The sequence below is a fragment of the Cupressus sempervirens genome, chromosome 5 (assembly GCF_028749045.1).
Source record: "Cupressus sempervirens isolate cs-2001-9-10 chromosome 5, ASM2874904v1, whole genome shotgun sequence".
In the NCBI taxonomy this organism is placed as follows: domain Eukaryota; kingdom Viridiplantae; phylum Streptophyta; class Pinopsida; order Cupressales; family Cupressaceae; genus Cupressus; species Cupressus sempervirens.
This window is the reverse complement of record NC_143122.1, coordinates 126,619,259-126,763,437: the sequence shown is the minus strand read 5'-3', so window position 1 is coordinate 126,763,437 and position 144,179 is coordinate 126,619,259. Positions and strand designations below refer to the sequence as shown.

Below are 144,179 nucleotides of genomic sequence, written 5' to 3'. Positions count from 1 at the left end.
ATTATGAAGTCTCTCAGACCATGCTCTTGGTGCTTGCTTCAAACCATGCGGAGCTTTGTGTAACCTACATACCATTTTCTTATTGTTGACATCAAAAAATCCTTATGGTTATTCCATGTAGACTTCTTCCTCTAATATAGCATTCAAAAATATAGATTTAACATCCATTTGATAAACTTTGAAACCTTTATGTGTAGAATAAGCAAGCAGAGTTCTCGATCCTTCCAATCTAGCAAAAAGAGAAAATGTTTCTCCATAGTCAATTCCTTCTTGTTGTGCATATCTTTTATAGACTAATCTTGTCTTTTTCCTTGTGACTTCACCATTTTCATCTAGTTTATTTCTGGATACCCACTTGGTTCCAATCACATTTTTGTCTTCTGATCTAGGAACTTGAGTCCATGTCTTATTTTTCTTAATTTTTTCAATCTCTTCTTCCATTGCTTTACTCCAGTCCACATCTTCTAAGGCATCGTTTATTGATTTAGGCTCTTTTATGCTTAGTAAGCACATATCATTTCTCAATTTTTTCCTTGTCATTGGTCTAGCATTTTTATCTCCAATGATTTGTGTAGTAGGATGATCTCTCTTGACATATTTGGACAATATTGGTTTAGCTCTGGTTTCTTCATTTGGTCTATCTATTTCAAGGTCACTATGTACATCTCTATTAGGTATTTCAACATCTCTCTCATGTACACTAATTTTTGAATCAGAATGTACCTTAACTTCATTTCGTAACTCAATATCTAAATGTAGCTTGACTCATGAATGCAACTTGACATTCATATTTTGTGACTCAATAGTTACTAAACTTGTTGTTGGTTTGTAGCTTGATTTAAAACATCTTCTTCAGTAGGTATACCTTCATTACAATATACAAATTATTTGTATTCATCTAGTTCTTTCATAGGTTTAGTCTCATGTACTTCTATATATTCATCAAATGTTACATTTGCACTTTCCACAACTTTGTTAGTGTTAGTATTTAAACACTTATAAGCTTTACTTCTTGTGGAATAATTGAGGAATATACCTTCTTCACTTTTTGCATCTAGTTTACCATTCCTAGAATCATTGAGAATAAAGAATTTGCTTCCAAATACCTTAAAATATTTTACACTAGGTGAGTATCCATACCATAGTTCAAAAGGTGTTGAATGAGTACCTTTCTTGACTTGTACACAATTCAAGGTATAGATATCTGTACTTACAACTTCTCTCCAGTATTTGAAAGAAACATTTTTCACCATCATGAGTGTCCTAGCATAGTCCATTATAGACTTGTTTCTCCTTTCACTAATTCCATTTTCTGGAGAGGTTCTAGGAGTAGATGTATATATTTTCATTCCTCTATCATTACATAATATCTCAAACTCATTTGATGTAAATTCTCCTCCTCTATCAGATCTTAAACATTTTAGACTTTTACCTATTTCCTTCTCAACTTTTACTAAGTACCACTTAAACATTTGGAAAGCATCAGATTTCTATTTCAAAAACATGATTGTCATCATTTTAGAATAATCATCAACAAGTAACATAATGTACTTATCTCCTTTGTAGCTTTCCACTTCAATTTTTCCACATAAGTCAATATTAACAATCTCTAGTATTCCTTTAGAGGTATGAATTTCACTTTTAAAACTTGACTTTGTCATTTTGCCTAACTTATATTGTTTGCACATTATATTTTCAAGCTTCTTCAACATAGGCAAACCTCTAACTTTTCTCATGTTATTGATATTGACCAAGATATCAAAATTAACATGACATTACCACTTGTGTCATAATCATACAACATCAAATTTTAAAATTAAATAAGTAGTGTCCTCTATATCAAGATAGAATAGATTACTCCTAGTTTGATCACCCTTTCCAATTAGTTTTCTATCAGTATCGTATATCTTAGCAATCTTTTTTTCAAACTCAACCTTACATCTTGAATTATTCAATTGTAACACACTCAATAGATTATAGCTAAGTCCCTCAACATAGTAAGCATTTTTACATAGAATCTTTTCTATGAGTTTGATAGAACCTTTTCCCTTTGTCAAACATGATGTATCATTACCAAATCTTAGACTATTTCTATCATAACAATTGAAGGTAATCAACTTACTTTTATCTCTAGTCATATGATATGAACATTCACTATCAATGATCCATCTATCATTCTTGTTCACAAGACACAAGTGCAGTTGCCTCATCTTCATTAGATTCTTCCTTCATTGCAACATACACCACTTCATCATCATGTTCATTAGATTCATCTTGTATTTTCTCTTCAGCAATGTAGGAAGACTCCTTGCCTTTGTCTTTGTAATCTTTGTTGTCTTTATCTCTTCTACTTTTGTACTTGCCACCACCTTTGTAGTTCTTCTTCTCTAGACATCTAGCATTAATATGACCAACTTCATTGCAATTGAAACAAATGATAGGTAATTTAGCTTTAAAATTTCCTTAACCTCTATGAAATCTCCTTGCAAATAGTGCTTCAAGTTGTTCTACATCCTCCTCATTTGTGTCACTATTATTGGACACATACTTTGTCTTTTTCTTCTTCTTCTTCTTCTTCTTCTTCTTCTTCTTCTTCTCATCAAGCTCCTTCAATGACAGCTTAGCTTTGAAAGTAGATTAAGTATTTTAAGGTTTGTAATTGTCAAATTTAGATAGCTCAAATGCAGTGAGTCTACCTACCAAACCTTCAAGAGATAGACTATTCCCTAGTATACATCTCAGTTCTTGTATTACAGAAACTCTAATAACATATATAGGTAGTAGTGTTCATAAAACTTTTCTTATTATAGTATCATCATCTATTGTACCAATTGATCCTCTTATTACATTAACATCTTTTTATCCTTGAGCAATATTGAGCAATATTTTCACCTTCTTGCATTCTCATATCATCAAACTTACCTCTGAGACTTTCAACTTTGGCTCTTAGAACATTCTTGTCTCCTCCATAGATGGTAGTTAAAACATCTCACATTTTCTGTGCACTATCAAGACCTTTGATATCATCAAATTTAGCATAGTTTAGGGAAGATGCAATCTCTAACATTGCCTAGTTGTGTTCTTTCTTCTTTTTCATATCCTCAACAGTTAGGGCTCCAGTAGGATCAACATTCTCAGTAGTAATGGTAGACTATGCATGATCTCCAAGTCCTCCAAGGTGTAGCTTCATCAAACTTCTTCATGCAGGAAATTTATCTCTATTAAGCTTAGGTACATCTCTTTTTGACATCTTGATCTTTGTTCTTCTAGCACCTTCAAACTAGTCCTCTTAAGCAAATGACTCTAATACCAATTGTTGGAATTATTTAGAATAACTAAGAGGGGGGGAGGGGGGTTAAATCAGTTATCCAAGGTCCAAATGTATAAATAAAACTTTTCACAGCTTAGTGAACCCATTAAACATTTATCATCATGCATGCATCCATAAGGTTATGCATTCACTTAAAACTTGTAGGTTACTATCAAATCAATTTGCAGAAATGTAAAAATGAAACATAATATGTTTAGCAACACATTTGACACAATGATTTACATGGAAACCCAATTTGGGAAAAACCACCAGTAACATGCTACTCTTTTTCACTCTTCTAAAGTGATGCCCTATGAGAGGCCAACCCTATTAAAGGTTACAATACACACTATTAAATGTGACTCTATTAAAGGATTTCAATCACCTTATTAGGAGTGAGCCTTGTTAGAGGACTTTAGACCATTCACTTGACATGTCACCTAGTTAAAGGATTTACAAATGACTATTAGGTCAACCTTAATCCAAAGAATTTATCCTAGACTAATACAATTATTAGAGAGTAATAGTAAGACTTTGATTTGATAACAACTTACAACTCCATTTTCAGATTACAAATCTATGTTTTAGTCCTCCATTCTGCTTGGCTTTCATACATTTAAGCTATGATAGCTTGTTCACCCTTCAAACATTCATACCCTTAAGCCTTCTTGCTTAACATGCCAATGCAAACTCCTCACTTAGGTCACTTGATGAAGCAATACCCTTGACTCATTTTCTTCCTTAGGTTCTCACACATGACAACCCTTGCTTCTAACCAGCCATCCCTATAAATAGAGAATTAAGATCTTTTGTCATTCATTCTCCATCGTCTAATTTAGAGTTAGGATAGATTAATTAGGATTCAATGAATCTACCCCTCATTCCATATCACTTCTAGAAAATTCTCCTTCAATCCTTTTTGGATTCGCCTCAAAATGGTTTACCATGAATTTTGTACCACCAGCTCATCAATCTTATCTTCCACCTAGTTTACATAATCCAAAAAAAAAAACTTGTTAGCTTAGATCCATTGAATTCATGATCTTTCTAATAATGTTAGCACTTGACATTAACTTGTTTTTGATGCTCGACACATACTTCGTTGCTTGACATGCTCTGAAAAATCACTCGGCATCAACTAAAGTTTATTGGTGCTTGGCATCAACTAAACTTTACTCGGCATCCACTGTTTTGCTTAGAATACACTAAAATGAACTTTTACTTGGCTCCAACTAATTGTCTACTTGGCTTACACTAAATTTTCTTGGCACCTACTATCCATTTGGTCAAGCTTGATAGAAAAACTTTGTTTAACTTGTTCTTCTGAACTTGCTTAGTGTAACCAGCCTTTGTAGCCTTAAGTAGATTATCAATGCACTATGATATCACTATGTTAGTTGATTCTTGTACTCCTTTGTATATCATAACTCAACCTTTCCTCTAGGTGCTTTTGTTACATTTTTTTGGATCAAATCCTCTTCATCAATCAAACAAGTGATAGTACTTAAATTATATAAGCAGTTATTTTACCAGCAAAAAGTAGGTTTGACATTAGTGACAAAATAATGATTGAAACACATTTATCATACTTGTATCAATTTGTTTTCAACAATCTCTTTCTTTAACAACAACCCTATCTAAGCTATGCATATGTTATAGAGAAGCCAAATGGATGTCCAAATCTATAATTTATTTTCTTGATGTTTTGGGAAATTTGGGAGAAAAATGCAAGAGGATGGCCATCTAAATCCATATAAGTCGAAGATAATTTAATATTTTTTTAAGGATATCATCAAATCCAAAAATAAGAGTCCAAGAGATAAATTTATAACAATAATGTACAATATTTACATCTCTTATCGATTTTATATACAAAATTTGGCATCTAAATATGCACATGTTCGACATCTCTTATCTAATTTTTATACAAAATATGGCATCTAAATATGCACATGTTACATGTCTTCTCCTTTTCATATACAAAATTTCACATCTAAATATGGACATATGACATCTCTTATCAGATTTTTATACAAAATATGGCATATAAATATGCACATGCTACATGTCTTATCAATTTTATAAACAAAATTTGGCATCTAAATATGCACATGTGACATCTCTTATCATGGAAGGGGAAAAAGATATGCTACCTTCTAAGCCATGTGCCTATCACAGTGATAGATCCTATTGGGTACTCAATATCCTCACCATCAATGGCTATAGCTATCAATTTCTTTTTGGGCTCAATACACCAACATAGAAAGTAATATGTTCCTTCATCATTATTCTCATATGTAATAACTTTATATACATGACCTAAATTAGATAGAAGGATAAGTTAATGGAAAAATTGAAAGTAATCTATTTTAACCAAGTATTAAATTGATAACTTAGTACATGGTTCAACTAGGTTAGATACATGCTCAAAATCTATTGATGCTTCAACTTGGTTGAGTTGTAGTATTATAGGAAGTTGATATGAATCAATTGGATGCAAAGGTCTACAAGACCATTGGTTAACCCACTCTTTTGATTCACATTCATCCAATAAATGATGCATATAGAAAGAGCAAAAAAATGCAAGCTTTCTTGTATGAATAGCTAGTGATGTTGCATTTCCACTTTGAAGTGAATGCATATCAGTTGATCATGTAAGTGTACAACAATCTTGCAAATTTTTAATGTTAGGTTCACATATCAACCAAAAATATCTAGAAACCATAGACTTACCTATATTAACTGGTCCCATCATAGAATTGCATCATTGGACAATTGTTTCAACATTTTGTAATATTGCATCGCCTTAGTACTTTAATTCCTCTCTACCAAGGGCTCTTTTCACATATGCCCAAGCACCATCATGCTCTTCTTTTCCATGTCCTACCTCAATGAAATTCCAAAAATGTTGCACTCCACTTGCCACATGCATCCTACTCAACCAATAGAACATCCTTGCATTCTTGAATTGTGCAGTGCAATTGTCTGACCATATAATGTATTGATTGTATCTTTCATCTCTTTCCTTCAAATTATCATAGAAAACTCTAAACATCCTTGTACAAACTCTTATGAATGAGTTTGATCATCACTGATATAGAATTGATACTCTCTTAATACTTTTATGTCATCCTCTATGCTATCATGTGCATGAATAAATGTTATGTGTACAAAAAATGACACTTGTATAGAGTTGTAATAAATTGCTTGCACTTCATTTTGAGGTTTTTGTGTAAATTTTTCAGCAAATTCAACAATTGACACAATTGTACCCTAGGGAAATGTGTCCTTACACAACTTGAATCACTCATCTAACTATCTAGCTCTATGTGTATGACCTATGTAGTCATAACCTATTTTCTCTTGAAATTATTTCATAAAATCAGCTACACATACATCACTTTTAACTAATTCACACCTCTTTAATTATTTTCCATCTTTAACACCATATATAATTGACTTGTACTTTCCAAGAGAAGCTAGTGTCTTACCAATTTCATGTGTGCTATCTAGATGTAGGTATCTATGCAACTTTTACAAACCACCACATTGAGGGCAAAAAACCTTTCAAACACATGGTCTTATAATAAATGCACCCATCATCTTGTTTACATAGTACACTTGCAATAAATTCTTTCAATGACTTAGGAGGTAATTGTAGACCACATCCTACAATATTTAGTTAGTATGTAAAGTACAACATATATAACAATAAACATCATAATGCATAGAAAACTCAACATTAACCCTACAACAATATGTAGTGTGTGTATGATTTATCTTAACATAGAATGGTTTTGTCATCTCAAAAAACCTTTGGCTAATTTTAATTTGAGGAAATTTTTGAAGAAATATTTCATAAAATTGTGTTTGAGTCATAACCAAAAAATGTTTTGCATGTGGCTCATAGTTTGTTTTTCTAATTCATCTTTTTACATCATCTTTTTGGTTTGGTGAAGCCTTTGTGTTGTCACGCCAAAAGTTTTCTATTAATGTTCTTAGTGCATCAAAAATAACTTTATCCTTACGTGGGTGTCTGCCTTGGAATGACCAAAAAGAAGTCTCATTAGAATTCCCAATTTTCTCTCACCTCACTAAGGTTTTGAGTAACATTGATCTACTTATCCTTAAAGATCTACTTTTTTTTCTTAATATATGATTTTTTTTCCATTTCCTTTCCCATTATCATTTATGTGAGGACTCATCAACTTGTATTAGCATCTTTGGTATGTGTTTTTGAACTAATGGATTCGTATGCATCAAAAAGATTTCTAACAATGCTTCTTTCACTATTATTTTCAGATGTTCTTAACCCCAAAATTCTCATTGTCTCTTTAAATTTCATATTTTTAACCATTTTAGCAACAAGTTGGCATCTTCTACTTTGATTTAAATTTTAAAAATAGTTATTTCAAATCTTTTGAGCAATTCTGCTACAATTTCTTTATGACATTTTATCATGCATTGGCTTCAAAACATTTTCATCAATGTCAATTAGAAACTTTTGTTTTCTAAAAATTATTGTAGGAGATATTGATGTACATGCATGCTCTATATTTTCATTACTTACATCATGTGCATTCATCATTTCAACTTGAGATGTCACATTAGGGGCATTAGGTAATGTAAGTGTATTTATCATAATCATTTCAATTGGGGTATGCTGAACATTTTCATTTGTCAAATTAGGTGTGTTTGCGACATCAATATCAATAGGTAGATTTTCATCACCTACATTGGAAGCATTTGATGATGTACCTTCACATAATCTCCTCATACACTCGCTTGTTTTTTCCTTTGTTGCCTCTCATTTTTCAATTGTTCCTCTCTTGTTCTTTCCCATGGTTGTAGATGTAAGTTACCATATAAACAATAACATGAATAAAATAAACAATAAAATACAAAAATAAACAATTTTTCATGATTATTTTATGCTCAATAATAAGTTACTAATATAAAATAAGATGTTGGTACATGAAAAATATTAAATTTAGCATTTCCAAGCACAAAAAAAAACCTTACACTTGCATACCTGGTATAGAAATGCATGTGAAACAATAGTAGAATCTGGTGGAATGCAGTAAAATGACATAATAAGCATTGACATGTTGTTTTATTTACAATTTTCAATAACCCAATTGGGTTTTGTATTAGTACTACACAAAGGTAGATTTAAAGAGAGAGAGAGAGAGAGAGAGAGAGAGAGAGAGAGAGAGAGAGAGAGAGAGAGAGAGAGAGAGGCTAGGATAAAGAGATAGAAGGGGATATGAAGAGGGGGAGGGAATAAGAGAGAGGGAGAGTGAATGGGGGTGAGAGAGAGAGAAGAGGATAGGGGAGAGAAAGAGGTGGGGGATATGAGAGAGAGATATATATATATTAGGGGATATAATAAAGAGAAATAATTAGAGAGAGAGAGATGTGGTAGGAGATAGGAGAAAGAGATAGAGGGGATACGATAATGATAGAGAGGGTATATGAGAGAGAGAGAGAGAGAGAGAGAGAGAGAGAGAGAAGGAATTAGGAGAAAGAGAGGGAGGGTATAGGACAAAGAGAGAATGAGAGAAAGAGAGGGAGGGTATAGGACAAAGAGAGAATGAGAGAAAGAGAGGATGGGATGGAGAGAATAATTAGAGGATATGATAGAAAGAGTGAGAGAGAGAAGGGGATGGGAGAAAGAGAGAGGGGTATAATAGAGAGAGGGATTGAGGGGGGAGAGAGAGAGAGAGAAAGAGAGAGAGAGAGAGAGAGAGAGAGAGAGAGAGAGAGAGAGAGAGATTAGGGGATATGATATAAAGAGTCGGAGAGAAGGGGATAGGAGAAAGAGAGAGGGGTGAGAGAGAGAGAGAGAGAGAGAGAGAGAGAGAGAGAGAGAGAGAGAGAGAGAGAGAGAGAGAGAGATGGGATGGAGAGAAGAATTAGAGGATATGATAGAAAGAATGAGAGAGAAGGGAATAGGAGAAAGAGATAGGGAGAGAAAGAGAGAGAGAGAGAAAGAGAGAGATTAGCAGATATGATAGAAAGATTGAGAGAGAGATGGAGAGAATAAGTGAGAGAGAAGGGGATAGGAGAAAGAGAGAGAGGGGATGTGAGAGAGAGATACAAAGAGGGAGGGGGAGAGAGAGATTTGGGTAAAGCATAGAAAGAGTGAGAGAGAGAGAGAGAGAGAAGGGGATAGGAGAAAGAGGGAGGGGGGATATGAGAGAGAGGGAGAAGACACAGAGAGATTAGTGAATATGATATAAAGAGTAAGAGAGAGAAGGGGATAGGAGAAAGAGAGATGAGGATAGGATAAAGAGCAAAAATGAGAGAGAGGGAGAGAGAGGGAGAGAGGATGAGATGGAGACAAGGATTGGGGGATATTATAGACACTTGTTTAGTATAATACATAACCCGATATCTCTCTCTCTCAATCTAACATTGTGAAGTAGTTATACGAAACTTGATTGAGTTTTGTAGAACCTGATTGGGTTTTGAATGTATTTTTTATTTTCATAACTTGATCGGGTTATGGCTTGGGAGACTGTTTTCCCTCCATTTTTTTCCTTTAGATGTTTTTTTTCATTTTCTAAGATGAATTATCTATCTTCATTTGGTACACTAATGGTGAAGTGGGTATCTCTAAAATCACCACCATAATCTTACACGTCTTCTTATATTTCTAACCATATAATTTTTTCTTTTTTTGGACAACATTTACATTGTAAACTTTAATTACTTTTACCAATGCCTTGACATTCCTCACAGACATATGTCTACCATTTTTTTAATAACTTTCCATATACTTAACCAAATTCAAAGTAAAATACATATTATTGTTCTACACTTGATTATATACACATTTTATAAAAAAAATTCATTTCCAATTATTTTGATTCAAGTTATGCTCAGCACATGAACATGTACCAAAATTTTAGGATGTAGTCTATTCAATAATTCATAACAAAAAAATTACTCATCATAAAATTACAAAAAAAAATATAGAACTTCTAGACATGACTCTTATCTATCATCCTACCAAAGAGATATGCAAAATACTAAATATAATAATGTCTTTTGTCCTACACACACAAAAAAGGGATATGCAAAATACTAAATATAATAATCTCTTTTGTGCTGCACAAAAAAAAAACTATGTTATGTTTTCTAAAAAAATCAGGAATTGTTTTTCATGTGCGCAGGGTTTGACCCACCCAATCTTATCCATTTTGTAAAAACTCTAGTATATTTGAAAGTAGATTCAGAGTATTACAATTTTTATGTTTTACATATCTTGTCATTTTTAGTGGATGCCCCTCAAAAGTCTCGTCCAAGTTCAAGTTTATTTGATTTCAGAAAAAAGGTGTCCACTTATACCCCCTTTTTGTACACCATCTGGGTGCACTTACCTGATGATCAAATTCAAAATATGCAATCTGGCATTTATTACTTTTGGTAGACTCTCAACTTCTATTTTTGGCTTTTGTTTCTTTGTCCTTTTCAATGATTCTCTGATGGGTTCCACTCCCATATGTTCAGTTTGGCTTTATTTGTTAGTATTTTATGGTCTTAAGTTTTTAGCTCCTTAGTAAATAAGTCTTCATTCTCCTTATTTTTTGTGTTTCTTCTTTTCTTAGAAGTTTGGTTACCTGGGTGGTATGGTTATTGTTGGAATTCTTTTAGAATAACTAAGGGTGGGGGGGTGAATCAATTATTCAAGGTCCAGATGTACAAATAAAACTTTTCTTATCTTAGTGAACCCATAAAACATTCATATTTATGCATGCATCCACATGTATATGTGAATACTTAAAACTTGTAGGTTACTGTCTAATCAAATTGCAAAAATGTAAAGCATGAAGCACAACACATTCATCAACACATTTGACACAATGATTTAACGTGGAAACCCAATTTGGGAAAAAACCATCAGTAACATGCTACTCCTTTTCACTCTTCTGAAGTGATGCCCTGTGAAAGGCCAATCCTATTAAAGGTTCTAATACACATTATTAAAGGATTTTCCAATGACTATTATTTCAACCTTAATCCAAAGGATTTACCCTACACTAATACAATTGTTAGATAGTAACAATACAACTTTAATCTGATACAACTTACAACTTTACTTGTAGATTATTGATCTTTGTTTAGTCTTCAGTTTTGCTTGGCTTTCATACTTTGTAGCTCTAACAGCTTGTTCACCCTTCAAGCATTCATCTCATTAAGCCTTCTTGCTTGGTATGCCATTGCAGACACTTCTCTTAGGTCGCTTGATGAAGCAAAACCCTTAATTCCTTCTCCTCCTTAGGTTCTTGCACATGACACCAACCTCTCTAACATTTTTGCTCCATAACCAGACATTCCTATATAAAGAAAATTAGAATATTTTCCCACTCATTATCCATCCTCTAAATTAGGGTTTTGGATGGATTAGGTAGAATACAATATATCTACCCCATATCTTGTCTTTTCTAGAAAATTCTCTTAAAATCTATTTGAATTTGCCTAAAAATGGTTTATATTAAATTTTGTGCCATCATCCAATCAACCTTATCTTCCTCCTAGTTCACAACTTCCAAGAAAACAAACTTGTCAGCTTATATTTAGCAAATCTTTGATCTTTTTCATAATGCAACAATTGGACATTATCAATCTTTTGATGCTCGACACATACTGCATCACTTGCCATCAACTATAAAATCACTCGGCATCAACTAGATTTTATTGGTGCTTAGCATCAACTAAAATTTACTCAGCATCAATTGTCTTGCTTGGCATCTACTAGAATTTTCTTTCACTCAGCTCCAACTAACTTTCTGCTCAACTTGGACTAACTTTTCCTAACACCTACTATCCACTCAATCAAGCTTGTTAGACAAACTTTTTTTTAAATTATTCTTCTAAACTTTCTAAGTGTAGCCAGCCATTTTGTAACCTTAAGTATATCATTAATACATCATGTCATCACTGTCTTAACTAATCCTTGTACTTCATTACATAACCATAACTCAACCTTTCCTCTAGGTGATTTTGTTACATCTTATTGATCAAAACCTACTCATCAATCAACTAAGTGATAGTACTTGAATCTTATAAGCAATTGTCTTACCAAAAAATAGTAGGTTTGGAATTAGTAACAAAACAATGATTGAAACACATAGTCTTCTTCAACAATCTCCTCCTTAACAATACTCTTGTCAAATGATCTTTTCAATCAAATATCAACAATCTCCCTCTTTGGAATTGATGGCAAACCAAACTGATCAACCAAGTCATCAACCAAACTAACTAGGTTAAAATAGTAAGACAATACCAAAAAGAAAACTTGTATTCCCTCTATTAGCAACTTCCATCTTTTGATTTCCATCTTCTAATTAGGTTACAAAAACTCTTTCTTATAACTCCCTCTGATGATGATCAATTCTCCCTCTTTGTTTTGATCCTTTCTCTATATGCTTTCCCCTTCTCTAATCACTTTGTCCCTCCTATCTCTTGCACTTGATCAGTAAAACTCTTCTACTGATGATGATCAGTTTAATGTACTTTCTCTCTCTTTGACAACAATGACAAAGACATATACCAAACACTTGCCATCTTTAATACATGCCGATATAGGCTTTTGTAGGTTCTTTAATTTCTCCTTGTGTCACCTTGCTTGTGACTGATTTGTAGTTCTAGTTCTGTTATTACTTTAGGTAGTTCCTAAAGTAAGATCCATTGCATCAATTTTTATTATATGAACATCAACTTGTTTGATGTAGGGAACTCCCTCTGTTTCTTACATAGCCTTTGATAGCGGTAGCACCCCTAGTTTACCTCTTAGATACTCATGAGCATCCTTAGATAATGGTTTTGTGAAGATATCAGCAATTTTCTCTTTTGAGTTAACATATTCCATCTTCACCTCTTTGTCTTGAACTAACTCTCTTACATAGTGATACTTGATTGCAATGTGCTTTGTCTTTGTGTGCATCACTAGATTCTTTGATATATTGATAGCACTTGTATTGTCACAATAAAGTATCACTGGTTTGTGATTTCTTCCTTCATTCCTTTGAGTAGCTATTTGATCCATACAATGTTTGTGTAGTTTATAGTAGCAACAACATATTTTTCTTTAGCAGTAGATTGGGAAGTACAACTTTGTTTCTTGCTAGTCCATGTAACTAGTCTTTTGCCTAAGAAGAATGCTCCTCCACTAGTGCTTTTTTTGTCATCAATGTTTCTTGCCCAATCAACATCAGTATAGGCTCTTAGTTCAAACTTTTTATTCTTCTTGTAGTATAAACCAAACTCTTTTGTCCCTTTCAGATATCTCATTATTCTCTTCACAACCATTAAGTGGTTCTCCCTATGATTAGCAAAAAATCTTATAACTATCCCTATAGCTAATGCAATATCAAGTCTGCTATGTACTACATATTGCAATTTGCCAATCATAGACCTATATAGTGTCTAATTCACCTCAATTGAATCATCATTCTTTGACAATTTGTGTCATGTCACCATAGGTGTACTTACTGGTTTGGAATCCTCTAGTCCAAATGTCTTCAATATCTCTTTGACATACTTTGACTGAGTGATGTATATACCATACTTCATCTAATATACTTGTAATCTCACAAAGAATTTGATCTCTCTAAACATAGACATTTCAAATTCTTCTTCATCTAATTTGCAAGTCCTTACATAAAGCATCTTGTCCTCCAAATATGATATCATCAACAAATATTTCAGATAAAAAAATACTTTTGTCTTTTTCTGCCTTTATGTATAGATTGTTGTTATCATTAGTCTTTTCAAATCCAATCTTCACAAGATAAGTATGAAGTCTCTCATACCATGGTCTTGGTGTTTGCTTCAATCCATTTAGGGCTTTGTGTAGTCTACATACCATGTTCTTATTGTTATCATCAACAAATCCTTTTGGTTGTTCTATGTAGACTTCTTCTTCTAGTATGCCATTTAGAAATGTAGATTTAACATCCATCTGATAAACTTTGAAACCTTTGTATGTAGCATAAACAAGTAGAGTTCTTACTCCTTCAATTCTTGCAACATGAGCAAATGTCTCACCATAGTCAATTCCTTCTTCTTGTGCATATCTTTTGCAAACTGATCTTGCTTTATTTCTTGTCACTTCACCATTCTCATCTAGCTTGTTTCTTAATACCGACTTGGTTCCAATCACATTCTTGTAATCTAGTCTAGGAACTAAACTCTCTATGTTTTGTTGTTCTCTATCTATTGAATCTCTTCTTCCATGGCCTTGTACTAGTCATCATCTTCCAATGCATCTTTCACTATTTTGGGCTTCTTCATGCTTAACAAACATGAATCACTTCTTAATCTATTTCTTGTCATTGGCCTAACATATTTGTTTCTAATGATTTGATCAGTAGGATGATGTCTTTTGACATATTTAAACAATCTTGGCTCAACTCTTGTTTCTACATTTTGTCTTTCAACTTTAGAGTCACTGTGTGCATCTCTGTTAGGTATCTCAACATCTCTTTCATGTGTATTGATCTCAGAATCAAAATGTGCATTTTCTTTATTTTGTAGCTCAACATCTAAGTGCATCTCATTTCCTAAATGCAACTCGACATTTATAGGATGTGACTTGGTAGATACTGAGACTTCTTGTTGGTTTGTAACTTGATTTGCAACATCTTCTTCAGCAGGCATTTTTTCATAGAATTATACAAATGATTTGTATTCTTCTTGTTCTTTCATAGGCTTAGCCTCATGTACTTCTATAAATTCATCAAAATTCACATTTGCACTTTCCACAATTTTGTCAGTGTTAGTATTTGAACACTTATAGGCTTTTCTTCTTGTGGAGTATCCAAGGAATATACCTTCTTCACTTTTTGCATCAAACTTTCCATTCCTAATGTCTTTAAGAATATAACACTTACTTCCAAATACCTTAAAGTATTTCACATTAGGTGGATATCCATATCATAGTTCAAAAGGTGTTGAATGAGTACCTTTTTTAACTTGCACACAGTTCAAGGTATATACAACATTACATATAGCTTCCCTCCATTATTTTAGAGAAACATTCTTCTCCATCATAAGTGTTCTGGCACAGTCCATTATGGACCTATTTCTTCCTTCAACAATTCCATTTTGTGGAGGGGTCCTAGGTGTATATGTCTTTCTTTTGATTCCTCTGTCATTAGAGAACATCTCAAACTCATTTGAAGTGAATTCTACTCCTATGTCTGATCTCAAGCATTTCAGATTCTTACCTATTTCTTTTTCAACTCTTGCCAAGTACCACTTAAACATTTGAAAAGCATCAAATTTCTATTTTAGAAACATGATTGTCATCATCCTAGAGTAATCATCAACAAATAGCATTATGTACTTATCTACTCTATAGCTTTGCACTTCAATAGGTCCACACAAGTCAGTATGAACAATCTCTAGTATTTCCTTAGAAGTATAAACTTTACTCTTAAAGCTTGACTTTGACATTTTGCCTAGCTAACATTATTTGCACACTATATTATTATTTTTCTTCAACTTAGGCAAACCTCTAACTCTTTTCATGTTACTAATACTAACCAAATTATCAAAATTAACATGACATAATCTATTGTGCCAAAGCCATACATCATCGTGTTTTGAAATAAGACAAGTGGCATCCTCTATATCCATATAGAACATATTACTTCTAGTTTAATCACATTTTCCAATCAACTTCCCATTTATGTCATATATCTTGGCAATTTTGTTTTCAAATTCAACCTTGTATCCCAGATTATTCAATTGTGACACACTTAAAAGTTATAATTTAATCCTTCAACATAGCAAGCATTGTCACATCAAATCTTGTCTGTGAGTTTGATAACTCTTTTCCTTTTATCAAACATCGTGCATCATTACCAAATCTTACACTATTTCCATCATAACAAGTTAAGGTAATGAACTTACTTTTATCTCTAGTCATGTGATATTAGCATCCATTGTCAATGGTCCATCTATCATTCTTGTTCACACAAGTCAAAAGTGCAATTACCTCATCTTCATTAGATTCATCCTTCATTGTAACATATACCACTTCATCATCATGTTCATCAGCAATGCAGCATGACTTCTTGTCTTTGTCTTTGTAATCTCTGTTGTCATCTTCTCTTCTATTTTTATACTTGTTTCCTTCTCTGCAGTTCTTCTTTTGTGTACATCTTGTAGCAATATGACCAACTTCATTGCAATTGAAACAAATGATGGGTAACGTACCTTTGAACTTGTCTTTACCTCTGTGAAATCTTCTTGCCAATAGTGCTTCCAATTGTTCAATGTCTTCCTCATATGTATTACTGTCACTGGATGCATATTTTATCTTTCTTTTCTTCTTCTTCTTCTGATTTTCCTCCTCAGAATCCTTCAACAACAACTTAGCTTTGAAAGTAGATTTAAGACTCTCTGGCTTGTAGTTGTCAAAGCTAGATAGCTCAAAAGCAATGAGTCTACCTACCAGACCCTCAAGGGTTAGATCATTTCCTAGAATACATCTCAACTCTTCAAAAACTCTAATAGCATAGACATGGAGTAATGTTCTCAAGACTTTGCTTAACACAATATCATCATCTATATAACTAGTAGCTCCTCTTATTGCACTAACAACTTCTTTTATCCTAGCAACATATTGAGCAATATTCTCACCTTCTTCCATTCTCATGTCATCAAGCTTATCTCTGAGGCTTTCATACTTGGCTCTTTGAACATTTTGTCTCCTCCATAGATGGTGGCCAGGGCATCCCACATCTTCTTTCTAGTGTTGTAGCCTTTGATATCATCAAATTCAGCACAGGTTAGAGTAGAGGCAATATCCAACATCATCTGATTGTGTTCCTTTTTCTTCTTCATATCTTTAGTAGTTAAGGCTCTTGCTGGATCAAATGTTCCACTGTAATGGTAGATTGTGTATGATCTCCAAGTCCTCCAAGGTGTAGCTTCATCAAAATTTTTCATGCAAGAAAGTTATCTCTATTGAGCTTGGGTACTTCTCTTTTAGACATCTTGATCTTTGTGCATCTAGTACCTTAAAACTAGTCCTCTTAAGTAGATGGCTCTGATACCAATTGTTGGAATTCTTTTAGAATAACTAAGAGGGGGGTGAATTAGTTATTCAAGGTCCAAATGTACAAATAAAACTTTTCTTATCTTAGTGAACCCATAAAATACTTGTATTCATGCATGCATCCAAATGAATATGTGAATACTTAAAACTTGTAGGTTACTATATAATCAAATTGTAGAAATATAAAGCATGAAACAAAACACATTCATTAGCACATTTGACACAATGATTTAATGTGAAAATCCAATTTGGAAAAAACCACCAATAACATGCTACTCCTTTTCACTCTTCTGAAGTGATGTCCTATGAAAGGCCAACCTTGTTAAAGGTTACAATACACACTATTAAATGTGACCTAGTTAAGGGATTTCAATCACCCCATTACAAGTGAGCCTTGTTAGAGGACTTTAGGCCATTCACTTGGAATGCCATCCTGTTAAAGGATTTTCCAATGACTATTAGGTCAACCTTAATCAAAGGATTTACCCTACACTGATACAATTGTTAGAGAGTAACAATAGAGCTTTGATCTGATACAACTTACAACTTCACTTGCAGATTATAGATCTCTGTCCAATCCTTAATTCTGCTTGGATTTCATACTTTTCAGCTCTAACAGCTTGTTCACCCTTCAAACATTCATCTCATTAAGCCTTCTTGCTTGGTATGCCATTGCAGACACTTCTCTTGGGTCACTTGATGAAGGAAAACCCTTAATTCCTTCTCCTCCGTAGGTTCTCGCACATGATACCAACCTCTCTAACCTTTTTGCTTCATGACCAAATATTCCTATATAAAGGAAATTAGAATATTTTTTTGATCATTATCCATCATCTAAATTAGGGTTTTGGATGGATTAGGTAGGATACAATGTATCTATCCCATATCTTGTCTTTTTTAGAACCTTCTCTTAGAATCCATTTGAATTTTCCTAAAAATAGTTTACATCAAATTATATGCCACCAGCTCATCAATCTTATCTTCCTCCTGGTTCACAACTTCCAAGAAAATAATCTTGTCAGCTTATATCTAGCAAATCTTTGATCTTTGACATAATGTAGCAGCTCGGCATTATCAATCTTTTGATGCTCGACACATATTGCATCACTCGACATCAACTAGATTTTACTAGTGGTCAACATCAACTAAAATTTACTTGGCATCAACTGTCTTGCTCGAAATCTACTAGAATTTTCTTTCACTCTGCTCCAACTGACTTTCTACTTGGCTTGCACTAACTTTTCTTGACACTTACTATCCACTTGGTCAAGCTTGTTAGACAAACTTTTTTTTAAAAACTTATTCTTCTAAACTTTCTAAGTGTAGCCAATTTTTTGTAACCTTAAGTAGATTTCAATACAACATGTCATCACTATCTTGACTGATCCTTGTACTTCATTACATAATCATAACTTTACCTTTCCTCTAGGTGCTTTTGTTACATCTTATTGATCAAAACCTCCTCATCAATCAACTAAGTGATAGTACTTGAATCTTCTAAGCAATTTTCTTACCAGAAAATAGTAGGTTTGACATTAGTTACAAAACAATGATTGAAACACATAGTCTTCTTCAACAATCTCCTTCTTAACAATACTCTTTTCAAATGATTTTTTCAATCAGATATCAACAGTTATCTCCAAAAGCTATAATGGTTCTTGAATTTTACCATACCCCCAAGTAACTTATTTTCATTCCTTTTCTTTTTCATGGTCTCTTCTCCCTCTCCTGGTTCTCTTCTCATCGCATCTTTCTTCATTCGTCCTCCTTATTTTGTTTTCTTTTCTCTGCTCTGTTTGTTATTCTCTTGAATGTTCCCCTTTTTTTTTAATATGTTGAGTTCTCTTTTGTGATAGTATACTCTCCTCTTTTGTTATTGTACCCAAGAGTAACCTAGAGCTAAGGTTATAATAACTAGAGGGAAGTATCCTCCCTCTTGCTCTTTTCTTATTTTTCTCTTTTGCTTGTTCTTCTCTTGTTTGTGTTTGTTGTCTCTTTTATGACTATGCCTCTTTCTTATTTTCTTCTATTTATTTTGTCTTTGTCTCTTAGTTCATTTTCCCCCCCTTAAGGTCTTACATGCATAGCTTCTTTTCAATTCATTTGCTAACTCTTATTGGTTAATTTTTGGTTAAGTGCATTAATATTTATCATCTTTCCTCAACTTAATTAGCTGATAACACTTTTCTTATTTATGGATATTATGGTTCTTTTTTATTTTTGATTAGTCCTTTTGCTTTATTTAGATTAAATAAAAGAGGAATGGATTCATAAATTAGTTTTATATTAATATAATATTAATCTAACAACAATCTTGGCCAAGAAAAAGTATATGCAACTATTTCTCTAACTCATGATTAGGTGCAAAATACTAGAGAAAGAAGACTACTGAAGGCAAAGGGGGAGAATATGAAGAATTTATCCATGACTCAAAGGTTTGAAATCTTTAAAAATAGCCAATAATCTTGAAAGATCGATAAGGGGAATTGGATATCAACAAAGGATATATGAAAGATGTTCTATAGAAAATGTTAATAATAGAGGAAATGAATCCTCAAACTAATGTAATACCTTCACAAACAAACAAAATAGAATTATAAACAAGACATGGACAAATGTAAGAGAAGGCACACCTTCTCAAAATCTTGTAAAGGATGAAATAATGTAAAAGGTAATATATTTGACATATATGTAAGGGTGGGTATGCCATCAAGGCAAATCTATTATTATGAAGACAAGACATTACCGTCCCAAGCAATACTAGGAGTTTTCTTTCCTATTCTTTTTCCCCAATGCATGTACTTGGAATGAAACAAAAATATTGTTAAATTAATTTTGAAATATGATATAAAAAGAATATTTATTATGTAGACTTAAAAAAGAAAGAAAGTTATATATATATATATATATATATATATATATATATATATATATATATATATATATATATATATATATATACATACATACATACATACATACATACATACATACATACATACATACATATAGAGGGAGGGAGGGAGGGAGGGAGAGAGAGAGAGAGAGAGAGAGAGAGAGATGTATGTATATACACACATAGACATATATATGTGTATATATATGTATATGTGTGTGTACGTATATATATGTGTGTCTATATATATATATATATTCCAAACAATTTCTTATAGAGAAGGCATGCCTCTCTTAACTCCCTCAATGCATATACTTCTTTTAATTTTATTTGTCTTGTAGAAATTTAATTTTCATTGAGTATTTATAATGTATCTAAGTTAAAATTTGTTGACCAAAGTGTCAAGATACTTATTCCCATGTAAAAATGACATTCAAGTTGTAGTAGCAACCACTTTGTTCCTTCCTCCTCTCTATCTTCATTAAAAAAAGTTGTGAATATTGAAGTTTTTGAATTGTTATTACATATTACATATCATAAAAATAAAGGTGACATGACTTTTGTCATTAAAATTTAAATTTTGTTACACATTATTTATAAAATATTTATATTAAAGCCATAAATTTTTATTTCTAATACATATTCTTCATGAAATAAAATTTGTATTTTGACTTCACCATTAATGATTATAAAGTTAATTTTTTTAAAAAATCATTCCATATTTATAAATATAAAAATATCAATAAGATTATTATTTTTGGAAAAAATGTATAAGATATTTCTTCAATTAATAAATTATAAAACTTATTAAAAAAAAAATGAGAATAAAGATGTGAGCCACAATATGGTGAAAAGATAGATTTAGAATTATTTTTTTTTCATGAGAATATTAGAAAAGCATAAGAAGAATATAGAAATATATTATTTTTCTAATTAACAAGAACGATATTGTTTCTATATTATTTTTATATTTTATACTTTTTTGTTTCTATATTCTAATTGACAAGAAAGATATTGCTTCTATATTCTTTATATATTTTTTAACTTAAGTGTTTCTATAAAAACCTTACTCCTCTCATTCCAACTAAAGATATTTCTAGAGGAGTAAGGAACATTTACTTTATTATATTGTTTTTTCTTTACATTTTTTTTTATTATCAAAAATATTAATTAGTGTATATCTATTAAAAAAAATTATCTAAAGAAATGCTCATAGAAATTTGATTTATTCCATCTAAAATTATTTATATTTTGTGTATTTTCATTTATTTATTTTGCACTCAAATTTTTTATTTTAATTTCTGAAAAATGATTATTTATATCTCCAAATTTTATAATTTTTACAAATATTTTTATGTAGTTTTTATTAAATTATTTTTAAAAACACTTTATTTAAACTTAGTATATAATAAATAATTTAATAAACATAATGTGTTTAGTAACATGAATTAAACTTAATTTTATAAATTAACAAATGACTATAAAAAAGATGTTAATGACCTACTCAAGTGAAAAAATGTATCCTTGCCAGAGGGAAAGATGAAAAATCAAATTTCATTGATGAATTTTTTGATGGTTTATCTCAAACAAAGTCTTAAAATAGTGTGGAGAGGGTACACTAGAAGGCTTTAAGGGAGGAACTAGTGTGAGGTGTGAATTAGTCATGAGAATACAAATAATGAAGAAAGAAAGGAAAACATAATTCTATTGCCACTTCTATTTTTTCTTTTTGGCAAAAGTGGAAATCACTATATATTTTATATTAATAAATTGGTTCAAAGACCTCCTCATGGAAAAAACTAGAAATAAAACCCTTATTCATTACTTGTATAATACAAAAAATAGGGTCTCCCCTCCTAGAATCGGGAGTGACCCAAGATTGACCTGATATTTGGTCATGCAAAAGTTCCAATAATAGCCTACTAAACTTCACATGAGAAACTATAAACTAACCACCATAAGTAGGGCTGCTAAAATTGGCTTTATCAAAGAACCATACAAAGGCATCTACATTATTATACATATTAAAAATACTCTTCAACTTTTATACATTACATGGTGATGACCAAAAAGGCTATACACCACACTATATACACCACATTAGTTACAATATATTCACCAAAATAAAATGAATATCCCTAATATCTCAAGGTGCAATCAAACCTATAACTAGCTAAAAACACTAATTGACAACAAAAATGGAGATATGAGGACTATCAAAACCATTAATATGATAGTCTTAGTGGCATATAATATCACCCCTATAAATTGATTGAGTGAAAGAGTCCCCTTCAAATATATTCTTCCAACCAATGCAATCTACTGAATTTTGTTGTTATGGCAAAAAACCACCCATGAACTTAAAGAATGCGAATATAATGCCGAGGACTAGATCAATCTCTTTCCACCATGGATGAAGATGGATATGACAATGACAACAATAGTCATAATGGTCATGGTTATTATAGATTCCTTTCAAAGACCAATAAAAGCATGCGATATTAACTTTCTTAGTCCATCGTCAAGTTATCCTCTAGAAAATCCATAGAGCTTCAACATTTTCATGTAGCTATGGGAGATACACATAGTGGAGACTTGTGATATTCTCACTAGACTGAGAGTGGATGTATATATTTGCTTTTGCACAACTATTCATCTTAAAGTGTTGGGATTGCATATGAATGTACCTCTAGCTTCTAAGCTCCTTGTCAAAGGCGGTGGAAGAATGTACATGCCCAATGACCTTGCTTGTTGATCTTACCTTGCATTTTATCTACTTACTGCCTTCCAAAAATTCACTAAGATACTAATTTAAGACCACTTGAATAATCTAGATCATATTTTGGCATTAGACATGTTCTCTTGCAACTTCCTGCATAAGAGTAGCTAGCTCTACCATGTTGAGGTTATCAAGATTAGAGTCTAAGTTAACTCCATTGCACCCCATATTTACCATCATGTTTACAAATTTATTGCCTTCTCTAAGTGTATGAGAAATAATACATACTGTGAAAGAATCCATCAAATCACATGCTTGGTCTAATAAATACATAAATCTCCAATTTTTAAATTTCCCACTTACACATGCATTTATTATAATCAATAAATCACCTTCAATCTAGATATTTTCAAGCATGAGTTTCTTTGCTAAGACCAAACTCGATTGTATAGCTTGGCCTTCAGCAAAAATGTTTGTGGCTAGAGGAATAAACATAGCTTTGAAGGCTTACAACACACCCATATGATCCTGATACAAATTCCAATCCCAAATTCACCTGGATTACCTTTAGTTGATCCATAAAAATTAATCTTAATAAAGGGTCATGCTGGACAAATCCACTTTACCTTAGATCTGTCTATGACTTGCCTATCATAACTTGACCTTACCAAGGAATATGGAAATGGTGGCCCACATTAGTTCTTGGCAATCAAAATATCCTATGATGAAATGTTTACATCTATTGTTTTATTATTAACATGAGATATAACCACTACTATTATTCATGCTTCTATACCTTCTAATATTGAAAATAATGTGGAATTCACCTTTCTAAATATGTGCTTATTACATTCCCACTAAATTGATGATAGAACTATAGATAAAGCACATCTCCACGCGCAAGAGTAATAAGAGAATGGAGAAAGAATAAGTCAACCCTGAAATAGACCCCATAGAGGAGGCCCATGGAAAGGTTGAGTTTTTTCATAAGAAAAAAACTAATAGTGTTGTGCAAAATCATATCTTAAAAATAAGTGATTGATTGTTTCTAATTCTGATTGGCATTACGCACATCTAAAAGGCTACCTATATTCAATCTTTCCATCTTATCACTCATAAGAATCTTTTTCTTTAAAGCTAACCAAGAAAAAAAACTAACTTTGGGTAATATTGAATTGTTCCAAAAAAATAAAAAGGCTCTACACTTTTCTCTTTGATCATCATATGTCGAAAAATAGTATAGCCTAATTTGATAGAGTATTTACCATTTTTTCTATTGTCCAAATAACCTTGTATTAACAATCGAAAATAATTACTCTTCTTTTAGATAAGATTCCATATAGGATACTACTATGTTCAACTAGAATAGGAAGGTTTGAAGGATCTTTGCAATCTACCCTACCCAAGAAGATTTTCATTGCACTAATGTAATCAACCACTCTACTACCCCATTGGTCTTTTATCATTTGTATGATAGATGGTGATAGAGAGTTCTGATTGAGAGTGGAAGACCATTCTATGAATCATCTCAAAACAATTTACTTTCTCCATTGTGGATTTCCTGAGTGACATATTTAGTAATCATATCCCAAGAAGAAGTCATAAAATTCCAAATAGCTGATCTCATTGGAGGATATGCAATAGTTGAAATATGAATGAGATTACAAGAGTCAACATACTTCTCTTGCATGGTACGACACTATCTATTCAAAGGACATTTATTCATTACCGCCAAATGCCTTTTTTCTTTTGATAAATATGGAAGACCAATACTAGCAACATCCTTATGGAATGACACATCCTTTAAAGAAATGAAAGGACGTTTTGACTCTCACATCATATTGCTACTCCACAAGAAGTTACAAATGATTTTCTCAATTTGTTTAATGATCCCACTTATGCTTGGAGAACTAAAAATAGTAATTGGAGCTTACCGATAGAATTACCTTAACCAATAAGTTTCTGCTAGATTGTGATAACCATTTAACTTTCCATGCAAAAATAAATACTTTTATTTTTTTGTCCATGATATTCTTCTAGTATGTTGCTTTATTGGAGCCCATAAAAAGAGGGATACCTAGATAAGATGAAGGCAAGCTCTCCTTCATAAAGCCCAAAATGTTGAGTCCATTGCCACTTATTTTCCTTAGGGTGCGATCCCATGAGGGGGGTTGCAGGATCTATTTTTGTGGAGTGGGTGCTCCTATAAAATAAAATAAAAGTTTGCTACAGGATTAATTGGAATCTTCTCCTCAAAAGTTACAGCCTCTAGTTTTTAGGGTGCAGATTTAAGTGGGTGGAAAAGATGGGGGACTAGAAATTGCCCCACCAGCTTAGGCTTTTCTTGCCCACTTGTCAATCATATACCAATTTCTAATTTTTATCAATTTTTTTAAAAACATATTTATTTATTTAGTAAGTGAATTGAATATATTAAAATTAAAAAAATCATGGGACCACCCGCTTCCATATATTATGGGGCTTAACCTTTTTAAGAATAACTCCACTATAAAATTTATGGGACCTCCCATTTAAAATAATCCTAAAAAGTCTCTGGAGTACCCACTGAATTTTTTTAGGAAGCCCCACTTCCATGGGACCAAACCCTTATTCTCACCTCTATATTATAGAGACATGTATTTTTTGGTAATTTTAATTGAAAATTACTACAAGCTTTGTTTTGTTTCTAAATTGAAATTCTTGTTACAATACTTTTGGTAACTCTTCAATGCCATCTACATTGTTGACATGGATAGGTCCTTTTTACTTGGAAAATGTTTTGTTATTTATTTTATTTTTTGAGATTAATTATTATATATATTTAAGCCGACAAACTTTAAATAGTTTAGTTTTTAGTTTTTATAATTATTTTAGTTTATTTTTCCTATTTACTTTATATTTTTTCAGATGATAATTTATTAATATATGATAAATTAAATTAAAAAATAATATTTATTTAGTTTATTGAAAGAATTAAATTTTATTTTACTTAAATTAATAATTAATTTTAATTTAATTAATGCCCATTAAATTACAGTTTTGAAAAATGGAATTGTCTTAACCAATAAGTTTCTGCTAGATTGTGATAACCATTTAACTTTCCATGCAAAAATAAATATTTTTATTTTTTTGTCAATGATATTCTTCTAATATGTTGCTTTATTGGAGCCCATAAAAAGAGGGATACTTGGATAAGATGAAGGCAAGCTCTCTTTCATAAAGCACAAAATAATGAGTCTATTGCCACTTATTTGCCTTATTCTAACCTCTATATTATAGAGACAAGGATTTTTTGGTAATTTTAATTGAAAATTAATACAAGCTTTGTTTTGTTTCTAAATTGAAATTCTTGTTTCTAGATTTGATTGTGTAGAGATTTTTACCATCTAAGCACTAAATGAACTATCCTAAGATTACTTCGATGATACACTATAGCAGCATAAATGAACAAAGATACATGAAGGGAAATAACAGAGTATCTGACAAATAAACCAGTTCATAGCTTTAATAATCTAACAATCGTTAAACCAGTTTTAAATGCTTCTAGTAAATGTTTCATGAAATTCTTCCAACCATCTTACTATGAGATGAACCAAAGTTCCAATTAACTCAAGGCTATCTTGACCATTTGCAGACCGAGCTACACTCTGAATCGATCTGGATGATGATAACTAGAAATAAACTAGAAGAACCTACTAACAAGTATTCATACCAGCAAAACTTGATTGCAAATGCAAGTTTAAACCATTACGAAATTCATATAGAAAAATCATCAGAGATCAGATTAATGAGTAGAGAAGGCAGTAATTAAGAAATCTACCACGAGATCAAAGCCATACAACACATAATAAGAAACCCTTCATAATAGATCTATTAACATTTAAACCATTGTACATTATGAAATTTACAAAGTTGTCTATAACCATGATATAATAAAACCTACTTCTCACTGATCGGATTACTAAATTGATATGATACCTAAAATATGCCTATACCAAAGAACTAATGATAGCTTAAAGAAATTATGTACTAAAAAAATAAGGTATTAATATTAACATTGATATAATTAAATCCCTTGATCTAATTTCAAAAAATTAACTCCATCCACCCCAAAATTCGCTAATGAATCTGCCTTGAAATTACCTTCTCTGTAAATATGGCAAATTCTTGTATCTTCAAACTTATCAATCAAATGTATAACTTCTTCTAATTTTGAATTAAGAATCCAATTGGGGGTAGATCTATTCTTGATAGAGTTTAAAATAATTTGTGAGCCACCCTCAATCATAAGTTTAGATATCCCTAGATGAAGGCAAATTTTAAGCCCTTCTTCCAAAGTTGTGAACTTAGCCAAATTGTTTGTAGCAGGATTGATGGATTTCACTAATTTGGCTAACCACTTTCCTGAGTCATTGTTGATGATACAACCAATGCCATCAACCCTTGGATTGCCTCTTCCCGCTCCGTCGAAGTTAAGCTTGGTCCAACCTTTCAATGGAGGGGATCATTTGCAATTTCTCTTAGCCTCCTTGTTCTTCTTAAAGTAGAAAAGCGGAGGATGGATCAATTTGGGCCAAATCTTTTTGATTAGGCCATCCCATATCAAGAATGATCCTTCTTCCATTCTGGATATCCTAAGAAAGGAGTTCATGTTTTCAACAATACTAGCTTCGATCTTCAGAGTAAGCTCTTCAACTGTCAACTCTTTTGTCACAAAATATTCTTCTATTTCTTTCTTTCCAAATCTCCCACATGAGGATAAAAGGGCTTAAATTCTAGAGTTTTCTATAAATACCCTTACAAGGCTGGGAAGGCCAACCAATAAGAAACTCCTTAAGGCACTCAGGGAATGGAGAATACAAACCAAAATTATGTGTAAGCCATTCCCAACACATTCGCAAGAAGGGGCAATTATAGAGAAGATGATTAACATCTTCACCTTTTTTTTTTACAAAGAGCACATCTCGAAGGTCCAGCCAAACCAATTCTATTAAGCCTATCTGCTATCAAAATCCTATTTTGGAAAGCTAACCAAGAGAAGAAACTTGCTTTTGGCAAACAAGTAGGGTCCCAACATAGATTAAGAGGGATTTCCACTTCTTCCCATCTTTTAGAGTTTATCAGAGCATTGTAGCCATTTTAAACATTGTATTTACCATCATTTGATGCAGCCCAAATCAATTTGTCTTCCCTCTCTGATTGTTTTACCTTCTTGGTAGAAATGATTTCTTTATAAGCTGATATCTCCTCATGATTCAAATCAATCCCTTCAATAGATTTCCAATACCAAGATGAATGATCCTCTATATGCGACTTAATTTTATAATCACTAATTTTCCTCCCCCAACAGTTAGAAAGTTTATCTTTGAGACTACCATGGATAAGATTATAATCTATCGGAGGATGTCCATCCCAAGAGTCTTCCCAAAAAAGCGCATTTTCACCCGTGCCAACATCCCAAGTAAGAAAATTACTTACTAGATGGCGACACTTGACCATGATATTCCAACTTTCAGATCCCTTCAGTAGGGTCTTCATTCTAAAGGGATCTTCTGCGATAAGATACTTATTGTACAATATCTTGGCCCATTTTTGCTCTCTCTCCGAGTATAGGCACCATATCAATTTAGCCCCTAATGCTTCATTTTGCCATAGGAGATTCTTTATGCTTAGCCCACCGAACTCCTTGGGTTTACAAATGTTATCCCATTTAATAAGAGCCAATTTTTTGGATTCCTCACAATAAATTATCAACTTAATACTAATAAATAAATAAATTTATATAAATTACTAAAATATATGCACATTTATTATCTTTATATATGAATTCTTTTACATTTTAAGTTAATTATTCATTTATTATTATTGTTAAGATTAATTTAGTCGAAAGACTATTTGCGGGAGCTTTGTTCCTAGAAATTGAAATTTTGACAAAAAAGTTATCAGGAAAATTTGTCAGTTTGACTGAAAAATTATAAATCCTTCTCGTTAATTATTTACTAGCCAGTTTTTATCTCACTCCACTTTTAACTCTTGTTTTGATATTTATTAGTTGTTATCTTACTTTTAACTATTATTTTTTATTTTTCTATTTATTTAAAAAAACAATTATTTGTATCTCAATTAGCTCATGTTGTAATCTCCATTTATTTTCAATTAGCTCATGTTGTAATCTCCATTTATTTAACTTTTGATTTTTAAAATTGATTTAAATTTTAGTTTTTAAATTATTTAAATTTATTGTTTATATTAGTTTAGTTCTTCAAATATTATTTTTAGCTTCTATAATTTATTTAGTCAATAGAATATTTGTTAGAGACGTTGCTATTTTTTCATATTTCTTTTATTAATTTTTCATAATAGAGTTTTTGATGGAGTTTTTAAAAATTATTATTTTCTTCATATTTGATAAATTGAATTTAAATAAATAATATTTATTAATCTATTTAAAAGATTTTAGTAAATATTATGTTATTTAAATTGAAATTTATTAATAATCTAATTTATTCACATAAGATTATATTTTAAATCTTCACTTTTAACTATTAATTTTCTTTTCCTATTTATTTAAAAAATATTTATCTCCACATTAACTCATGTTGTGATTTGTATTTATTTAACTTTTAATTTTTAAAATTGATTTAGGTTTTAGTTTTAAAATTATTATTATTATTTTTATATTAGTTTAAATTTTTTAAATATTATTTTTTATTTTCTATAATTTATTTAGTCAAATATAATATTTATTAGAGACATCATCATTTTTTCATATTATTATTTTTTATTTCTTTTTTTAATTTTTCATAATAGATTTTTTTTTGAGTTTTTAAATTTTTTCCCATATTTGATAAATTAAATTTAAACAAATAATATTTATTAATCTATTAAAAATATTTTAGTAAATATTATTTTATTTAAATTGAAAATTATTAATAATCGAATTCACATAAGATTATATATTAAAAAATAATTAAGCCGATAGGCTTATATGTGGGAGCTTTGCTCCTGATTTTTGTTAATTTCTACCGGCAAATTGTCAGCCTCACCGGAAAAAAAATTCCGTCAGAAGTTTCCATGTGATAAAATCTTTCCATTCTTGCCGCTTGATTTCTTTCCTACAAATTTCCCTCCTCTGTTGCATCCACTTGTTTTTTCCCCTTCGGTCTTATTTTTTCCCCTTCATTGTAGTTTTGAGGCTTCTTATACTTTTGTAGCAACTTTTCCCTCCCAATCGCATTCACAACAGCAATTTTTTACTACTTTCGAAGTCGATTTCTGCAAAGCTTGAATCTGAACTCGCTCATTCATTAATTAATCTGTGGTTTGAAGATTTTAATTGCACTCCACTCTGAGGTAGGATAACTCTTTTCATTTATGCATTCAAACTAGAAACGTATCTACCTATCTGTGATAATTTTTATTGTTTGTAGTTTTTAATTTTTCATTATAAAATAAAGATAAACAGAAAAACAGTATGGGATAGGTCATTGCATGAGATAAGTCCAACTATTCCAGGATTGATATCCTATACATTCTATCCGTAGGCTTCAGAACGCCGTCCTTATACTCTCTGCACACTCTCTCGAATTTTGAAAGGCTAATCCTCAAAAGCTTCCAACCTGTGACCTCCTCACTTCTATGTTCCTTATCTTGAAACCCTGGCATGGATTTCTAGACGGAGTTAAGCTCCCCATTATGAAATTGTTGTTTCAACTTCCCCATCGTAAATCTGAGATCCAACATTTTCTCATGAGTAAAAATTTGACACTATGAGTTTTTCTGTTCTACTTTTTCCGGCTTTCGAACCTACGACGTCGATTACATGCATCAACAATATTCTCTGTAATTTTGAGAATATGCCATACAATTCGACCAGTTTTGTGTGTGTGTTTTAAAACTGGACAATGGATTTGGTAGCCAACCATTTAGGTTTCGATTAATTTGTTTGTTTTCCTTTTTCCGCTCTATACTTTTGGCTTTGCTTTTAGGGATGAAAACAAACAATCATAAAACCAGCCAAAACCAAAACCAAGATGGAAATCAATTTCACAATGTTTTAAGTTCGCACGGTTGAATTGATATATTTTATAATTTAATCTTTATACATTAACTTTCATAAATTAGAACAAAATTATATGAGACTATTTACTGATATTATATATCTAATAATTTTATTCTAGATTGATGATAAATATCATTAAAAAATTATGTTTTGAACTTGAAAATTTATTTAAAATACTTTTCATGACAAAGTAGCAAAAGATTTAAGTGAGAGAACTAACAAATAAATAATGTCTCAAAAGAACGTGTACATGTGTTAGAAAGTGTCATAATCAAGAAGAAGTCATCCTTAAGAAAATTAGAATGAAAATAATTGTGTTTCTATTTTGTTACAAAAAATGATTTTGATTTGTTATGAAAATAATTTCTATAAGATAGAATTTTCTAAATTTTAATAGAATGAATTTTATTTCTATCATTAGCATCTCCAAAAATAATGGATGCATGTTACTTTTCTAAGTTTAAATAGAAATACATTTATTCTATAATTTGCATGTCCAATATGATGTATACATTAATTTAGCTAATTTAATAAATATAAATTAATTTAGATTAAAAAATAATAATTTTATATTAATATATTATAAAATAAAATGCTAAATTATGAAATTAAATAAATATAGAAATAGAAGTATTGAGTTTTATGATTAAAGAAATTTATTATTTTTTGTTACAATTTAAAATTATAATTATTTATGTATTGTAAATGTGATTTTAATTAGTTAATCTTTTAAAAATTTATGTTGAATTTATTATTTTATATGACATAAAATTTTCAAAATGAGATCTTTCGATATTAAAAGTAAAGTATATGTTATAAATACTAACACATAGACAATTTTTTTATAAAATATGAATATTAACTATGCTAGGGTTGATGTATGAATATTTAAATAATTATATATAATATTCAATTATATTACAATATTTATATGTAAGGATAAGATTGGGCTAAAATTCATACAATTTTATTTATCATCAATCTATTTATTCTCCTTTGTAATTTATCATTTTTTATAGATTAAGTTATAGTTACATAATAGAAGAATTGTAATTTGTATCATTTTATAAACACTATATCTAAATCAATAATCTATTTATTCTCGTGTATAATTTAGCTTTTTAATTCAAGCTCCAATCAAAGAATTGTAAAGAAAATAGAATGATTTTCCTAAAATGTACAAAAATAAGAATCATTTTTTAATAATTAATAAATTTATGTTTTAAAGATGATAATACTCACCTATTTATAAATATTAAATATTAAATTATTTTATTTCTAAAATGTAAAGAAGAGTTATTAAATATTTTATAAGTCTCAAAAGAAGGTGTACATGTCAGGAAGTGTCATAATCAAGAAGAAGTCATCCTTTAAAAAATTAGAATGAAAATAATTGTGTTTCTATTTTGTTGCAAAAAACAATTTTGATTTGTTACAAAAATGATTTTCTATAGGATAGAATTGTCTAAATTCTATTTCTGTAGAATGACATTTTATTTCTATCATTAGCATGTCTAAATACAATGGATGCATGTTACTTTTCTAAGTTTTAATATAATGACATTTTTTCTATAATTTGCATGTCCACATATAATAAATACATTAAATTAGCTAATTTAATAAATAAAAATTAAATTAGATTAAAAATACATAATTTTAAATTAATATATTATAAAATAAAATGCTAAATTATGAAATTAAATAAATATAGAAATAGAAGTATTGAGTTTTATGATTAAAGAAATTTATTATTTTTGTTAAAATTTAAAATTATAATTATTTATGTTTTGTAAATGTGATTTTAAGTAATCAATTTTTTAAAAATTTATGTTGAATTTATTATTTTATTTGACATAAGATTTTCAAAATGTGATCTTTCAATATTAAAAGTGAAGTATATGTTATAAATAGTAACACAACAATAATTTTTATATAAAATATGGATATTAACTATGCTAGAGTTGATTTATGAATATTTAAATAATTATATATAATATTCAATTATATTACAATATTTATATGTAAGGATAAGATTGGACTAAAATTCATACAATTTTATTTATCGTCAATCTATTTATTCTCCTTTGTAATTTATCATTTTTTATAGATTAAGTTACAACATAATAGAAGAATTGTTATTTATATCATTTTATAAACACTATATCTAAATTGACAATATATTTATTCTCGTGTATAATTTAGCTTTTTATATATTCAAGCTCCAGTTAAAGAAAATAGAATATTTAATATTTAATTTCTAAAATGTAAAGAAGAGTTATTAAATATTTTATAATACTTAATATTAAATGTTAAAATGAATTTATGACAGTGACAAAAATTAGTAAATGTTAATATTTTAATTTGCAACAACCAAAAATATATATGCAAAATCGCACTAATTTTTCCCATTTATTTATCAATTTTTTACTTTTCAATTGCCAAAAAAAAATCTCACTCATTTTGAAAATGTGACCATTTTAAAATTCAACCATAAAATCATTTTATCCAATACTCAAAAGGCATACAAATTAACAATTGTACAATTATTGATTGCAGGTAACTCAAATACGGTCAAAGTCATTGAGCTCGTTCACTACAACATAAAATCAATGTTTTCATTTTGTGCTTCATTTCATTGCTTTCCAATTATAAACATTGCAATATTAAGTACTCTTCTACAACAACAATACAATTTTACTACTCTCTTATTACAATGGTACTTCAAAATTTACACACATTACAAAAAAATGTCTTCTTACAAACTATTATTCTTCACTCTATCCAATACAAAAAAAAAAAGTCTTTTATTTTGTTCTTATTTCTCAATGCATGCTACTTTCAAATTCTCAAATTTAAAATCAACTATAACTTGCAAATTTCTATGTAATTCAAAATCTAAATTTGTTTGTGATCATTTCAAATAAACCAATTTCAATATCATCCCTATCAGCTTCTCGTTCAACGTACTAAAACGTGCAACTGCTAGTTATATTATCGAGCACCTATAGCTTATTGTTGCAAGCACAAAAGTGTGCAACTGCTAGTTATTATTATGTGTTAATGTAGAGTAGCTTTGAACCCAAGTTCAAAATTTATCATGGTATTGTAGGCTCTTGCCTAAGAAAGGTAATCTTGATTTAAATTTAAATTTTTAGTCATCAATCAATAGTAAATTAAATTGAAGTGATATAAAGATAAAAAAACATTATTAAGTCGAGAGGCTTTCTACATGGTAGCAATCTTCAACATAAACATTTTTCACTTTAAAAAAAATTTATTGTTCATTTACTTGTCACATAAAAAAAAAAAAATCTTAACAGTTACACAGACTAAATATAATTAGAATCTTGAAAGTTGTATGCAATGGATAGTTTAACTCAATGTGAACTATGCTTTTTTTATTTACAAATAGTTCCTTCTCAATGTAGGGTGGATTTGTTCCACTTTCCAAACTATGGTTTACAATCTTATTATGATTATGCTACTAATTAAAGCATAAAATAAAAATAAATTCAAAACATTTATTACCATTGCTTATTTTATTGCTATAATTTTATTTAATTTGTATATTTCATGTTTCGATGTGATGAAGTATATCATTCTCTAAATTTGATTTGTAGGAATTTTTCAGTCTCATAAAACTAAGGAAGAGTTTTAAAATTTAATTTTTTTTTGAAAAAAAAGGGGTAAAAACTTTATTGAACTTTAGAACAAGAAATTACAAAACAGCAAAAGGCCAAAGCCTCGAAAACCAGATACCACTAAATCAAGAGTTTTAAAATTTAAGATTTCTATGTATTAATGAATAGTATATATAAAACAAATAAACTTATATTATATTTTTGAAATTAGATACCTATGAAAAAAAATTATACTATATTTTTTTTGAAATTGGATAACTATAAAAAATAAATTATTATATATTTTTGACACTTCGTTATTTCCAGTCATACAAAACAAAACTAATTGATAAATATATATATTCTTACTACAAATATGGAAATTCGCGGAACAAAATATTATTTATTCTCATTTTTTTCCCTGTAGAATGCACTGTTGCTTTCACCTCCGCGCGGCTTCAAGGCTAATTCAAAGTCAAAAAGTTTTCGAACATAAAATGTGACTGTGCGTATATTTTCCTTTTTATATTCTCTTGCTATAATTTATGAATATTTTCCCTTGCTTCATAGGTATGAATTTTAACGGCTCTTTTCTTTTGGAGGGAGGCAAAATAGTTCTGTATAAGCAATCAGGGTTTAGGATTTGTCTATTAGGGTTTATGAATTTCTAATATTCTACCCACAGCCTGTTAAAAGGCTTTGGTTCGGCTCTATGGAAATAATATTTTTGTTAGAGGTGTTTCTTTGCGGTTCAATTAATTGCAGGTGTCGATACAGCCTATCGGATCATATTCAAAGCTATTTGCGGGGAGAAATTTGTTTCAATCTTGGATAGGAACGTTTTCAATTCCTATGCTAAGGATAATCTATAGACATTAATATTAGTTTTCCAGTGAAAATTGATTAGATTGTCAGTCATTTAGATGAGGGGTTGAGCCATAATTTTTTGAGAAAAGAACCGAAAAAAAATAGTCAATTGTGATATTGCTATCATAATTCAACTTTGTAGTTTTTTAGTCAAATCTATTGAATGAGTTATGGTTAACAAGAACTTCTATCTAATAAGAATGAATGTAACATTCATAACTGATTGCTTCTAATTGATGCTCACTGGATTGAAGCATTAGACCTTCCTGGGAGGTCACCTATCCTAGTATTTTTCCAAATCAAGTGTGCTTAACGATGGGTCAATGAATTTGAGCTAAAAACTATACTGCTGAATCCTGATAGCAATATCACAATTGGACTTGCTGTGGAAAGTATCTTCTACTTATCAGATAGCCAATTGGTAAATAATAACAGCCAAGACTATTGCTATTTGCAGGAGCATGGCCAAGATAATAATAGTTTTTCCACTGGAAACCCAATTGGATTTCTTCATTGGTAAAATCAGCAATTCCTGATTGACCTTGACTATCAAATATTGGAATGTATATTGGCACTGTACAGAACAGCTCATCCATTAAATTACTGAGCATGCGTCATCAGAATAGTTGTTCATCATAATTACCTAAGACAAGGCTATTTATGGTTTGAAATTAGTCAGATTCAGGAGAAATAACAAAAAATAATTCTGTTTCTTCTTGTAATTTCAGTATTAGGAGGCAGCAGGTTACCCACTTCAACCTCTCCTTATATGAATTGGGCCTGTTGAATTACTTCCATCAAGCCTCTCCTAACATCGTTAGGTGGTGATCGTTTAAATGAAGAGAGAAACTAACAATACACTGCTCCAGTCAAAAGAGTCAGTCAGGTCATGTATGTGTAAGTTACACCATTTATTACAGCACGACATTTCTAGTGCATGGCTATTTGTTAATTGATAGGTGTGTTTTTCTTACAGAAAACTTGGCAAGTACATTATGTTAAAGCACAGTTGTATAGATCTGTTTCAACTCAATTACCATTTCCTGCTATCCCATGTGGAACAATATAATAATTTTATAAAAATCATCCTATTATTATCCAAAATGAGCACATCCCAAAGTTAGTTAGTCCAATGACGACATAGTGATAACGATTTGAGAAAGATCTCAATGTAAGGCTTTTGTTGGGTATCTAACATGCTCTGAGGGAAATTAATCAGGTTTCTACAATAATGTTGAATTGACAATTGCTATTTCTCATGTTCTCACGGCGCTGTAGATGGTACCTTTCAAGCATATTTAATAACCATTTGTTTTTGTTGAGCTTTTCTCTGTTTTTGAAATAATTAAATTGACAAAATATTCATATTTAGAAGTGTCAGTAACTCAAGAATGATTTCCCTAGAAGGTGATTGAGATATTGTTCTTGCAAAGAAACTGGCTTTGTTATTCACTAGTATGTTTTGTTAGCTGTACATGAAGCTGCTTGTTTATTTAGCCTGAACAATTTGACTAGTTCTTTTTAAATATGTGTTTCTTACGTGGGTTCCTATGGAATCTGTAAATGTAATCTATTCTATTACTTTGTTAATTATTCATATCCTTATTCTCACACTTATATCCAATATGGAATTGACAACTTACCTGACTTTAGTTGGTCAAGGATAAATCTATATTGTGTTATTTTATGTGTTGCATTTTTCCATTTTCATTTTTTTCTCCTGGAATAGGTTTCAAGGCTGAACCTGTCTTATTGTTCTACTTGTTTCTTACTAGAAACTTGCCTTGCAAAGAAAGTAGTACCACAAGCGATGTGATCCTGACATCTCTTTAGGAATCTATGTCTGTGAAGTTAAAACACAATTTTCTTTGCACAACAGCATCTAGTTTGAGATGCTCATTACTGATCGTACTTTGCTTCTATATAATTCGTTGAGTAGAATTTGCTCTTGCACTCTGAACTTTAAATTGCTCATGCATTAAAGGGTTGATGATCCTTCTGTCTGACTTTTTAAAAAATTTATATCACTATATGAACATTGTAGAAGATTAGAGCACTGTGCACATAGCTTGATGCTTCCTGTATTTGATTGCATTGATTATATACGAGCATATTAATTTCACCCAATCAGGATTAGCACATAGTATCTCGCATACCTACTGCTTGGGAGTTCATTTATCTGTTTCCTAATGATCATGTTTGGCTCTTATTTCTCTTCCAGGATAAATAGGTGAACACAACTGGTGATGAAATGAATGCAGCTGATCTTATGCATTCCGGAAATTTTCATGGTCCTGAATCATGTAGAATTCAGGGAGCAGCAAATTTTGATGGGGACTCTTCAAGATTAGTATCAACAAACTTGATACACGTTCCAGGATTGCAACCTAAACAAACACAATGCAGTGAACAAAAGCAGAAATCACCCAAGGAAAGGAGAGGTGTACTTCAGAATGAGCCTGGATTACAGCCAACTGTAAGCAATGCAGAAATGAGAAGGCAATTAATTGGAAGACAACTTTTGCTGCTTTATTTTTATCATTCTAGTAAATGTTCAACTCCAGAATGTGAATGTCGGAATGGTGCATGTGTTGTCAAATACAAGCTATGGGCACACATGACTGCATGCCATGAAAGCCAATGTAATTATCCACATTGCAACGCATCCAAGACTCTTATTCGACATCATAAAAGATGCAGGGATAAATGTTGTCTTGTCTGTGGTCCTGTACGTACTAAATTATCCTCTACTAGATACACTCAGTCATCAAACCTTGGAGCATCAGAGTCTATAACTATTGTGCCAGTTTCCTCTATTATCAGCAGTTGTGTCAGATTTAACATAAATTCGGTGGAAAATTATAGAGCTTCTGTGCTGGATACAACACTGGATGAACAAACTCCAGTTAAACGGATGACTGAACCTGCCTCTTTAAACTGTTCACAGCAGGAAGTAAGAAGATCACAGGCATCTGCTGAAATTCCATGTGAGATGAAACAGGTCACCCGAATAGAAACTCAATTAAGTGAGCAGGAATCACATATGTTGAAACCTGATCCAGTGAAGTCCATCCTGGCTCCTTCTGCAAGTGACAGTTTACATGATAAACCAACTCCAGCAAAACGGAGGAAGATTGGACCTACTTTGAGCTGTGCTCAATGGGAAGTTGAGTCTAGGATGATGAAGTTTGGCGGACTGAAAACTATAAGTGTAAAGCCTATGCCACCAATTCTAGAACAACCATTAATATACAATCAGTCATCAAACCTTGGAGCAACAGAGTTTATAAACAGTGTGCCACTTTCTTCAAATAGCAACAGTTCTGTTGGATTTAACGTAAATTCAGTGGAAAGGTATAGAGCTTCTGTGCTTGATACAACACAGGATGAACAACCTGCATGTAAAAGGATGATTGAACCTTCCCATTCAAACTTTTCACAGCAGGAAGTAAGAAGTTCACAGGCATCTGCACAAATTCCATGTGAGATGCAAGAGTTCACCAGAAGAAAAACTCAATTAAGTGAGCAGAAGTCACATATGTCGATGTCTGATCAGTTGAAGTCCATCCTGACCACTTCTGCATGCGGCAGGACACTTGATATACCGATTCCAACAAAACGGAAGAAGATTGGACTCACCTCTTCAAGCTGCACTCAATGGGAAGTTGATTCAAGGATGATGAAGTTTAAGAGATTGAAAAGTGTAAAGCCTATACCACCGATGGTAGAACAACAGTTGAGATACACTCAGTCATCAAACCTTGAAGCAACAGAGTTTATAAGTAGTGCATCAGTTTCCTCAAATATCAACAGTTCTATTAGATCTAACATAAATTTGGGGGAAAATTATAGAGCTACTGCACTTGATACAACACAGGATGAACTGCCTCCAGTAAAAAGGATGATTGAACCTGCTTTTTCAAATTGTTCACAGCAGGAAGTAAGAAGTTTACAGGCATCTGCAAAAATTCCATGTGAGATGCAAGGGTTCACCCACACACATACTCAACCAAGTGAGAAGGAATCACATATGTTGCAGTCTGATCCATTGAAGTCCATCCTCTCCACTTCTGCATGTGACAGGACACTTGATATACTGACTCCAACAAGACAGAGAAGGATTGGACCCAATTCTTCAAGCTGTACTCAGTGGGAAGTGGACTCAAGGATGATGAAGTTTGACAGATTAAAAACTATCAGTGTAAAGCCTATACCATCAATGGTAGAACAACCATTAAAATCACAGAAATCACATTTCCAACAAAATTGTGAAATGAATGAATTTACTTTTTTGATCCCTCAGGCTGATAATGGGCAGATACAAGAGAAACAAAAGATGGCTGAGATTGGAATCCCTTCTTCATCTAATACTCCCAAGCAAGCTGTAAAAGAAGCAATGCGGTTTGAGCAGGAAGCCAGAAGCACACCTGGATTTGTTGGAATATCAAGTCAGAAGAAAAGGCTTACACAATTAAACACTCAAGTTTCTTTGCCTACTGGACATAACTCAGATATGATGAAGACTGAAATATCAAACACCATTGAAGTGAATCATATCCATGATAGTACAGAGGATGTTCAACCTCTAAGTAAACATAAATATATGGAACCTGCTCTTTTAACTTGTTCACATAAAGAAGTTGAAGCTAAAAGTATATCAGTATCCTCTGAAAGTGCATCCGAGCAAATGAAAACACAGAAATGGCAGCCAGAAAGACATAACTTCAATATAAAGAATTCTAGTTCTTTTGTAAGTACCAAAGAAGAACCTGGACTGCTCTATATAGAACAGACTGGGAATTCACAGCAAGTTCCTTTTCAAAAAATTGACAAATTTAATAAAGATAGCTTAAGGAATCCTCATACTGAACATGGTGTGATGCAAGAGCAATCGGTAAAGCAGGTCGGGAAAGAATATATGAAAGATATGAGGCAGATCACAAAGGATGTCTTTCCCTTTTATCGTTGCATTTCAGGAAAACTTGCAAGGGTCAAGAAAACAAAGGCTCAAGCTGCTTCTCTAATAGAGTCTTTCAACAGTGAACAGATCAGAGAGCACATTAAAGGGTTGCAACAATGGGTGGGAAAGGTGAGTAGAACAGCTTCTTGTTTTTTTTTTGATCGGTAATATTAGAATTTATATTGGTTTAAAAAAAGGATTAAACTATCATGGCAGCCATTGAAAGCCATATCATACTGGAACAAAACCCCTAGACACCCCTGCCATCCAGGCCAAAAAGTGATCGGTACATCATTCCAGCAAAAAAGACATGGCAAACATGGCACAACCCTACCCAAACCACAGGTTACTTGAACCATTTGCAGCATCATCTCAGGAAAAGTTTGGGATAGTTTCACCCATTGCAGGCACAGACACCCCCTGTTGACCAACAAAACCAGTAGAGCTCCCCATGCACTCCTCTAGCAGTGAGATATCCACTACATTCAAAACCGACTCTGTCACCACTGCAGAAGAACCCCAAGCTACGTTCCTCCTTGGTCCTGAATTGACTGGAATCCGATGTTGAACCATTGGGTGGCCGCTTTCAACCATAAGAGTTGTCGATCCACAAATTATAACCTTTCACTTCCTCGGTCTCACCTCAACCCCAAGGGCGTGTGCTTGCACTTGGGATTGCAGATACATAGTGAGCTGCCACCAGTCCATTCGTGCTATAGGCATGTGGACCTCTAGGGGCTTAGCCGAAGACCACACCAGAGGTGGCTGTAATTCCTCCCAACCACCACCAATCAAACGCCAAGTGTGGTCACACAAATGCAAACCCACCCCCAACTTTGCTCTTTGAACAATTCCTTTGGCGACAACACTCCACTTTGGCTCTAACAGTCTCTAGCCACTAGTCGTACCTCCAACTTAGACTATGCTACCATTAGAGCTAGGGTCATGAAAAGAGAAGAAATATCCAGATTTGAATGTGGCCGCCAGTCATGGATCAAATATTCTTCCCCAAAGACAAGTTTGATCACCTCCCAAAACAAGTTGTTAATGTGTGATAGCTTTAGTTGGATAAACCTATGAGATATAGTTATATATGTGTTTATTATTATATGAGATAAATTAATATAATAATAATGTATATAACTATGGTTATATATTAATTTTAAATTAATATAATAATAATAAATAACAATGGTTATATTTATTATAATATTAATTATCAATTAACAAATAGACATGTCCTTCAAAGGGCATGTCTTACTCTTATTTATTTGAGGATAGCTGCCTTTGGAAAACACATACCAATTATCATGGCAGTGCTTAATACATTTGCAGCAGATCCTCTCGAAAAATTTAACATGGTATCAGAGTCTAGTTTCAATCCTGGAAGAAATTACATATAATTTCAGTTGTAAAGCTTTTACTTGTTTTGGATAATATAAGTTTGATATCATCAATGTCAAGCTAGTGGTTTGCGGATGAGAATAAGATGTTTATCGATCAAGAACCTTTTAGGATAACCTCTGCATTAGACTTGGCATGTAGAGAACCGTATCACTTCACTGTTGTATTTATTGCAGAGTACTGGAAGTTCTGGTTCTAAATTGGTAGAGAAGATGAGCCTCCATCACTGCAGTTTTGGGGGCAGTACAGTGGTTCTAATTATGTGAACTTGCCATTACACAATCACAAAAGGATATGAATTATGTATCTGATCTGAAGATATGGGTATGAATTTGTATCTGAATATGTTTCTAAATGCAAATGTTTGTACAGTCCATGAGTCGAAACGAGGAGGATGACGTCGAACAAACTATTCACTATATATCATTCTCATGAGAATCTAAAATGTTGGCAATCTATATATTGATCTTGAATGACAGTGATTTGATGGTGTTGTATGGTCATCCGAACTATATAACAATATATCATTATGTAGCATTGGTATGATACATTACAAAGATTTGCTTGTGATCCTTCATACATTCACTAGTTTTATATGAAGGATTGCCTGTTCACAATGATGTAGTGATGCACCGCTTAATTGTTGGGTATGAAGATCACCGAAGTCACGTATTTAATATCACAAGAGTTCCAAACTGACTTGATCACCACATGTATCATTGAATGCTTGGGCATGTATGGGTCGCGGTTATTTCAAAGATGTTGAATGCCAGCATGTCCTGATCTTTAGTGAATAGTACCACGATCTCATAAAGTTGATCTGAAATTGTAGTAACACAATGCCACCCCAAGAGTATAGACACTGATATAAATAGAACATCAATGCATTTATATGTGTCGTAGATAGCAATAAATATCATCACCTTCTTATTGCAGAGATGTCCACTCAATATGTATGCAATCAAAATGTGGTAATCTTTGCAACCACCTCCAAGAATACCATGATGGAATTATACTGATATCACATTGGTATGTAAGCAATATGATCTCCAAGAATGTCAATAGTGATAAAGATCAAAGATCATTATTGGATGATGTGGGATTTGTGACTGTGCATTATAAGGGCATACATTTGGTAAAGTACTAAGGTAATAGAAGTATTGGGTAGTGATTCTAAAGGTAAGTATAATATATTATTGTTTTGTATGTAAATGGAAATAGCATAAATATATGAAATATATTTGTGTAACATCTTTTAATTTAATAATTTGTCATTATGAAATGTAAAAGAATTAGTTGATGTACATCAAGATAGTAATATAACCTCTTATAAATATAAGTGAGTATAGATTAAAGTATATCTTTAAATTAGATATTTATCTATCTTGAGTTAGAATGATCTTATATTATGCAAATAATTCTTATTTATAAGAGTTATGTTCCTTGAATTTTTCACTTTGAGAATGTTATTGCAGGAAAAGGAAGATTGAGATTCAAAGGGAGCTTGACATGTTATTAGAGGCAACCTTGAAAGAGAGGGAGAATGTTGAGGATGTTATTAATCTTCAGTAATCTCGGTGTTATTGATTAAGAGGGAGTAAACCATGATGAGATGGATTCTCCAGTGATCAATAAATTGCCACAGTCAAGAGGACCTTGATTTATACATCATGACCATGTGATTTAAATGGACCTACCCCTTGTGTATATCATGAGGAAGTGATGACTTCCAAATGATCATCACTTGTATTTGGAGAAGTTGTGATGATCTTACAATAACTTGTATTATGAGATCAAACAATTGAGTATATGGTGAATGTCTTGCATCTCAACATTCTGGGAGGCCATTACTCAAAGAGTACTTGGTGAATATCATTGATATTCTGGGAGGCCAATACTCTTGATATCAAATGTGATATCAAACCTTATTGAGTATTTGGTGAATACCGTTGATATTCTGGGAGGCCAGTACTCTTGATATCAAATGTGATATCAAACCTTATTGAGTATTTGGTGAATATCATTGATATTCTGGGAGGCCAATACTCTTGATATCATATGTGATATCAAAATTTTTTTTAGTACTTGATGGATATCGAATGTCGATATTCTGGGAGACCAAGACTTGTGATATCAAAATATTGAATATCTTCTGATAAAAAATGTTTTTATATTGTGGTGATATATGATCCTGTGTTTATCCTCCCTAGCTAAGAGGGAGTGTTAATGTGTGATAGCTTCAGTTGGATAAACTTATGAGATATAGTTATATATGTGTTTATTATTATATGAGATAAATTAATATAATAATGTATATAACTATGATTATATATTAATTATAAATTAATATAATAATAATAAATAATAATGGTTATATTTATTTTAATATTAATTATTAATTAACAAATAGACATGTCCCTTAAAGGGACATGTCTATTCATGTCTTACCCTTATTTATTTGAGGAAAGCTGCCTTTGGAAAGCACATACCAATTATCATGACAGTGCTTTATACATTTGCAGCAGATCCTCTCGAAAAATTTAACAAAAGTCATCGTTGATCTTTAACACGTTCCTTAGCCTTTTAACATTGATTCCACCTTCAAACGACAAGATGTAGCTTGTAGTCTTTAGTGAAAAGTTTGCCTTTGTCGTGTATACCATTCACACCACTAAGCATTGACTGAGAATGATGGGCAAAAAGGAAAATGTCAATGAGATAAAGGCTACAGAGAAAATTCCAGAAACCCCTCACTCCAAAGCTTATTGCATCATGACTTAACTCCACCCATACTTTGTAGTTGTCCTTTGCCACTCGAGCAATAACAACCTAGACTCCTGCCTCCATTTCCTTAAGGGGAGAATCCCAAGATCATTGATTTGGATCATTGGGTGTATAGTAAGCATGGCTTCCCTCGCTTGGACATTATTATCCATGTGAAGCTTTTCTTCACATGATAGGGGTACCATCTAGAACGAGTGGAGAGATATTGAAAATCTTTGAGATTTCAAATTTTCTTGGAAAGGGCTTGCAAAAATCATTGTTCAAATTCTCATTATTTTCTAGTCAGTCACATGTTTATCACATGTATATATCAAATGTTGATATATTCCTAAAATGTTCCAATATTTGAAAATTTTCATCTAATGAGCTTGCCACCCCAACATTCAAAAGCTATCGGCTAGTGAATTAGCCTCCCTCGATACGTGAGTTACTTTGAATTCATCCACTTTTTTGAGTAGAGTCCTGATCTACTTGACATATTTGTCGAGCTACAAGTCTCTAAATTACCTTTTGCGATACAAATCACATTCAAGATGCAATATCTGATCATTGATCTTTAACCCCAACAACGCAACTTCCATAGAAACAAGACGTTCTGCTTGGTTATTTGTCCCATCTTGCACCCTTTTTGCACAAAATGCCAAGATACTCCCATCGTCAGATCTAGCTGCCACACCCCCTTCAAAACCCCATCGAAGTTGATTTTTACCCACCCAAGCTCAAGTGGGGATCACATCACACTGTTTTTTTGTCATTGAATCAACTCTCAAATGCCCATGAATGGGCCTAAATAGCTTCTTGTTAGTATGCCATTTCTTTTGTCAATTGATGTAATTAATTTAGAAATGGGTGGAATATTTAATCATAAATATGTCGATCAAGATTGCCAACAATGTAGAATATTGATTTGAAAATGATAAGGCCAAAAGCTTATTAGACTAGATCAGTTATGACCATGCAATACATTAACTGAGGTTTGCCTATTTGTTGAGGAGGGGAATATGAGTAGGGCAAGCAGATGAGGGAATGGAGAGATGGTGGTTGTGTTGTTGTAGTACAACGGTGCTTCTTATTATTATCATATACTTTTAAGACTAAATGCTAAAAGATAACCTAAGATCACCCAATAAGAAGAAGAAATGTTGTGTATATCATTTTTTTGGTATACCCTAATGTTCAATACATTTAATGTAGAAGAATACATTTAAGGTTACATCAAACTCTACTTCTTAAGGGCCCAGTTTATTACTGTTTACATGAGAGAGAACTAAAACACAGGGTTACAATGGGATGTATCCCTCTCTCAAGCCTTGCATTTTTGTGCCATAGCAGGACATAGGGATAGTGGAGGAAGTCCCATAGCTCTCCCTTGCCCTTGATATTTATAGGGTCATATCCTCAAAATGCCTCATTAGGAGCTCTTATGTTCTAGGGATGTCTAGCTGTCCTTAAGGCAACAATTTTGTTTTCTGATGTCATTTGACTATCCTAGGAGTGTTAAGATGTCTCGAAGATGGCCAAGATTGTTTATGAATCATGATATCCTTTGACCATTTGAGGGATATAGGCTTTCCCATTTTGTTGACTTAATGAAGCAGATATCGAAGAGAAGGCAGAGGACATGGAGAGGCCACAAAGCTTTACACAACCCTATCAAACCATAAGTACTCCCTATGAAGCATTAATGTAATCTTTATAATTTTTGGTAGTTGTATATTTTGTATTTATAACTTTACTTCCATGTTTATTGTTGAAGACCTTAGGTGTTTTTGTTGTGATGAAAGTAGTGAAACTTGAGTTCTTATTGCTGGTATACAATGAACATTGAAAATTGAATCTTGTGTTGGATGCATTATGTGAGTCTATACACTTGAATCTTAGTGTCATGTACAACAAAATCAATCACAAGCTTAATGTCATGTACAAAAAAATCAATCATTCCATTCTATCTACATATTAGGCTAGCTAATTACCAAATATAAATTATTCTACCAAATATTTACTTGAACATTGAGATATCAAATCAATTACTCCATAATATTGTTCAAATTATAACACCACATCTCTAATTGTGTAACATGTCATTCTTCGTTGATATTGTTTCTCCCCATAGCATGAAAAGAATCCAAACTTTATGGATGGATGGATGGATGGACGAACAATCGGACGGATAGCTGGCTGGTTGGATGGATGGAGGGATGGACAGATGAAATGGATGGATGGATGGCCGGAGGGAGAGAGCGAGGGAGGGATGGATGAACGGGTGGACGATTGGATGGATGGACGAACATAATGGATGGATAGATAGGTGGGTGGGTGGGTGGGTTGATCAATGTATAGATGGATGACTGGGTGGGTCAATTGATAGATAGATTGATAGATATAGTTTTGTGAATTCAAGACAACTGGTTCAAGATTCATTGTAAAACATGTCATTCCTCATTGATATGCTTTGTCTTCACAACACAAGAAAACTCGAAATAATTTTATTTATTTATTAATGGCATTTGATATCAAGATTGCTTGCTTATCCATCTCTTTGAGATCTTCATTCATGGAAGCACATTGTAGACACTCCTCTTATGATTTGTGTAGCTATAATTGTTGCATATTTGGCTTCAATCATACCCATTGTTGTCATTTCTTGGTTTTCAAGCACACCTAATATTATTGCCCCTCCTATGCCACATGCCATTTTCCCCATGAATATCCAATCTTATGATAATGTAGATATCAATACTTCATGTCATGAATCTTCTTACATATCTTTCATGTGTTATATTTTCTTACATATCTTTCATGTGTCATTGCCCACTATGCATTGACTGCACTATCTTGGATTTTCTCCTCTGTCTCGTGATACATTCTACACCTGTTGGATGTCATCTTCAACTTCTTGTCAGTCTTTTTAGTCTTGCATGTATGTGCACACAATATTCTAGCACATATACATTTGAAATCTCATATTCAACAACACCTTCATGAAATTTGACTCCTTCCCCCCCCACCCAGCCTGTCAAATCTGCTCTTTTTTAGTACCATAGAAGCTATTTGATACTTTATTCTAAACTATATCCTTTAGGTTTTCTTCTTAATCAATCCGCACAACATCTTTCGAATTAGCTACTATGTCTATTTGTCCAAAAAATCCACATAATCCTTCATCTTCATTATCTTGTCAACAGATACTCGATTCCTCCTGGCACTAATACAAAGCAATTCTCTGTTTTAATAGGTTAAACCCACAATCTCATTGTAGTCTTTTAACCATCTATGCTTCTGCCATGACTCTAATCTTAACTGTTTGTGATTTATTGCTATCCATGTCAAGCCACAATGCTTCATTTCATCTCCCTCTCAAGTTGCTCTAAACATCAGATCATCGGATTGCAAAACAATCCAGTGTACTGTGACTAACTCCACCTCCAAGTAAGACATTTCTTTGTTGTACTTCACTATATCAATATTATACTTGGCATTTTAAACTTAACCACTTCTATATCAAGTCTGCATACTTTATGCCAACACAATCACCACTTGAAATCTTTAATAGATGACCAACAAACTTAGAAATCATTCCAGACACTAGCTAGAATGGTGTTCTTATAGATCCATTTTTAGTAATGTTAGTTTCCACCAACCTACAAACCCTTTGTGTAGGTCCATTTCTTAATTTGTGCTTAAAATAACATTTTGCAACAACTTATGTGACTTGTCCATCTCTATGAAAGGTAATCTACAGTCTTGGACTCATTACTCAACTCTAGATAAGGAATGGTTTGCCACATTTTTGAAAATATGTTTCAACTACTAAGTCAGAGCTATCACTCTTTTGTGTTCCTAGCAGTCCAGGAAAACATTTTGCAAAGGGTCCTTCCTTCACCACTAATACTACTATACAAAAAATATTGATATCTCAGTCCTCCGATGACTCCCCTTTGGCATGACTTCAAGGGTCACTTCCAATTCTTTTCCCCATTCATGATCTATTTAGATTTCCTCACTCCTCAAAACATCCACTTGATTCCTACATGAAAATTTATCTTACTAACTGCATGATGTTGATTGGCTCGCCAATATCCTCTAGAAGAATATGCGTTACCACAGCTAACGTCTTTCCTTGCTGCACTCTTGGTTTTAAATGATATCTGTTTGATATGTCCACTATACTTGTAGCAGCCAAGATATCCTCCTTAATCAGTCACATATTGTAAGGCATCCTATTTTGAATGGTTTCTAGAGCCATCTGTTTGATTATATCGCCATTGCTTCTCATCACAATTACCCCTTGCCTCTAGAACAAGTGCATGTCTTCTTCATCTGATATCTGTAGTGTCATCACACATCAATTAGTCCATTTTGTTCAATCGCTCCCTTTGCAAGCTGGCTCACACTTGGTGGTTCAATCCACATATTCCTCCATAGGATGCTTTTTTCTAAACATCCTGGATCTCTCTAGTTTGCTTCTTCAAGTGATCAATTTAGGATGCTATGTTCCTCGTCATCTCCAATAAAATTTTCCTAGTCTTTTCTATTTGATTTCTTGTATTTTCTCCAAACTAGGAACTATCGTTATGCCTTTAACAATTAAATCCTTTAGTTTGCATCTTGTCAATATAAGGAAACTTGGCAACAAAGAATATAACCGTTTCCACATAACCCATGATAGATCTGAAATAAACACAGAATTAAAATCCACATGCAAGAGAATAGACAACATACCCACAAAATTGTGACACAAGATATACTCTGGGAAATCCTCATTGAGGGAAAAAACCCAGCCTCCAAAAGCATCCATCATCATGTATTATTCAGCAAAATAACCATTGCAATACAACCATGGAAGCCTTCATGGCCATAGCCACAACTGAGCAAACTATGTGAACAAGCATGAATCCACACATCCCATGCCATGCTTTCAACCTTCACAAATGTTCCCTTGGCTAACTTGTCAAGCCTTGTCCCGCTCGACTCTTGCCTTTTGTCTTCTCCTTGTCACTCTCTCTCTCTCTCTACAAGTACCCTTGTGGCTGCTTATATAGTAGCAAGTCCCACAAAACCACCAAGTGGTATTACATAAACCATGTGCTAAAACCATGTGCTACCTAACCCACTGACCCCACATTTAATATTAGGCATTTAATTCTTTTCTCCAATATTAAATAATTACATGAAATATTATCACAATGTTACAATACAACTCATCAAGAATATTTCATGGGAATCTTTACATGTTGCACGTCCATCTAGGTACAACATTACATAATAAAATAAAATAATAAAATAACAATATTATGCAATGTGTGCAACACCCATTATCTCAACAATCTCCCACTTGTTGTATACATTGCATAGGGTCAATCTATAGCCACACAAAATGAACAAGGGAACAATCCCTCCCAGCACATCCACCATCATGGATCAAAATACACCAAGTGCTCCATCCTGGTACCCGCAACAAAATCAAAGTATCCAGCATCTCGAACATGAATGATCTCACCTCCTACTATGCCACTCCCACTGGACATACATAGAAGCCATCCAAAGAGAAAGCCACCCAACTTGTCGCATTAGAAGATCATAAAATCCTGTACCAACTGAAAATTCCGAGCACCAATAACCTGATCCAAAGGTAATCACATGTATCCGTAGTTGTCAAAATATCCATAGCTGAAATAGCACCCACAGCAAGTGCCAAACCCATCCAACTATCCATACCTCAAAGGTATAACAAGTGAATCTCATATCACCGACATATCCAATCTGCAACCTGCAATCACAAGCCTCAAGAGCAATATCTGCCACATATATACCAAGAACCTCCCACTACAAAAGATAATGTCAAATCTATAACCAATCCACTCAACACATCTCAAAGAAGTGAATCCATGTAATATCAAGGACATCCACAATACATCAACTGATAACCTGCAAGAACAACTCACATAACAAGTCTCCAATGCTCTCCCAAGTTCTCCACAACCAATAGAGGAAAGAGATAAAAGAATAACCATGTCATCTCTCACATGATATACATGAGCACAAACCAGTGATCACAATCTCTAACCAATTTCAAATCCAATGTAGGCAAAACTAAACATCCAGGAAGATAACCAAGATCAGAGAAACCATGCAAATCATAACCTATATCATGTCCTTCTACACACACCTCTAGATGTAAACTGTGCAAGTATGATCTCCTCCATAAAACCCCAACAAGAAGCCTCAACAACACCCAAACCATACCATATAACTCATCATGGATGTAAGCCTCTCACAAGAAGATCAAACTCAATAAACCATTCCTAAATCAAGGAATATGCCCAATATAAAACCATCTCCCAAACTCAACCAGCATAACAACATATGCACATGGAGATAACCAATGCTAAACCATCTCTCAAATGAACCCTCTAGAACTAACTCATGTACCATAGATTAAAATCCATATCCATGAAAGACAAGCATAAATATAATGCAACTGAGAGAAACAATGGGCTATACCTCTCAAGTAGCAAACTGCCGAGTAGACCAAGAGTGGGGAATGAGAATGCTCATCAAGATACCCAAGTCTCCAACCAAGACTCATCTAAGAACAATCTCCTCTCAAGTCCATATCAGGTGACTGCCCCTCGGACTTCCTGCTGAAACCATCAACCATCCCAACAAATACTTCTCTAATCTAAGAGAAATCAGCGTCACCACCGTCTCTAAGTATCCATGAGCACCTGTAACCAATCAATCCATGCCAACTCCAAATGCAACATAGAAATATCATGAAGTATCCAGCTTATGATCAATGTACTCAATACCAAGAGACTAAACCAAGATCAATGTCAAAGTTTCAACCATAGCCTCAGGAACATAAACATGACAACATGATTTTACCATCTCAACTAAAGAGATAACATGCTCCACACACCATAAAGAAAAACCATCTCCACATACCAGGAAGAACCATCTCCATATACCATGAAGATAACCAAGAACTCCATGAGTCCTCAAGATCTAACCATCTTCATACACTATGAAGATAACAAGTGCACCATGCAAATGTCAAAGACGCTTCTGCAACAACAGGATCTAAGACAAACCTCCAACATCTGCAAACACTCAATAAATATATCAATGCCAAAAACTCCCACTCAACTGTGGTACCAAGTCACCTATGGCATCATAAAATCCATCCTCTCCAAACCAAGAAGATATAAACCAAACCAGGAACTAATCCTGTACTGTCACCCCATCACTGTCACAAGCTCCCACTAAACCGTGTATCCAAGCTATCCATGACATAATGATGAAAAATCCATCTTCTAACCATGAGAATCAACCAAGGCATCAAACCATCAAAGAACTCAAAGTGCACATCATGAGCTCCTCAAAAGAAACTAAATAACTATGATCCTCAACCAAGAAGATATACCACCATAACTGAATCAGAAATTCAAGCTAATGAACATCAAGGATGTACTTGTATAACCAATCATGTCATGCCAAAATCCATGACACCATGATCACATCCATGAACTGAGCATCTGTCTCTCAAAGTGTCCAACAATTTCACATGCCCAAATCTTTTAACATCCCATCATAACAGCAAATCCAAAACTCTTAGATCTGCAATAAATCATTCATATATCTTGCCCTTTCTTTTATCCTCTCATGCATTCCTATGGATTCAATATAGGGTTACAATAATAAAACCATAGCTCTGATACCACTTGTAAGGAAACTTGGCAACAAAGAATATAACCGTTTCCACATAACCCATGATAGATCTGAAATAAACACAGAATTAAAATCCACATGCAAGAGAATAAACAACATACCCACAAAATTGTGACACAAGGTATACCCTGGGAAACCCTCATTGAGGGAAAAAACTCAGCCTCCAAAAGCATCCATCATCATATATTATTCAGCAAAATAACCATTGCAATACAACCATGGAAGCCTTCATGGCCATAGCCACAACCGAGCAAACTATGTGAACAAGCATGAATCCACACATCCCATGCCATGCTTTCAACCTTCACAAATGCTCTCTTGGCTAACCTGTCAAGCCTTGTCCTGCTCGACTCTTGCCTTTTGTCTTCTCCTTGTCACTCTCTCTCTCTCTCTCTCTACAACAACTACCCTTGTGGCTGCTTATATAGTAGCAAGTCCCACAAAACCACCAAGTGGTATTACATAAACCATGTGCTAAAACCATGTGCTACCTAACCCACTGACCCCACATTTAATATTAGGCATTTAATTCTTTTTCCCAATATTAATTAATTAGATGAAATATTATCACAATGTTACAATACAACTCATCAAGAATATTCCATGGGAATCTTTACATGTTGCACGTCCATCTAGGTACAACATTACATAATAAAATAACAATATTATGCAATGTGTGCAACACCCATTATCTTAACAATCAACATGGCCCACAAAGTCTCTTCTCAGTTCAGATCACTCTTAACAAGCATTTCAAACTTATAAATTGCCACAAATAAAATGCTTCTAATTTCTTACCTTCTTAAAAGCCACTTCTACAAGGATTGAGCCTAGTTCTCAATCTTTTGACCTAATGCAGCTCTATCCAACTCATAATTGGGCGAATGTGCACCCAGGGATGTCTTCTACCCCACATTACACTTTTGGAAGACATCCTCAGTCTCTTTTGAGAATCACCTTTCTTATGGATCTCCTTGGGGTGACATAAACACAAAAGATCATCATGGCACACAAAAGAGATTTGTAATTCACGCTTATGATAGATCACTTATAGTGCAAGACACACAACAGATATGTAACCACCACTCTTACTTATCACTTGCAACGTGACACATACGAAACCTCTATGACCTACTCTTTGATGGATTGCCTTGAGTTCGACATGTTGATGCAAGATTTGTGACTACTTCAACATGCAGGATGAAACACCAAATAATCAAATCCTTTCTTGAATAAGGGATCTTAGATGCCAAACAATGCATATAATTGTGTGATCAACTAAGACAACCTCAATGTTCCTTCTTATTGCAGACTTAACTCAGTTTTAATGATGTGATATGCTAGGTATCAATTTTCCAAATGTGAATGATTTAGTAATGATGGCTTTTGAGTTACTTTTAATCAAAGAAAGTGCAAAATAGATAAAGGGTTTAGGAATTCTTATCGAACTCTAACAATGTAAGAGATCATTGATGCTGAGGTGACACCTTAACTAGTCATTGCAACCCGTGATGAAAGTATTGTCATTGATGTCAAAAGGCTTCACGAGAATTTGATAAACTACAAGTGAGAACATTATCAATGTCAAAGGTATACGAAGATAAAAGTATTATTAAAGAAGAACAATGAAATGATAACAAGATGAGAATATGAAATGGCAATAATGATGAAGCATGAGAAGCTTTATTTGTTAATTAAAACGAGAAGTTACAGTAATAAGAATAACAAATAAGTTATTAACATATAGCAATTAGTTTATAAGTCTGACAAAGGAAACCAATTAATTTTTCAGTCACCATCTCTGTGATATACATGCAGAGACACTACAGTGATTATGATCTTGAAGGCAATCTTTCATTATATTAAGAGCATATGTGAGAGGTGTTTAAGCTACAGCCAGAAGACCATATCATTGACAAAGAACAACACATTTGTATAGTAAATTGCAAGGTACGAGCTCTTTATCAGAACATGTAAGAAGCCATGCAAATGGCGAATGGTGATTAATAAAAGTGATCAGCAGCTATGATAAGAGAAGGATCATCCAATACAAGCAAGTCAGGCTTCAAACCATGAATGATGAATTCAAATGAAAAATATACTCCAAGTGGCAATACATGAAAACAAAGTTCATAAGGAATTTGTGCAATGGATATAGCAAGTTCATGGGGTTTAAAACTAAGAAAGCATATGAGTTAAAAGATGAGAAAATACACATGGATGCATCAGCAATTATGCATTTCATCTATGAAACTCCAACCTGAATCATTATAAATGAATTTTAAATTGAACAAATGGTGGAGAAAATATACGCAACAAGTTATCTTCAATCCAGACGTGATGATGTCTATTTCTAGAAATGCGACAAAAGCTTCAATGCAACAAGGGCTCGTATCGAGATCATATTCAATGCAAAGATTGAACAAAAGGATTTGAATGGAGTTTATATCCACAGCAATGAACAGTTCCTCATCAGATATGAAGTGCACAAGTTAGGGAATAATATTATTTAAGAGAACCCGATAAGGTTGGAAGACATATATATCAATCTACAGTTATAAAGTTCAATGCGAATATGATTATGAAAAGAAAAATATAGTTTTCCAGACATTGAAGGATGGAAAAGCAGCGATGGAATGAGTCAAACTAAGTTATATACTCAGAGTGACTACCTTTAATAAACCAAGCGACAATATGGCAACGTTCTACAGAGTCATACTGGACAGAGTATCTTCATGGCAGCAAACACATCCAGTCGGGATGATATGTTTTCAAAGACTCATCATATTAAAATGAGCGATTAAAACAAATGAATGATTCAGGTTGTCCAAGTCAGAGATCTAACACCATGCACCCATATGTGATGAGAGCCATCGGGGTTTATGAAAATACATAAAATAAGAATCAGCATATGAGTTGAAATACAGAGGAATACAACAGTGATAGCATGCCATGAAGTTTGCAAGAGAATGATGGCGGTAGTGATAATAATTTCTTATACATCTGATGGGTATCGCTATGTGATGATGAAGAAAATAAAATAAAATAAAATAATTAAGTCTCTCAAAACCATTATTTGAACGCATTAGAAGAAAAGACTGCAATTACAATAAAAGAAGAGAATATAATTTAAAAAGGTGTGATTACTGTTGGCCATTTTTGCCCCCCATTTAGCTCGTCACTAATATCTGATTAGAGAAATCTTCAATGGGCTGTTTTCTTTGTAGTGGGTCATCACACTAAGTTGGTAGCTAACATTTCATGTTAGCTTGGTCCCGTCTTTGACCAAATTGACTCAGTTTGTTGTTTTGACCGAGTTAGCTCAATTTATTCTTGGTTGGGTTGACCCATGCAGACGAGATCAACAACTCTCGTGTTTTCGCAAGCTATCTGCCCATCTGCTTGAAAGCTTGAGATGCTGCCACGGGTCGCCATTCCGACGCTTCCTCATGCTGTAGTGCTTCCTCAAAGCTCCAAAACTCGGAATTGTGCCATGCGGCAGAGGGTCCCATCTTCGGCGTTTAAGTTAACCCAATATGCACATGCGCAGATCAACAACAGAGATTCAATGAAAGATTAAAAGATTGCTGTTAGATCTATCAAACAACAAAGCACATCAATGACCCGTGTGTTTTTGTGAGATTGTCTTCTTCTCTCACAAAAGTGCGAGATGCTGCCAAGTGTTGCCATTCCGATGTTTCTTCATACTGTGAAGTCTTCGAAGCCCAGGATTGCATGACGACCATTGGATCTGGTTCATCTTGTAGTCTCCTTGCTGCATCTCGGCCGTCCGTTGGAAATAAAGCTCATCTTGATCAACAATAGCATTTTAATCTCTTGTTAGAGGAGATTCTCTCGCATCTCGACTATCCATCTCGAGGGGAAGATCTTGATCGACGGTGGTGACTTAATCTGTCATTGGGGGAGATTCCCGTGGTATCTTGACCATCCTTCTCAAGGGGAAGATCTTCATCGATGGCCAACATTCAATTTCGGGAAAACTAGATTCCCCTTGTGGTCAACCTTGCATTTTGCGGGCGGATCAACTTCTTGTGGCCATAACACGCTAACAGGGCCTGTTCTTTAATGCCGAACAACTTCTTGGGCCTTGTTTGCATGATGCCAATGCACTCCATGCCTCTTTAATGCATGAAATGATCAGATACCCATGGCTGGATGCATCCTTCTTGGCTCTTCTTGTCACTTCTATGGAGAGTTGCACTCCAGGATCCAATTTTTTTTTGATTCTCAGTTATTGCTCTCCTCTGAAACTCAACTCCACCTGGTTGGGGTTTGAACTCAATGTAAACATCAGAGTTATGCTTGAACTCTATAAAGGCAAGTTGTAAATATTTCTCAGGGGTTCTCTTCTGTTTTTATTTTGTAGCAGCGTTATGCTCTGCAATTTTTGCCTTCCATTAATAAAAAATTCCTCTTCCTTACCTTCTCTTGCCATTCTGTTGTCTAGTGCATGTATGTGCCTTGTGGTGAATGTTTCTTTTGTGCTTTTTTTGATTCATATTTTGTGTTAAATCTGCTAGCAGTTGCTAGATAGTAAAATATCTTCCCTTTAGCACTTTAATCAGTTCCAAACCTACATGTGGTTCCTTGGGAAATAGACTAGAGTCAAGTTTAGTGTATTTTGGGTTTTCATTGATGTTTTGTGCAGCTATATGCAGAGTTGTAAACATAGTTCAAGAGTTGTAAACATAGTTCAATCTCGGTGCATCACCCCACTTTCCCTTTTAGCATTTTAATTTTGATCTCCTTCTCCCTTTTCCTCTCAAGTGGTAGTGTAGGTACACCCTAATTATAAGGAAGTTGACCTTCTTTGGAGATTTAGCCTCAAAGTGCAAGTTCCAGACTTAGAGGTTGTTTCCATGTTACACAAGGTCGCTTGAGGGTCATAGCTCAAGCAAGGGTGCAAACTTTTGTGTCAATAGTTTTTGGCATGCCCAATGGGACACAGAATCAACTTCATAAGTTCGCTGGTCAGCTGGTTGAAATCTATGCATTGAGAAATTTGGTGTTTTTTCTTAGTGCCATCAGCCTTTGGAGGCATTCAATCAAACAACATGGTGACTCTAGTGCAAATCTACTAGTTTCAAGATGAAAGAGTACTGGTATGTAAGGATCATCTTTGATCTTTTGTGATTTTCAAAATTTTCTATGAAATTGCAGCTTTTATGAAGCTCTAACCATGGATCTATTTCATAGAAATAGATACTATCCTCCCCATATCACAAAAATTTTATTCCTCAACCCTCATATTGCCAATTTCAATCTCAGCCTCAAGTTGGTTATAGCCAATCTGTTTAGAATTATTACTACCCTCCCACCTCTCCTCCATTAGACTTAAGACCTCCAAATGACGAAATCAAGACCATTGAAGCTATGATGACTAAGATGGGAGAGGAATTGTTGGGCCTCCAACTGAAAACAATTGAAAGGGGTAGGAGAATGGACTCATGGTTTCATGAGCAAAATGAGCAATTGCTGGCTTGTGATAAGCAGCTTGATGAGGTTGCAAGGTGGCAAGAAATAGAGAGACAACAGGAGGAGATGGCATACCAGGCCTATCTCCAACAACAAGAGGAAGAGAGGGAGAAACAAAGACATATTGAGGAGAGACTTGCTATGCAAGTTGCTGCAAGGAGAAAATCAATTGTTATAGTAGACAGTCTTCCATGATATGGAGGATGGAAAGAGAGCCTCAAGGATAGCTCTGTCCTTGAGGAAGAACATGTTGATGTGCATCAGGTTGCCTCTCAACCTATGCATTTTATTGTAGCAGAGCAAGAGGATTTTGATGAGGAGATCTTTTGGGATAAGCTGGAGATGTTTTGCTTATCAATGGATATCAAGCAATCTACCTCTTCATTAGATGATCATGAGTTGCAACAACAACAAGTGGAGAGCCACACCATACCAATAGCTCCCAAGGAAGTGGTTCGTGAGCAACATGAAGAAGATGTGGAGATTATTTCTTCACAAAAGGAGATGGAGCCACTTCCAAACTAGCAAGATACTACCATTGTAGAGCACATCAGTGTGGTCCAGGATGATTTCTTAGACCAAGTGCCATCAAGAGGATGCCCAATCAGGCATCTAGCTCTGCAGCAATGCAAGTTGCCCCCGGTCATGCTCATTCTAGAGCATGAGGGTGAAGATAACAAGAAACAAGCATGTCTTGCTCAAGAAGACAATGTCCCAGTGCTAAAGAGGTTCATTTTTCTTAGCATTTGGAAGGTGTTTTAAAGTACAACAGTATGCTTGTCATACTTGCTGATTCATTTGGCTGCCGATGTGCACGAGCACATCTATTTTCTCTTGGATATAGCAATTTTTGTAGTTTTTAGGGTGTAGAGGCTGATTTTTGTAAAGTTGCAGGTGGGATGTGTCATTCTCTTTGGTGACTCTATGCCCAATGGATTGTTTAAGGCCACTGATCTATGCTTAGTAGGCAAGCATCCCCTCCGAATCACCTAGAATGTTGGCCATTTTTGCCCTCCATTTAGCCTATCATTGATATCCGATCAAAGAAACCTTCAATGGGCTGTTTTCTTTGCAGTGGGTCATTGCACTAAGTTGGTGACTAACATTTCATGTTAGCTTGGTCCTTTCTTTGACCGAGTTGACTCGATTTGTTCTTTTACTGAGCCGCAGTTTGTTCTTTTGACCGAGTTAGCTCGGTTTATTTTTGGTTGGGTTGACCCATGCAGATGAGATCAATAACTCTCTTGTTTTCGCAAGCTATTTGCCCATCTTCCCTAAAGCACATGCACAGATTGACGACAGAGATTCTACGAAAGATTAAAAGATCGCCATCCAATCTATCAAACAACGAAGCACATCAATGACCTACGTGTTTTTGTGAGATGGTGTGGGATGCTACCAAGTGTCGCCATTCTGGCGTTTCTTCATGTTGTGGAGTCTCTACGAGGCTCCGATGCTTGGGATTGCATGATGGTCATTGGATTTGGCTCATCTTAGAGTCTCCTCGCTGCATCTCGGCCGTCCGCTGGAAATAAAGCTCATTATAATTGATGACTACGTTTTAATCTCTCATTAAGGGATATTCTCTCGCATCTCGGCCATCCATCTCGAGAGAAGATCTTGATTGACGACAGCGACTTAATTTATCATTGGAAGAGATTCTTGCGGCATCTTTGTCATCCTTCTCAAGGGGAAGATCTTCATCGATGACCAACATTCAATTTCAGGAAAATTCAGTTTCCCCTCGTGGTCAACCTTGCATTTTGCGGGCTCATCAACTTCTTGCAGCCATGACACGTTAATAGGGCATGTTCTTCAATGCCGAGCAACTTCTTGTGCCTTGTTTGAACAACGCCAATGCCCTCCATGCCTCTTTAATGCATGAAATGATCAAATTTTTGGTGATTTGATCTCCTGTGGCTGGATGCATTGTTCTTGGCTCTTCTTGTCACTTCCATAGACAATTTCACTCCACAATCATATTTCTTCCTGATTCTCAGTTATCGCTCTCCTCTACAACTCAACTCCACTTGGTTGGGGTTTGAGCGGAGTTATGCCTGAATTCTATAAAGGCAAGTTGTAAAATTTCTTAGGGGTTCTCTTTTATTTGTATTTTGTAGCAGTGTTATGCTTTGCAATTTTTGCCTTCCATTAATAAAACATCCTTCTTCCTTACCTTCTCTTGCCATTCTACTGTGTAGTGCATGTATGTGCCTTGTGGTGAATGTTTCTTTTCTGCTTTTCTTGATTCATATGTTGTGTTAAGTTTGCTAGCAGCTACTGGATAGTAAAATATCTTCCCTTTTAGTACTTCAATCAGCTCCAAACCTAAATGTGGTTCCTTGGGAAATAGAATAGAATCAAGTTTAGTGTATTTTGGGTTTTCATTGATGTTTTGTGCAGTTATAGGTAGAGTTGTAACCATAGTTCAATCTCGGTGCATCACCCCCCTTTCCCTTTCAACATTTTAATTTTTGTTCTCCTTCTCTCTTTTACTCTCAAGTGGTAGTGTAGGTGCACCTTGATTGTAAGGAAGTCGGCTTTCTCCAAAGATTTAGCCTCAGAGCACAAGTCCCACACTTAGAGGTTGTTTCCATGTTACACAAGGTCGCTTGAGGGTCATACCTCAAGCAAGGGTGCAGACTTTTGTCTCAACAATTACTTAATAAAGAAAGTATAATTTAACTTTTGAAAAGTAATATGACTCTTCAATTGAAAAGTTACATTTTTTAGAATAAAGAGGGTATAAATATAGAAATAATTGTGAAAAGAAAAAGAGAGCAAGTAGTGGATTATGAAGAAGTAAGAGTAAGAAAGAAATAGAAGAAATCTAAAACGGATATAGTAAGGAGTGAGTGCAGCATGTGAAAATAGAAGGATAGAGATATGAATAAAAAGGTTCGAAAGTTTTAAAAGAGTATTATAAAGAAATATATTCTTATGTTCTAAATTTGACATCTATATATATATGTTTGTAGAGAAGAAAATGAGAAAAATATAAGAGAGGTGTAAAGTGAAAAAGAAGTATTAAAAAGATATATCTTGGCTAAGTCAATGATATGTGCGTCGAGTAAAAAGTAAAATATATATTTAATTGAAAACATGATATAGAATGAAGAATTATAAATAAGGGAAGGCATTCGGATTTGAAGTGAAAAATAAGGTCCATCATCAGTTGAGTAAGCAACATCACAAAAGTGGAAAAGAAGTTTGTGCGCAATGGGTTGGTGCTCACAAAGACAACTATGGGGGTTGGTGCTTCTAGTAGGTTGGAGCTTGCGAACTATGGAAGTTGGAGATGCTAGTGAGTCAGTGCTTATAAACATAGAGGTTGTAGCCTCTAGTAAACAGCTTACAATACATTGTAAAAGAACACAGTTTATATAAAAGCTTTTATTGTTGTGGTTTTCTCCCGCATTTGGTTTCTTCGTAAATCTTGTGTTATTGTGTTCATGTGCATGATTGTTCATTTCAACATTTGAAGTTAATTGTTTGGATAAAAGTTTTAAATTGGCAAATTTGTTATTATACTGATTCACCCCCCCTCTCAGTGTAATTGTGTGCTTTTCAACCTAAAATCAACTGCTCAAAGGAGGTTCTTGCTTCTAAGGATGTGGGGAGGATTTTCATATTGGGAACATTGTCTCAGATACCCAATTATGGTGCAACCCAAATGAACATTTCCTATTGAAGTTAGATACTTGCAATTATCCCCATACTAACCTTACATTGATACTTGCAATCAATAGATATAAGAAGGTATGGATACTAGAATCATCATAATTCATCAATTAATGATCTCTTCTATTCAACTACTTCTACTCCTATTCAACATAAAATGAAATCCTAATTAAGTGGTACAAGAAATCCACCATGAAAACCAACAATTAATATTGAACACTTCTAGCAAGTATTGTTGCAACAATCTCTCCAAGTATCTCTTTACAAATGATAAGGCTTTTCCTTTTATAGTAGCTTCAACTATAATGAATTACCAAGATTGATTTAAGATCAAGGGACACGATTATGCCAACACAACCCTTGGATAACTACTAGTACAATCATTAAATGTTAACCAATTATATAAAAGCACCATCTTATCGGCCAATACGTAAGTTATATTGCTTTTGTGGACCAGTGGAAAAATTGGCTAGGTAAAATCATTGGGTGGACTCTACATGTATACTTGGCATGATTTGATTGGTTGACCTTGGATATATGGAACTAGAATTATTAACTTGGTTGAAGATGAATAGGCGCCACCTTTGCATGCTTATCTTGTACACTTCATTAATATTCCTTGATACTGAACATTTTCCAGCCTTAGATTGATGGTGATGACTCATTCCCAAATTTCTTTATCTTCAAGTAGTCTTCTCTATCCTTTGAAGTTTTTCACCTTGAGACCTCTCATTGACATGACTTTGGCCCATGCCTGTACTCAAAATCTTGATGTCTTGACCTTAGTCTTGCACTTATTGAAGTGATGTAGATACTTCATGTTGTTGGGCCTTTTAACTAAACTTGGACTTCTGAAGGAAATTTGAGTTGTGATGCTCTTGCCCACTTATTAACTTGTTCATCTTCTTAACACAACTTGCACTTTGAATTTCATTTTGATGTCTTGAACATGATTTTGGATTTGCACCTTGACTCCCTTATTTGCATTTCCAACTTTAAATTCTCTTGCTAGTTCGATGAATGGTTTTCAAGTTGTTTATGCGTGGGATTGAAATCATCCTTGCATATAATGATAATTTCACCTTGAACATCCCTCGATGCATTTGTTTGATCATTCTCATGTTGTCCTCAATGTCGTACACATGTTTTTACATGTATTCTTGAAGTCTCAAGCCTTTATACCTTGTAATTTTGCTTCCATCTTTTTCTTGAGTTCATCATGTATCCTTAAAGTTATAATAACTTTTCCTTGCCCTCAGGTCGCTTCTTTTCGTAATCGTTAGCAAGATAAAAGAAATAATTGTATTAGACTTGCAAATTGGTGAATGTGAACTACACATGTTTTTACATGTATTGTTGAAGTATCAAACCTTTGTACCTTGAAATTTCGCTTCCATCTTTTTCTTAAGTTCCTTCATCATATATCCTTAAAGTTATATTAACTTCCCCTTGTCCTCGAGTTGTTTCTTTTGATAATCAACTTGCAAGATAAAATAAATAATTACATTAAACTTATAAAATGATGAATGTGAATTAAAAAAAAATTATTTATAACAAAATACCCCTTGATAAAAATTGCACTAGAAAAGAACAATTTAATTTGTTCACATCCTCAATACTACAGTCTACCTATAATGTATTGCTATAAAGTTGACCCCCTTAAAAAATGAAATAATCCCAATCCAAATAAAACTCTCTTCTCTAAATGGAAATGTTGACTTTTATTTAGTATTAGCACTTTTAATATAATGATATTGATTTAATTTATTTTGCTTCCCCTGCCACTTTTCAAAACCCCCTCCAAACATTACACTAATTTGACCCCCATTGGTTTAATTACTTCAAAAAGCCCTATAACCGTCGGTGGAATTACCTTGTGGTTGGGCTCAAACTCCTTATAGATGGCGAAAATTAGAGCCCTCTTGAGATTGTGCCCAAGACAAATGTAGATCTCGCCCTCTCCTTGTGTGTGAACTTATGTATTGGGGAAAAAATTGTCCATACATATGTGGAAATGACTTATTTGGAGGGTCCCTAAAGTTATCTGGACCCTCAAATGGTGAAAATTAGGCTCCTAACTCATAGTACTAACATATGGGTACTTAAATTCCACTAAAATGACACCTTAGGACCACTTTTTAGCCCTCTAAAGTCACTAAGAAGTTACTTGATGGGGACTTCTCATAACAACTCTTACAAGTGGGATTAACCTAGGGACTCCATTGGGTTTAGTTTTAGGTTAAGTGACTTCTTGCCAAACTTTATTTGACATGTTTACACATGGATGTTACAAGTGTCATTTTCTTTTTGGGGGTTTTGTTACTTTCCTTTGGCTTCCCCTACCCTTTAGTATCCATAGTGGTTGTGATGGGGACCTTTTTTTTTGGCTTCAATGACAACATCATCCAATTTTATATGGTTGGGGAAGTTCTCTTTCTTTGGAACATTAATGCTAGGATTCAAACAACAAAAAATCCCCTTCACATGAGGGCAGTTGAATCTTTATGTATTGAGGTCTTGGATCTAGTCCACACGGGGCATTACAAGTCTTCCAAGAATGTAGATGGTCCATTGACCAATTATGGAAAACATCTTTAACATTTGAGTGAGTCCTTTTATTCAGTGGTTCTTAATGGGTTATCTTGCTTACTAGAATCACAATTATTCATGTGCAAACCTCATGGTGGTGGTGCTACTGTGGTGGATTATGCTTTTTCCTGACAGTCCTTCATCCCTTTCATTAGTCACTTGTCCATTTCCCCCTCCTTCCTGATTGACCATGCTTTTCTTTGTCTCTCCATGCCTTTCACCCTCCTATCCCCCTGTCCCCTTCTTTTCCCCCCCTTGGTGCCCTCGGTCCCCATCCCCACATCACTCTTTTCTTTGATGATGGTTATCCCAACATGTTTTCCCATCATCTCAGGAAGCTTCCCATCTTCCCCTGCCCACTATCCCCTCTTCTCCACTTTGGGATGTATCACCACCATGTTATGTTCTTTGTACACTTCTATTTGGGAGGCTACCTTATCTTCCTTCCCTCATGCCTCCATCCCTCAGCTCCCCCCTCCTAGGCCTAAGAATACACTAACTATATACAAATGATACGATGAGAACTATAAGCCTCTCGTGGGGACCTAGATTCATCCTTCATGTCCCATCACCCTTCTTACACTTCCCTTCAACATTCTCACTTCTAGCTCCTACGATTTAAGAAGCGCCTCCTTTCCTCCGTCCACCATTTTCCTAAGCTCTTCTGGTGTATCCTCTTCTCCCACCATGCTACCCTCCTCTTGCTCTTGATCAAATTTTATAGATTTCCCATACCTCTAAGCTTTACGAATCCTTGACCAGCTTCTTTTTTAAGTTAAACCTTCCTTTCATTGTCACATGCATATAGTTTACACTATATAGTGCAACAATATGCAAAATCACACTTAAGATGTGCAAAATGACAACTTTGACATATAGCTCAACAATCAATTAGACATTTTCTAATTGATTGTTGAGCTATATGCCAAAGTTGTCATTTTGCACATCTCCATATGCATCCAACTTGCATTCTTGGCCACCCAAAGCAAAAGCTTCATTTTGCCCATATGTAATCCACCATCTTGAACCTTATTTTGGCCATTTTTCCCCCAAAAAAAAGTTGTCCTAAACATTTTCAGCCTTCGAAAGTGTTCAATAAGTATCTAATCTATACTTTGAATGCTCATCCCTCATGGATCCATCATTGTAACTCAAATCTTAAAAGTTCCATGGATCCAATCTCATTAGAAGATGTTTTCATCTTCATGTTGACGCACCCTTCAAGATATGTCAGAATTTCTTCAAAGAATAGACGTACCCCGTCAAGAAGACGTGCTTTGAATCCAAGGAAGTAATAATTCATTTGGTCTCTACATTCCAAATGTATGGCCTAGAACCTGAGTTTGTGTGGGAGTGCGCCAAAGCACTTTAAAAAAAGAAGAGAGGAATCATTTGAAGATGTTGACGGGAAAGTTGTTTCAGGTTTACATCCATACATCATTGAGAAGGTTTTTCAAAGTGTCAGAAACTCCAAAATGGACGAATTTGACAAAGAAGAATTCATAACTATGGAATGAGGAAAAGCGTGATTACATCGACTTTTCAAATAATAAATAACAATTCATCAAAGAGAGTGTAATAGCGTGGAATATAGGGACTTCAAATCCGGTGATCATCCACATTTGTATGACACTTTACAAGATTGATTCAGTAGTTCCAACTTTTTCATCATCTTTATAGTTGTAGAAGATGAATTGCATGTAATTTGATTGCTTATCCTCATGACATGTAATCAAATAATCTTCTCACCTAGATTTACTGGGTCAAAGTGGTTGTGTTGCTCTCACTTTCTCCTTTCTCTCACTCCTTTTTCCTATATAAAGGAGTGCTTCTCATTGTAAAAATCAGTTTTTAGTGTGTGCAAGAAAGCTTAGCCAAACTTGTGCAAGCATAACTTTGATTGAGTAGCACCAATTTGGAAGAAAGGTGGTGAATAAAAGGAAGCAATTGTATTCGAAGCTTTGACTAGAAGCAATTGTGATAATACAAGTTGGAAGCTTCGACTATAATTTGTGTTTATTGTCTTTGATTCATGTTTTATTGTATGTTTAAATAATAGAGCATAGTGAGTTATGAAACAATCAGAGCCAAAGCTTTGACTAGGAGCGATTGTGGTGATACATAAACTAGAAGCTTTGACTGTAGCTTGTATTACCATCTCAAATTCATGAAAATTAGTTAAAATTTCCCTACTTGTGGAAGTCTTTGTGCTCCAATGCTAGAGGTTTTTCTTATAGAATAGATTAAAACTAAAAATAAGTTATAGAATAGAAATCATCTACTTCTGGAAGTCTTTGCGCCCCAATGAACCCTTTCTAGTTTTTCAAACTTTATTACGCATGGATGCCCCATGTGCCTCTCCTCTTTGGTAAATACATTGATGAGCTTGAGAGGTATCTTCAAGACCACTTTCTACTCAGGGATAGTTGTCTTCTTCATTAGGTTATGATCCCCATTCTGCCTTTCGCAGATTATGTCATTCTTTTAGCTTCCTCCTCGAGGGATTACAACAATAGGTGGAAAGTCTTGCATAATATCGGACTTGCTATTGATGGACAGCCCAAGGATTGGGTGAACCATGTTAAATTCTAACCCTAAGCCATTTTATACCCCTAAATTCTAAACCTAAGCTATTGCTGCTTATAAAATCAGGACAAGAAGCTACAATATCATCTTACATTATGAAATCCCTAACCCTAACTCGGGACCCCATCTTGGGGGCACTGCCCCAAATCCCCATAGAAATAATCTAGGGGGAAACCACACCGAATAAAGCTCCGAGTCTAATTAGGCTCCACATCACAATAGGATTTGGCATCCTTTTCTCTCCTAATGCCAAAATTTGCAGTGTTTCTCAATTCAAATGAGCAAGGTTGTGTATATTTCAAAGCATTCATCCTAGGATCAAATCATCTTATTCATTACCTCTAGTTGGTCGGGTTTAGGCTAGTCCCAACCTCATTTCAACCATAAAGTTTGAACTAGTGAGCATATTGATTCAATTCCTTGGTATACTCTTTTGGTAAGAGAAACATATCCTACCCCAGTCTTGTATACCATCAAAATTCATGAGACAATTCAAGGAAAATATACGCAAACAAGAACAAATTGGGTAAGGGGAAAAAATGGCGATGACACAATTATTATAGAACACATACCCTATAAGTAAATTGATCATATAAAGCTCAAATAATTCAGTCGATCACTGAAAAACTATATATATTGTAGAAGGTTTTGTGAAAAGGAAGTGGAAACTAATTTTTAGTAGTATATGTGAAAGGAAAAGGAGAAGATCTATTTAAAAGTTGTCATAAATAAAATATAAGAAAATAAAGAAGATGAAACACTTGAGAATGTTGACATTACAAAGTTGAAACCTAAGGAGCTATGTGAATATTCTGAAAAGATAAAGATAAAGGAAACGAGGGATTGGTTGAAGGCCAAGAAGAAGAAAGCTAGGATAATGGAGGCCACTAGAGATATCCTTGGAGATTTAGTTCTAGATGTTTCATATAATCTAAATTCAAGTATAATTAATCATATGGATACATTTATTAAAGAAATCACAACCAAAACTAGAGATATTTATAGTAAAGATGGAAAATATGCAATACAAAAGGAGATAGAGTCAATAATTGAACAATTTAATCCAGTATCAAGTTCAATGTTGGAATACTACTCAGGTAAATGTGACCAATCTAAAGATATAAAGAAAATAAAAGGATGACTAAATTCTTGGAACTACAACCCTATTTAGCACCTAGACTAGAGAAATATAATAAAGTGTTAACAATATAGAAAGATTACTCAGTCTAGCAGATATGAGTATATTAGATTCAATGGAAGAACATGTGGAAGATTCACATGAAATGTTAATCAGACAAAAACCAAGTTGATGGTCTTCAATGCTCTTGAGATCTCTCACCTTCATTTCTTGTTCAGAGGTTTGGAGGTGGAGATCTCGTCCTCTTACACATTTAAGGGTCAAGTTTCCTGGGCCTCACTTTACCATGAGACACATCCTTCAGCCATAGATCTCATTCTGATCTAAATCTTCTTTCCGTGCTTGTTTTTTATGATGTGTACATGGTTGTAATAGCTAATATTTTTAAAATTATAATAAGCGGCACTTGCAAAACTAGAGACACTTTAGTTAATTATTATAGAATAACAGTTGTTGCGAATTAAATATTTAGGATAAATCAATTTCTTGACAAAAATTCATGCAAAATAAAGTTTAGTTTATCCTTTGATTATTTTGTTTTTAAGTTTCTTACAGTTTTTTCAGGGACTTGTTTGTTGATAAGCTGGCTTCATGTTTTGTGTGACAGAACAAAGAACAGGCTGAAAACAAGAATGGTGAGAAAATATGTACATTATGTAATGTAGGGAAACTTACCTTTCGTCTGCCACCTATTTATTGCTCATTATGTCCATCCCGTATCAAGCCCAAAGCATCATATCACTTTGTGGCAGGTGTTGATGCAAGGCATTGCATCTGCACTGTTTGCTATCATAAGATTCGAAGTGATGTGGTCAAGATAGATGGGAATGCATTTGCCAAGTCGAAGCTTCTGAAGAAAAAGAACGAAGAAATTGCAAAGGAAGAAGTGGTGAGCAATTAGTACTTTAGATTCTAGGATATTGTTAATGTTATAATTCTACAATATTGTTAATGTTATAACTTGTTGCAAATTCTTTCTGAACCTTGCCACATTTTACTTTGTAGTGGGTGCAATGTGACAATTGTAAGGAGTGGCAACATTGTATATGTGCACTATTCAATGGCAAGAAGATTGAAGAGGGCATTCCAGAGTACACATGTCCAAGCTGTTATATAGAGCAGATAGAAAGGGGTGTCTGGAAACCATTACCACAGAATATGATTCTGCAGGCAAAGGATTTACCAACAACGTGTCTGAGTGACCACATTGAGCAAAGGCTTTGTAGACAGTTAAGGCGGGAAAGAGAAGAAAGAGCAAAAGCCTTGGGCAAGAGCTTTGAGGAGGTAACAATTTACTTGCTTATTATTTTGATGTGTTGGTACATAATTTTCAGCTAAGGTGACAGATTGCAAAATCCATAGGCAAGACTTATAAGGGAGTTAATGCTTGCTAACCATCTTGATTGTTGTATGTTTGTTAGAACAGTATTTTATAAATTATTTTATTTTGGAAGATTTTTATGGAATTTGGTGATATAATATTCATCGTCATTGTGCATACTTTGACTTTTGCACCTTCCAACTAAAATCCAACTAATGATACCACTTGTTGGATTAATTTAGGGAGTTACATGAATCATATTGAGTTTCTTGTCTTGTACTATTATGATTATACAGTTAAAAGTATGTTTCATGTTAGAAATATGAGCTTCTCTCTTATCAAATTTTTATTCACAAATAACAGTTTTAAGAGGTGTAAAGAATTAGTTGCTTACACAGGTATTATTAATTTTTTTAATCTGAATTGAAAGATACAAAATGAATCTTTGATACTTTTATCAATCGTTAAACAAGTTTTTGTTTTGTAATTACAAGCTGAGTATGCATTTTGTTTGTTAATCTTTGTCAGGTACCAGGCACAGAACAACTTACTGTGAGAGTAGTATCATCAGTTGATAAAGTGTTAGAAGTAAAGAAACAATTCTCACAATTTGTACAAATTAAAGACTTCCCATCAACATTTCCATATAAATCAAAGGTTAAAAGCATGATATGTTTACCATTGTTGTTTTATTTTTCGTGACAAACAATTCTTAGCAATGATAAGATAAAATGTTTCTAAGTGTTATTCCATGGCATGTGGTTGCAGGTTCTCCTCTTATTTCAGAAAATTGAAGGTGTAGATATTTGCCTCTTCTGCATGTTTGTTCAGGAATATGGATCAGAATGTTGCTATCCAAATCAACGACGCATCTATCTCTCATACTTGGATTCTGTGAAGTACTTCAGGCCTGATGTGAAAACTGTGACCGGAGAAGCACTGCGTACTTTTGTATTCCATGAAATTCTGGTATGTCTGTGTCAAGATGGGAAAAAAATAGATTAGCTAGCTCATAATTTTAGCCCATTTTGTGTGAAAGAAGATAATAGACAGGGACCACCCTGCTGAGATCAAGTGTCTAACACTTTCTTGTGATTGTTTATAGATATTTTTACATTTGTGGTTTCTTGGGATCTATTATCTATGATTTCTCATGCAAAGAAAACTGGAGGTTAAGAGTGCTCTCAATCTATTGAGATAGTTGTGGATACAATTGTTGTGTAGCTTTCTGAAGTGAGGATTTCTAAATGATTTGAATGTTTAACAGATTGCATATTTGGATTACTCAAAGAGACGGGGATTTGCTAGTTGTTATATATGGTCCTCTCCTCCATTGGAAGGGGATGATTACATTCTCAATTGTCATCCGGAAACTCAGAAGACACCACAAAACACCAAGCTCCGCGAGTGGTAACAATTCTTCTTTCTTTCTGATAACAATACATGCCAAAATCCACATATTGGAAGCCTTATTAAAAATAATAGTAGCTGTTCTGCTCAATTACTATGGTCATAAATATTTTTTCAGAAATCTTCAAAAAACATGCAAGATAATTGACACTGCTTGATTGAAGATGAATTGCAAGCACTGCCATGTGGATTTAATTTTCAGTGCTAATATAAGACTAGTAATAATTTTGTATGATGCAAAACTGATATTATGATGATAAATATATTCAGTGGATTTAATTTTCAGTGCTCAACGACTATGATGATAAATATTTTTTCAGAAATCTTCAAAAAACATGCAAGATACTTGACACTGCTTGATTGAATATGAATTGCAACCACTGCAATGTGGATTTAATTTTCAGTGCTACTATAAGACAATAATTTTGTATGATGCAAAACTGATACTAAAATAATGTAGTGGATATGTATGGGTTAGGTATCTTAAAATGCTGCATAAGGCCAGAAAGGAAAGAATTGTGGTGCAAGTAACGAATATGCATGATTACTTTTTTGTGTCTCCTAGAGAACAAAAGGCTAAAGTAACTGCAGCTCGCCTTCCATACTTTGATGGGGACTACTTTTCTGATGAAGCATGGAATGTGATAACATCCAAACTTGAACAAGAGGAAGAACGCCGACAGAAACATCAGAATATAAACAAGTCTACCACAAAGAGGTCTTCAAGAGCTGCTGCCCAAGCAGAATATAAAAATGATACGTCAAATGATAGTTTTCTAATGAAGAAGGTAAAATCTCTTGGCTTGGTTTTTATTTCTAGTTTTGGCGTAATGGTTGTTTCATCAGAAATATACTCTTCCAGTTTAATATTAGAAAACTATGATAAAAATATTCCCTGCTTACCTTTGCGTCTTTTTTTTTCCAGCTTGGAGATAGCATCTGTCATTCAAAGAAAAAAAACTTCCTTATGATTCACTTGCAGCATGCATGCACACATTGTTGTTTATTTATTGTTTGTGGCAAGCGGTGGGTGTGCAAGGAGTGCCACAATTTCCAGCTTTGCGACAAGTAAGCATTTTGTTCTGATATTAGAAGACCACCATTCATGTTGTTTCTGAAATATATTCATATTCTTAATCCAAGTAAAAAATGAAATGATGTGATGTTAGTTTATCAAAATATATCAGTTTGATGGAAAGATATCTTGTCTCTCCTTTACATGTTCTTGCACTATCTCCTTTTAGTTGACCACACAACAAAACAAGACAAATATATACATCTACATCTACAGGCAGAACCTATTACTGATATAATGATGCTTTTTTCTGATTCTCTGGGAGTCAAATACCTAAACATAGAATTAATGTGTTTACTGCATTTTTAGGGGATGGAATGGGATAGAATATTATATGTGTATGCATAAATTTATGTATTGACATTGAGTTACATTTGTTGGCAAAGATGCAATAGCAAGATTGCCATCTCACAATCATGGTTTCCAAGTCTTGAAGGGAAGTTGTTTTGTTTTTATTTTCACAAGTTTTGTTTGTTAGGTGATGTCATGATACAGTTTAAGTGGTCTGGTTATGACCATTTGATTATATTCATTTTCTTTATGTGACATTTTTGGCAAATATTGTTTTAGAACATATTGATATTGCTGGACTTTTTAAGCTAATCTTTTTTATGGTATGGAAATGCTGCAACTTTTAGTATATTATAGATTTTGCTGAAACATTCTTTGATGATATCCAATACATAATGCTTTACATTGACAAGTAGGAGATATTTTCCTCAACAAGTCAAATTGTGATATTTCTATCAGAATTCAACTGTGTGGATTTTTTTTGAGTTGAACTCTTTGACCCACATTTACCGTACAGGGTAAATGGATTCTTATTGCATTAAGGTATTAGAATGTAATGCAAAACAAGATACTTTATTCATATAAGCAGTATGCAAACAATGATTACAATGATAATGATGATCCAATAGTCCATTTGGACGATGTACATATACTTTCCCGAAGGGGTGACTTTGTTGTCGGTAAAAAGCATTATAGCCAACTTATAGAGTTGTATCTGAAAGGGCGCGTGATGGTTGAGTCACCCTTTGGGAAAGTATATGTACATCGTCCGAATGGACTATTGGATCATCATTATCATTGTAATTGTTGTTTGCATATTGCTTATATGAATAAAGTATCCTGTTCTGCGTTGCATTCTACTACCTTAATACGATAAGAATCCATTTACACTATATTGTAAACATTTGGCGCCGTTGCCGGGGAATGAACTTGGGTCACCCGCATGATAGGCGGGAATACTCACCACTATACTGGACCGGATCGGAAAACCAAGGAGAAGCTGGTAGAATTAGTATGTGGGAAACAAATGGAGGCAGAAAGCGAAGCAGTAAATGGATTCTTATCACATTAAGTTATTAGAATGTAATGCAGAACAGGATATTTTATTCATATAAGTAGTATGCGAACAACGATTACAATGATAACAATGATCCAATAATCTATTCAGACGATGTACATATACTTTCTCGAAGGGGTGACTCAACCGTAATGGGCCCTTTCAGATACAACTCTACTTGTTGGCTATAATGCTTTTTACTGACAACACACGTTTCATGAGTAGTGGTTCACACGAACCCATCTCTCATGAGAATGAATGGAACATTCAGCTCTCATTGCATCTAGGTAATTATCATAGAGGTGAAGCACTAGAACTTCTCAGGAGGTCACCCATTCCAGCACTACTCTAGTTTGAGCATGCTTAACTATAGAGTTCTGTCCATGCTTTACTTTGTTTTTGAGCCGGTGATTTTAGGATGTTTTTATAGAATTGAAGGTCTGTTTTCTATTGGAAGATAAAATATAGGGCGGGGAACTCCTAAGTGTTCCTGGGATGGTTGAGTGAAGTATTACGCCTCTCCAATCATTGTAGGGTGTTGCTTTTGGGATAGATCCTCGGTTCTCATGTGGATAGTGGATGACCAAGAGAGAAACCTTACGATTCCGTTGTCTCAAGAAATCTGGGGAATGGAGATGCAAATGTCGATGCAGCCTAGGGGGATTTGTTAATATGTTACACTATAATTCCATAGACATGGTAGGGGGGTACTACGAGATTTATAATGTCTCCCTTAAACACTGTAAATGATGAACAATGATACCTCTTTATATATAAATTAATAGCTATATTGCTGCTATCTCTAATATGACAATTGGAAGTACACAAGATGATTAAGTCTATATATATATATTGATAATACTTTCGATTATCTTTATGATATGTACAATCTACCAATGATACTATATGAATCAGATGTTGAATCACTGCTGTAAGAAAAGATAGATAATCCAATCTGCAGATATATATGCATAGTTCGGCCCTGCCTGATGTATTGATGTAAACTATGCAATGGACTTCCTCCCAATATGCTGTGTCTGACATATCTTAATAACTTTGCAATGTTGGATATTGTCTTATGTCTGATATTTCAATATGCTTATGCAATTAGGAGTAGGAAAGTTGCTGTTTCAGGTATGTAGATGTATTTTTGCAATGATGATAATGCTTCTGATGATCTCTTGACTCCTGCAACTATGGTGCCTTCTCTGATTTATAATAAATTGCTTGCATCTGGTTTATGCCAACTGAGCAAGCGATCAATCGGGAAGATCCAAAAAGGATAAATAAGAAATAAGTTTTAATCTGATGCTGCTGAAGTGGAATGGAATCTAATCTTACATCCTTGCAATGATGAGTAGTTGCAACCTTAATGATCTGTTTATTCTATACACATTTCCTAACTTAATATCATCTTCTAAATCATCACACCACTTGGTCAAGGTGATCAATGCCATTGACAATGCCCTGTTTATCGATTAGTATGATTAATTGATGGGTCAAGACTAATCATCACTTAGTTAACTTAAATTGATTGATGTTATAATCTCTTTAGTCTTAATTTATGTAACCCCTTTTTTCTCTTTGATGGGATGATGATCAATACTCACATTGTAGTATATCATCTTTGTCCAGAATGCTTAGCATCATAATTTCCTAATGCATTGTATAATTTCATAGTCAATTTCTCTGTATATTGTGTGCATTGATATTAATCACCATTCATTATCTCAATTATATTTTTATTATTGTTCCATAGTAGTCAGTTTCATGGTTTACTTCATAAATATTATTAATTTGTATCTCTGATAGATATGTGATCGCACTCAACCTTTAGTTTTTTGGACGTCAATACTATCATTGACAGAAGTTCATTTATTCATTCCAAATGATATTATCATTATTCCAAGGGTAGACACCCTAGCTGGGTTCCATCAATAACTATGATGTGTTACAATACTTCTTAACATGAAATCATCAGATGCTGACAATTACCATATATGAAACAGTCATTGTTGATGCCTTTGATCATTTTTCTTTTTACATTGTTTTTATGTTTGGTGATGCATTCAAGATACATACTCTTTTGATAACATCGCTGATAATTGATTGCTTATAGTTGATATCAAGTGGATATGTTTGATTATAATTTCTGACCATCGCTTTGTATTTGTAATCAATATTGCTTGGTGACGTGCTCATAATCCATACTTTAAGTCGATACCTTTGATAGCTGATGACAATTCAAGTGTTTGCTAAATTGTTCTCAACATGATATATCTATACCAATCACTCTTGGTGATTGTCAATAGACCAACGAGTATAACTCTTGTCACCTTAGATGTATATACCTTAGTCTCTAGCATAATAGACTTATTCTTGTATGATTATTGCAATTTGTCTCTTCAGATTCTTCACTAAATTGCAATGCATGGTTTCCATGACGTGGCAAGGGTGGGGATATTACAGATAGTCTAGGTCCTAAATTGGAGACATTACAAAATGGCTGTATTTTCAGTCACTTGATAAAGCTTTAGTGCATATAGATGTCTTAAGCCTTATTATTGTTTCTCTCTGTACTTTAATAAGATATTTCTTTGGCTAAAAAGATCTTTAATAATTTACGTACTGATTGGAATAGCTTATTAATATTTTTTTTGGTATTTCTTTCAACTCTTTTCAAATAGATATTAGCACTTGATGAAAAATAATGGTTGAAATTATTCGACACTTCACACTTCACACCAGAAAATCACATCAAAAACTGTATAAGTATTTCATCTCATCAAGCCAAAAATCCACTCAAAAGCTTCAAAGTGACTGAAAATTTGAGAACCAAACAGCTAGGGTAGGTCTTTCACCACTAAAATCAATAATCTGAATGAGGCATTTCATCCTCAACTAGGCAACATATGAACTCCAGATTCTTTCCAACAACATCACACTAATATATCACTTCAACATGAAAAGATTTGGAAAGGAAATCAGGGTAACCTTTTTCCATTTGAAACCCTTTCCCTCTAAAACCAATTTGAACCCTCATGGAATTTTGAAACTTTTGATTTGTCAAAGGAAACATTTTAATTTACTTTAAATTGCCTTATCCCTACTTGGTGTTATTTTTTGGAAGATCAATGTAAGCTCAATGAAGTAAATGTTTCTCCTCTTCCTTGTGCATCCATTTTGGATGTCAAATGGCCTCTCTTTTAAAATAATTTTTTTAGGCCACATATATTTTAAAAGGCACTTTATAAAGACTTAGTGAATAAAATAAAATAAATATCTTTTGAAAGAAATATAACTCACTAAGTCCAATTGAAACCCATTTTACTAAATTGAGAGAGATTGAGAACATGATGGAGTGCTAAAAATATCAATTTACCAAAAATAGAAAATTTGCCAAAAACACTGAACATCACTAAAAGAGTTCACCTTATGACTCTGAGGCCCCTAACTATATCCACTCAACCTATAGGAACTTGGGAATAGGCTAATGAGGAACTCAAACCAACTACGTACAAGAAGGGGACATTGCACATATTGTTTGTGAATTTTACACTAACATGTTATTGATGGCTGAGGTTAGTGTTTGTCTATTGCAAAGAATATGGCGCACGATGATATTGTGTTGCTGATTACACACTTTTCCATTACTTTGATGGACAATGAATATTTCTTGACAAGTGTTGAAGTTGTATATTAGAAGTTATTTCTTGATTTGCAGATGTAGTTGGAACAAATTGTCCTGGAGTTTAATTTGATGTTTTAAATGGGAGTTACAAAGCTGGATTAGCTTATTTGTTTATTGTAATGTTTTCATTTGAAGACATTTCTCGTACCTGTGTACTTCATGAAGGGGTTATAGCAATTTTATGTATACTCTCAATGCAACATGTTAGCCATAGCTTAGTCGTTGATAATAATACTTTATGTTTTGGATTTTTATGCAAATGTAATTACAAATGGCTCTTAGGCAGTAGTAAGAAATTGTAGGAACTGATGGTTGATATGCTCAACCAACTGTCGAGTGCTTTACATATGTAAATTGTCACGAAGAACAAGTTGCTTTTTGGTATAGACATTACATGGAATAAAAATTATATCATTCTGCCAACATTTTGTGCAATGTGTTGGTACTGAATTATTGTTTAGTAATGTTTTGGTTAAATCTCTGTTTACTTTGTGCATAAAATGACATACCCTGTACAAAATAAACATTTTGGTGTCGTTGCCTCATTGAACCTAGAGGTCTGAGGAACGACAAATAGTCACTTCACCTAGTCGCCTTACTGAGTCAGCTCACAAAGTTGACTCTTTAAGTCGGCTCGCCAGGTTGCCTAACCAAGTCAGCTCGCCAGGTCGGGCCGGATGGCAGAATAATGGTCCACACCTTCGATCAGAAAATAGTAGTGACTGACAGCGAAGCTGAGGATAGTAGCGAAAAGACTCAAGAAGAAAAGTTGACAAAGGATTTGATTACACTGCACTGGTTATAGTATATAGTATTGCGTCCCTAGATCTTCTTATTTAACCTATATAGTGTGTCATGGTTACACTGTTGCTTTTGTTTGTGAAGCCAAGTAATGTTGTCCCATCAAGAATGGATGAGAAATGACAACTTATACATAGCTCTTGTGATTCTCTCTTTATAAACTCGTTATTTGATCCATTACTTGGAGATATTGTATGATATTTTCTTCTGCTATGCAATATGCTTAACTTTGCATACTCTTGCCAGTTCTTTACCCACCAAAAGCTTGAATCCTCTTGATGAACTTTTTTTCTTTCTTGAGAATAGTCTTTATTAGTCTAGATGGACAAAACTTATTTCCAATAGTGCTTTCATATATTACCTTAGTACCCAATGATAAAAAAACCATTTTTTTATACCAAGTTTTAAAATAAGGATCATGGTGGACCAAATAAATATTGCAACAAAGGCCAATTAGGTGAAGTTATGTTCCAAGAAAACACTTGGCTAGGCATTAACTCTGCTGAGTGTAGTGGCAGACACTTAAATAAGGAACAAATATGATTAATATCATTATGAGGACATGGGATCAATGAGGAAGGTAGGTATGTATTATATCCATCTATTATATTTCTTCCCAAGTGATTTGGGAACAATGAAATGATTTATAAGCCTTCAGAGATAAAAGTTGTTTGCTAGGGAAAGCCTATATTTTTTGGCTTATGACAATGCTAAAATATGAAAAATCGATGTTATGTATTTCAATGGATATATAAAGTTCAGGTTATCTTTTGATTTGAAATTGCATTTGTAAGGAAACTTGCAACAAAGAATATAACTATTTCCACATAAACCATAATAGATTTGAAATAAACATGCAATTGAAATCCACATGCAAGAGACTAGACAACATACCCACACAAATTGTGACACAAGATATACCTTGGGAAACCTTCATTGAGGGAAAAACCCAACCTCCAAAAGCATCCATCACCATGTATTATTCAACAAAAACACCATTGCAATACAAATATGGAAGCCTTCAAAGCCATAGCCACTACCAAGCAATCCTTGTGAACAACCATGAATCCACACATCCCATGTCATGCTTCCAACTTTCACAAATGCTCTTTTGACTAACCTATTGAGTCTTGTCCTGGTCGACTCTTTCCTTTTTGCTTTCTCCTTCTCACCACACCAACAACTACCCTTGTGGCTGCTTATATAGTAGCAAGTCCCACAAAACAATCAAGTGGTATTACATAAACCATGTGCTACCTAACCCATTGACCCCACATTTAATATTGGAATTTTAATTCTTTTCTCTAATATTAAATAATTATATGAAATATTATCACAATGTTATAATACAACTCATCAAGTATATCCCATGAGAATCTTTACATGTTGCATGCCCATCTAGGTGCAACATTTTATAATAAAATAAAATACTACAATATAACAATATTATGCAATGTGTGTAACACCCATTATCTCAACAATCTCCCATTTGTTGTATACATTGCATAGGGTCAATCTGTAGCCATATAAATGAACAAGGGAACAATCCCTCCTAGCACATCCACCATCATGGATCAAAGTACACAAAGTGCTCTATCCTGGTACCCACAACAAAATCAAAGTATCTAGTATCTCAAACTTGAATGATGCCACCTCCTATTATGCCACTGCCATTGAACATACATAAAAGCCATCCAAAGAGAAAGCGACCCAACTTGTTGCATTAAAAGATCATAAAATCTTGAACCAACTGAAATACCAAGCACAAAAACCTGATACAAAGGTAATCACATGTATCCGTAGTTGTCAAAATATCCATAGCTGAAATAACACCCATAGAAAGTGCTAAACCCATCCAACTATCCATACCTTCAAAGGTATACCAAGTGAATCTCACATCATCAACATATCCAATTTGTAATCTGCAATCACAAGCCTCAAGAGAAATACCTGCCACATATTTACCAAGAAGCTCCCACTGTAAAAGATAATGTCAAATCTATAACCAATCCACTCACAACATCTCAAAGAAGTGAATCCATGTAGTCTCAAGGACATCCACAATACATAAACCAATAATTTATAGGAACAATTTTCATAACAAGTCTCCAACACCCTCCCCAGCTCTCCACAACCAATAGAGGAAAGAGATAAAGTAATAACCATGTCATCTCTCACATGATATACATGAGCACAAACTAGTGATTGCAATCTCTAATCAATCTCAAATCCAATGTAAGAAAAATCGAACATCCAGGAAGATAACCAGGACCAAAGAGAAACCATGCAAATCATAACCTATATCCTCTAAGACTCATCTAACCAAGACTCATCTAAGAACAATCTCCTCTCAAGTCCATATCAGGTGACTGTCCCTCGGACTTCCTGTTGAAACCATCAACTGTCCCAACAAATACTTCTCTAATCAAAGAAAAATCAGCATCACCACTGTCTCTAAGTATCCATGAGCATTTGTAACCAACCAATCTATGCCAATTCAAAATGCAACATAGCAATATCATGAAATATCCAGCTTATGATTAATGTACTCAATACCAAGAAACTAAACCAAGATCAATGTCAAAGTTCCACCCATGGCCTCAAGAACATAAACATGACAACATGATCTAACCACCTCAACTAAAGAGATAACATGCTCTATATGAACATACTATAATATGTCAAAACTCTAAACGTGTATCAAGAGTATACCATGACATAAAAATAAAACCATCCTAACTCTAAAGATAACATGCCAAATGAAAGCATAAACCACACCTTTACTAAGAACTCCATTAGTCCTCAAAATGCAACCATCTTGACACACCAAGAAGAAAAACCATCTCCACATACGATGAAGAACCATCTTCACACACCGTGAAAATAACCAAGAACCCTATGAGTCCTCAAGATCTAACCATCTTCATACACCATGAAGATAACAAGTGCACCATGCAAATGTCAAAGACACTTCTGCAACAACAGAATCTAAGACAAACTTCCAACATTTGCAAATGCTCAATAAATATATCAATGCCAAAAACTCCCACTCAACCGTAGTATCGAATAACCCATGGCATCATAAAATCCATCTCCTACATGAAGATCCTCTAGGTCTACACCCAGACAACCAAATTTTCAATACCAAGTGAAACTAAGATCTCCAAACCGAGAAGATACAAACCAAACCAGGAAATAATTCTGCACTGTCACCTCATCACTCTCACAAGCTCCCACTAAATTATGTATCCAAGCTATCCATAACATCATGATGAAAAAACCATCCTCTAACCATGAGAATCAACTAAGGTATCAAACCATCAAAGAACTCAAAGTGCACATCATGAGCTCTTCAAAAGAAACCAAATAACTATGATCCTCAACCAAGAAGATATACCACCATAACCATATCAGGAATCCAAATCAATGAACATTAAGGATGTACCTGTATATCCAATCATGTCATGCCAAAATCTATGACACTATGATCACATCCCTGAATTGAGCATTTGACACTCAAAGTGTCCAACTTGTCAGCATAAAATAGTCAACCACAATCCTCCACTATGACTATACCTGATCACAACATCTCATCCTTTCTATATGAAAAAAATCAGCAAATCATGTGACTTAGGGCATAAACAACCCAAATCCAAACCACCAATCTGAATATGCATCAATAATGAAAGATCAATGGGAAAAGACAACCCATAACCAAACTATAAATGCAACCTATAAGTATAGACTACTTACAACACTGCACAATGTGTAAACCCAACAAATCATCATACATATCCATACCAAACACTGATAATCATATCATTATGAAACCAATTTGAAATATGAACTGAGTAACTATAAGTGCAACCTATAAGTATAAACTACTTACAACACTGCACAACGTGTAGACCTAACAAGTCATCATACATATCCAAACTAAACACTGATAATCATATCATTATGAAACCAATTTGAAATATGAATTGAGTATATAATGACATCAAATCTTAAATCTCCAAAATATACAATGTCATTAATTCACAATGCTACCATAGTCAATATACATTATAAACTGTTCAGATTAATATATCATTAAACAAACCATGCCAAACTTGCACCAATGTGTAGAGCTCTCCAAGAGGTTTCCGTTGATTACTTGAAGTCCAAAATCCAACTCTGTATGCCCAAGTTATGCCCTAATTTGTGTTCAAAATAAACAACATCTAACTTTTGGGCTCTTAAAACCTAACAAAATGTCAAAATCACAAAAGCAAGCCTACAACAAGTTGTAGTGCTCTGAATTAGCTTTCCAATGTCTGTAAGAAGTCTGAAATCCGATATCCTGAGAGAAAGTTATGGCCGTTTCACTATAATTTTTTTTTTGGTGAGGAAAATTCCGATGGGATTAAATTTGACGACCATTACAGGTTGAAACTAAAAAAATCTTTTATTTCCGCTAAACATGGCCAAACTAGGGCATATTATATATCAAAATTTATGGAAATGTCGACTTGGATCCAATGGTGAGGTCTGTTTTTACCCAGGAGGTAATTTCTGCAAGTTCCTCCTAAAACCCTCATTTAAATGAAACATCCGAAAAACCCTTTTGTCGAACAATTTCATATGTCCAAAATCTACCAACATCCCATCATCACAGCAAACCCAAAACCCTCAGATCTACAATAAATAACTCATATATCTTTCCTTTTTTTTAATCCTCGTATGCATTCCCATGGATTCAATTTAGGGTGACAATAATAAAACCTGACTCTGATAACACTTGTAAGGAAACTTGCAACAAAGAATATAACCGTTTCCACATAACCCATAATAGATTCGAAATAAACATGCAATTGAAATCTACATGCAAGAGAGTAGACAACATACCCACACAAATTGTGACATAAGATATACCTTGGGCAACCCTCATTGAGAGAAAACTCTAGCCTCCAAAAGCGTCCATCACCATGTATTATTCAGCAAAAACACTATTGCAATACAACCATGAAAACCTTCAAAGTCATAGCCACTACCAAGCAATCCATGTGAACAACCATGAATCCACACATCCCATGCCATGCTTCCAACCTTCACAAATGCTCCTTTGGCTAACCTGTCAATCCTTGTCCTGCTTGACTCTTTCTTTTTCGCCTTCTCCTTCTCACCACACCAACAATTACCCTTGTGGCTGCTTATATATTAGCAAGTCCCACAAAACCACCAAGTGGTATTACATAAACCATGTGCTATCTAACCTATTGACCCCACATTTAATATTGAAATTTCAATTCTTTTCCCCAATATTAAATAATTACATGAAATATTATCACAATGTTACAATACAACTCATTAAGTATATCCCATGGGAATCTTTACATGTACGCCCATCTAGGTGCAACATCACATAATAAAAAAAAAAAACAATATAACAATATTATGCAATGTGTGCAACACCCCTTATCTCAACAACATTCATAGACCTAAATGGGTGTCCTCTTGTTTGTTTATGTTTAGAGAATGTGGATGTGGGAACAAAATTTTGCAAACTCATGTTTTTTTGCTTACTATAATGTCAATATATAATATCAGTAATATGCATGTTTACAAAGTTCTAATGTTGAGGTTAGCTCTTGGTTTGACATTGTATTCATGGGCCTAGTGTGCTCTCATTTGGGGATGTGCGGACAGGAACAGAATTTCCGTTTCCCAAAACATCAACAAAGCTTGGGGATGTTTCCCTACTTTGTCCCAACCCCCTGACCTCCTAGGGATGTCAAGCCATCATCACTCTTGATAAATATGAGTCAAAGAAAGAAAAATAACGCATAACTAAAAAATGTAGTAACCTTATTTGATTTTGAGTATGATGAAGTATTGATTAGAATCATAGGAATTGGTGTTTATATGATTTATCTACCTTCAGATGGACACATCCTTCCTCAATCCTGGATCCCCTTTGTTCCGGTATCCCTGTGATATGTAAGGGTAAGGGACATCTCCTTTTCCTGATATATCTCTGGATGTGTCCCTGTAAAGATGCTTTTGGAGGTCCTATGTCTTAGGGATGTCTGGAGCTGTAGACATCCCAACAAGGCTGGGGATGTCATCTACCCTTCAAGAATGTCTACCACATTCCAATATCAGAAGATCAGATAAATGCTGTCTTATTTATAGTAGTCTGACGAATCTAGCCTCTTGTAGCTGTCATTACTATTATTATCTCATTGAGCAGTCTCCCCCCCAACACGCGCCCCCCCCCCCCCCATGCCCTCCCCTGTTCCAACATGTATTGTGCATCTTGGTAAACTGTCTCATATAATTTCTTTATATATGTTGTCCATGTTTGCAATTTATTCTTTCTCACTGTTTCATGGGAGAATTATCAAAATACTCCTGCTAATGTCAAATTTAAGTCTGTCTTCATTCTATTAATATTCTTTGTTCATCTCTTCAAATTTTTTAATTTATCCATGAAGTCTTTATCCTCTGAGTCGAGTTTAAAATTACCATTTAATCTGAAAATGTAATCGGCTGAGTAAATTCAGAAGTTGCTATAGATATCTTTGCACTTTTAGTTTTTATTTAATTTCAGTCTCGGTGTATAATAAACAACTCCTGCATATTTTCAGTCTATGGGAAGATGTTTGACTTTGAACGTTTCTATCCTTATTCCTCTGTCCTAATTCTTTCTGTTTATCTCACCATAATGCTGAGTGGAGTTTAACTTGGTAGGATATTTTTTGCCCTTTTTCTGTTTCATCACACTTCAGTCTCCTTTGTAAACCTTCTACTGTTTGTGGGGTTCATCCTTATTCCTTCCACCCATTCTGTCACTTTTACCCCACCTTAAACTGCTCTAGTATCCCTTAACCACAGTGCTTCTCAATCAAAATTTTGTGCATTTAAAGTCCAACTGGCCTACTTTAAGGTATCTACAGTCATTAATATAATTTCATTCCTTCGTTCTCTTGTTTACCTGCTCCATTTAATTTACTGTAGTATACTTAACCTTTTTTTCATTAATTTTCCCATTGATCTGTAGGAAAGAGCTTTATTTTTTAAAGAGGTTGATCAAAACCTCTTTCCTCTCTTTTTCGCATTACTCTGGAACTGAACTTTGTAGGTGGACCAAATAGCTTGCTCCCATCACAGAGGGGTTGTTTGGATAGATTTGAGCCTTTTAAGACTTTTAAATGTCTCTAGGTAGAAGTATTTAACATGGATTGTTATGATCAGATAATGTCATAAACTCATTCGGACAGGTTGTTTGTGTGATCCTACAGCTAAAAAATGTCAAAATGTTTCCTCCTCTGAGATGGAGGAGTGATTGTGAAATTGTGTCAGACAGCTACTTGATGTGCTCAATCAGTTGGGTGAGTTGGTCATACTGATGAGCCAAATTTTGATATCCAACAAGTTTTGAACTACCATAACAAAATTCTGAGTCCAATGCCTCAAGTGGCTTGATTTTCCTATCTGGCAGTCCAGCATCTGCTTGTCTTTGTCAATGCTTGGATTGTGTGGATATGGAATATTTCCTTGCCTCTGGAAATTTTCAGATTTCTGAGATTGACTGTAGCTATATTGTTTTATATAGTTGTTTTCCCTAGATTGTGAAAATCCTTTCCTAGGGATTGCCAAGAATGGTGGTACTTATGAATGTAGCAAATGGTGCTTGTAATCTACAAATGAAGGAATGGTGTGTGCCGTTAAAGCTTAAATTGATCAGAAGATGTTACTGTTATGTTTAAACTAGAACTTTGGATCTACCACAGAGCCTAATGGCACATGCTATTATTGATTGCTATTACAGTGGTCAAATTATTTTTTTATCTTCCATTTCAATTGGTCATGCTTGCAAAGCATCCAAGTTGCTAATTTTAAAAATATGTTGTTATGACTTACCAATGAGATCAATTACTGTAAATAGCATATATATTTGTCTGTTCTCAATTCTCATGATCCACTAAAACAAAAGTTATAAACTCAATGCCTCAAGTGGCATCATTTTCCTTTCTGATTGTCCAGCAGCTGCTTGTCCTTGTCAATGGTTGGATTGTGTGGATATGGGAAATTTAGGAAATCTCAGATTTCTGAGTGAGTTGTTTTTGTTAGATTGGGAATATCTTTTCTAGGGGTTTCCAATGATGTGGTATTTAAGAATATCGCAAATGGTGCTTGTCATCTACAAGTAAAGAAATGGTCTGTGCATTTAAAGTTTAGATTGAACAGAAGATGTTACTGTTACAATTAAAGCTAGAACTTTGGGATGTACTGTGTAACCTGTTGGTACATGATATTGTCATCTTCTACCATGGTGGTTAAATTGTATCTTTGTCTTCCATTTTTCATGGTCAGAGAGCATCAAGTTGCTGCTTTTGGAAATAGGTGGTTTTGGCTTACCAACAAGAACAATTACTGTAAATAGCACATATATTTAGCTGTTCTCAATCCTCTTTCATTTCTTTTCTGCTATTTGTTTGCATATTACAATGATAATTGATGTATGTTTGTACTTTAGTACCTTGGTTATAATTTGTCAGCCACTAAGAATCAGTCTTGTTCTGTGACATTATTTCTGTTTTTCTTATCGTATTTAACATTGAGGGTCTTTTTGTCTTATAGGTGTTATGAGTTGGAGCAAAATATTGATGAAAGGGACAGCCATCCGAAAAACAGAAAGGAAAAGCATAAACTTCTTCCAGTATGCATTCACGAGAACTGTTATTTTGTTGGTCCTTATTTGTTGCTTTCTGTTAACTAGGAGACTATATCATTTTCTGCATTTTAAATTTGTTTATATACATTATGTAAAACTTTACCAACTGAATTGTCAACATTATTACACAGATTGAGGTCACAGATGTCCCAGCAGATACTAAGGATAAAGATGGTATTATGAAATGTGAATTTTTTGACACACGTCATGCATTCTTAAGCCTTTGTCGAGAAAATCACTACCAATTTGACACACTGCGTCGTGCGAAACATTCTTCAATGATGGTTCTCCATCATCTTCATTATCCAAGGGTACCTGTTTACCTGCGTAGATGCAATGTGTGCCTACTTGACATCAACAAAGGACAGGGATTGCATTCTGAAATTCACCTTGATTCTGACCTTTGCAATGACTGTTATCATAAGGATTCCTCTCTGAAACACTTCCGTAGAGTGACAACTCATCCATCTATTGATGATCTGAATACAAAGGGTCACAAAACTCACAAAAATCAGGTTCAGGAGGTATGCAAAGAAAACTAAATTTCATTGTTTCTCTATTGGTCATGATATTCGGTCCCACAAATGTCAATGGTAACAGTCTATAGCTAAAAGAGTGATTGTTTATCCAGAAAGGAGTTAACTTTCCATTTTGGTAGCTAGATAGCATTTGCCATGCTCTGTTTTTACTGTATAATAAGCAAGTTCTGAATGGGTATGTTGTTTGCAATTATAGAATTCAGTATTATTGATCAGAAAACACTTACTACATATTCAATATTGATTGACTGGATAGACACTGTTAAGTCTTATTTACTTTACATCTTTATGTATATTGTCATCAGAAAAACTGTGTGGGATATAATAGAATTGCAACTGAATAGGATATTTGTCTTTTGTGTGCTTCTTATGCATAGTGATCTAACTACGCTTGTACTGAAAAAAAGAGGGGCAGTCTTAGTTAAACTTAATTTCGGAGGGACTGGTTAAATACCTGTAGGAAATGGCTGCTTTTGGATTTCCTTGTACAGTTTTAACTTTTTACTTTCTAGCTAAGTTACCAGATTCTCTCCAGCAACCCTCAAAGTCCGGTTCAATTCTGTACAAAGTTTGGTCCTTCTCAAATTCGCCCCAAATTCATCTGCGAAGTCACAAATTTGCTGCAAATTCTGTCAGAGGAACCCAGGCCAAACTTGGTCTGAAAACAATTATTTTTGACTTTTTTAAAGTGTTTTTTTTCGCCTAATTTGGTCTAGTCGACCCCCAAACCTTAAAAGTGACCACTAAAAAGGTCGAAATGGATGGTTTATGTCATTTGTGAATGAAAAAGAAAACTTGCTTATATTGGAAATCCAAATTGACGATTATAGAGGATTATCTTTAGAAAAGCTATGATATCTTTGAATTTAGGGCTTAAAATTTGAATCTTTACTTTTGATATAGCTTGGTTAGGAATCCTCTAACAAATACAAAATAAAAATTCAGATAAATGCATTTATCTTTGATGATTCCTTTCATTCTCAAACTCTCCTCTTTATCTAGAAATATATTCCATGCTCTTAAATTTCTAGCTTCATTTGAAATCCTAACTTCTTATCTTGCATATAAGACTCTGCTATGTTGAATTTATAATCTTGTGCTCACTGCTAACTCAGCTGATTGGTTGAGCAAATTGATCGCTGCCTGCTTCAAAGCTAGCGAATGTCTTTGTATTGTGTTTATCCATGTATCCGATTGCAAACTTGGTACTGCCGTTTTATTGCTCTCCACTTGGCGGAAGAATTATTAATGTCAAGTGCCGTTTTCATTCTGGCAGAAGACTTTATTATTATGTGCCGTTTCAATGATATTTATTTTTGGCAGAAGAAATTGAAAAACTTAAGAAATGCTGAGAGGGGGAGGGGGTGAATCAGTATTTCAAAAATTTAAAAGTATATGGAACTGAATGAACACAAAAGAAACAAAGACATAGGGATTTATCTCGTGGAAATCCTTTTGGGTAAAAACCACGGTATCACTAATCACTGCAAATGTAGTCTCCAACCCAGTACATCCAAGGCTCCAACCTTGTCAACACAAAGCAGGCTTCAATCTGATCAGACCGAGGCAACTACCTCTAAGGGCCACAACCTCCAACTAACTGATGAAGCAACAGTATTACAACCAGTTTAAAATCTTGTTTTATCATAGAGTGATAAAAAGTTGTAGACAAGAATACAGATGCAGCAACACAACCGTTCTCACACAAATGAGTTCACAAGTGCAGTAGATGAATTTCTTGTATCAGACCTCACCACACAAATGATGTGTTCTTCACACCTTTGTAGTAGACCTCCTTGCTTGCAAATATGCCTATCCCATTGAGTTTGTAATCCCTTGTTTACACCCTATATTCAACTCACCCAAGCAACCGAAATCACTTCAAAATGAATCCCCAAAAATATCTGGTCTTCAGTCCACAAAAAGATTGTACTCATCTTGCACACCCCTGTCTACGTTCTCCTGTCACTTATAAAAAAACAATGATAGACACTTCAAATATCTCCTGAGAGTTCTCTTTCAGGTGCCTTCATCTCATTTGTTCTTTAAACAGTTACATTTTTGAGTCATTATTATCATGCGACCAATATCCAATTGCTAGCATTCATTTTCCCAGAATAATTAACGCTTGTCCAAATAGCTTCACCTAACGTGCAAACATTTTATCTATTCTAGGGAACTGAGAATTTAACACTGTGTATCCAAAAAATCATCACTTTCAGTGTGTAGCATGCAGAGGCCTAAGCACAACAAATAGAAACACCTGGCAAACATGCAAATTTGAAGAAACAAATTGCCAAGGAACCCAGGCATCCGTGGAACCATTTCCTGTGGACTAATCTTTCTCTTGTGGATGAAACATGTCCTCACAAACAACGTCATACTCCCTTGGACGAAACACTTTCCTGTGGACAACCATTCTCCTGCGGACAACATTCTCCCGTGGAGACACAGGCAGATGACTATTTTCCCGTGGACTACCATTCTCCCATGGAGATACATGTAGATGACCATTTTCCCGTGGACTACCATTCTCCTGTGGAGACATAGGCGAACAACCATTTTTCCGTTGACTACCATTCTCCCGTGGAGACACATGCAGATGACCATTTTCCCATGGACTACCATTCTCCTATGGATACACAAGCAAATGACCATTTTCCCATGGAGACATAGGCAGACGACCATTTTCCTGCCAAGAAGAAAATGAAAAATATTAACAATCTCCCCCTATTTTTCATTGATGGCAACCCATATTGATACCACAATATTTCTGAAGCTAAGTTAATGGAACCTAAATTAATACCACAATATTCCTGAAATTGAGTTGTCCTGAAGTTGAACATACAACTCGCCTTGCAACCATACGACACACCTAACCTTTGACATCAATGACCATGAGATATAGCAATGAAACTCTCACCTTGAACATATGCCATTTCATGAGGCAGAAAAATACCGAGCTTGTTTTGAAGATACTCAAAGTGCTCCCAGGATAGTGGTTTTGTAAAAATGTTAGCTACTGGTTCCTTTGAACAAACATATTCTAGCTTGACCACGTTGTTAGCAACTTTGCTCTTTCAAAAAGTGATACTTAATAGGAATGTGCTTGGTGCGGGAGTGCATAATAGGATTCTTAGAAATATCAATGGCACTAGCATTATCACAATATATGCAGATGGGATTATCAAATTGAATCTTGTAATCAATCAAGGTGTTTTGCATCCAAATTACTTAGTGCAACATGAAACTATTGCAATATACTTTGCTTCAGTAGTAGTTAAGGAAATGTTGCAAATATACTTTACTTCAGTAGTAGATAAGGAAATACAAGACTGTTTCTTGTTGAGCCATGAAAGAAAACAACTGTCTAGAAAGAAAACACAGCCACTTGTGCTCTTCTTGTCATCCACCGAGGCACCCCAATCTACATTTGTATAGGCTGTAAGAGAGAAATCAGAACTCTTAGGAAATCAGAGACCATATTCAATAGTTTATTTTAATTTTTAAAAATCCTCTTAACAACATTAACATGAGTTTGTTTTGGTGATGCTTGAAACCTTGCAACGTAACCAACAATCTGCATAATATCAGGTGTAGTGGCTGTAACAAACAACAAACTACCTACCATTGACTTGTAGAATGTTTTATTAACAAAGGGAGACACATCATCCTTACTTAGTTTGCATCCAGTTTCCATAGGAGTGCTGACCGGATTGCAATCCTCCATTTTAATCTTTTAAGCAACCCTAAAACATATTTTGCTTGTGAAATAAAAATGCCATCAGCTCTTTGCCTAATTCGCAGCCCAAGAAAATAAAACAACTCCCCCATCATAGACATTTCAAATTGACTTTTCATGCAATCAACAAACTCCTTTGTCATTTTGAGGCTATTACTACCAAAAATCGGATCATCAACATAAACATCACTATAAGCATATTGTTACCTTCTTTCTTAACATACAGGTTTCTGTCCACATATCCCTTTTTGAAACATTGCCGTTGTAGATAATTATCCAGCTTGTCATACCAAGCTCTAGGAGCTTGTTTTACCAAGCTCTAGGAGCTTGTTTTAAACTATAGAGTGCCTTTCTCAGCTTGCATACATAGTCCAGATTATTAGTTAACATAAAACCTTCCGGCTGTTCAACATAAACTTGTTCTTTTAAATCACCTTTTAGGAAAACAGATTTGACATCCATTTGAAACACTTTAAAACCTTTGAAAGATGCAAAAGATAGAAACATTTAAATGACTTCCATTCTAGCTATGAGGGCAAAGGTCTCACCAAAATCAACACCTTCAACTTGTGAATATCCTTTGCAAACCAAGCATGCCTTGTTTCTTATGATTTTACATTCTTCATTTACCTTATTACGAAATACCCATTTTTTTCCTATTATATTCTTGTCCGTGGGTCTAGGCACAAGCTCCCAAGTGTTGCTCTTGTGAATCTACTCTAACTCTTCCTTCATGGCTGCTATCCAATTCTCATCCTTGGCTGCATCTTTATAGCATTTAGGCTCATACAAAGACATTAATGAAAAATCATCACCCTCAAAGTAATTTATATCTCTTCTAGTAGCTCTTGATCTCCTTTCAGCTATCACTTGATCTATGGAATGATTATTTTGAACAAACTTAGAAGAAATTTTAAAAGAAGAGGAATCATCAGTATCACCTTGGGTATCATGCTTCGAATGACCATGTGAGGTTCCAACTTCATCATGTGAAGAACTTTCACTTCCACTTGCTGATTAAGTCTTTTCTTTGGCATTTTCACCATCTTTGCTTGTTGTTCCAGCTTGTATGAGTTGAGATGAAGAAGGTATAGCAATGCTTGTCTGAGTTTTTTCTTCACTATGACTATCCACATTCTCACTAGAAATGTTAGTGAATTCATGAATTTTAACATTAGCAGTTTCAACAATTTTAGGTGACCTTTTGTTGTAACATTTAAACACCTTACTCTTCGAGGAGTAGCCAAGAAAGATCCCTTCATCAGCTCTAGAATCAAACTTACCTAAGTTATCTTCATCTCAAAATTATAAAGTACTTGATTGTTGTTAGTTTACCTTTCCAAACTTCATATGGAGTCTAATTAAACTTGGATCTCAACAAGATCCTATTCTGAATATACACAGCTGTATGAACAACTTCTCTCTGAAAGGTATTACTCACTTTTCTTTCATTCATTAAGCAATGTGACATTTCGTGGACTGTTCTATTTTTCCTTTCCACAACACTATTTTGCTGTTGTCTTCTTCAGGCTGAAACTTGTCTTCTAATACCATGAAGTTCGCAAAAGCTTATTGTTACATCCCAATTTAAAATGTTCATATAGTCATTGAGGTTCACATGAAGTCAGTTGACAATTAAATTTGTTATAATCCTATGAAATGGTAAGATGGATAGTTGTTATAATCTCATATGAAGATAACATGCTAGTTGGTTATTTATCATGAATTCATGGAATTGAAAAGGCGGTTAGCCGTTATGATTATTTATGATTAATAACTTGTTATGGTAATATGATTTATCCACGGAGAATTTCCTTGTGTCGAGCATGTCAAAGGGGTGGAAGCATTGTCAGAAAAGAATTGGGTATGGAGGGGCACCACCATCACTGAGCAAATAGGTACAAGCCCTGAACCACCAGGGCTAAGAATAACGATTGGGCAAGCAAGAGTGTACGTTGGGCGACCATGAGTTAACTTGTTAAATTGCATGTCACTTAATAGTAAAAGAGATTACTAAGCATGAATTCGAAATTGAGCGAGTTTGTACCTTTGTAATTGTGTTGTTAATTGGAGCCTTCTAATGTATAATCATGTCTTATCATGTTGACATCATGATATCTATCTATACATGTACATACGTAAACCAACTTTATATATATAAAGACATATACGCATACTTGATATTTGGTGTATACGTAAGAAATATATGGTTGGAGTTTACACATGTACGCGTATATGCATACATACATATATAGGTATCTATAGACACCATAATGCTATATACTAGACATTATTATTTCTTTCACCTTTGATTTGGGGTCTTGATTATTATTTTGTTTGCCTTGAGCTGCCCTCTATGTTTCCTCTTTCATCGGGCTTATTACTGGAAAGATAATAAGTCAAATATTTGAATCAGTGGCTTCAATTTCTTTGAGCATTGGCTTTGTAACTCTCTGCCACCCACTTCTTGATAACCAATGGAGTGCACAGGAGTTATATACACTTTCTGCTGCCTTGAATTTTGGCTCTAGGAAGTTAAGTTTCAAAAATCATAGCTTATTCTGATTTCATGACTTTGATGTATTTGTATTCGAGCTTTGCTTGCAAGGGTTGGAGATTCATATCTGCACTAGAGTAAATATTAATTGCTGGCAGTATTGCTAAGGTCACCATGATGTATAATTATTGTCGTCTTGCATATTGTTGCTATAAACAGAAATTAATACGAACCAACAAGTGTATAGAGATTTTATGTGGTATCTGTATGTCATGAAATATGTTTAATCAATCCCCTTTAAATGCTCTTAACTTGCTGGTAGTTGAAAGGATATATTTCCATGATGGTATGATTCTTTGATGCATATTGGCCGTAGCCCAAAGGCCAAGGGCTTTTCGATTTTGAAAGCACATAAGTTGTTCTTTTTCTTTTGTTGAAGATTCTCAGGTGATATTACCAATATATCCCCACATCCTCATTGGTGAGGGACATCTTTTTAATTGTTTTAAAAGCATTGTAAATGCATAACCTGTATGTTGCATGCATAGATATTTTAATATAAGGCGTAAGCTTTGATTCTTTCTTTTATTTCTGATCTTGTATGATAACTACATAGGTACAGATCATATTTCCCATAGCATGTTCTATATTATATTATGCATTGAGTAATCTTGTGAGAATTTGAAACCTATATTATGACACTCTGACTCTAGGTGACACTCTGACTCACTCACTGGTATTTGTTGTATACCAACTGTAGTAAGAATCAGAAAGGTATTCAAAGAAACCTTATGTTCAAGATCTCATTGTTATGGCAGTCTCCTGTGGTGCACCCAAGGCTAGCGAAGCCATGCGAATGGGTGAAGAGGAGGAGAATCCTGCAAGGAAGAACAAACTATGATCAGAGTCTCAAATTGCAATAACATCTTAAAAAGAAATTACTAAAATATCCAAGACAACTCATGATAGTCCAAGTATACTTGGTGGAACTAAGTACCAGGATGCTCAGTGGTTGGTTAAAGTGTTCCATGTCTGTTCTGGGTAGGGAGGGCCTTTCTAGTTAGAAAAAGTGTGGGGGATAAGTTTAAGGTCCGTGGTTGGGTGGTTAACCCCCTGACAATGTTTCCCCCTCTCCACAAGATGTCAAGACGTGCATCAGATAAAGATAAGTTGAGCATTCAAAAATTTATTGGTAACAGGTATTTTTACTTTTATGATATTTATACAATAGAAGATATGATGGATTAATTTATATCGTTGAATTTGGTTATTTGCTTTGATGAAAGCAACCTTTCTCGTCAATGTAATTGGTAACCATTTAGATCGGTTGACCTTTCAATTGAATATAGAATATATCTAAAGGATTGTTATTTTAGTCTTTCATTTATAAGAATAATAATTATGAGCATATCTTCAAATCTTATATTATTGCCACAGTTAGCAATAGGAAGAAAAAGAATGAAACAGAGGTATTTGACACCCCAAATGATACAGTGGTATTTGATGTCCTAAATGATATGGTGGTATCTGATGCGCTAAATGATACAATGGTATTTGATGCTCCAAATGATACAGTGGTATCTAATGCCCTAAATGATCTAATGATAATAGATGCCCTAGTTGGTATAGTGGTATGTGATGCCCTAAATGATCCAATGGTAATCGATGCCTTAATTGATATAGTGGTATTTGATGGTAACCATCATTTGTTGATATAGTGGTATTTGATGGTAATCGTCATTTGATTTTGATATAGTGGTATTGCATGGTAATCGTCATTTGTTCCTAAGTGGTATTTGTGGACTAACATGGGTGTTTGCAAAAGCATCCCTAGATTGGTTTCGGTTTCGAATTCCATGGTATGTAGATTTTAATTTCCATATTAAATTCATTGATGGTGTTTTCAATTGTTAGTTATGAAATTTCTGCTTAACTAATTTTAACCGATAATCTCATTTACTCGATTGTAATTGATATAACTGTCTTATGAAAATGAAGTAATAGTTGTATTTCTTTAATATGTTAGTTATTAATTAAGACCCTTAAAAAGTGTTGTTACACTTATAAACTCATTAGAAGTGAACTCTCCACTATTATTAGAATGTAAACATTTGATTTTTAAATCAATTTCATTTGTCAACTAGAGCTTTAAACACCTTGAATTTATCTAATGCTTCTGATTTTTCTTTTAGAAATGTAACCCATGTCATGTGAGTATAATCATCAGTCAACAACATAAAGTATTTCTCACCTTGAAGGCTTGTTGTTCTAGTTGGTCCACAAAGATCCGTTTGCATTAGCTCAAGTGGCTTAGAGTTGTTATATTCTTTTGGTTTGAAGGAAACTCTAGTTTGCTTCCCTTCTTGACAACTCTTGCAAACAAGATCAGATGGCTTCTCTATCTTTGGCAAGTTTCTAACAACTTCCTTCTTGCTGATCTTGACCATATTGTCAAAGTTAATGTGCCCAAGATGCTTATGCCAAAGCCAAGCATCATCCATGCTACTTAGACAACAGGTTTCAGCATAAGAGTCCTCAAGAATGTAGAGATTGTTAGCTTCCCTAGTTGCATTTGCTATGACATCTTTCCCTTTCTTAATAGTGCAAGAGATTGAATCGAAACCAAGATCATATAGTTGACTCACATTCAATAGATTATGTTTCAGCCCTTTAACATAGAGACTATTTTCTACAACAGTTTGACCATTATTCAACAAGTGATTATCTATACCAGCAACTCTAGCAGAGGAACTACCAACAAATCCTACTTTTCCACTCTTCATGGGTTTAATGGAATGAAACTTATTTAAATCACCTGTCATATGTCTTGAACAGCCGCTATCAATATACCATATTTCCTTTTCATTTTAGCTAGAAGAGTAGTTATGACAACTAGAGCCTTGAGGGAAGCCTCTTGATTCTTCTTCTATACCTTAACAATCCTTGGCACGTTTTTGGTTTCAGCCTTAGAGAGTGAGGTCACTTTATTATTTTTGCAGAACCTTGTAGTATGACCAAACTTGTTACAGCTGTAGCATATTAAATTAAATCTTCTAAAAGAACTTAAACCATATCTTTCAAAACTACAAAACTTTCTCCTACGACCAGCCTTGCAATCCATAGCTTTATGACCAAAGTAATTACATGAGAAACAATACCGATAGAAAAAGGTTTGTTCACTTTAATGGCTTGATTTTGTTGAGTGGCAATATGTTGTTCACCATTAGAATCTAGCTTCTCCTTTCCTTTTAACAAAGAGCATTCACCTTCATCCCAACCAATTCCCTTCTTGTCAAGAGTTGGTCTTTGAAAGGGAAGAATGTCATCCAAAGACATGTTGTTTTTTGATGTTTGAGAATTCCAAATTGGATAAGGTAGTAGATTTACCAATGTTTCTAAATGAGACAATCTCAGCTTCAAGCTTGGCTATGTTGTCTTCTTTTAGCTGAATCTGGTTCTCAAGATTTTCACAAATTATCTTGCCTTATTGTGAATTTTTAGATCAGTCAAGTGCTTTTCAGCTTCACTATGAGCCATAGCAATCTTCATCTTTTCTTCATTCTTAACTTGCATCCGGTCAACAAGATTTTGATTTTGCTTATTGAGTCTTTTGATTTCAGCCAAGGCAATAACTAGTCCAAGCTCTAGGTCAACTCCATCATCATCCATATCTACATCTTCAAGAAACTCTTGGTCTTTAAGCTGAGTATCTTCCATAGCTATATGTGCCATATCCTCTTGAAGATCCTTGTCAAAAGAATTATGTAATTGCTCTCAAACTTCTTGAGCTGAATTGAGAAGAAGATATTTGTCATGCAAGGAATCAGCAAGGAAGCTCAAAATAGCACTCATTGCTTTTGCATTCACTAACACTCTTTTTTTAGAACTAGGAGGATTGATAGGGGGAAGATATTCAGCTAAAATGCATTCCCGAACATTTAACCCAAGAGCTTTGATATAGATCATCATTTTGAAAAGCCAAATAGTGAAGTTGGAACCATCAAACTTAGTAACTCCACAATGTTCATGCGCTTCCAGGTTGAAGTTATCAACAGCCATGAACAAGATCTCATCATTTTGAGGGTCATCCTCACTACTGGAAAAAATTTCAGGTTCATCTTTTGAATATAGGACCCTTTTTGATTTATCACCTTTCCAATGTAGCTTAGGAAATCTTCTTGTTCTCCTCGCCTTTGTGTTCTTCTCTTGGCTGTCATCTTCTCTATCAAAAGAACATTTTGAAGCAAAGTGGCCATGTTTCCCATAGCTGAAACACTTCAAAGAGATCTTGCCTTTGCTCTTACTAAGACCATTTTCAGCTTCCTCATAAGATCTGCAATTTCGTCATTTGAGCCTTATCTGAACTTTCACCTTGTTTATTTTCTTTGTCCTTACTAGTGTTAGAGGCTTTGAATGCCATCTTACTTTTGGAGGTGCCTTCAACATTGTTCTCATCTCATAGGCAGTTAAAATACCATGCAATTTATCAATGGTGAGTATCCAAATCAGACATTTCTTCAACAACAGATACCTTGCATTAAATTTCATAGTAAGAGAGCATAGAATCTTTTGAACCACTGTTTTTTCAACAATGTTTTCTCCCAAGCCTTTCAATCCATTTACAACTTCATCAACCTAAAGAAAATAGGCAGCAATGCTCTCATCTTCTTTCATGCAAAGACTTTCAGAAACAACCCCATGTGTTTGACTTTGAACCTTGGCATTCCTAACTTGACATCTCCATGATAGGCATTAAACAACTTGTCCCGTACTTCTTTGGTTGAGGTGCAATGCATGACTTCACAAATTCAGATTTAGTCAGTCCACATAATAAAGCATTCATGGCCTTAGCTTTGTTCTCAAAATCCTTTTTGTCATCAGGATCAATGGGTGTTTGAGCTGGAATGGTGTAGCCATTAATCATACAAAGATAAACATCATAGCCTAAAGACATAATGTATGTTTTCACACGTACAACCCCAAAGGTATGGTTGGTTCCATCAAATAAGGGTGCATGGTTTGTGGCAAGACATTCTAAAGCACTAATGGAGACACATGACAGATCTACTCTCAGGTTTTTAAGCTTTGATGGAGAGACTCGACTTTGATACCAATTGAAAAACTTAAGAAATGCGGAGAGGGGGAGGGGATGAATCAGTATTTCAAAACTTTAAAAACAAATTCAACTGAATAAACACAAAGGAATCAAAAACACAAGGATCGTTCTTGTGCAAACTCTTTTGAGTAAAAACCATAGTATCACTAATCATTGCAAATGTGGGCTCCAACCCAGTGCATCCAAAGCTTCAACCTTTTCGACAAAAAACAAGCTTCAACTTGATCAGACTAAGGCAACTACCTCTAAAGGTCACAACCTTCAGCTAGCTAATGAAGCAACAATATTACAACCAGTTTAAATCTTGTTTTATAATAAAGTGATAAAACACTATAGAAAAGAATACAAATGCAACAACACAACCATTCTTATATATATGAGTTCACAAGTGCAGCAGATGAACTTCCTGTATCAGACCTCGCCACACAAATAATGTGTTTTTCACACTGTTGTAGTAGACCTTCTTCCTCCTTGAAAATATGCCTATCCCACCAAGTGTGTAATCCCTTGTTTACATCCTATATTCAACTCACCCAAGCAACCAACATCACTTTAGAATGAATCCACAGAAATATTTGGTCTTCAGTCCACAAAAAGCTTGTACTCATCCTGCACACCCCTGTCCATGTTCTCTTGTCACTCATAAAAAATTGATGATCTGCACTTCAAAAATCTCTTGAGATTCCTCTTCCAGCTGCCTTCATCCCATTTTCTTTTTAAACAATTACAATTTTGGGTCATTATTATCGTTGATTATCAGTAATGAGTTTAGGATAGAAGAACTCATTGTGCGACCAATGTCCAATCGCTAGCATTCATTTTCTAGAATAATGGATGCTTCTCTGAATAGCTTCATCTAACATGCAAACATTTTATCTATTCTCGGCAACTGAGAATGTAACGTTGTGTATCCAGATAATCATCACTTTTGGTGTGTAGTATGTAGAGGCCCAATTACAATAGATAAAAACACCTGACAAACTTGTAAAAACCCCTATCCAGCTATATCCTTAACAAACATCAAGTTATTTTTGCTAATTAGTAGTTTGATATTTTGTCAAACATTTGGCAAGCAAATTATTATCACATAATAAATAATGCTTTAAATTCATAGCCAGCTGCTCACAATTTTAATTGATTAAGTCTTTATCAATTTGGACAAATGAACCCCACTAAACAATTCAGAAGTAATTCTATAATTGATGGCAATTTAAAATTTTGACTTCTGAAAATTTACAAGCACACAATAATGAACCTAGAAGTTGACTTCTAACAGATGAAATATGGATCGCAGCTCTCAAGAAATAATCCAATTTACTCGCAAGTTCAAAAATATGTGCTCCTTGCTTATAATTGCAGGTGCTCTAAAACCTGATTGCTGCCCTCCAATAATTAATTGCAGCCTTCCACAAAGTCTAAAATCGCTGCCAAATACAAGGACGACAGCCACAGTACATTCCTCTTATAACCATGCCAAATAGTAGACAATAATGGCATTCCAAATCACAAATTCTCCAGCCACAATGAAATTCCCAAGTGCAGTACATAACAGTCAGGAAATACTATAATTTAATTAAGACAATTCTCATAATTAAATCACAGTGCCTTAGCTGTGAATTACTAGACACTTCTTAATTCCAAACCCTTATACTTCAGCAAGGGCAAAGAAATCAGCAAACTTAGAAACTCTTCGCAGGCAACAAAAGAAAATAATCAATCGGATGCTTTACTCATCAAGTGGGCTCATATTTATAATCTCCAAATGGCACAAAGTTTCCGAAATGAACTTCACTTGAGAAGCTTCCTACACACAACATTAAAATATAATAAAGTGTCATTATAAACTAATTTATTAATTGCTTTTGGCTTCGAAAATGACCCTTTCCACAATCACTTGAAATTATGATATGTAAGGCCACTTTTTCTTGTTCCCATGATTTAAAACTTTTCGTCTTGGTTCCAACCAGCTATGATACTGAGGTAACCAACCAGCAACACTAGCAAAAATAATAACCTTGGTGTATTTAGATGAATAATAATAATAATTCACCATCTTGCGAAAACAATTGAAGAAGCATCACAATCAAAATATGACAACATCAAAGTGATCCTGATGATGAAAGACGATGAATGAACCTGACGGGGTGACTTACTATAAGTAAATGCTCCCTCTAAGATTCTTGGAGCCCAAACTAGAAGCCCCAAATAAAAATTGAGAGCATCCTCCAACTCCTCTGACTCAACTAAGCTCATTGGAACCAACAGATTGACTTACTATAAATAGTAAGTCCCTCAAACGAAGCCAAAACACACCATAGGCTGTTGGAAAGCCTATAACCACACAAGTAAGACCTTCAAATCCTACTGTCAGCTCATGAGGGATGCGATGGTGAACTGACCTTGCTAACTGCAGGAACTTGCTAAAAATGGGGACATTACAAAACATGCAAATTCGAAAAAACAAGCTACCAAGGGACCTAGGTGCCTGTGTGTAATGATCCCATCTTTTGGCCTTCACGTTCTCCAAAATCTAAGTGGAGGATAATAAAAATTAAAGTCATTCAATTAAAAATTAAAAGGTGACTTTTATTTTAAAAGCTTCTAGGGTATCTATTAATTATTGGAAGGATGGAAGCCTCTCGTGATTTAATTAATTATTGTCAAGGAGGAATTTCTAGGGTATGCATTAATTATTGGAAGGAAGAAGCTTCTAGCTCTTGCAATTAATTAATGTTTTAGTTCCTTCCAGAAGGATGAAGAAAAGGATAAATAGGGCTGTAAGTCTCTTTGTTGAGCAGGAGATTATTGTACCGGAGGATTATGACTTGCATTTGATAAGAGCTTGGATGTATGAATCACACTCCCTTTTTTGGCAATAGAGGATGTTCATTCTCTGTTGTAACATTCTAGACGTCATTCCCTTAGGGTTTGGCCTTTGGAATACATCTCTTTGTAATTGATTGCAACATTTTCAGCATTAATATAATTTCAGCCTTGGTTCAGCTTTTGGGCATTAATTATTGGAAGGACGGAAGCCTCTCGTGATTTAATTAATTATTGTCAAGGAGGAATTTCTAGGGTATGCATTAATTATTGGAAGGAAGAAGCTTCTAGCTCTTGCAATTAATTAATGTTTTAGTTCCTTCCAGAAGGATGAAGAAAAGGATAAATAGGGTTGTAAGTCTCTTTGTTGAGCAGGAGATTATTGTACCGGAGGATTATGACTTGCATTTGATAAGAGCTTGGATGTATGAATCACACTCCCTTTTTTGGAAATAAAGGATGTTCATTCTCTGTTGTAACATTCTAGACGTCATTCCCTTAGGGTTTGGCCTTTGGAATACATCTCTTTGTAATTGATTGCAACATTTTCAGCATTAATATAATTTCAGCCTTGGTTCAGCTTTTGGGCATTCCTGGGTGTCCATTACAGTGGTATCAGAGCTTCCTTGCAAAGTCTTTCATAAAGTTATAATCGGTGGGTGCCTATTACAGTGGTATCAGAGCTATAAGTCCTGCCATCCTGTGGAGATCATATAGATAGCCAGATAAAGGGAAAAGTGTTTGAAAAAATGTATATTGGTCCAGATCAAGATGTGATGTTCAGATAGTTATTGGGTACATTGGAGAAGGGGCAACGTATGCAACAAGAGCAGAATAGGATGCTACAGGAGCAGAATAGGCGAATGGATATGATGTTGCAGCTTATGGCTAGACAGATGGGCATTCCTAGGTGTCCATTACAGTGGTATTAGAGCTTCCTTGCAAAGTCTTTCATAAAGTTATAACCGGTGGGTGCCTATTACAGTGGTATATAGGCACCCACCGGTTATAACTTTATGAAAGACTTTGCAAGGAAGCTCTGATACCACTGTAATGGACACCCAAGAATGCCCAAAAGCTGAATCAATTGCTGAAATTATATTAATTCTAAAAATGCTGCAATCAAGTACAAAGAGATGTATTCCAAAGGCCAAACCCTAAGGGAATGACGTCTAGAATGTTACAACCATAGTTCCAAGAATCACGGCGATTCATGCGATTCACGCGATTCGGCGATTCGATTCAAGCCAAACGATTTTTTGTGAATCGGTGAATCAAATCAGCGATAAAGGGTTTATGAAATAAGTTACTCACTAAATTTCAAGGGTTTTTTAAATTTTCCGATTCATGGCCGATTCGATTCCGATTCATGGCCGATTCACGATTTGATTCGGCCTTGCCGATTCCGATCCGATTCCGATTCTTGTTACTTTGGTTTCAACAGAGAATGAACGTCCTCTATTGCCAAAAAAGGAGTGTTATTCACACATCGAAGCTCTTATCTAATGCAAATCATAATCATCCGATACAATAATCCGATAATCAGCAATGAGACTTTCAGCCCTATTTATCCTATTCTTCATCCTTCTGGAAGGAACTAAAACATTAATTAATTGCAAGAGCTAGAAGCTTCCTCCTTCCAATAATTAATGCATTCTCTAGAAATCCCTCCCTAGCAATAATTAATTAAATGACGAGAGGCTTCCGTCCTTCCAATAATTAATACATACCCTAGAAGCTGCTCCCTTGTAATTAATAATTAAATTAATTAAATACAAAGTCACCTTTAATTTTTAATTGAATGACTTTATAAGAAATTAATTTAATTTTTTCTTATTCTCCACTTAGAATTTGGAGAACGTGAAGGCCAAAAGATGGGATCATTACAAATCCGCCCTCCTTGAAATTGCTTGAGGATGTAATGATCCCATCTTTTGGCCTTCACGTTCTCCAAAGTCTAAGTGGAAAATAAGAAGAAATTAAATTAATTTCTTATAAAGTCATTCAATTAAAAATTAAAGGTGACTTTGTATTTAATTAATTTAATTATTAATTACAAGGGAGCAGCGTCAAGGGTATGTATTAATTATTGGAAGGACGGAAGCCTCTCGTCATTTAATTAATCTAATTATTAATTACAAGGGAGCAGCGTCTAGGGTATGTATTAATTATTGGAAGGACGGAAGCCTCTCGTCATTTAATTAATTATTGCTAGGGAGGGATTTCTAAAGAATGCATTAATTATTGGAAGGAGGAAGCTTCTAGCTCTTGCAATTAATTAATGTTTTAGTTCCTTCCAGAAGGATGAAGAATAGGATAAATAGGGCTGAAAGTCTCATTGCTGATTATCGGATTATTGTATCGAATGATTATGATTTGCATTAGATAAGAGCTTCAATGTGTGAATAACACTCCTTTTTTGGCAATAGAGGACGTTCATTCTCTGTTGTAACATTCTAGACGTCATTCCCTTAGGGTTTGGCCTTTGGAATACATCTCTTTGTACTTGATTGCAGCATTTTTAGAATTAATATAATTTCAGCAATTGATTCAACTTTTGGGCATTCCTGGGTGTCCATTACAGTGGTATCAGAGCTTCCTTGCAAAGTCTTTCATAAAGTTATAACCGGTGGGTGCCTATTACAGTGGTATCAGAGCTATAAGTCCTGCCATCCTGTGGAGATCATATAGATAGCCAGATAAAGGGAAAAGTGTTTGAAAAAATGTATATTAGTCCAGATCAAGATGTGATGTTCAGACAGTTATTGGGTACATTGGAGAAGGGGCAACGTATGCAACAAGAGCAGAATAGGATGCTACAGGAGCAGAATAGGCGAATGGATATGATGTTGCAGCTTATGGCTAGACAGATGGGCATCAACATTGATGATTTGTATGTTCCTCCAGAGCAGAAGGTAGTTGATTCCTCAAGTGGGATCGAGACACGTATAGAGCCAGCCAGTTATGATGTTGGTGATATGGGTGTTTCAGTAGAAACATGTGCGCAAAGTCAGGAGACCACATATGAAGCTTTGTCAGGAGATGGTGTTGCAGTAATAGTGGGATAAGGAGAACATAAGGATACTACCATATCAACAGCCACTTCTGTGTCAGTTGAACCATCCAATGAGGAGTTTAATGGTATAAATGCAGTGGTTGATGTATTTTCTAATGAAGCCACACATGTTGATGATTATGAGTTTTCATCAACTACAAATTCGGTTCAGTTTTCTGTTGCAGCAGTTAATGTTGTTCCTATGTCCATATATTTCGATGCGGCAACACCTATTGTTGATACAATTAGCATGAGTACATATGGTTCAGCTATAGCTACATCTTTTTCAATGCATGATGGTGATAAGATGCATTCCAATCCAATATATATAATGTGGATGGATACAGGGAAGAAAATGTTTCATAGATCTTCTATGGAGTTTCCTTATGGTGACATTTTGACTTCATCAGCACAAGTTTTGAATGCTAGGCTATAGGGGTTGGTCCTGATGATGCGAGTTTGCAGTTGGTTTAACTTCCATATGGATATCACACATTACTTCAATTGGGATCCAAGCGGAGGTTGGAGTTCATTATGTTACTTAATTGCTTGAGGACAAGCAATTTCAAGGAGGGCGGATTTGTAATGATCCCATCTTTTGGCCTTCACGTTCTCCAAAATCTAAGTGGAGGATAAGAAAAATTAAAGTCATTCAATTAAAAATTAAAAGGTGACTTTGTATTAAAAGCTTCTAGGGTATGTATTAATTATTGGAAGGACGGAAGCCTCTCGTGATTTAATTAATTATTGTCAGGGAGGAATTTCTAGGGTATGCATTAATTATTGGAAGGAAGAAGCTTCTAGCTCTTGCAATTAATTAATGTTTTAGTTCCTTCCAGAAGGATGAAGAAAAGGATAAATAGGGCTGTAAGTCTCATTGTTGAGCAGGAGATTATTGTATCGGAGGATTATGACTTGCATTTGATAAGAGCTTGGATGTGTGAATCACACTCCCTTTTTTGGCAATAGAGGATGTTCATTCTCTGTTGTAACATTCTAGACGTCATTCCCTTAGGGTTTGGCCTTTGGAATACATCTCTTTGTAATTGATTGCAACATTTTCAGCATTAATATAATTTCAGCCTTGGTTCAGCTTTTGGGCATTCCTGGGTGTCCATTACACCGTGAAACCATTTCCGGTGGACTAAGCTTTCTTTCGTGTATGAATCATGTCCTCGCAAACAACCTCATACTCCCTTGGACAAAAAAGTTCCCCATGGACAACCATTTTCCTGCGGACAACATTCTCCTATGGAGACACAAGTGGACGACTATTTTTCCATGGACTACCATTCTCCCATGGAGATACAAGCGGACTACCATTTTCTCGTAAGCTACCATTCTCTCGTGGAGACACAGGCGAACAACCATTTTTTTGTGGACTATCATTCTCTCGTAGAGATAGAGGTGGACGGCCATTTTCCTGTGGACTACCATTCTCCCATGGAGATACAAGCAGACGACCATTTTCCCATGGAGACACAGGCGGATGACCATTCTCTTGTGGAGACACAAGTGGATGACCATTTTCCCGTGGAGACAAAAGCTAACAATCATTTTCTCGTGGACTACCATTCTCTTGTGTTGACACAAGTGGAGGACTATTTTCTTGTGGAGACACAAGTGGATGACCATTTTCCCATGGACTACCATTCTCCTGTGGAGACACAGGCGGAGGACCATTTTCACATGGACTATCATTCTCCTATGGAGACAAGTCACTTGGCCAAGAAGAAAATGAAAAATACTAACAGAAATGACATCTCTTCATTTTATGGTCAGCAAGAATAGATTGTTGTTGTGGCATCCATTCAACTACAGTTTGTAACTGTCATTCCTTGGCTACGTTCAAACGGTCTATTGGCATAAAGGAAATTGTGGAGTTTGAATATTTAAAACGTGTACATATGTATGAAGAAGGTAGCTGTTGTGTCTCCTTGTTCGACCGTTTGTTTTGGTATTATGGTGAAGCTATGTTTTGGGATTGAAATGATCTCAGGTTGAGGAGTAGAATTCCAGTACTGTATTGATCACTTTTGTATCGTGTTCGATCAGAGACATTATTCGGTGAGTTTTGTTTTGGCATGATCATTAGCACTGACTGATCCTGGTTCCATCAGACACATTTTTCTGAGTGTTTTGTTTTAGCATGATCATAAACAACAACCATTGCTGCTTGCACTGTAAGCTTAAGTTTTGAATCTCTGTTAAAGTTGTTATATATCTGATCTAATTTACCTTTGATCAGACAATCTCAAAGACTATATTTCAGAGCATTGTAATTTTGTTTTGAAATAAATTGCACAATTGTGGTGGTCTGGGTTGTTTCCCTCTGTGAAGAGGATTTTTCCTAGGATAATTATTTTTGTTCTGTGTATTTTTAAGCTCTTATATTTCTGGTTCAAATTTTACAGGGTATCAGAGCCAGGTTTAAACCATCAAGCTTGAACCATAATAGTTCTTCTTGTGTATTCTTGCTTCATTTTATCCTTCTTCAGGTTTCTAAACGGTGCTTGGTCATAAAGTCGAAGATAGATTGGATGGAGCTTCTAACTTCACATCTTGGAAGTTTAGAATTTTGATGGCTTTTGAAGAGAATGATATTCTCAAATATATGGAGACTATTGTAAGCATGCCATCTGCTGTTACAGAGAAAGCTGCTTGGAAAATGAATAACATTATGGCTAAGAAAATCCTTATTGATTCAGTTAAAGACCATTTAGTTCTAGTTATTCAGAACATATATGAATTCAAGAACAATAGCAGAGCAATATCTTAGAAGGAAACTTTTTCACAATAAGATGAATAAAGGAGACTCCATTGTTTCCTTCTTAAATATTGCTGAGTTGAAAGATCAGATGAGTACCATTGGAGATTCTATTGATGATAAAGAACTTGTCACACTTGCAATGAATGGTCTCCCACATTCATGGGAATCATTTATTCAAGGCATCAGTGGTAGAGATGAATTGCAAAATTTTGATAGACTAAGGGCAGATTGCATTCAAGAGGAATGTAGGTTGGAAGCTAGAGGGTGCTCTTGCAAATCTCACAATGAAGAAGATCAAGTTGTTGCTTCTCATACTTCAAGCAAAAGAGGGAGAAAATGGAATTTTAAGAAGTTTGACGACAAGAACTTGTCTTCTTCAAATGTTAAAAGGAAAAGAGATCTTTCCAAAGTGAAATGCTTTAGGTGTGAGAAGTATGATAATTTTGCTAGAAGTTGTACAGTGAAACTAAAGCATCAAGCAGTTGTCTCAAATGTTAAAGATTCATCTCCATCTAGAGAATGTAGTAATAATTCAGAAGGATTCTTATCCATTTCAGCCTTGTCCAGTAATATACCAGCTGATTGCAATACATGGCCTATTGATAGTGGCGCCTCTTACCACATTTCAGTCTACAAGCAACATCTTTCAAACTTAGTTGAAAAGGACTCTCATTTGCATGCCATCTTTGGTGATGGATGCTTCTTACTCAGTAAGAGGACTTGGTAACGCTTCATTCAAACTGAATTCCAGTATTCCTTTGCATCTTAGTAATGTTTTGTTTGTACCTGGCATCAAGAGTAATTTAACTTCTATTTCAGCCTTAGAGGGTAAGGGTTATAATGTCACTTTTGCTGATGGAAAAGTGTTTGCCTGGAAGAAAAATTCTGATTTTAATTCAGCTCAAGTTATTGGAGTGCATCATGAAAATCTATACGAACTTTCAGCAAATTGAATTCAAGTCATGGTGCTTCTAACAACAATTTGCTATGGCATAAAAGGTTTAGTCACTTTAATTCAGATCTCTTTCTTCTATGAGTAAGCTGGTTGTAGGAATTCCCAAACTCAGTGTTGTGCTTTGGGCAGAAATACTAAAAGTCCTTCCAATTCTAGTGAAAGTTGGGCCAAGCGCATTTTGGAGATGATTCATTCTGATTTATGTGGGCCTGTCATTTGCTTCTTGAAGTGGTTTTTGTAACTACGTAACTTTTATTGATGATTTCTCTCAGAAGACTTGGGTCTACTTTCTTAAATCCAAAGAGTTAGATGAATTAATATCTAAGTTTAAGGAATTCAAAGCTTTAGTTGAAAATCTTTCAGATAAGATAATCAAGATTCTTAGATTTGATGATGGAGGTGAATTCACCTCAAGTGCATTTCAATCTTTTTATGTTGAAGCAGGGATTAAGAGGGAGTTTTGTGTCCTCTACAATCGGCAGCTGAATAGTTTTGCTTAAAGGAAAAGCAGAGTCATAGCTGAGGTAGCAAAAGCAATGATTCATGATCAAGGGTTGCAGATTTTTCTTTGGGCTGAGGCTTGCAGGACAGCAATATATGTTCAGAATAGGTGCCCTCGTAAGATTTTAAATGACATTACTCCGGAAGAACCTTTTATTGGGTCTAAGCTTGATATAAGACATCTAAATTTTTTTGGTTGTTTAATTTACATTCATGTTCCTAAAGACTAAAGATCCAAATTAGAACCTTTTGGGAAGAAAGGAAAATTTCTTGGATATAGTGAATCTTCCAAAGCTTATAGAATCTATGTTCCAGGTCAAAAGTATATTGAAATAAGCAAAGATGTGTTTTTTTGAAGGAATTGTTGATTATGTTAAATCTAATGAGCCTTAGAATTAGGAATGGAAGATTCCGAAGATCCTCAAGACCTATGATGTGGGTTGGTTTTCTAAGCGAGAGATTTGAAGCATTGATAAGTTTAAGATTTATAAAGATAAAGTAGAGAATGAATCTGGATAAAAGATAAAATGTTTAAGGTCTTACAGAGGAGAAGAGTTTACATTTAATAAGTTCAATGCGTACTGTGAGGAACATGGTACTTGTAGACAGACTTAAGCCCCTAGGAGACCACAACAAAATGGTATAGGAGAAAGGAGAAACATAACTATTCTTGATACAATAGGAACTATGTGGCTTGAAGGTAAGGTACCACATGTACATTGGAGAGAAGCAGTAAATATTGCATTATATAATTTGAGCTGAGTTTAGATTAGGCATTAAACAAGTAAAATATCTTATGAGCTTTGGTTTGGTCATGTACTTATAGTCTTAAGAATCTTTGGAAGTAAATGTTATATCAAAAGAGATGATGAGATAGGAAGATTTGATACTTGAAGTGATGAAGGTATATTTCTCGGTAATTCTACTAAGAGTAAAGGTTACAGATGCTATAATCTAAAACTAAAGAAGATCATTGAAAGTGCAAATGTGAAAATTGATGTAAGATTTTAGGTACAAGAAAACTTTTGAGTATGATTCAGATGAACAAGTTAATCAAGCAAGCACAAGTCAAAGACAAAATCAAAATCAGAATGCAAAACATGAATGATTCTTTGAGATAGACAATGGAATTCAAGTTCAGATTTAGGAGCCAAGAGAAGAACATCAAACACAAAGGTATGTAGCTTTGGATCATCCTAACTAACAAATTATTGGAAATGCAAGTAATGGAGTAATGACTAGAGGAAGGATGAGAAATGAATTATGTTTGATTTTACAAGTTGAACCTAAGAGTACTGATGAAGCATGCAAAGATGAATTGTGGGTTAATGCTATGTAGGAAGTGCTGGAGCAGATTGAAAAGAATAATACATGAGAAATGGTCCCTAGTCCTAAAGGAAAAAATGTTATAGGAACTAAATGGGTATTCAAAAACAAAATGAATGAACAAGGAGAAGTGGTAAGGAACCAAACAAGATTGGTATGTAAAGGCTATTCACAACAGAAGGTATTGATTTTGAAGAAACTTCTTCTTCCGTGGCTAGATTAGAAGTAGTTGGACTATTTTTGGCATATGTAGATAACAAGAAATTTAAAGTGTATTAGATGGATGTTAAATCAGTTTTCTTGAATGGAGAATTGGAGGAAGAGGTATGCATTGAGAAACTTGATGGTTTTCCATTGACAGAGCAAGAAGACATGGTATGCAAACTCAAGAAAGCACTTTATGGATTGAAGCAAGCTCCAAGAGCTTGGCATGCGAGGTTAAATAAACATTTATTGCATTTGAGATTTAAGAAAGGTAGTGCAAATAGTAACTTATATCTAAGAGTTGATTCTGATGGTTCGTTGATTATTGAATTATTTGTTGATGATATTATTTTTGGAGGAAATGATGAAGTAATAAATTTTCTCAGGAAATGAAAGGTGAATTTGGGATGTATATGATAGGAGAAATGAACTACTTTCTTGGATTGCCTATAACTCAGACTGAAGATGGTATCTTTATATCTCCAACTAAATATCTTAAGGAATGATTAGTAAAGTTTGGTATGGAAAATAGCAAAACTAGTTGGGACACCTGTGGTTACAGGTTGTAAATTGACTGCTACTGATGATTTTCCTAGCACTTTCCAAAGTACAAATCTATGATTGGTGGATTGCAATTTCTAACTCACACTTGACCTGACATGACAAATGCAATTGGTATTGCTGGAATTATGGTAACAAATTCTTTTCATAGTTTTTTCATTGGCAAACAGAAGACTTTGAAGAAATTTTGTCAAATTGAATTTAAATGAAGCCATGAAGATTAACAAAGAGGCACCGACAAATAAATTGTTTAAGAGTTGGATTATTTGTGTGTTAGAAATAATACAAGATTCACAAAATTCAACAACCTTGTTCCAACAAAGGCACTTCACTATAGAGTCAAAAATTAATGAGGATACTTCACATGAAAATTGAAAAGGGAAAAATATTGTAAAGTGGAAAGTAAGTAATTGAAAAGTACCACATCGTGAGCCAAACAAAATGATTAGAAGTATTGAAGTGGGAGAAGAAAATAATAGGCAAGCCCTGCAAGAAGAAACTGGAAAAAGCAATAAAAAATCTGTTTTTGGGCAGAAATGCCAACAAAATTCTTATTTTTTTATACCTCAAAATTAACTTTCTTTACCATACAAAAGGGTATGAAAAGCACCCCATTATATGTCCACCTATCTATAACATATGACAAACCAAAGGCCAAATTATAAAAGGATCTCTGGAGAATGAAAATTTTGTCCAATCCTTTTTTACCATATGACCACCAAAAGACTATGCTATACTACAATATACAACCCCTCTATTCACCATACAATCAACTAAAGGTGATTTAAATTTTCTCTCCAATGACAGCCAAAAGCAAACCATACTCCGAAACAGCTCTCATCGATCAAAACCCAAAAAGAAAATTGTACTCCAATGAGAATCTCCAATGTATGATCCATCTCCTATGCATTGACTGTACAACCCATGCCTCCCTTAATCACTACTGTATGATTCCATACTGTTGCCTTCATTTCCTTTTACGGCCTTATGTGATTCCTAGTCCTACTGTACAAAGTAACCTTTCAATTATGCAAATCCGCCTTATTGTTGAACTTTCTTTTACCATATGGTTAGTGAGAAAATTCTCCCCAGCCGTACAATTTGTTTTGTCCACCATACAATTTATTCAACACCATTTTAACAGTCCAGTTTCACCATAAAGATGTTCAAGATGTCAATTATTCACTTGTAATATCCTTTGTGAGTTATACTACAGAAATAATCAATGGATTTTCTACTATATTTGACCAGATTTTTGTCTGTTCTTCCTCAAACTATATAATGGTCAGAACCAAAGAATCATTCCTACGGGCCAGTGAATTTCCTAAATAATATTCATTGCTCATGGGGATATTAAACAACATTTTCCTACTGAGGTTAATCTTTAATTGTGCAATTTTCTGGCTCCATTGTGCAATTAGATTGGGTTCCTTGTTTGTTTATGTAATGTTCCAAGCCTTGCAGAATGACTGTACGATAGGTTGAACTTCAAACTTGGAAGACCTTCGTACAAAACAGGAAGTCCATACGGGCTATATAGGAAGCCGTACGGTAACTAGAGGCCGTATGGAGCAACTGGGATATGTTCTGTGCAATTGCTGTACGGTGGTATACCGTACGAGATGGGAAATGTGCGCAAGATTGAAGCCAATCAGGTCCGTACGGTGACTTAGGAAGGTCGTACAGTAGAGATGAAGATCGTACGGTGGCTGCTAGAGGGGGTAAAGGACCATACAGAGGTTGAGAATCGAATAGATCATACATAGTAGGAATTTAAGCACAAGTATGCTTATAAACACAGGGTAAGAGGTGGATGATGGAAGAGGGTAATGTAGCAACAGCCGTACAGGCCATACGGTACACAAATGGAGGGAGAAATAATGCCGTACAGGAGAAATATAATGGAAATATGAATGATGCATACAAAACACCAAATGTTAATGGCACAACATAGAAAATTGCGAACATTGAACAGGTAGGGATTAACATTCACCAGATTTACAAATAATATGAGCACTCCAATTTTTTGGATATAGATAAGTCAAACACCGACGGAATAGGGTGGGGATGGAATCCCACCGAAACTGTGCAGGCCAAATAGGCAAGGTCTTTCACTTTCGAAATGGCGAACAATGCCGAACTCCAACAGGAATCCGTACTACAAATAAATGAAATCCAAAAGCATACCTACAGACTACCTACAGCCATTCTTAAGTACCCATCAGGAAACCATTCCGAGGGTGTACAAAGATAGCCGACGGCAACACAAACTACGAAGACAAAATAAAATATGGGTTCGAGATAAATTAAAAATAATCGGCCCGTTACACATTAATTAAATACATTTATTTTTTATTGGGGACATTACAGTCCTCCCATCCCAAAATTTGCTTGTCCCCAAGCAAGTGCAGTGCCGGGTGTTGGAGGATGTGTTCGCCTTCCCACATTGTGTCGTCCAGCGGTAGATGTCGCCAACATACCAAGTACTCCCTAACAGTTCAGTTCCGCAAGACTTTTTTGCGCACTTCGAGAATCTCAACAGGTTCCAGAATGAGTTTCCCCTCATTGAGTGGTGGAAGATCTATAGTGACGGTGATGGTTTTCTTGATAGCCTTCTTCAGACAAGAAACATGGAAGACATTATGAATGGGGCTACCTTTGGGAAGCTCCAGTTCGTACGCTACTTCACCAATGCGACAAATCACGCGGTAGGGACCATAAAACCAGGGCTTCAATTTCTCCTTCCTTGTTCCTTTTAGTGAGGACTGTCGGTATGGTTGAAGCCGGAGGTAGACCAGATCACCCCCCTCAAAACTTCTCTCTATCCGATGTCTGTCGGCGTACACCTTCTGTCGGTTTTGTTCCTGTTGAAGGTTTTCTTTCAAGCTCCTCAGAATGTCCTGTCCCTCCTGAAGCCAATCCTCCGCCCTTGGTGCGCAACTATCGCCCAACACTACATCAATGAAGGAGAGTGGTTCGTGCCCGTATAGAGCTTTGAACGACGCCATCCCTATCGACATGTGATACGTGGTATTGTAGAAGTACTCCACGAGATGGATCCATTTCACCCACGTGCGTTGTTGTGCCGAGACGTAGTTTTGTAGGTAGCCTTCGAGCCATTTATTCACAATTTCAGTTTGGCCATCCGTCTGTGGGTGGTAGCTCGTGCTCGGTGATAATTTAATCCCTGCCATCTGAAACAGTTCTGTCTAGAAGATATTGATGAATTGTCCATCCCAGTCGTTGACAATGTTTCAGGGTAACCCGTGCAGGTGGAATACTTCTCTGAAAAACAGTTAGACGACCTGTGCAGCCTGAAGGTCCGAGGGGATGGTGAAGAAGTGAGCGTACTTTGTCAATCTATCAACTACCACGAAGATGCAGTCCTTTTTGTTCACCCTGGGAAGACCTGTTATGAAGTACATTGATATACTTTCCCACTTATGTTTGGGAATCGGCAGAGGCTGTAACAGTCTGGCAGGAAGAGTGTGTTCGGATTTGTTTTGTTGGCAAATAGTGCATTTTTTGACATGTTGCAACACATCCCCTTTCAGTCCCTTCCATGAAAATCTCTCTCAAATACTTCTGTAGGTCTTAAGGAAGCCGAGATGTCCAGCCAGGGGGGAGTCGTGCACTTCCTTCAAGATCTTTAGCTTTAGCTTGGATTCTGGCACTAGGTAGATCCGATCCTTATAATAGATGATATAATTCACCACCCTATATCGATCGTCGTGGATGTGACCATCCATTATCTCACAGGCAAACGTATTTTTGGAATATTCCACCAACAGTTGTGCCTTCCAATCGGCTGAGATCTGTTCTAGTGAGCAGATGGTGGGTTTTCGGGACAAGGCATCTGCAACAACATTGTTTTTCCCTTTTACATATTCAATGTTGAAATCAAAAGATTGAACCTTACCCATTTTTGTTGCTGTTCGTTCAAGTCCCGCTGCTCTAGGAAATATCTGAGGCTGTTGTGATCCATATGGACAACAAACTTGGCACCAACTAGATACTGCCAAAACTTGGTCAGTGTGTGAGCAATGGCCAACATTTCTTTATCATAAATAGAATATAGGCGTTCGGCTAGTGTAAGCTTCCTGCTCTCATAGGCGATGGGGTGTCTGTCCTACATCAAAATCGCTCTAATGCCTTCCCCTGACGCGTTGCATTCCAAAATGAAAGGTCAAGTGAAGTCGAGCAATGCTAGCACCGGACAAGTGCTCATGGCTTCTTTCAGCTTATCAAATGTGAATTGTGCTTCTTCGTTCCACTGGAAAGCCCCTTTCTTCGTTAGATCCGTTAAAGGTGCGCCGAGCTGAGAAAAACCTTTGACAAATCTTCTGTAGTAACTGCACAATCCGAAGAACCCTCGCAGATCCATGAGTGATTTCGGGGGAGGCCAGTCAAGGATAGCCTGAATCTTCTCTTGATGCACTTGAACCTCATATTGACTGACGACATGCCCCAAGTACAATATCTCTATCATTCCAAACTCACATTTGGACTATTTGGCGAACAGGGACTGTTCTTCCATGATACTCAGAACCTCGTTCAAATGTTTCAGGTGCTCCTCCCACATCTTGCTATAAATGAGAAGATCATCAAAGAACACCAACAAATACTTATGCAACTGCTTGTTAAAGATGCAGTTCATGCACGACTGGAATGTAGCAGGTGCATTGGTCAGACTGAACGGCATGACCAAGAATTCATAGTGTCCATAATGGCAACGGAAGGCCGTTTTCTCCACATCCTCTTCCCTCATTTGGATCTGATGGTATCCAGAACAAAGATCTATTTTTGAAAAATAAACCGCACCATGTAGTTCATCCAACAACTCATCAATCCTCGGGATGGGGTACTTGTTCTTTATTGTCCTTTTGTTCAGAGCGCGATAGTCCACACACATGCGCAACGTTCCATCCTTCTTCTTGATGAACACTACGGATGATGCGAACGGGCTGGAACTAGGATGGATCCATCCCTTCTCAAGCAACTCTTGAATCGTCCATTCGATCTCATCCTTGAATTTCTTGGGGTGGCGGTATAGAGTGGTTATGATTGGTTTTGCCCTTGATTCCAACTCTATTATGTGTTCAAATCCCCGATTCGCGGGTATGCCAGGTGGAATATCAATGAAAACTTTTTCATGCCTACTTAAAGTACCCTGAAGCTCATCATCCTGTGTAGGTATTCAGTGCCCCTTCATAGGTTTCGCTGAGATAAAACAATGCGCAACCCACTCAACATCATTGTCTTGCAAGATTGCCTCCATCTGATGTGTGGAAACCTCCTTCGGACCCTCATTTGCCATCCCTCGGAGGACAACCTTCATTTTGTCAACCACAAAAGTGAAGTTCATTCGCTTGAAACTCTGAGTGTACTCATCAAGCGTCTCCATCCATTGTATGCCAAGAATGACTTCCATGTCGGCAAGATCCACTATGAAAAAGTCCTCTGTCACTGTGTGATTCGCCATCGTGATGCTCAACTGAGGAACGAGGTGCGTGCAGGGCAGGAAAGTCCCTTCGGCAACCTTGACCTGAAAGCCTGCGTGTGCTTCCATAGGGAGATTTCTGCATTTTACCAAGGATGAGTTTATGAAGTTCAAAGTAGCTCCACTATCCAACATTACCATGACCCTTTGTCCTTGAAGGGTACTTTGTACACGGAAAACTATGCACCTCGGACTGCCCGCCAAAGCAATGGATCCCCTGCGCTATACCAAGGCGGCAAATCTCTTCGTTTGGTTTAAACTAGCCATGTTGGTGTCACCACTGGGTTGGATCTCTTCCACTGGCATTTCCTCTTGTTCCTGTTCGTCCTCTTCATCGGACATTACCTTGATGTAATGGATCTTCCCCTTCCTGAGGCAATGGTGGTTAGGCTCCCAAGGTCCCTTGCAATTGAAGCACAACTTCTTCCTTCAGAGTTCTTGTCGGGATGCTTCATCCAATGACGGCTTCTTGAGCGGAGGTTTGTCTCTCAGAAACGTTAGCGGTTTCAGATGTGAGTGACTCCGGGAGGATGAGGATGATGCCGACGACGATGCCATGCTTCGTGCCTTACTAATTGCTTTCAACAGGGTTGACGGATTGAATCCCTTCACCCAACCCTTCAATGGTTCTGCCAACCCGTCCATGAAGAGTATGACTCGCCTTCGTTCAAAGATGTCTGTGACCAACACGAAAAGTCTCTGAAACTCTGCGATGAACTGATCTACCAATCCTATTTGCCTCAATTGTGCTAGATCTTTGAAATTGAGCTCAGGGTCTTTTCCATCAAATTAGTCTCTCTGTGAACTCTGCGTAAGTCTTTATTTGATCATGCCCAAGAGTGATAGTGCCATGGTGCCACCATTCGTGTGCAACGCCCTCCAAGTGCAACGCAACAAATTTAATCGCTTCTTCAGGCATAGGATTTAGCTGGAAATAGGTGTCGGCTTTCATCACCCACGCCTGCACTGAAATGGAGCTCGAACCATCAAATGGAGACAGGTTCACTTTACTCAATTTTCTCCTCAGATCATCGTTAAAATATCCTCCTCTATTTCTGCCTCCTGCGTATCTCATTCTTAGGTCTGCCTAGTCCTTGTAGGAGATGTCTTCCTCAAGATTTGCATTCCTCCAATCCTCCCTTATCTCTTCGAAGGTTGGAAGTCTTTCTCCACGATATATCTCTGTCTGCGGTGGAAAGGTCGGCATGGACGGTCAAGAGCGTGCTGAGTGAGGGTGTGATCTGCCTGCTACCAAGTCCGCGCTGTGCCCATTCTATTTTCCAAATATTTTGTTTTCTACTAACTTCTTGAGAGTTTCTTCCATGAGCCGCTGTGTATCAATGATCTGTGCCTGGTTTTGCACAAGATCCCTCAGAAGTGCAACGAGTTTGGCACCTGCCAGTTCTCGTTCCTGTTCTTTAGCCATTCAATCAATGGAATGTGTCCTTCTCTTCCGGCTATAAACTTGCATTCAACGTCTACAAGCTGGCAGGATTGATGGCTCTAATACCACTGTAATGTTCCAAGCCCTACAGAATGACAGTACGGTAGGTTGAACTTCAAACTTGGAAGACCTTCGTACAGAACAGGAAGTTCGTACGGGCTATATAGGAAGCTGTACGGTAACTAGAGGCCGTATGGAGCAACTGGGATATGTTCTGTGCAATTGCTGTACGGTGGTATACCGTACGGGATGGGAAACATGCGCAAGAATGAAGCCAATCAAGTTCGTACGGTGGATGGTGTACAACAACTGGAGGCCGTATGGTGACTTAGGAATGCTGTACAGTAGAGATGAAGACTGTACGGTGGTTGCTGTAGGGGGTAAAGGACCGTACGGAGGTTGAGAGTCGAATAGATCATACGTAGTAGGAATTTAAGCACAAGTATGCTTATAAACATAGGGTAAGAGGTGGATGGTAGAAGAGGGTAATGCAGCAACAGCCGTACAGGCCGTATGGTACACAAATGGAGGGAGAAATAATGCCGTACAAGAGAAATATAATGGAAATATGAATGATGCATACAAAACACCAAACGTTAATGGCACAACACAGAAAATTGCGAACATTGAACATGTAGGGATGAACATTCACCAGATTTACAAATAATATAAGCACTCCAATTTTCTGGATACAGATCAATTGAACACCGACGGAATAGGGTGGGGATTGAATCCCACCGAAACCGTGCAAGCCAAATAGGGAAGGTCTTTCACTTCCGAAATGGCGAACAATGCCAAACTCCAGCAGGAATCCGCAGTACTGATAAATGAAATCCAAAAGCATACCTACAGCCGTGCTTAAATAACCATCGGGAAACCATTCTGAGCGTGTACAAAGATAGCCGACGGTGACACAAACTACAAAGACAAAATATAATATGGGTCTGAGATAAATTAAAAATAATCAGCCTGTTACACAAATTAATTAAATACATTTATTTTTTGTCGGGGACATTACAGTTTAGTCCAGAGTTATAGCCCCTTCAATTGTACGGCCACAGACAAATGCATTCTTCTCACTAGCATGTGTTTTGGATAGTTATGTTCTACTTATGGTCTTTGTGTACTTCTAGTTTTCTTCCTTAGCTCTTTGCTAGTGGGAGGCATCGACATCAAAGTTTTTCTTTGTCTGCAGTGCTTTCACTTAAAAAAAAAAGCTATCACAAGTTTGGAAAACCTTATCTAATGTTAGTGCTTGAGTGAGACAATGACAGTAAAGCATTTCCCAGTTTGAAAATATATTATAAATCTGACTGTTTTTAAATCTCTTGGTTCATCTATTAGTCTGAGTTAAAGATTATCCATGGCACTTTGGTCTTTTTTTATTCTTGTTTGCAGATATCATTGAGACTATGGTTAATATTTGTTAATATTATCTATATACTTCATATTTTCAGTACTTTTAACATTTTTATAGCCAAACCCCATGGCTTACTGAGCAAAGGGTTCCCCAGAAAAGTTACTCCAATACTAACTGTTCTGGGAACTTAGCTTCTACCAAATGGTGTTTGCGATTGCTGTGGCTACAATGCAGCTTTTTGGAATGGAAGTAGCTGAAGAATATAGCTCAAACCTTTTCTTTTGATTAGCACAAAAGTTCTCCAATGTGATATACATGAGGTTTTGTGATGAGAAAGGAGCCACATTTCAGCAGCTTGTCATCTTCAGACGACTTCACAATAGGTTTTGGACTACGAGCCAGGAATCAGGACACCATAACTGATCTTTTGCGCTCCTTTGAAAATTGCTGTCTTTGGGCAGAGTGCTATGTAGCTGTTTGTTTAACTATTTTACCTTATCTATTTTGTGTAGTGTATTCCTTTTAATTTAAATGGTCGAGTAGAGTTCATAGTAGTATTACCAAATCTTGCCAGATTTGTTAGACTCAGCTTTGATTTTTAGTCCATAGAAACTTTACTAAGATTTTTCAAAATTTTTGGCCTTCCGAATGAATTTTCAAACCTGACAACTGTGCTAGGGGAAGAGCAACAGTAACCAAACAGATTCAAATAACTGCGCACTCCATGCACACTTGACCCCCCAATTACAAAGTTTAAAGGAACCCCAAAAATGATAACACATATACTGATAGCCGATCTTTTTTACCTTTTTTGGCTTGTAATTGGCCCATTTTTGCACCACTGTGGGGATGCGTACAAATACTGGGACATCTGTCCACAAGTACCGGCATTTTTTAATGAACAGCTATTGGTACATCTTTGAGTGGGTATCGGGCAGCACTTTGTAATGACCACTTTTTGACCATTTGATTCTTGACAATCTTTATAGGAGTTTATGTTAAAACCTAATAGCCAAGATTCCTTTTTAAGATGTCAACTCACATATGAAGATAACCAAATAAAAATCACTGAAATCTGGCTTGTAGTTTAGGCTCCGCAGGTGCACAAATTTAGGGTGTGCAGATCTTAGTGCTCTTCCCTTGATAGAAAGCTTTTCTGGTATCTTTGTCACTTAAGATCTGATTAGAAGATAGGATCTGTCATGATAAAGATATCTAAAATAAGAGGGTCTTATCATCCGAAACTTAATATAAAATGAGACTGTCAAACTTTGAAAAATATGATGTTAGTTTCTCTGAAATCTCTCATCTAAACTTCTCATTTCTATTGGACCCGGAGTTTGTGGTTACTGATTATCTGTGGGACTAGATATCCACTTTTTATATTTACCTTCTTGAAAAAGAAAGAGAAATTGCAATCTTACAAACAACGAAAGTAAATGTTAGAATTTAGTATACATTTTTTTCACAGTTCTAATCTAACAACAAAATGCCAGTATTAGGTTTTTGTTTATGAGATGACGATGATGGTTCATGAATCGTGATCCAAATTGCCAGTGCAATCATTTTACTCTTTATAGTGGTTATAACTAAAAGCATTCATTTTTTTTCAATGATCATGGTTGCCTTGAATATCCATGAAATAACATGTCATGATTGTTTGTTTGAACACGTTACATAACTATCTGTTAATATAAAGTTTTTCTCTTGTAGATTACAATGATGGATCACAGGGTGTGATCCAAACAGCTAAAACAATCAAATTCTTCTATATACAGGTTCTAACATGACCATTTTTTATTTTTTAATCAAGGACCATGGAAGCCTCAAGTCTCTGAGGAAAACACATTTTGAGCGTTATTTTCAAAAATAAAATCTATCTGCAAGTACTTGTCTATTTTTGTAGTATTAGTATTGCATGCTTTTATTTTGTGTAAAACAGTTACCTCTAAAAATTTATCATACAAAGTTTTCCATTATTGGTGATAAGCATATCATTTTTATTGCTGAGATTATGTAAAAGAGGCACTGAAATAAGATTTCACTCTGCTCATGAAGAACATCTTTAGGCACCCATGACAAAATCTTTTTAGATTAGGAATTGTATTTCTAAATGTACAAGGTTTAGGAATTATATTTCTAATGTAAGAGGTCTTGTCAAATTTAATCTTTCAAAGATGAGATTAAATATAGAAAATGTTATATTTATTTGTCTTACTGTTTTGCTTTTCTTTCATCTAGCATTGTTTATTTGGAACTGATCAGTATATTGTTTCTCTTGTGTAGATACAACAGATGTTGATTACACATGTTTTTCAGTGTGTTTCCTCCCAGTGTGGGTACCAGAATTGTCAGACTGTCAAAGGGATCTTTCGGCATGGAATGAAATGCAAAACTGGTCCTAGTCAGGGCTGCACCGATTGTCGGAAGATGTGGCAGGTGTTACAGTTACATGCACTATCTTGCAAGGAACCTGAATGTATTGTTCCCCATTGCATGTATGCTCACGATCCATTTTAGGTCTTGTGTCCTTTTCTCGTTATATACTGTATCCTAGGATTATGCTGTTAAATTTTAGTAAAATACCATACATAGGCACAATTAAATCGAAGTGTGGGTAGCATATATGCCACAGCTGCATGCACAAGTTTTATGATGTGTTCTCTTTTGCACGTACATTTATAACCCAAATTAGGCCATGTTGTTTTTTTTGGTAAATAGTATCCTGAGATTCTGATTCTATATTCTAGGGAAATGCCATTTATAGGAAACTAATGCTTGGAAAGAAAACATTCCACACTAATGTATCCGTTCAATTGTTTCAATCCATTTAATTGTGTTTGCTTATTTTACAGGGATTTGAAACGACAGTGGAGGTCTAGAAATCAAGTGTAATCATAGCACGGGTGCTGGTGTTACTTAAAATAAGAGGCAAAGAACTGCAAAGATCACTGGAAACTTCAATTTATCAATGTACAATAAGTTCGAGGAACCTTTGAAGAAAAATGATTCAATTAAAGACAACAATTCTTGAAATATACTTCAGGCAGTTTCTGGTTGGATAGTAAAAAATGAATGAGCAATTTTTGTCGCTCTTTCTCAACATCTCTCATTCCCACCTGAACTGCATAAAAAAATGATGCTCATTTGTTTTGACAGACATAATGTGTTGGCATTGGAGAGCTGTATGGTGAATTTGGCACCTCACGTATCTTTCAATGCCACTGAAGTTATGTTTGGCATTATGAGGCAGACCAAATGCTGATAAACGGGTTATTAATCTGATCAACTTGAGGGAAATGCACAGGTTCCAGTATGTTTTCATTAGCATAAAACTCATTTGTTGGCCATTTGTACATTGTGTCTGCTGGGATTTCATATTTGCTTTCTCTGCTTTACATTTATTTTGTATTTTAAGTTGATGTTTCTTTTGATAAAAAAAGTGGCTTTGTATCCTGATCATGCAGTTTGAGATGACATGCTGTAGTAGAGCCCAAGGATAAAGATGGGATCATGCAAAGTGATTTATTTGTCACTCGGGTATCTCCAAGCCTTTTCCAACGCAATTACTGCTCATGGGACACATTATAAGAAGAAATTCGTTCATTCTTGCAGCCTCGTGGCTGATTTTTTATATTCAATTATTCTTTTTAGCTATCTTCTTTGGTAGCTGTCTGTTGTATATTTTATTGTTTTGTTCAATAAAAGGACAATTCAGAAAAAGTTAAACAAAAAAGGAAGTGATGATTCAGGTCATACTGTGTAGACCATTATTATGATAAACAACAATGGTTACACATTAGAGCTTCCTGCATAGGTGGCTGAAATATAAAAGGTGGGAAGAACTGTTACAGGCCCAAAAGCATAGGGAAAGAATGAATGATGAGATGTAATAATTTTTTTAACCATCTATAATTATTATAAAAACAAAAATTAAATAACATAAATGACAATTTTTTGGTCGGAATTCTTGTTTATGAGGAAATGTCAATCTATATTTCACACCATCTTCCCTTTTATTAATTTTTTTTTTCAATCAAAAGTTTTCCTTAAATGTATAGCTTTATAGAAATGATTTGCACATGTCGAAGTTTTTTATTGACAAGAATGAACTCCCTTTATTTATTTGGAAAAGCCATACTCCCTTTCTTAAAATTAAATGTAATGAAAAACATAAATAGCAACAAATGCAATAGAAACCGAGCTTTTGATCACGCAGGTTTTTTTGAGAAGATCCTTTTTCTAAAAAAATCTTCAATTAATTTGATTCCATGTTAAAACAAAAATTGACATGTAGTTTTGTAAGTAAATGCAACATTTGCAACATAATTCCAATACATGAGAGTTTGAGTCTTCACAATGATTGCTTTCAAAACGATCACATGGGACTTGGCTATTCAGAACTTAAAAGGTCAGAATTCATTTTAATTATTGAAGTCATAAAAATGTGTTGTCAACAAGCCATTTAATGCCCCTAAAGACAATTTGGACCTTGTGAACATTCCTAAAAAGTGATGATTCATCCTTTCATCACTTTGGGATGTGGAAATTAAAAATTTAAGAGCATGGCACTTTGGAGGTATCACTATAAAATAAAGCAACTTGGTTTTGATTCCTTATGTCTTAAAATTATCCTTAATTTTTATTCGCAACATATTAAAACTTTTATTTTATGAGAGAAGTCTTGCATATCCTAAGCTTTGTGAATTATTGATTGAAGTCTTTATTGAACTATTCCAAGGTATCAATATGGTATATTCCAATTTTATGAGTAAAAGATTTTCCCATCTTTGATATCCATTGACACTATCATCGCTTTTAAATAGATAATGTTGTAGGAATATATAACTTAAAAACACAGAATACAATATACAATGCAACTAAAATATAAAATTAAAAACAACATAATGTATTCATTGTGCATTTATTTCCAAAATAAGATTACATACACTTAGATCTTTAAAAACATAATGGAAAACTCAAACCAACTCATAAACTAATAACCAACTCTATTTAACAATGTTTATTATCCTTCATTCTTACCCATAACAAGCATGGGGAATAATTATCATTATTATATTCTTACTCCCCCATAATGAGCATTTTGAAAAAATTGTAAAGGTATAGGTGTTGCAGCACTATTTTGATCTAAGTGCTCTCTTGGCCATCTCCAAATAATAACAAATCATCAATGTAGTAACCTTGCAAATCAAAGATGATCAACCTATGATAAACCGTCGCGAGTCACGTTAACTAGTGCTTGATCCAATAAATACCATACATGGTCATCTCTTCACTATCTGCAATTCTCAAAACTCTAAAGCCTGCTTGCTCCAATGCCATCCTTGCAAAAGAATTTCTTTTTGACATAGGAATACTTGTGCTTGAATAATTGTTTGATCATACCTAATATTTTGTACCAACTTGACCCCAAACTCCATCTGCAATGCATTTTGAATTAGGTTCTTCAATGCTTTATTCCAACATTTCTTTTTAGTTTGGTTTTTAATTCCACATAAGGTATATGGATGTAAATCAAAACACTTTTCCTCCGTATGCCCTTTCTTTTACAATAAGAATATTCAATTTCCAGAATAAATTTGTTGGAACTTAAAACATCACCTTCTATTACTAGAGACATCTCCTAGGATTGCAAACTTTGGCCTTATTGTTGGTTCTATTTCTTATGTCATTCCTTGCTCACAAATGTCTAATCGTTGACCTTTATTTCTCATTCTTTTTATCATTTTTAAACCAACATTATCATCAAAATAATTTGCAACATTTGTATAGTCAAATATAGGATCATCACTTCACTCACAAATAGCTTCATCAAAAGCATAATAACCAAACAAAGAACATAAATATTTTGTTCCACATGCAACATTACAAACAACCGATTTTAACCTTAATTGTTCATAATCATCTTTTAGTTTTAAAATTTATTTTATTTGTAAACTATTTTCCTCTACTACCTTTTGTAACTCTTCTTCAAGATCACCATTCTTTTTCTTAATATCACTGAGTAATTTCACCCTCTCTTCCAAATTTGTAATTTTCTCTTTAACCTTTCTATTTCTATTCTAACGTTGATAATATTATTTGATTTTTTACCCCTTTGTTCACTATTTAATAACTTCTATTATTTCTAAATTGCATTTTTAAACTTCCAATAATTCTTGGTTTAAATTTTCTATTTCACAAATTAAATTATCAATTTGTTTCTCTCTTTTTCCATCTTACCCATTCAAACTTTTTTTCTAATGAAAATTAAACTTGATAACCTATATAGAAAACTTTTATCATATGATGTTTTATGAGATAGACAATAAATCACAAATACATTATGTACCTCCATATATGTTCAAATCCACAACCAAATTAGTGGCTTGACATCTTGTTTGAGAGTGATTCTAAGGGCTTCAACATAAATAGGAAATTAATTCATAATTGTTCTAACTTTTCCCAATCTACAAATACTTTAGTAACCTTCGATTATCTCCTCAAAATTATGTGTACTGAAACTACCTTCTCTTCCCAAAATACTATTTCAAAAGTACATCACGATCTTTTAATAGAACTATAATAGACAATATTAAAACTAAAACATTATTGTTTAAATCTACTTAAGTGAGCTCATTGAGTTTCTTTGAATTCCAATTGGTTTTCGCAGTCCCTTGAACCACCAACATTAGATTCTGTAAACTTCTTTGATACCCTCCAAAAAATTCAAACACTTGTAACTAAAATTAATTAGGCCTTCCTTCTATGAATCCATCAATCATTTTGCAATCCTTTAGTGCCAAATTACTTCACAACATTTTTTACTCAGTGCTGCAATATGTTTATAGACGGTTCTACAACATTTCAAATGATTTTTACAAATCTAACAATCTCCACCCACCTGCACTTTGATACCAATTGTAGAAATATAGAAATTAAACACAAATAATACAATATACAACATACTTCATATATAAAATTAAAGACAATACATCATAATCATTATACATTTATTTCCATAATACAAATTCCACATATACATATACATATACATATACATATACCTATACCTATACCTATACCTATACCTATACGTATTCACACACACACGCGGGCACGCACACACACACACACACACACACACACACACAGAAAACAAAAAAGTCCAACCAACTCATAAACTAATAACAAACTCTATTTAACAATGTTTTTAATCCTTCAAAAGTCACCAAAACAAGTTAACTTCTCAATATTTTTTCTTTAGAGAGTTCCCATGGGTAGTCATTTTGCCAATTTATTTTCTCCCTTATTTGCATGAGTAATAATCACAAGTGAGGGAAACCATAAAGAGTAAAACTATCTATAAAGGATGATGGTGCCAAACAGGATGCTAATACATCGAGATTAGGACTTTATTCTAAAGTAATTATTTTTGGATGGGAATCAAACTAGACTTATTTGTAACATTTAATTTTTGCATGTGATGGTTCTATCAACCATTCATGACTACCTCAAAACAATCCAACCTTGACGAATCATATTGTAAACAAAGATAAGGACAATTGTAAAACTCATGGAAGATTATTAGTAAACAAGATTCTTATTATTCATTGCAAAGGAAAGAATACTAATGTACAACCTTACCCTATATTCCTACTAGAGAAATAAATGAATAGGAAGGTAATCCTTCTCCAACCTTCCAAAATTTTGAACAAGATTATGAAACAACATGAGCTTTTAATTGTTGGAATGTGATGCCAATGTTATTGTTGTTGTTGACATTAATGGTTGTCATTGATGTCATCATATCTTGGTTGATTGGATGAGGTTTTCGTGCTTCGGCGTTCTAGTTTGGCATGCTTTGAAGGTTGTCTGCTAATGATATATCTTTGGCCTTGTCTTTCTTGGGCCCATTCATTTTGCAATATATCATGGTGCATTCCTTTAGGTTCAAATTGCTCTAGAAATTGGTTAACATGCTTTAGAATATTGTTTAAATTATGATGTGTACATTCTATTTGTTATTTTTAAGTATCATGGTAAATGTGTAGCTTGTTGACTTGAGAAAGGAGATCCTATGTTGTCCATGTTTCACTCCTTTTCACCATGGGAACTTTTTATGGTGGCCTATTTTAAATTATATTGGCCAACTCAGAAGTTTATGTAGGCATGAAATGATACTTTCAAGCAATGAGCCCAAGGATAGTGAGTGTTATCTATAGTAAGCACCCTAGTAGTGAGTGTTAGAAAGTAAAACCCACCAAGATAACTAAGTAGGGTTGGGGGGTGAATTAATTATGCATTTAAAACAACTCTCTGTAGACACCTAAATAAAGTATTTTTATTTTCTAAAAAAGTCCTGATGACATCATCATTTATTAATTAATTATTTAATTAATTTTTATGCCATTAAATCCCTTTATCTTAATTAAAAATATTTAATTAAGGAATCCCTCCCAAAAATGTTTAAATCTTATTTAAACATGATTTCCTTTTTTATTAATTATTTAATTAATAAATTGACCAAAAATCCTAAAATAAATAAAAAATTTATTTTTTGCCCAAAACTTGGCCAATTTCCTTATGACCAATAACCTCTTCCAAAATCTTCTAATCCTTCTTTAATTTCGATTAAAGGCTAATCCCATCATTTCCTACCCCTAATCCCAACTCAAAATATTTAATTAAGATTAAATATTAATCCTCATATTTATTAAAAAAGTTTTAATAAATATCTCCTCAACCCAAACCCTTGAAATAAATAAAACTTTATTTATTTCCTAAAAATCTAATTTATCCTCATCCTAAGAAGTTCTAGACTCTTCTAGAAAGTCTTCATCCTCATCCTAGGAAATTCTAGACTATTCTAGAAAGTCTTTATCCTCATCCAAAGTCTAGACTCTTCTAGAAGATGTCTTTAAACTTAATCCTAATCCCCTCCTAACCTTGTCACATTCCCTAAACATAGGTTAAAACTTACTAACCCAAGCCAAAATTAACAAATATCTCCTCCTTCACCCACCCTCATTAAATGCCATCCACTTGCCTATCCCTAAGCTAATCCTAAACCATCCTAATCCATCCTCTAATCATTTGCACAAGCCTAAGCAAGCTTAAAACCTTCCTAATCAAGTCCAAGTAGAATTTGCTCTCATCACCCTCAAAATATCTCAACCATAAAACTTTATGAAGTCCACTAGGTCATAAATGACTCTTACAAGCCCTTTTATTGCTCTTACAAGTCATTATGAGGGTCTTTATGAAGATTTTATCGCTTGAGCCTCCTTTGTTGACTCATCCTTCCCCTTTCCTCCATCCTCTCACCATGTGACATGTGTCACTCCTTGATTGGCTATAAGGAAGCACAATCCATGTGCTCTCCTCTCATTCAATCTAAACCCTCCATAAGCTTTTTCTCATCATTTCATCTTATCCCTCCATCCCTCAAGCCTTTTGCCTATTTAAGGAATCCTCTCCCAAGCCATTTTAATAAAATCCATGAAGTAAAGTTATAATGCTATTTTGAGAGCCAAATCCATACTAAAGCCATCTATCCACACCAAAAATCCACAATCATCCTTTGAAGCCTTTGGAAGCATATTGAGCATACATCCTATCCATTTAGATAAAGCCACTCAACAAGAGAGCTTCTCATTGAGAGAGCCCATTAATGGCTCCTATTCTCAATTGAGAGTTCATCTTAGTCTATCTTGAAGTTTATGAATTTTTTTTAGTTTGTAGAAGCTTTATTTAAATTTGGTTTCTATTAGCATACTAACATTGCTCATATACATTTTGGCACGCCCGGTGGGACCCCGCATGGGTCATCTTCATTAGCTTTTTTAGTCAAGTTTTGTATGTCATTTGCTGATTTTGGCTAATTTTTCTTGTTTTTGTGATTGGTAGGATTGTATAAATTGGTTTTGTAGGTCCACATGAGCATGAAGAAGACAAAGGAACTCATAGTCTATCTCATAGTATTTGCAGATTTTCCAAGCTTATAGGTGGACAAAGCACTTGGAATTCTTCTTCCTCTTCTTGTCTATATTCTTCTTATTCCATCTACTTCTTCTTCTTCTTCTTGTGGGAGATCTTGGCCATTTTTTTTTTTAAGGAAGCAAAATCATACACACTTCTTTTTAGTGCTTAAAATGAACCCCCAAATCATACTTAAATCCATTAAAAAATTAAAAATTTGCAAAAAAGAAAAAATCTTTTAACAAGTGAAACTAAACCAATCTAATCATTTGCATCCTTGCAACATCAAGGTTTTAGATGCATTCATGCAAAGTTAGGAACACTTCATTTTTGGGAATTTAAAAAGAACTTCAAGTTTCCATTTCAAAAGGTTCAAAATCAACACTAAGTGCACACTAAAATCTAAATCAAACTCAAAGCATCAATCAAGGATAAAATGAACCTCATTTGCAAATATGTTAAAGTTTTTTTAAAAATCTCATGAAAATTAAGAGTCCTAAATGGTTGCCAAAATTTTCCTAAAAAGCTTTGTTATTTGTTCCAAACAAATGTCTTGTTGCAAAATCTTGAATGTTTCTTAGGTTTTTTATGCATCAAAACAATCTAGGAATATCATTTTTGGGCTTAAAACATGCAAACTAGAACACAAAATCTTGAATGAAAAACAAAGTCCAAAGAGTCATTTTCACTTTTGAGTCCAAAAACAATCTTGAATGATCTAAGGTTAAAACAAAACACTTCAAAGTTCTTAAAACAACACACAAAGTCTCAATCTTGAATGCTCAAAGGAAAAAACTTGAATGTTTAATCACTTGTCTTTGAATGCATGTTGCTAAAATCACTCTTGAGTGCCATGGATTAAAATCAAAGTTTGTTTTTTTATGAATGCATGATTAAAACAACAAATCCAATCTTGAATGCCATAGATCAAATAATTATCTTTTGGAGCATAAAAAGAATCTACATTTTTGTAATCTTTTAAGTTATAAAAACAAATAAAAATGCTTTGAGTGAGTTTGTCGTTGGACTCACCCTCTTTAATCACCCATCAATTTAACCATTGGTTGCAATCTCAGTGCCATCTATGGGGATGGGTCCACCTAAGAGGGTGTTAAGTGCTCCACACAAATCAAACTCCACTCACTTGGGTTTTTAGTGGTTTTTCTAAGTTAGAAAATTTCTTGAATGTGCATTAGTCTCGCTAACACTTCATTTGGGCATAAAAATTGAACAACTCTTGACGTGGAGGGCCTTCGGGCGCGCGCTTGACAAATCAAGTTTTACATATCTTTATTTTGGGCTTAAAACAAACTCACACTCAATCTTGAATGCCTAACAATCAATGAACATCGCATGGTTTTGACACATTTTCAATGACGTTCGCATTTCTTATGTTGGCGATCTCTCGACTTTCATTATGCTAATGACGTTGTGAAATTGGAATGAACATTGTATGCCATAATCACAGGTGTCTTCAATCATAGCTTACAAAATTTAAATCATCAATTGGAATGAACGTGTGTCTTTTAAAGCCCAAGATCATGTATGTGGTCTTGTTTTACACTTTTTAGGAGGCTTGCTTGGGGATTTCATCACCCCTTGGGACGACCTCAACTCCAGCGTTCCGGCGGAGTATAAAGATTGGGAGGTGAATCCAAAGACACCTCTCTTGGGATCAAAATTTTGTCACTTGGGCTAAGCCTCAAGGAACTTTATACCCTTGAGAAGTGAAAGAGGAGAAGTGGGTTACCGCTCCTCTCGGCTGTGTGACATCTTTTTGGTTTCATCTACGGATTTGGGCCTCACGTACCTTGCGTATATCGAGGACTCCCTAGCTATAACAAATTTCATCCTTGTAGAAAGCTTCCTAGGATGTTGGTGTGTTTGACGTGCTTGCTCAAAACTTTTGTCTGCTTATTTGTTCATAGCTTTTGAATGAATGTTTGCCAACTTTGGTCAAAATCCCAAAAAAAGCAAAAATCTCCCAGCTCAAGGCATACTTAGTGTAGTCACTGCCTCATCATAAAATCATCCAAGCTCCCCCGCCACAACCAAATCTATCTAGTTCCTTGCTTTAGAACAATCCCAAATCCAAAGTCTCTCCAAATCATCCCCCCCAGCCAGCTAGCAACCCAATCCAAAATCACACCCAAGCCTTTAGAGAGTTGTTGTCATTCTACTAGAATTTGCTATCCAATCAATCTGACCAATCCACCAGCCTCACCAAGGTTATCCCTTTGACAGAGCTTTGTCTAGGGTAATCTAGCTTTGTCACTTGTTATCCCTCATCACCTTGAGCTAAAGGTTGGGATCCACAAGTGGTCAATCTCATGTCATGCCCATAGGATCATTAGTCTATCCTTAAGTTGACACAATCTCCACCAAATCCAGCACATAGGAAAGCAAAACTCTCACTTTTTGACAGCATACCCTTGAAAGTCTTCCATCTACACGAAAGCCAAAAATCTCCAACCAATCCTCCTTAGGTCTGTCATACAGCTTTGACTCTCCCTAGGAAATCTTTCATCAGCCAATCCAAAATCTGTGCTTAATCCAAATCCAACCATGAGCTTCCGTGTTCATCCATATGCAAGACCCAATCCCCATCAAACTCACCATCAAAGCATGACGTACCAATCCTATCATGATGTGTTTGGTCGCATTGTCCTTGCTCCCGCCACCTCCTATTCCAATGATGATGAAAATCTTGTTGACTATGATGGGTATATTGAAAGCCTTAGAAACATTCCCCCAAGAATCCCCCAAAATCCAAGAGTTATTCCAAACTATCTAGTCATGCCATCTGATATTCCAGCTTCCCCTCCATCACCCCATCAACCAAGCTTCCAATCTTCCACCCCCATCACACTAGCTATTCCTGTCAATCCACCTCCACCTTCGACACACGAGTCTCCAAGGAATCTCCTAGAGGAAATACAAGAAAAGTTTCCTCCAACAGTCGATAAGCCATGTCATCTAATCCAACCATGTGAAGTAGTCAGTGATGAAGCTTCCCCATCTATAATATCACCTCCATCTCCCATAGCTATCATCCCCATACCATCCATCAAATTGCTTAAAATCCTTCCACTTTTCGCAAGCATCAAAATCCCACCACCTATCAAATCCCTCCAAATCCTATCCACATCACCTCCAAGCATTTCCCAAATCTCTCGTAATGACCCTTATGCATCCATCTTCTACTCACCCATCTCCACTACTGAATCTCCCATCTATCCATCCGCTGCCTTTGAAGAATCCATCCCTTCACCTCCTATCGCACCATCCACTCCAAACCAATCCTATCAAGATCCTGCCCAAAAGCATGTTGACATCCCCCAAAGCATAAATGAAGATATCGTCGTACCATGTCTTCCATCCATAGTGCAGTCACCATCTCCTCCATCTCCAAACCCTCGAGCCATATCTCCTCCACTACAAGATATCTTGTCATCCCACCAGCTACATCAAGATCCTATCCTTCCATCTCCCCCGCTCCATGCTTCCATCTTACCACCTATCCAAGCTATTTCACCATCTATAATCTACCCTCTTAGTTCACTTACATTCATCCACGGTGGCCCTCTCTCAGCAGAAGAGTTAAGAACAGTATCTCCCCATTGCAATATACCTAATAAATCACTTCTACCATTTTCTGCAAGCAAAAAGTTTCCTCAGCTTGTTCAAATGCTCAATCGATGGCATTATCAAGGTCAAGGTTTAGGACCACAAGAGCAAGGAATCAGAGAGCCTATTATTGCACAAAAAAATCTTTGATTTCATGGTCTTGGATATGTATCCAAAGGCTCACCATCTAAAGGTGTTGGTACACCAAACCCCCAAACCAAGCCTATCTCCAAGCCCACCATGCCAGCCTCCCATCACTCCTTCAAGAAATCTTATGTCATCCCCCCTCCACCATCTTTGCAACCCAAAACAACCTACCATATCCCCCCTTCATCCGCTAAATCCATTTTGGGTCCCTATGTCCCAAAATCTACCATCCTCCATCCTCCTATCAGCCATCATAAAAATCCTATTCCATCCATTCCTATGCAAGATCAACAAAGGCACATATCAGGGCACATCATCCATCATCATCCCCCTACATGCTCTTTCATATCCTCTCTATCTCACAAAGCTTCTCCTAACCATCTTCCCAAAGCTTACCACAATAATGTAAATGCCAACTTCAAAATGCATAAAGCTAAAAATCCACATCCTAGGCAATCATATGTCTATTCTAAAAGACATACTCCAAAAAGGAAAAATCCAATCAAAGAATGCAAAATAATGCAAACGCCTATGAAAAGAAAAACCAAAACCATGTGGATCCCAAAGAAAAAAGTTGAAACCCAATGCATAATGGCATCCACCATTTCTAATTCCCCATCTAGTTACTCATGTCCCCCATCTCCTAACTCCATCTTGGGTGCCTATATCCCCAAGCACGCTTCCACAAATCCTCCATCACGCCCGCATCTACCATCTATCCCCCATATGCTCTTTTCACACCCGTTCCAACATGTGCCAATGTTGCTCTTGCAAGCATCCCCATCTCATGCTCCTTTCCAGCATTTTCATCCCTTCATCTCCTACCATCAATCCCATCTAATCCAATCTATTGCATAAATCACACATCCGGTGTACCAACAGCTAGCAACAAAATTGAACATTCCAACAGCCAGTGAAAATCCCAAAAAAGCCAAAATAGCTGAAGAAAGCCAAAATCATTCCAGCTAAGTCCAAAGTCAAAAAGTCAAAAAAGAAAAGAAAAATAAAGCGTCCACTGGTGAAAACTTGGCAATTCAAGCGCCTTGGACAAGTACCATGATGAAAAATTGGCAAACAAGCGTCATGCGTAATCCCACCATCCCCAGCTTAGCCTATCACCCTCATGCTTTTGGTCATCTCTTGACATCCAACTCCATCTTCCAATCTATCCACCTATCCTCCACCCTCCATCTTCCATCTCACACCATCAACTAATCTTATGCAGCTTCAGCCAATCATCTCAGCTATCATCCATCTCCCTAGCCCCTTCAGCTTTTTCCATCCTAGCTTCAATCTTATCACATCCATCATAAGACCTCCTTCCGCATGTTATCTTCTGATTGGGGGCACTATATTCCTTGGAGATCTTGTCTTGTCCATCCTCCCTTGTCATTGGTACCTAGCTCTAGGCTATCCTCATGCAAACCCAATGTCATCTCTTTATATCCATCATAATCCTAGCTATCTACCATCCTATCCAGCCATCTCATCCTACTCCTCTAGCTATCCTTGGTCACAAAATCTCTCATCATCATTGGATGCATCCTGCCAAATCCATATCTTTTGCTATCACCCCACCCTTAGCTTTCGCATCTTGCACAACATCGAACCATCTCGCTATCCTATCATCCTGAGCTTTTGCCTGCTTGTAACTATCTTGGTCCGTTAGCTTGTACCATATCTTGATTAGCTCGCTTGTAAATATCTTGGTCTGTCAGCTTGTACATCCTCTTTAGCTTAGTACCATTGTATCTATCCAGCATTCGTGTCAGTTCGTCCTTGATCAGCATCTTGCACCCATCACACATCTTGGTTAGCTATTCCAATGCATCCTTTAGCTAGATTTACTATCACCAAAGTGTTATCTTTCTTAGATCAGCTTGCCAGATGCATCACTCATCCAAATCCACCATCTTAGGTGCTCTCCTATAGGTCCTTACTGGATATAGCTTTACTCATGTCTGATCTTGGTCTGTTAGTACCTCGTCCTACCCATCTCGTTGGCAAATGGTTCTCTTTTGGATTTTCTCTTTCTTTTGGTTTGTTCTCTTCCCTGTTGGGTCTTGAAATATCTTTTCCAAGCAATCTCCTTGTTCCCTCCTCAAAGTTGCCACGATCTTCCATATCATGGTATACTGCGAATGGGGCAATCAAAGCGTAAGGTCTTGATCATGTCTTTTGTTTATTTTCTTTTCTGCTTGTGGGTTACCCAGTGTTGGTTCCACTCTGATTCTTTCGAGATTACTGTGTGATACTGAGGCAATCTTTGCGTATTTGTTTTGAGTCAGTTCGTCAGTCCTCTGGACAGTTGGTGAAATGGCCTTGATGTTCTTGGTAACCTTGGCAATTAACCAACAGTCCTATAGCAAATCTAGTGCTCAACTACATGGTGGTACTTCTCTTTGAAGTATCCCCCTGCTCAAAAAGCTTCAATGGTTTCCCTTCATCTCCATTATCCCCCATCCATATCCAACATCCATCTCTCCTACCCTAGCTTATGCATCAGTATCTCTTGAATCACTCCTCACCTTTAGCTTTAGGGATCCACAATCCTAGTCTTAGGGATCCACCAATCCAAATCAATCCACCAAGCCTCATCTTTCGAGATCCACAATCCTAGTCCTAGGGATCTCCGAAACCCATCTTCTGCCAATCTGACTCTTTGAAATCCTGTTGCATCAGCTTTTTTAATCCCCTCATCCATCTCCCCATCCTGGATTCCTTTTATAGCGCTCCGCTCCTTCATCCTCTGCAATCCCTGAGATCTTAAGCTTGCTTCCTCTTGTGCCTCTGATTCTCCCTTTATCATTCTCCCATAGTGAGAGTTTGAGCTAACTAAACCTCTTCTCTTAAACCAATCTGAGTCTCCTTGCTCATCCCAGATTCTTGCATTTTTCAAGAAGCCATCGAGCCTCGCATTCTCTCCCCACTTCCTTCTTGAGGGGGCATCTCACAGTCCATTCTCTCCTCTTCTGCTCTAGCCTTGGGCATCTTATTTTCTTATCTTTGATGCCATGCCACTTGCGGCATCACATCAAAGAGGGGCAAAATGTAGACACCTAAAAAAACCTTTAGAAAATAAAGTATTTTTATTTTCTAAAAAAGTCCTGATGACATCATCATTTATTAATTAATTAATTAATTAATTAATTAATTAATTTTTATGCCATTAAATCCCTTTATCTTAATTAAAAATATTTAATTAAGGAATCCCTCCCAAAAATGTTTAAATCTTATTTAAACATTATTTCCTTTTTTATTAATTATTTAATTAATAAATTGACCAAAAGTCCTAAAATAAATTAAAAAATTATTTTTTGCCCAAAACTTGGCCAATTTCCTTATGACCAATAACCTCTTCCAAAATCTTCTAATCCTTCTTTAATTTCGATTAATGGCTAATCCCATCATTTCCTACCCCTAATCCCAACTCAAAATATTTAATTAAGATTAAATATTAATCCTCATATTTATTAAAAAAGTTTTAATAAATATCTCCTCAACCCAAACCCTTGAAATAAATAAAACTTTATTTATTTCCTAAAAATCTAATTTATCCTCATCCTAAGAAGTTCTAGACTCTTCTAGAAAGTCTTCATCCTCATCCTAGGAAATTCTAGACTATTCTAGAAAGTCTTTATCCTCATCCAAAGTCTAGACTCTTCTAGAAGATGTCTTTAAACCTAATCCTAATCCCCTCCTAACCTTGTCACATTCCCTAAACATAGGTTAAAACTTACTAACCCAAGCCAAAATTAACAAATATCTCCTCCTTCACCCACCCTCATTAAATGCCATCCACTTGCCTATCCCTAAGCTAATCCTAAACCATCCTAATCCATCCTCTAATCATTTGCACAAGCCTAAGCAAGCTTAAAACCTTCCTAATCAAGTCCAAGTAGAATTTGCTCTCATCACCCTCAAAATATCTCAACCATAAAACTTTATGAAGTCCACTAGGTCATAAATGACTCTTACAAGCCCTTTTATTGCTCTTACAAGTCATTATGAGGGTCTTTATGAAGATTTTATCGCTTGAGCCTCCTTTGTTGACTCATCCTTCCCCTTTCCTCCATCCTCTCACCATGTGACATGTGTCACTCCTTGATTGGCTATAAGAAAGCACAATCCATGTGCTCTCCTCTCATTCAATCTAAACCCTCCATAAGCTTTTTCTCATCATTTCATCTTATCCCTCCATCCCTCAAGCCTTTTGCCTATTTAAGGAATCCTCTCCCAAGCCATTTTAACAAAATCCATGAAGTAAAGTTATAATGCTATTTTGAGAGCCAAATCCATACTAAAGCCATCTATCCACACCAAAAATCCACAATCATCCTTTGAAGCCTTTGGAAGCATATTGAGCATACATCCTATCCATTTAGATAAAGTCACTCAACAAGAGAGCTTCTCATTGAGAGAGCCCATTAATGGCTCCTATTCTCAATTGAGAGTTCATCTTAGTCTATCTTGAAGTTTATGAATTTTGTTTAGTTTGTAGAAGCTTTATTTAAATTTGGTTTCTATTAGCATACTAACATTGCTCATATACACTCTCAATATCTTTATTATTTCTAAAACATGTAAATAGTAAATGAAAAAATCATAGAAAGATAACCATGCACAATAACACTAGATATATGAAATCCTTGATTAGAGGAGAAAACCCGGTGGGAATGATGCCCACAAGATGATGTACTAATATAAAAAATTCCTTGTGAAAGGATGGAATCTATTAGGGACCAATGAAATAAAATTAGTACACATGATTCCTTGTTAGAAAACTTTGAATCCTTATTAAGAGATCCCAACCTTGTTATGAATTGTACCAACCCTGTTAGGAGTTGAAAGGGAGGACAACTAAACCCACTGTCCAAATTAGCCCTCACTAGACAATCTTTCAGAGAAACATATCCAATATATTTAAACTAGCTAAACAACAACTTATTTGCCAATATATTCCTTTGAAGCTCTCATTACATCCTTAACATCAATATTTTCTCTAATCAAATATAAATTTGCATCCAAGTTTGCACAACCAAACATCACAATGCATATGACCACATATGATGATTTACCACAAAGAAACATGATATTTCCTTTATACCGAGCCCTAATGAGTGATTGAGTCAGCCTTGAGGCTTACTCAATTTACAATCATTAATATAGGATATTAATAAGATATACAATTACATGTTACATTACAATTTAACACTTCCCATAAAGATTCTGTTACAAGCTAGCCTCCTGGGAAACATCCATTGAATAAACTTCATAAACCATCTCTAACTACATATCTAATTTCTCCACTTGGAACATAGCATCTTCAACATGTCTCTGACCTTCGTCTAAGTTCGTCTAATCAAACTACATCTTTATTAAAAGATATAATCAACTTACCAGTAATTGCTTTCCAAAAACACTATGAAAGCCACCTTAATAAAATATCGCATAAATCTATCACATCTTATTCCCTTACACTCTCTTAAGTATAGTATCCTTATACATTACTAAATATGTTCCCAACCATGTATAACCAAGCTCGTTGACCATTTACCACACTAAAAAATTCTTCATTTGCAACTTTGATAATCTTCACATAATAAGGTATATGTTGACATCAATGATAAACTTTTCCATGAATGCAACATATAAGCTTTGAATCATGTCTCCAACAATGCTACGATACTCCCCAAAGAAATACCATCAACATTCATGCTAATAATCTCCCCCTTTGGAATTGATGGAAACATAAATGAAACATATCTAAGCACCATGAATACAAAATATATATTTATTCTTGTCTTCCTTTACTCCCCTATTCATGTTGTCCATGAATATAAGGATACATCTCAATCTCAAAATAACTAGTATGCACAAGGAAGGTGTTATTCTTCCCCACAAATAAAAATCAAATACTCTCCCCTATAAGGAACGCTACATGTAGTTAGACAAGTCATATAACATCACAAAGGAGGTCATACAAAGGGTAACGTGATTCAATAGCACCAGAGTAAAACTTATTACTAGGAAAATCCTAATAAAAAAAATGAGAAATTAACTAGAACATGCATAGATGGATGAGCATGCACCATAGAAGATATTTTAGACTTGTTGCGATGGTAGTTGCCTATCAAATCTATTACTCCAATAGGGAAAGTAGTGTGTTGAGTGGAGCGACATATTGTGAATACCAAATTATTCACAACCATGCCACAGTTGACCTAAGTGAGTGGCTTTATGAGAAACTAATGATCAATTTTCATAGGATTAAGTATAACTACAAGATACATTCACCAAAATATAATTCATCTTGGTAATTATGTTTTTCTATTTCAAAAGAGAGATCCCAAGGTATCCATCCTTCAACGAGTAGAAGAATGTATCATAGAACATATTTTCAAGATGTACATGCAACTAGGAGATAAAATATATGATATGTTAAGGTTATATTTCAACAGGCCATGTACAAAAGGGAAAGGATTCTCTTTACCTTTTTTGAAGAAAATAAGAATGAACTATGCTTTCTAGCAAGCACATATTATTGTATGATGCAAGTTGTTGAACCACACACACCCTAGTTAACAACATTTCAATATGAAATAAAAGAGGAAGATACAATGCCTCACATTGACTCATTAGTGGAAATGTTAGTAGACCCCAAATTACCAAATTTTGGTACAAGTATGATGAAGAGGAGCACTCTCATCAAATAAAAAGACACATAGTCAGCAAAGAAGAATGCAAGAAAATCTAGTAGAAATAAGTACAAAGATGGCTCAAGAAAGTAGGATTGAAGAGATAAATATAGAAGAAGAGTTGGGATTCACAAGTAAATCATCTTGAAGTACACAAACATAGAAAAAAGTACAAGGAAATATTAATTTAGGTCGAGAGTTCTCACCTGAACTAGAGAGGATTGTAAAGGATACCAAAAAATAAGCAACTAGCACATTTTAGTCAACCAAGATGGAAACGTATAAGACGAAGATGAATGATGAAGAAATAGAAAAAGATAAATCACCTTCTCTAGTCCTCAGAAATGAAAGATATCAATAGGAGAACCTAAAGTAGAGGCAACAAAAGCAGTGAAGAAAGGTGAGAATTAACCCACTCCACTCTTGATTGATCACATTATGAATGATATTGTACACTATGATAACTACAATACCTTAAGAGTAGCTATTAAAAGTTTGATGAGAGAGATAAGAACAAATTCATTGGTGCTATTCTACTTAGCCTAACAAACTATAGTAGAACCCTAGTCAAGATAAGAGACAATTTGCCAAAAGAGTTAGCATCAAAATATTCAGAAAAGATTGCAAGCTGGAATTACCAAATTCAAAGTAATATTGGAAGATGAACTAAAAAAAATTAGGTTAGAATATGTTCCATCACAAAGGAAAACATATGTGGAAGCTTACACAAAATAACTTTCCACATAGGCAAATATTGCATTGGTACTTATAGGGAGAGAAAATGATGCATTTGAACAAGCAATGAAATGTTGGAACACTATTGTAGTATAGTTGGAAGAATTTGATAAGAAAAAGAAAGAAGAACAAGAAAAAGGTCAAAAATCCGAGAAAATTAGCCCAAAAGGAAAATGTATTTAGTAGTAGGAAAAGAAAAAGAAAAAGAAACAAGTTGAATCCAGTCATGTTGCAAAATTGGAGAAATAAGTGGAAGATCTATACGAAATATTGGTCAATTATAACCCCCTCACATCTTCAAGGTGAGAAGAACATGCTACTTCTCATAGAGAGAAGAATCCCCAGAGTTGATCAATTCACCAAGGGATTTAGCCAGAGAGAAGATAAAGACTAATAAAAGATAAGTCACTTGAAAGGGACTAAACTTTAGTTTAGGAGAAGAAAAGTGAAAGAAATCAAGAGGAACCCAAGGAAGCCTCATCGATCCCTCCTATAAGCTTACCTACTACCAAAAATCAGTAATAACAGGTAACTTATATTGATAAAATAGAAAATGTTGAAGAAAAAAATACACAAGGATGAGACAACATATTAAAGGAAGACACCACCTACATAGGAAGAAGAAGTACAAAAGGAAATCGTTCCCAAAAAAGGATTAAGAAATGAATATTCTCAACAAAAAGTTACATAAGAAAAGGAAATTATACAAACAAAGTCATCAATTGGTACTACCACACGAATTATGGATGGAACTTAAAGTGTGAATACTTGAGTGCCAAGAAAAACAAGTAGCTCCTAAATAGGAAATAATAGAGGAAGAAAATATGAGTCCACCAACAGAGATACCATCTCAATGAGATAATGCTTTGGTAAAAGAGACAAACTCTAAAAAGGGTGAGACTCATGAACAAGACAAAGGCCTATACAGATGGAAATGTAGGCACATGATAGTGATGCACAACCTGTCAAGGAGATTACACCAGATAGGTCTAAGATGACCAAAGATAAACCTCATGAACCCCAGAAAACAATTAAATATTGATCTATCAAGAAAAAAACCAGTATGGATAAGGGTGACAAAGAACATGGAAAGAAGAAAAGGATAAATGATCAACAATTAACATCCTCATCCTCATCATACTCTTCTAGTTTGGAAGAGGAAGGAGTATTGTTCAAACATGATGTTGAAGATGCAACTAATATGGACATGATTAAACAAGAGATCAAAAATATAGAGGTAATCTTGATAGGATGAATGAAAAGGAAATCAATATATATCATAAATTGGTTCATCAATATAGACTAATTGTGCAGCCAAGAAACAGTTAGAAGCGAGTCTGAACACTGGTAAAGTCCATAAATATAATCATGCCATTACATAATGATGCCCATTATGACTCTAATATAGATATGATAAGTCAACTACCTCAAATCATTGATAACATTGACATTGAAAAGGTAGCAAGTGGGATAGTGGAAGCGAAACAAAGAGAAAAGATCAAAAACCTTGATTAAGTAACAAAAAGTAAAACACTTAAAGCCAAGGATAGTATGGTGGAAGTCTTAAAGAATGTGTCAGATCCATCAAGATTCATGCCTGACTTTGAGAGAAATATGAAGAAAGATTAATAGGAGCTAAAGAAAATATCAAATTCTTTTGATGTTATAACTAGCTCAACAATAGAATGTACCATGCATATCTAGGAGAAACTTCATCTGATCTATTAGAATTTAAGGTGCTAAGAGGGGGTTGGGGTGGGGGTGGGCGCGGGGGTGGGGGGGAATTAATGCCTTCTAAAACTTTAACCCTTTGTAATTTAAAATTTACTTTTCTTGCATAAACTTAACATCTTATTTTTGAATGAAAATAAAACAAAGTAAAATACTTGAAACATAAACACATAGCTAAAAGGGAGTTGGGGGGGGCGGGGGGGTGGTGTGGTGGTGGTGGTGAATTAGTTATAACCATTAATCCTACAGGTCTTGACAATACGTTTCAATAATTCAAACACTTTAAGCATTCACATTATTAAATTGGTAACTAGATCTAACATTACAATATAAATTGATATAAACTTTGCATCAAACTATCCACTTCATATACTGAGTATCAAACTTTCGTCTCATCCTGAGTTATAGAAATAAATAGTAAACATTAAATAAACATGCAACAAAATAAGCAATCATACAATTTGACACAAGTATTTAATGTGGAAACTCTATAAGGGAGTTGACAATAAAAAAAATTCACTCTTCTAAAGTGAGCTCTATTAGGAGCATAGCTTGTTAAAGGTGGCATACACATTATTACATGTGACCTTGTTAGAGGATTTTCACCACAGATCATCTTGACCTTATCACTCCATAAAATATCTATAGAGTGGCATGCACTAAAGGACTTACAAAACATTCAAATAGAATACTACCAATAACATTCAATGACTATTAGGTCCACTCAATTAAGATATTTTTTACTACAATGATTAGAATGCAACAATGAAATGATATGTTAGTTTTAGTACTACCTTTCTTGTCCAGATCTCTCTTTTTCTCATTATCTTCCTTCTTTGTCCCTTTTGATCCTTTTTGGCTAATCCACTTTGTCACATATCAACTTAACCCTTCACTTGCTTGATCTTCACAATGTATCTCTACCCAATTATCCTCTAGCTATTAATTTATTTCTTCAATTTGATAAAAAATAATGAACATCATGCTCATCCCTTAAAATGGAGAACTTTTTTCTTTTCCAATCCACCCAATCCTTTAATTTTGCAGCTTAATCATAATCATTGATCTTCATCCAGCTCATATCCAGTGAATCTAGACACTCGATTAACACACTTTGACCTTGAAATTTGTACTTGGATTCAAATCATCAATTCATCTTCATCATATCATTGTTGAATTATTCATCCATTGATCTCAAAACTAGCTTCTTGAAAATTCTTGAATAATCTTTATTTCCATCAAATGTCGGCCTTAGATTCCATCTTTTATTTTGTTCCTTGCTTGCTTAACATTACATCTTTCTTGGTCAATTCTAGACTTCCTTTACTTCTTCATTAAGTGTTCAGTGAGACTTGTAGTATCTTGGTTAATATTGTAGTTCTTCTTTCGCCAACTATATTTTTTTTCTTATACATGTTACCAAAATTTTACACATGCTGAATTTTACTTCAAGTAACATTGCAAAAGGAAAACGTAATTTTCTATTCATTTATATTCCATCATTTTTTGCAATCATATATGAAATCATGAGAAAAAGAGATACAATGTTCATTGTATAGATCATCAACTGATTTGTACAATTTTCATTTTTACAAGTATGAAATGAATTAATATGTTGAATAGAGAAGATCTGACACAAGCCATGAGTATAACTAGCTAGGTTGCTTTCATAAGGAAATACATAAACAAAGAAACACATGCATGAAGGAAATAGGAATAGAGATAACCAGTCATTGCCTGTTGCTTTGACTGGTTATAAACTCTTTCCCTGATGTACTCATCTAGCTTCGAGCTCCACGCTCACCAAAAACTGCAAGAAACACGAAAGCAACTGATGTTAGATCCCAAAGGATCTAAGCAATGGCTATCTATCTCTACAACTACATACTATATCTGTTGATTCATTTCATTACAAAAGAAAGCAAACTGAAAGAAAGAAAGAAAAGTTATTTGTGAGTGTCACGAGCCCATGCTCGAACCTCACAAGATATTACACTGTAGGATTACAATAGATGAATAATGATTGCTATCACCGATTGCAAAGATGTGCACTATTGCAAGAAAGTATGAGAGATAATCAAGGGAAAATACTTCAAGCTATGCTGAGATTTCATTGCAAATTTAAAACACGTTACTAGTAAATATATTGAAAAAATATGCTAGTACAGGAAAAATATGGAGGGGATCAGAATAGCAGCAATTTTAGTTGGGTCTAGAAACACAAAGAAAAGTGACAGTAATAGCTGGTCAAAGGAGTAGCAAATAAATGCAACACCCTCGATGATCCATATCATGAATTTCCAATGAGAGCCAATATGGTATGTAAACAAGGTGTTGATACTGCTATAGTAAAGGGGCAAAAGCAAAGGGTCCAACAGATGTGTACGCTCGGCTTCTAAGGAATGGTTCCTTTAAATGCTGGCAACATTTTGGTGCAGATAATGTCTTCAAATGAGAAGATCAACTTTGCAACAACATATTGAACAAAACTAGAACAAAAACCCATAATTATTGCTTTCAAATTGAAGAAATAGAGAACTTGAATTTAATACAGCCAAATGAAAACAAGTGCATTTATAACAGTA

At 34.9% G+C, this 144,179-nt stretch overlaps 1 protein-coding gene across 1 annotated transcript; it reads left to right on the top strand.

Moving 5' to 3' along the window:
• Positions 1 to 35,112: 35,112 nt before the first annotated feature.
• LOC149554833 (uncharacterized) lies at positions 35,113 to 122,642 on the top strand. The gene is made up of 14 exons (XM_089828841.1): positions 35,113 to 35,186; positions 37,770 to 40,637; positions 68,525 to 68,806; positions 68,923 to 69,201; positions 69,767 to 69,895; positions 70,007 to 70,207; positions 70,506 to 70,648; positions 71,127 to 71,436; positions 71,574 to 71,716; positions 86,189 to 86,267; positions 86,414 to 86,806; positions 120,962 to 121,173; positions 121,531 to 121,988; positions 122,143 to 122,642. Exons 2-13 carry the CDS (start codon positions 37,800 to 37,802, stop codon positions 121,568 to 121,570), a joined length of 5,049 nt encoding a protein of 1,682 aa, XP_089684967.1. The 5' UTR covers positions 35,113 to 35,186; positions 37,770 to 37,799; the 3' UTR covers positions 121,571 to 121,988; positions 122,143 to 122,642.
• The last annotated feature ends 21,537 nt before the right edge of the window (positions 122,643 to 144,179 follow it).

Coding starts and splice junctions, on each gene's coding strand:
- LOC149554833 (XM_089828841.1), top strand. CDS start 37,800: ATGAATGCAGCTGATCTTATGCATTCCGGAAATTTTCATGGTCCTGAA. Junction 69,202..69,766: donor TGGGCAAGAGCTTTGAGGAG/GTAACAATTTAC, acceptor AATCTTTGTCAG/GTACCAGGCACAGAACAACT. Junction 121,174..121,530: donor TGTATTGTTCCCCATTGCAT/GTATGCTCACGA, acceptor CTTATTTTACAG/GGATTTGAAACGACAGTGGA.